A 144,179-nucleotide genomic window follows, 5' to 3' on the forward strand; every position below is an offset into this window, starting at 1 on the left:
AATATTGTTTTAAATTCTTTATTTGTATGTATAATACTTTACAGCAAACCCATGGTCGTGACATTTAATGATTTGTTTCTACTGTAGAAATAATGAAGATAGGAAACTTGGAAAATGTAGAATTGTAGAATCCACCTGCCACCATTGTCCATAATTCTTATCATTCAAAAATAACCACTATTAACATTTTAAAGTAACATTTTACATTTTCTAATTACTACCATTTAAAAATTAGTGTGTTTTTAATTAAAGCAATATCAAAACTTAGAAGCCCTTTAAAATTATACAAATGTGTCTGATACTCACAGCCCCTCCTCCCACTTCTTATGCCAAGTCTCATACCCCAGACAAAATTATTTTCTTCAAATAATCATGCCCATTGAATATTTTTAAGGGATTTTTGTTTGTTCATTTGTTTGAGGCAGCTATTCTTAAAAGAATATATTTTACTTCTATTTCTTGACTTATTGATTTTAGAAGTATTCATCAACTTGTTATGAAAGAGAGGAAATTAGGATAATTCCACCTCTGTTCTTCCCAACTTTTGTTATCCTTCTTAAATTGTTGATGTTTATATTTATATTATCTCATTGTTTTCATTCTTAAAAATAGCTCTTCTCTGCTATGTTTATAGATTGAGTTCAAAAATGTAAACCCAAGGGAAAGATAGAGAAAGAGAGGGAAAGGGGAGCAGGGAGGACCCAATGGTCTCAGCACTTCTTTATTGATTGTTCTGATTAGACCCGTTGTACTGAACTGACGTTTGGAAATGATGCCTCTGAACTTGGAATTCCTCTGGACCTCCTTCAGAAAGGAGTTTGGGGCTATAGTGTTTCACACCTCTATGTGTTCCTTTAGTCAGAACCTGTTTATGTTTTTGTTTATTTGTGGTTTTTTTTCCCCATTTAAAAAATTTGAATTCAATTAATTAACATATAATACATTATTCATGTCAGCGACATGTCAATATTATATAATACCCAGTGCTCATTACATCACGAGCCCTCCTTAATATCCATCACCCAGTTACTCCATCACCCCATCTCTCTCCCCTCCAGCAACGCTCAGTTTGTTTCCTATGATTAGGAGTCTCTTATGATTTGTCTCCCTCTCTGGTTTCATCTTGTTTTATTGTTTCCTCTTTTCCCCTACGATCCTCCGTTTTGTTTCTTAAATTCCACAAATCAGTGAGAGCATATGATAATTGTCTTTCTCTGACTGAGTTATTTGCTTAACATAATACCCTCTAGTTCCACCCAAGTTGTTGTAAATGGCAAGATTTCATTTTTTTTTATGGCTGAGTAACATATATATATGTTACATATATATATATATATATATATACATATATATATGTATATATATATATATATGAAATCTTTACCTATTCTTCTGGGCTCTTTCCATAATTTGGCTATGGACATTGCTACCATAAACGTTCGGGTGCAGGTGCCCCTTCTGATCAGTATATTTGTATTTTTGGGGTAAATACCCAGTAGTAAAGTTACTGGGCTGAAGGGTAGCTCAATTTTCAATTGTTTGAGGAACCTCCATATTGTTTTCCAGAGTGGCTGCACCACACTGGAAAACAGTGTAAGAAAGTTCCCCTTTCTCTGCACCCTCGCCAACATTTGTTGTTTCCTGACTTACTAATTTTAGGCATTCGGACAGATGTGAGGTGGTATCTCATTGTGGTTTTGATTTGTATTTCCCTGAAGAGAAGTGATATGGAGCATTTTTTCATGTGTCTGTTGGCCATTTCTATGTCTTCTTTGTAGAAATGCCTGTTCATGTCTTCTGCCCATTTCTTGATTGAATTATTTGTTCTTTGGGTGTTGAGATTGGTAAGTTCTTTATAGATTTATGGATACTACCCTTTATCTCATAAGACATTTGCAAATATCTTCTCCCATTCTGTCAGATGTCTTTTGGTTTTGTCAACTGTTTCTTTTGCTGTGCAAAAGCTTTTTATCTTGATGAAGTTCCAAGAGTTCATTTTTGCCTTTGTTTCCCTTGCCTTTGGAGACATGTCTAGCCAGAAGTTGCTGTGACCGAGGTTGAAGAGTTTGCTGCCTGTGTTCTCTTCAAGGATTTTGATGCGTACATTCTTTTTTCACATTTAGGTATTTCATTTATTTGAGTCTATTTTTTGTGTATGGTGTAAGGAAATGGTCCAGTTTCATTCTTCTGGATGTAGCTGTCCAATTTTCCCAATACCATTTTTGAAAAGAATGTCTTTTTTCCATTAGATATTCTTTCCTGCTTTGTTGAACATTAGTTGGCCATAACATTGAGGGTCCATTTCTAGGTTCTCTATTCTGTTCCACTGATCTATGTGTCTGGTTTTGTGCCATTATTATACTGTCTTGATGGTTACAGCCCTGTAATAAAGCTTGAAGTCTGGAACTGTGATGCCACCAGCTTTGGTTTTCTTTTTCAACATTCCTTTGGATACTCGGGGTCTTTTCTGATTCCATACAAATTTTAGGATTATTTGGTCAGCTCGGTGAAAAAAGTCGATGGTATTTTGATAGGGATTGGACTGAATGTATAGATTGCTTTAGGTAGCATAGACATTTTCACAATATTTGTTCTTTCAATCCATGAGCATGGAACATTTTTCCATTTCTTTGTGTCATCTTGAATTTCTTTCCTGGGTGTTCTGTGGTTTTCGGAGTACAGACCCTTTGCCTCTTTGGTTAGGTTTATTTAGGTATGTTATGGTATGGTTTTTGGTGAAACTGTAAATGGGATTGACTCCATAATTTCTCTTTCTTCTGTATCATTGTCTGTGTATAGAAATTCAACTGTTTTCTGTGTATTCATTTTATATCCTGCCGCTTTACTGAATTCCTGTATGAGTTCTAGCTATTTTAGGGTGGAATCTTTGGGTTTTCCACATTGAATATCCTGTAATCTGCAAATAGTGAGAGTTCAACTTCTTTGCTGATTCAGATGTCTTTTGTTTCTTTTTGTTGTCTGATTGCTGAGGCTAGGACTTCTAGTACTATGTTGAATAGCAGTGCTGATGGTGGACATCCCTGCCATGTTCCTGACTGTAGGAGAGAAGCTCTCAGTTTTTCCTCACTGAGAATGAGATTCACTGTGGGCTTTTTCATATATGGCTGTTATGATATTGAGGTATATTCCCTCTATTCCTACACTGGGAAGAAAGGATGCTATACTTTGTCAAATGCTTTTTCTGCATCTATTCAGAGGATCAGATGGTTCTTGCATTTTCTTTTATTAATATAGTGTATCACATTGATTGATTTGAGTATGTTAAATCATGCTTACAACCCAGGAATGAATCCCACTTGGTCGTGGTGAATAATTCTTTTCATGTACTGTTGGATCCTATTGGCTAGTGTTTTAATGAGAAATTTTGCATCCATATTCATCAGGGATATTGGTCTGTAATTCTCATTTTTGGTGGGGGTCTTTGCTTTTAGGATCAAGGTAATGTTGGCCTCATAGAAAGAGTTTGGAAGTTTTCCTTCCATTTCTATTTTTTGAAACAGCTTCAGAAGAATAGGTATTAACTCTTCTTTAAATGTCTGGTAGAATTCACTGGTGAATCCATTTAGCCCTGACCTTTTGTTTGTTGTGAGTTTTTTGATTACTGCTTCAATTTCCTGGCTGGTTATGGATCTGTTCATGTTTTCTCTTTCTTCTTATTTCAGTTTTGATAGATTGTATGTCTCTAGGAATGCATCCATTTCTTCCAGATTGCCCAATTTGTTGGCATATAATTGCTCATAATATGTTTTTATAATTGTATTTCTTCAGTGTTGGTTGTGATCTCTCCTCTTTCATTCATAGTTTTATCTCTTTGGGACCTTTCTCTTTTCTTTTTGGTAAATCTGGCCAGGGGTTTATCAATCTTATTAACTCTTTCAAAGAACCAGCTCTTAGTTTCATTGATTTGTTCTACCGTTCTTTTGGTTTCCAGTTCATTGGTTTCTGCTCTAATCTTTATTATTTCTTTTCTCCTTCTGGGTTTAGGCTTTATTTGTTGTTCTTTCTCCAGCTCTTTTAGGTATAGAGTTAGGTTGTATATTTGAGAACTTTCTTCCTTTCTTGATCCTTGAGAAAGTTTGTATTGCTATATATTTCCCTCTTAAATACCACCTTTGCTGCATCTGAAAGGTTTTGAACAGTTGTGTTTTCATTTCCATTTATTTCCATGAATTTTTAAAATTCTTCTTTAATTTCCTGGTTGACCCATTCATTCCTTAATAGAATGCTCTTTAGCCTCCATGTATTTGAGTTCTTTCCAAATTTTCTCTTGTGATTGAGTTCTAGGTTCAAAGCATTGTGGTCTAAAAATATGCAGGGAATGATCCCAATCTTTGGTACCAGTTGAGACCCCATTTGTAATCCAAAATATGATCTATTCTAGAGAGGTTTCCATGTGCACTTGAGAAGAATGTGTATTCTGTTGCTTTATGATGGAATGTTCTGAATATATCTGTGAAGTCCATCTGGTCCAATGTGTCATTCAAAGTCCTTGTTGATGTTCTGCTTAGATGATCTGCCCACTGCAGCAAGTGGGGTGTTAAAGTCCCCTACTATTATTGTATTATTATCAATTTTTTTTAATTTTAGTACTAATTGGCTTATATAACTGGCTGTTCCCATGTTAGGGTCATCAATATTTACAATTGTTAGATCTTCTTGTTGGATAGATCCTTTAATCATGAAATAGTGTCCTTCCTCATCTCTTAATACAGTCTTTGGTTTAAAATCTAATTTGCCTGATAAAAGGATTGCCACCCCAGCTTTCTTTTGATGTCCATTACCTTGATAAAGGGTTTTCCACCTCCTCGCCTTAAATCTAAAAGTGTCTTTGGGTATAAAAAGAGTGTCTTGCAGAGAGCATATTGATGTGTCCTGTTGTTTTATTCAATCTGATAACTTGCATCTTTTGATTGGGGCATTTAGCCCTTTTACATTCAGGGTATCTACTGAAAGATATGAATTTAGTGCCATTGTATTACCTGTAAAGTGACTGTTTCAGTATATATTGTCTCTGTTCCTTTCTGGTCTATGTTACTTTTGGGCTCTCTCTTTGCTTAGAGGATCCCTTTTAATATTTCTTATAGGGCTGGTTTGGTGATCACAACTTTAAGTTTCTGTTCATCCTAGAAGCTTTTTTTTTTTTTTAAAGATTTTATTTATTTATTTGTCAGAGAGAGAGAGGGAGAGAGAGAGAGTGAGCACAGGCAGAGGCAGAGGGAGAAGCAGGCTCCCTGCCAAGCAAGGAGCCCGATGTGGGACTCGATCCCAGGATGCTGGGATCATGACCTGAGCCGAAGGCAGCTGCTTAACCAACTGAGCCACCCAGGCGTCCCCATCCTAGAAACTTTTTATCACTCCTTCTATTTTGAATGACATCCTAGCTGAATAAAGTATTCTTGGATGCATATTTTTCTCATTTAGCACCCTGAGTATATCATGCCAGTCCTTTCTGGCCAGCCAGATCTCTGTGGATAGTTCTGCTGCAAATCTAGTGTTTCTACTTTTGTAGGTTACAGACCTCTTGTCCCCAGCTGCTTTCAGGATTTTCTCTTTGTCTCTGAGATTTGTAAGTTTCACTATTATATGTAGAGGTGTTGACCTATTTTATTGATTTTTGATAGGGGTTCTCTGTACCTCCTGGACTTGGATGCCTGTTTCTTTCCCCAGATTAGGGAAGTTCTCTGCTATAATTTGCTGCAATATACCTTCTCCCCCTCACTCTCTTTCCTCTTCTTCTGGGATCCCAATTATTCTAATATTGTTTCACTTTATGGTGTCACTTATCTTTTAAATTCTCCCCTCATGATCCAGTAGTTGCTTCTCTCTTTTTCTCAGCTTCTTTATTCTCCATCATTTAGTCTTCTATATCATTAATTATCTCTTCTGTCTCATTTATCCTAGCAGTTAGAGCCTCCATTTTTTACTGCATCCCATTAATAATCTTTTTGATTTTGACGTTAGTCAAATTCATTTTAGATGAATTTTTGTTCTTCATTTCTTTAGAAAGGGATTCTTTAGTGTCTTCTGTGCTTTTTTCAAGCCCGGCTAGTATCTTTATAATTGTTATTCTGCACTCTAATTCTGACATCTTATTATGTCCATAATTGTTAGGTCCCTGGAAGTCAGTCTGTCCTCTTGTTCTCTTTTTTGAGGTGAGTTTTTCTGTCTTGTCATTCTGTCCAGAAAAGAAAAGATACATAAAAGAACAAAACACTAAAATGGCAACAATGACCCCAGAGAAATGTGCACTAAGACGATCAAAAATAAATAAATAAATGAATAAATAATAAAAATTGTTAAGAAAGAAAGAAAAAAGGTAGTATTCAGACAGGTGAACTGAATAGAGCAATACACTAGATCCTGTGTGTATTTTGGTCCTTTTGTTAGAAAACTAGATCCCAAAATTGTAAAGTAAGAAAAACATATATGTACAAAAATAAAATAAAATACAATGAAGGGAGGGAATGTAATGGTAAAAGTGAAAATTAAAAGACAAGAAAAACAACAACAATAACAAAGAAAGGGATATAAACAGACAGGTGAACAGAACAGAGCAATACACTGTATCCTGTGTGTATTTTGGTTGGTTTGTTAGAAGAAAATACATCTCAAAATTGTAAAGAAAGAAAAACTTATATATACAAAAATAAAAGTAAATACATTGAAATGATAGAATGTAATTGTAGAGGTGAAAATTAAAAAAGACTTTAACAAAACAAAACCAAAAAATAAAGGAAGAAGGAAAATAAAAGCAAATATGATGAAACAGATGAATTGAACAGAACCATATACTAGATTTTGGGTATATTTCATCTGTTAGAAGAAACTGCATCCCAAAATTATAGAGAAAGAAAAAAAATGTATATATAAATTAAATACAATGAAGAGATCAAAAGTTACTGCAAAAAAAATTAAAAAAAGATTTAAAAAATAGTTACAAAATAAGAAATTGGTTGAAAGGAAAGATAAATAAATAAATTAATTAAAATTGAAAGACTAAAGAATCTTGGTCAAAGAGCCATGAATTCTGTATGTGCTGTGTTACCCACCACTGGACTTTTGCAGTTCTCATTGATCAGTAAACTTGGTCTTGGCTGGATGTCCTTGCTGATCTTCTGGGGGAGGGGCTTGTTGCTTTGATTCTCAAGTGTATTTTCCCCCTGTGGAATTGTCAGGGAGCCAGGCTATGTAATCTGCTCAGGTTTGCCCTCTGTGATCTTTTTTCCATGAAGGCTTTCCACACAGCCTTAGAGGATGAGAATAAATATGGCGGCCTCCCAATCTCCAGCCCTAGAGTCAAAACCTCAGGGCCCCACTCCTCAGTGTGCCCTCAGAGAAAAGCAGTCAAGCGCTTCTGTCTCCTTGGTCTCTGTCCACACTCCATGCTCACCTGGCCTGTGACCCAGAGTTTCTATCCCCTGTTTAGACCCTGTTTAGAGTCTCCAAACCCTGCAGACTCCTGTGGTGCACTCCTGCACTGCTCCTCCAGGGGGAGATAGGAGAGTCTTGTGGTTCTGCTGCTTGTTGGGCCCTTGCTCAGAGAGCGGTTGCCTGACTGTGCCATGGTTTGCAGTTTATGGCAACCCCAAGCTAAGGACCCTCTCCTGGGCTTGCTGATTGGAGCTGGCTTTCCCACTCTGACGTCTGGGAGCTCTGCCACACTCAGGCACCCCTGTCTTCCTGTGATCCCAAGGATCTCGAGACCACATTGTTCAAGCAAGTGTTCTGATCCCACTTAGTCACCTGAGCAATTTCCTCACCAGAGCAGACTTCTGAAAGTTCAGATTGTACTCCCTGCTGCTATATAACTTTCTGGTAGCTGGCTTACAGAGGGTCCCTCCCCCCTGTAGTTTATCTTCCCATATATCACCTAGGATTCACTTCTTAGATCTCTGGTTGAGTTCACAGTTGTCTGGAATGATTTGATAGCTATCTAGCTGAATGCCTGTGACCAGATGAGACTAAGGTCTCCTACTCCTCTACCATCTTGGACTCTTTCTCCTGTTTAGGTTTTATCTTCCAAGATTTCCTCAAATTTGTGGTCCATGGCTATGTCTATTCTGTGCCTCCTCCCTTAATAGTATGTTCTTAATCTTTAAAAAAATCTTTTCAAAATGTATTTAATGGCTCTTCCATTATTTTACTGAGACTGAGAGTCCAGGGGTTAGAGAGATATGTGCAATCCACCACTTAGCAACAGTAGAAATAACTTCTCCCATATATCCATTGCTTGATTTCAACCATCTTATTATGAGCCTGATGTCTTACGGATTGTATTAATCAATTTAAATCTTAATGAAAACAAAGACATAGGATTGCATCAATATTTATTTAGATGCCAGGGACCCAGAGCTCCCTTTTCCTCTTTGTCCCTATCTTCTGCTATATGCCTTGCACCCTTCATTCTTTGTTTTGTATCCATTCTTGCCCTAATCACCTACTTATGTGATTCCCATAAACCCACTCTGCAAAAACCAAAGGGAAATTGAGGAGTAATTATGTCCCACTCCTACTCAAAATTGCTTTCATTTTTTTCTTAAGTATTGTTTTAGTGCCTATTCTGTTCTGGGCCCCATTCTAGGTGTTAGGCATACAGCAGAGAATGAAACAGAGATGAACTCCCACCCTTGTGGTGATTATATGCTAGAAGGCAGGGATATGTTACATCCTGTAGAATTATAGTCATGGGCTCCACACAAACTGGCAAACACTAGAAGGATAAAATGTGTAATGCTGCCAACTTAAACATATCATCAAAACTCCTGGCTGTCTTCTAACAAATTACTCAGTAATTAGAATTACTTTGGTCTACAGATCAGTGGATATTTAGTAATGATAATAATAATCACAGAAAGGAACAAATAAATATTAAAATTCAATTCTTAACATTTGAAAACAACATCACTGTCTTAGAGTAATGGTTAAATAAATTATGACACATCTATAAAGTGGAAATATGAGACTATCATAAGTGATACTAATGAAGACTTTTTTAAGATAGTTGACAAAATTGTTACTATTAAGGAAAAATCATGTTATAAAATTATGTATATAGTTTGACTCTGTATGTTAATGGGGCAGCCTTAGCTCAGTGGGTTATTAATAAAAATAGTATGACTCCCCCCCCATCACTGTTTTCAAATATGTTCTACTGAAGTCCAGATTAACATCTTTGACAAATTCCATAAGATCCTGGTTACTTTCGGGTTTTGAAGTATAGTCCAATCTGAAAACTTCAGTCTCATTTCTGATTCAATCTCTTTTCTTTCCCCCATGTAGTAGAACTAGAACTCTGAAAACAACAGAAATAGGGGAGATGGTGTAACTGGCTCTGGTGGAAGGCATCCTCCTTCTTATGTGAATGGCCCACAGGTAAAGGTGAGGAGACATCACTGGCCTCACTCTGGTTCAACACATTTGTATCTGAGGCCAATGCCCCAGAGGATGAGTTGGACTCCAAGCACATGAAGTGTGCCTCCCTTGGGATAATGCTCAGTTTTATCTAGCTCCCTTTGGTTGTGAGGAAGAGAGGGCAAAGTAGACTTCCCTCAGTTTGACTAGGAGTTCATCCTCTCAGCTTCCTGTCTGGGTTGTACATCTACCCCCCAGCAACCTCCTAGGCAGCCCTGTGCTCTTCTGCCTCTCCTCTCACTTGTCACTCCTTTATATGAAATCATGAAATTCAGCATCTTTGCCATGGCCTTTAAGGTCATGAAGAACCAGACTGGGGCCAGGAGCCCTCATTTTCTCAGCTATACTGCATCTTTAAACGTTATTTGCAGTGTTTTTTTTGACTCCTATCTTTGGACATTTCTAGAGTAGGAATGGACATTAGCGTCTTAGAGATGCCACTATGAACAATGGAAAACTCTCCTAAGAACTGTTTCAAATGCTTTACTCCGATGGCAGCACAAAGTTACAAAGAAGCTGCAACAAAGGAGCAGATACAAGTCAGGAATCTAAATGCTAGTCTCTCCTTCTTCATGGCACCGTATGAATCTCTATGAATTCTTCTCTTGGAGTTCCTCCCCTCACCCCCACCCACTAGGCCATTCCGTTGGTGAGGTGAAGGTGAAGAGAAGAGTTTTCTAGGGGTGTGTTTGACGATAAGAAGGTTAGTTCTACACTTTTTAGTAAGATTTGGTAGATTTCGAGTCCTAATTATTTATGGCTTTTAAGAGAATGACCTAAGCTTCAGACAGTAGCCACAGTTTTAGGGCAACAAGAAAAACTCCAAGCAAGATTCCATTTGGCAGGAAGTGGGGTGGGAGAGACTAAAGACACTTTCAAATTTAGCAATTTTTTACTTCATTATTTATATAATTTAATTTGTATTATCTGAATATCTTAATTCACTCAACTGTTATGATTTTCCTAAATATCTTGGATTGTATCATGTTGTTAGAGTCTACTTGGCTTCTGTTCCCATTTATTAATTTTGGTGTCATAAACCAGATCAAAACACACAAAATTGCTACCCTGTTCTCCCTACCTTGCCACCGATTCCAGAAACCATGACCTTGACCTCACTTCTTTTCCATTATTAAGAGCAGGGAATTGGTCACTATGCCCTTGATGAGAAGAAACAGAGTTCAGTGATATCAAACAGACCAAGTGGGATCATGCTTCCCGTGGTCTGATTTCTTTTTTTTTTTTTTTTAAGATTTTATTCATTTATTTGACAGACAGAGCTCACAAGTAGGCAGAGAGGCAGGCAGAGAGAGAGAGGAGGAAGCAGGCTCCCTGCTGAGCAGAGAGCCCGATGCGGGGCTCCATCCCAGGATCCCGAGATCATGACCTGAGCCGAAGGCAGAGGCTTAACCCACTGAGCCACCCAGGCACCCCCGTGGTCTGATTTCTTACCTGAGTCTACATAGCCAGGTCCCTTGCTCTTGTCTCAGGATCCAATATAGTGAATCACTAGGTTATTGATGCTCAACCACAGCCTAGACTTGTCAAAGATCCCTTGTTGCATCTGAGTATTCAGAGAGGACATCCTGTGCATCAGCTTCACTAAACTCCAATGGCAGAGTGTGACCTGTGACCCATCACTAGTTTCTGCCTAGGTCGATTCACTAAGATTTCTTTCAGCAAGAATAACGACAGCTATAAATTGCAATAGTTTAAGCTTGTGGTAAAACACATATAAAAATGCAGAAAAGCTACTGTTTTAACCATTTTTAATCATACATTTCAGTGGTATTAAGTATATTCCAACTATGTATAACCAGCACTACTCTCCATTTCTAGAATTTTTTTTACCATCCCAAACAAAATTTCTGTAACCATTAGATGGTAACTTCCATTCCCTCCTCTCCCCAGTTCCTGGTTACCTCTACTTTCTGTCTCTAGGAGCCTGGATATCCTAGATATTTTATATAATATTAATGTTTTTCCCAAGGCTAATCACCTCTGGTTACACTGAACGTTGCGTGTCCAGGCTTCTGAAGCAGAAAGATGAGAGGTTATAGCTAACTTAAGAAAAGTGTATGAATGCATGTTTCCCTTTGTCCCCCAGAAAGAGAGGCAGGATCTTGGCTGTTAATACAGCACAATTGTAGACAACTGAATTTCCTTGCTATTTGTTTGTATTGATTGATCATTTTTTAATAGAAAGGAACTTTATATCACTAGAAAGTCAGTGTTATTTATAAATGGAAGACACTATAAAAATTGTTAGAGTTTAAACATAGTTCTTACATTTCAGCTAGAAACTACTGCAGGCAGTTTGCATGCAAAAAGCAGTTCTCATTTTTCATAAAAAAGTGATTAACAGGTATTAGCAAGGTGCTAAAGACTACCAACAGATTGAGATGTTTTCTGAATTCAAAAAAATTCGAAGCCAGTTACCTAATACTGTATCAATAGATCACTAAAGTGATTTCAAGTACCGCTAGTGTTAAGTGATCAACATTTTGGGCAACACCACTTAGTAAATGTTTTATAGCTTTTGTTATGTTTCCCTTGTGTTATGTAAGCCCTCCACACTTTACTCAGCCTAATAAAAATTCCTTATAAGTGTGTAGGGAGAAGGAACTTCAAATAATATCTTTTATAATTTCTTTTCCTTTGGAATCATATTTCTAAAATTGTTTTCCTATTGGCTTAATTATCAAGAAAAAATTTTCAGGTGCTGAGATCAAAAAAGATTATTTAAACTTACCAAGGCATAAAAGGTTAAAAAAAAAAAAGCAAAGAAAGAGAAGGTGTGTTAATTCCTCTTTAATAATTCAAGATTTCAGTGATCTGAAAGTATTGGGGGGAAAAAATCACCTGAGTAATAAAGCATGCATCATTTGAATGGATTAAAGTTCAAATCACTGCAAAGCAGCTTATTTTTCATCCATCACCATGGATACGAAAGGACAGCTGAAGTGCAGGCATCTGACATCACAAGCATGCCCAAACAGGCCCAGGAGGAGAGCTGCTGCTTGCAATGCCAGCTCCACAAAGGACAGAAGAAAAGCAGTGAAGGGCGGGGAGAGAGGCAGAGGGAGAGGGTCATTGTTAAGGCGATGAATCAGAAGTTCAGTTGGGAGGATTAAATGCGGGGAGGCTCAAGGCCATCTGAGAAGCTTGGAGACCGGCAGTTGTTTACACCGACCTTTTAATACCTTCTTAGCCAGAAATAGAACCAGAGGGGACTGAGAGAGAAGGTATATCAGATAATTCGCTACTCAAACGGCAGTTTCGATAATTTCTTTTAGGTTTTTCTTCTGTTTAGGAATTAATTTAACTAATGTTCTTTGAGCTGCCTGGCTCACTTAATACTAAAAACCAATTCCCAAAGTGACGGAAGACTCCAAATAACAGCTTGAAAGACAATGGAACCCGTGCCCACAGGACAATAGAAAGTGGTAAATATGTAGAAAAATGGCTATTTTTGGTATTAAGTCCTTTTTTCATAAACAGACACTTTTTTAAACTTTATTTTAAATTTTTTACTAATTTAAAATTGTGATTCCTATCAAAAGGCAGTGCATCTATTCCCAGGTTGTGGTGTAGGGTATAAAGACCTGGGCCCAGGAACCCTGGATACCAGTGTACTGGGAAAAGGCTTTAACAGCAAGTTCTCTGGGGAAAACCCTGATTTGTAGCATTTGCTGATGTCTGTGGTGTCAATATTCTCCCCATGGCTGATTTCCAGCTGACCAATATGATGTCAGCTCGCTTGCAAAATTTCTGAAGATCTAATAATGGGCCCTTGTGAGCTAGTGCCAGCTAGCTCTAGCATATCAATGACTTGGGTTCCGGGTCAGCTCTGCCACAAGGTTGGGGTGAGATTTTGAACACCTCCCTGGGCCTCTGCTTCCCCATCAGATGAAAGGGTTGGAGCTAGGGTTAAACTCTAGCTGTTAAAAGTCTCCATGAGTTTGCCCTGGCAGTTGGAAGGAGGATTCTTGGGGCTTCTTATGGGAAACGGTATTTGAGAGATGCTCCACCATTAGGGTTGTACCTCCTCACATCCTCTTCAACTTTGCGGACCCATGCTGACTCTATTGGAGAGGATTTTAGATTTCTATGTCAGGTACTGTTTGAAAAGAAGCTTCAGAAAGCCATTTGAATAATTGATCTCAAAGTGTAGCTTCCATTTAGGAAAATCAATACTATGAAACTTAAATTGTGAGTCAAACACCAACATAAGGATGTCTGTGGATAGTACCAGACTTTCTTTCTCGGTTAAGTGTTAAACTAAACGCTGGTTGAAAGAGTCAACCATGCCTGAGTGGAATTATATGCATGGAATCATAGACTTTTTACAATAAGCATCTTAGAGAAGACTTCTTCCAAGCGTTTTCAAATGTGCCCAAAGTGTTCATCAGAACCCCCTCAGAAAAATGCCTCTGTGTGTACGCATGTGTGTGTGTACAAACAGGGGTGTGCACTAACATGGTAATCCACTTCCCTCCCCACTACCATGTCCCTTTAGATGGAGAAGCAGCCCTTCCTATACTTCCTATGAAATCATGCTTTTTGTTTTTAAAATACTGGGTTTCCATACAAAGTTTCTTTAGAAGAAAGGGTTCTGCTGGAGGGTGAAAGGGGAAGTAAAGGCATCGGATTAATGCTGTTTGCTTTGTTTAACAAACCAGAAACCAAGCTTTAAAGAAAACAAATATCTTGTCACTATTCCACAACCAGTAACAGGCAGAGTCATGTCTGGAATTCAGGTCTGTGAATTCAGGTTTCCAGACCGGTCATTCCCTTTTCAGAAGCTGGCTACCGAGGAACACTGCTTCCCATTATATGTCTCTGGGTAAATAATCTAATTGTGTGTTGTCCCAGTAGGGTAGTCACAACCCAAATGTGACTGCTGAGGTACATGAAATGTGGCTCGTTTGAATTGAGATGTGTTGTCTGCAAAATACATACCAAGTGTCAAATGCTTGGCACAAAACAACAGTGTGAAATAGCTCATTGATAATTTTAAAATATTGATTACATGTTGAAATAATACTTTGGATATATTGTGTTACATAAAATATCTGGTCAATTTCATTTCATTTTTTAAAACTTATATTAATGTGACTGGCTACTAGACAATTTAAAATGGAATTTGTGGCTCACATATTGTGTTTCTATTAGGCAAATCTGATCTAACCAAAAGGTCAGTTTGCACACCATGTACAGTGGGAAATATCTGCCCTTCCTATTTTTCAGGGTTTTAAAAAAATTTTTATTAAAAAATTTTATTTTAGATCTCTATACCCAGCGTAGAGCTCAAACTCACTACCCTGAGATCAAGAGTCGCACACACTTCTGACTGAGCCAGCTAGGCATCCCTCTCCGGGTTGTTTTAAAATCAAATGAAGTAATCTTTGTGAGTGCTATGCAAAATGCTACTCAAATATCATATTCTGAAGCATTTTAAGCATTTAAGTTTGCTTGGTTACCTACTGTGTTAATGGCTCCCTGGAAGGCAAGAAAAGTTTTGTGGAGTTTTTTCTTTGTTGTTGTTTATATGTTTTGGGGGGAAGGAGGTAGATCATAGTGTAGGCTGCAAACATTATAAAGAACACATTCATTCAGACTTATTTATATGCTGTGTATATGCTGAGCCCATCTACTCATTAGCCTCAGTGCAGAGCCATATAGACTGTAGATCTACTTACATGCAGTGAGAACCTCAGTTTGAGTGATAGACCTTAGAATCCTCCCAAAAAAGAACTTTTCTAAGGGGAAGAAGAGTCAAGCATGGTTATCTTGATCAAGAGCTATCAAAGAAGGTAGTGTCTAACTATATAGCACAGTGACTTATTCAAAGATATACCAGATCATCTCCCTACTGGTTTGTGTCATAATGCATGAGAAATGAAAGCACTGTTTCACTAACTTACATGAAATGTCTGGGCATAACAAATGTCTTAGTTCAGGCTGCTCTAACAAAGTATGATAATGAAGCCTCGGTGGATTAAACAACGAAATTTATTCCTCACAGTTCTAGAGGCTGGGAAGTCCAAGATCATGATGCTAGCAGATCTTTTGTGTGGTGAGAACCCAGTTCCTGGGTTGCAGATGGCTGTCATGTTGTACCCTTACATGACAGAGAGCAGAGAGCAGAGAGCTAGCTTTCTGGTGTCTTCTTTAAGGGTACTAATCCCATTCATGAGGGCTTCATCCTCATGGTGTCATTACCTCTCAAAGGCCCCATCTCTTAATACTATCTCACTGGGGATCTGATTTCAACATACAAATTTTTTTGAGGGGGAAAGCACAAACATTTAGTCTGTAATAGCAAGTGACACTTTACTGGGATCCATTTAATAGAGAATAATACGTAGGAAAGGGGCATTTCACATTCACCTCCAAAACTTGGTTCTAGAACACTAGATCAGTTAAGATACTGTCAGGAAAAGAGAAACCACACTAGATTTGAACAGAGGGTATTTAATACAGGGAATTAGAACACAGGTGGTGAAAGGCTAAAAGATCACAAAGTGAACACTGAGATAACCTGGATATTTGTACTGTAGAAAGCAGTTAACTTGTTAAGGGAACAAAATAACTGGGGTTGGGGGGGTCACTGGAGCCTAGGTACTCAGAGGAGAGGCCCTACAGGGCTGATGTCTACACTCCTAGGGGACAGTTCCAGGTATGTAGACCTAGGAACAGCAAAAGACATGTTAGAATAGAGCCAGCTGCTGGTGTTGTAGTCACACTGATAGAAGCAGGGACATGAAAAAGGAACTTTGCTCTCACCAACTCCCACCTTGCCACCTTTTCCTAATGTGCTCTATCAGCAGAACCTAACAATGAACCAACTAGCAAAGAGTCTGGGAAATGTAGTTTGTTGAGTCCTCAGCACTACATAACAGAATAGAGAAAGGCAGGTTTGGATCTGAGAAACAATAGGTATACTTCTGGCATAATTCCAATTCAACTGTGGCCCTGACATGGTGGTGGCACTCAGAGAGCTAGTGACAGCCACCAGTGGAAACTGCTGGCTTCTGGAAAGAAATGGGATAGACTGTTGCATGATACAGCAGTGGTCCTGGTGTCTTTCCTAGGAAGGACTACAAATGAAGGTTGGTGTGTTTGTAAGTAGAGACACTCTCTGGGAGGTCCCAGAAATTACTGTGGGAAAGTCTTTTGACAATATAAGTATTATAAATCAGAAGGGGTCAAAAGACAACCATATATGGTTGCTATTATCTATATTTACAGCCTACATAATTACATACGTTTTTCTTTTTTTTTAAAGATTTTATTTATTTATTTGGCAGAGAGAGAGATCACAAGTAGGTGGAGAGGCAGGCAGAGAGGGAGAGGAGGAAGCAGGCTCCCTACTGAGCAGAGAGCCCGATGCGGGGCTTGATCCCAGGACCCTGGGATCATGACCTGAGCCGAAGGCAGAGGCTTAACCCACTGAGCCACCCAGGCGCCCCTACATACGTTTTTCTTAAACGAACTTTAAATTAAGTATGCCAGACTGGTTTACAAACCTATTTAAATAAAATTGTCATTGTCACTTTTGGGGACTTTTTAAAGTTTTGTCTGGTATTCTTTTTTCTAGTAACAACATTCCAGTTTTCCTTTGGGGAAACATTTCTCTCAGCTCTTCTGGAAGAACATGAAAATTCAGGAGACTTGATCATACCCTTTCCACTTCCCCTACCCCAAGCAACCCCTTGGCCGCAGTAATTAGTTCACATCCTGGTATGAGAAGTCAGAATGAATACCAGGATTTCTGTTGGACCAATCAGAAAAGAGGTGTTCTTTTCTCCATGGGGTTGTTAGGTGAATAGAGTGTAAATCTGGAGCTTAGGTGTTAATACCTAGCATTTCCTACAGCCTACCTGGTATAAAACCAACACATAGGGAAGTACGTGCAAGATAAAGAGATCATTTTTTTTTTTTTTTTTTTTTTTTTTTTAAAGATTTTATTGATTTATTTGACAGAGAGAGATCACAGTAGACAGAGAGGCAGGCAGAGAGAGAGGGAGAGAGGGAAGCAGGCTCCCTGCTGAGCAGAGAGCCCGATGCGGGACTCGATCCCAGGACCCTGAGATCATGACCTGAGCCGAAGGCAGCGGCTTAACCCACTGAGCCACCCAGGCGCCCCAAAGAGATCATTTTTTAAAGAGAAAGCAATTTTAATGACATTGAATGTATGGATCTAACCATATTTGGAAATAGGTCACCTTCTAGATTTTTCTATTATATACGTCAATGCAATTTTTTAAAATGAAGTCATTGAAAAAGTTGAAATAACACATACTGTGAAAAACACCTATCGTAAGTTTACATTTTGATGAGTTTTGATAGAGGAAACACTCTTTTAACTTCACCTCAGTCAAGATACAACCTGTTTACAACACTCTAAAAAATGTCTCTCATTTTTTTCCAGTCGATTGCTACCCTGTTCCCATAGTCAAATGTTTGATTTTCACCAGTATAAATGAACTCTGCCTGCTTTTGAGCTGATTATTGGTGGTAATATACAGAATATATTCTTTTGTGATTGACTTCTGCTTAACATACCTTGGAAATTTATCATGTTGGTCAGTTAATTTTCTTGATACCCAGCATTACATTGTAAGGATATACATTTTTGTTTTTTGTTTTTTAAAGTTTTTATTTAAATTCCAGTTAGTTAACATACAGTGTAATATTGGTTTCAGGAGTACAATTTAGTGATTCAACAGTTTCATATAACACCTAAGTGCTCATCACCTATTTCACCCATCCCCCACTCATCTCCCCTCTGGTAATCATTTTGTTCTCTATAGCTGAGTCTGTTTCTTTGTTTGCCTGTCTCTCTTTTCCCCTATGATCATTTGCTTTGTTTCTTAAATTCCACATGAGTGAAAAAAATAAACACATTTCTTAACATGACCTAAAGATATAATCACTTATTGTTTATTAAAAAAAAAAGAAAAGCCCAAAAGTTAAAATCATGTGTAGTAATCATTGTTCAATATTCAGCCTTACAAATGTTTTAGGTATCAAAAGATTACTCATTAATTAACTTGATATACTATCAATCCAAGTTCTTAAGTTTCCTAAGGATTTTGGAAATTATGTTTAAACTGAACTACTATAAAACATAATTACTGTTATAAAACATTAGTTGAAATTATGATTCAATTTAGTTGAACACAAAGGGATATACATTTTAAAAATTTATGCTCATGTTGATGGATAATTAGGTTGTTTCCTATTTCATAACATTAATAAATCAACACTGTTGATTAAGTATTTTTGGATATCTGCTTTTGTTTCTCCTGTTTTACCTTGGAGTAAAATTACTAGGATATGCTAGAGATGTGTGCTTGTCGACATAAGAAACACCATCTGCATTCTTACCTGGATGTCCCGTAGATATCTCAAACAAATTACTCCTTACTGTCCTTTACCTCTCACTTGCATTCTGTACTCACTGTCTTGGTGAAGGGTGCCACGTGTCTTATTCAGGAATCTGGGCTCAACCTAGCTTCCTTCTTCCCTCTACACCCTCCTACATGCAATCAGTCTGGTAACACAGGTAGTACATATCCATTTTCTTTCTCTCTTCATTATGATTGCAATATGGTGATTTTTTAAACCTTTTTTTTACCTTTGAGATATAGTAAAAAAATACATATCACATGTATATAAAAGTAACTGAAATAAAAACTTCACGGTACTTATCCTTTCTGTACAGAAAATACTCTATTTTTCTGTCCCACTCTATATCCATTTAAAAAATGTGATCATAAACCATAACTTGATTTGATGATTCATTAATGAGTTACAAACACAGTTTGGAAAAAAGATGGATGAAAGCTCAGGTCCCAGAGTTAGACAAGGGCTTAAATCCCTACTCCTCTATTTAACTGTAACCTTGGGCCAAGTTCTTAACTGCCACCCCTCCCCCCAACCATGGCTTCACTTGCAACAACAACAACAAAATAATAAAAATAATATGGTATCATGGAATTGTAACAAGGGTTAAAATGGGTTGTAGCAAGGATAAAGGGAGTTTATAAAACTTTAAGCTCAGGTCCAAGAATAGAAGGTGCTCAATTGATACTAGCTGATGCAGGCCTCCTTATTTCTTGCCTATATTACTCACCCCTTTCTGAAGTTTTAAAGCCCTTAGCTGACTTTCTGCTTCTAGTCTCACCCTGCATGATGCCACTGAGACAATCTTTCTCAAATGCAGATCAAACCGTATCAATCCTCTGTTCAAAAGCTCATTAGTCACTACTTGGCTTTTGGTAATAAAAATATGCTTCTTAAAAAGGCATGTAAACATTTAGCCTTTGCTCCCTCGCAGGTCATATCTCGGGCCGTTCCCTTTCCAAGTGTTCCCCATCATGTCTTCCTCAGTGATTTGTCCTGCCCCTCTAATGCTGTATACTGATTTGTTTCTATCTTATCAATCTTCCACCTCCAGTTAGCTTTTATGTAACATAAGCTACAATTCGAGAGTTAGTTTTTCTGGGAAGCTTATCTGGGCCACCAGGCTGACCTAAGAGTCACTCTTTCAAGTTCCCTTAACACCCTAAACATACCTTTGTAATAGCCCTTATTACATAGTAACTGCAATTCGAGAAACTTATTTTTCTTGTTCATTAGACAGTAAGCAGCTAGAAGACAAGGACTTTATTTTTCATATCTGTATTCTCTAACAGTGCGTAGTAAGTACTCAATATGTATTTAGTGAATGAATGAAAGTGTTTAACTTAGTTTTCCATTGTGATTCTGCCATACCATTTTCCTGTCTTTACTGGAGAAATAACTGGCTGTTTTATGCTAGAATCCCGAAGTAGTAAAAACACTTTTTTCTTTTTTAAAAAAATATTTTATTTATCTATTTGACAGAGAGAGAGATCACAAGTAGGCAGAGAGGCAGGCAGAGAGAGGGGGAAAGCAGGCTCCCCACTGAGCAGGGAGCCCGATGCGGGGCTCCATCCCAGGACCCTGGGACCATGACCCGAGCTAAAGGCAGAGGCTTAACCCACTGAGCCACCCAGGTGCCCCAAAACACTTTTTTCAATAAATAATATTGATTTATCTAACATATCTGTCAATTAAAATTAAAAATCACCTAGCACATTAACTATTACTTAGCAATAATTTAATATTAATTAAAATTATCTAGCATATTTATTGTAAATTAAAAATATAGTCACTGATATTAATAGAATTTCCTATGGATTATTTTCAGTTAAGAACAGGCAATTGTCTACTAAGAAAATTGTACTGACATTCTCCCTTTCAAATCTAACCATGTGAATACAAATAGAATTATGTTTTCCTTCAGTGCTATTTCTACTGCTTTGGAGATAGCACTTAGTCTGTAGGTCAATTTACTTAAAGATATAGTTGTGGAGTAATGAAACCCAAAAACATGTATTAAAAACTAACTTAAACCAATTTTTGGCTTAACTCTTTTTATGCAAAACAAAAGTAAAAGATCCTCATGTTCAAATAAATTCCATGAAATTGAGAAACTATCAATGATTTGCTCACCAGTTATGAAAGAAGAAAAATACTAGTAAACATCTCAATGGCTTTATTTCTTTCTCCACTAATAAAATAATAAACTTGCAAATTTCATATAGCAATCAAAAAAGATTTATCCTTTAAACAAAGCAATAATCAAAGGGTATCAGCCTTCTGTACTGCAAAGGCAAATAATAATAATCAATTAGACTAAATTTGTTTCTGGAAGATCAAATCACCATATGTCTCCAATTTTACTATTATTTACACCTGGCTCAAGTTTTCCTAAGCCTTTCAATTTCTTTTGAACACCTAGCATATTAGATGCTGTTTAATAGTATTATATGCTGACAATCTATTTACCTGTAATTTCTTTTTTTAAGAAGATTTTACTTATTTATTAGAGAAAGCACATGCACATGCACCCATGAGCATAACTGGGGTGGGGGGAGGGAGGGCAGAGGGAGAGGGAGAAGCAGACTCCCTGCTAAGCAGGGAGTCCACTAGGGGCTGGATCCCAGGACCCTGAAATGGTGACCTGAGCTGAAGATAGACGCTTAAACCAACTGAACCACCCAGGAGCCCCAACCTGTAATTTCTTAATAAGTTTAAAATTTTCTAGCAATAAGGACACCAGAAGTTTGACTTAAAAGTTTTAAATTTTTTATTTTTATTTTTTAAGAGCATCTTTTATTTTATTATTTTTTTAAAATTTTATTTATTTATTTATTTGAGATCGAGAGATAGTGAGAGAGTGCAAGATAGAGCACAAGTGGGAGGGAGGAGCCCCATGTGGGGCTCAATGCCAGGACCCTGGGATCCTGACCTGAGCCAAAGGCAGACACTTAATCGACAGAGCCCCCCAGGCACCCTAATTTCTTTATTATCACCTATCTAGGTAAGATATGTAAAATTGTGACAATGCTTTTTTTTTTCCAAAGAATGGTGCTAAATGGACAACTAAACTTAATTTTTCAATTTAATTTTTTAAAAAGATTTTATTTATTTATTTAAGAGAAAGAGAGAGAGTATAAGAGGGGGGAGGGTCAGAGGAAGAAGCAGATTCCCCACTGAGTGGGGAATTCTATGTAGGACTTGATCCTGGGACTCCAGAATCATGACATAAGCTAAAGGCAGTCGCTCATCCAACTGAGCCACCCAGCCACCCACAACCAAACTTTAGCTAAGGATGATTATACTGGTGTGCTTTCTAAGATATGATTTTTTATAGTATGCTCCTTTTAAAATGCAATCATTGTAATTTCTGGAATTTCCTTCTACAGAAGGAAGTCTACCTATTAATTTTATGAAACTTCTGATTTATTGCTCAAACTTCTTAGTTTCATCACATGGAAAATGGGAATAATTTCATTGGTAAGCACTTCTAGGAAGAATTTAATTAATAATATCTGTATCATCACATGGTATTAATCAAAGCAATCAAAATCTTGCAGAAAGGGAACATTCAGTTAGCAAAATGATTAATCTGGAGATATTGCAATACTGTGTAAGGCCAAAATACTAAAAATAAAACTACAATGCTATGTGAAAATATATTAAAAATATTTAAAAATATATTTAATATATATTAAAAATAAAACTCCAATTATACTGATTATTAGTATAATTCCTTTCATAAATATAATCTTTAAAAATAATAAGAAGGCTTATTCCTATTAAATATAGTTTCAAGTGTCATAATATAAAAATATACTTTTGTTGGCTTTCTCTTTTTCTGAAAAGCAGAATAGAAATTATCTCATGTTTTGGGATAAATTTTAAAGAATTAGTTCAATAAGCTGGTTTTTAGTCCTAGAGATTTATAAATCCTTTGGGTCTTTATTCAAGGTCAAATAAATTGATAGTCACTGTTACTCCAAATATGATAGAACGAATAAAAGTGCACATTGTAAACATCTTGAAAATGTGTTATATACAATTAGATAATTTTTTGGAGACGACTAACCTTTTAAGTACTTTCTTGCTTTCTAGCAACTCTATTAACCTGTAGGTGAAACACATTAAAGGCATTCAATTTGAAGCCTGGAATTTAGCTGATCTAGGCTTGATTCTTGCCCCTACCACCTACTACTTTAGTATTTCCTAGTGCATTCTTTCATTTCTCTGAATCTGTTTCCTCAGGTATAACAATGAATAACACCCGTCTAGAATCAGCAATGAAGATGGAATGAGATTACATTGCCTAGCACACTGCTAGTGCAGAATAAATGTTCGTTTCATTCTCAGCTGTTCTTGAGTGCTAGCAACCTTCATTTGACTCCTTGGAGAGAGACGTTTGTTCTTTCACCTAAACACAGCATGCTTCTTCACCTTTATAGCTATTTCCTTTAAAAGTACTCCACCAATGCGCTTATTAAACTATGTAATATTGACTCTAATGGAGTCAGTAATAACGAGTGAGCTATTTTAACGAAGAGTATTAGCAGATTTAAACTGGTGAAATGTTATTTAAGTGCACTTTAGGTATTATTCATCTTTATTTTTCACCAACAGACAATTCCTATCTTCTACTTTCTATACAGAAAATTGCATTTAATTACAGTATTGTTTAGGTGGGTTAGTCTGTAACTGGAAGAGAAAGATATTGACAGGATAAAATGAAAGCTTTGAAATAGGGCAAAAATTGGGAAAACGAGGCCAGGCAAGAAGCAGAATTACCATAATTCATGGTGAGAGGATTGATTACAATGCATTTGCCTTCAAGATTTAGATACTCTGCAGAATGGAGGTAAAGCCCAGTTTTCAAGAAATTACCAGTGGCGAAAAAAGCCGGGTGCGGTGTTAAGCCATCTTGGTAATCAGAAGCTTTAGAATGGCTTAAAATAACCTTCACCGAAGAGAGCATTTTCTTGCTTTCCCTGCCTCCCGCAATTAATGCCATTTAATGCACTGTCAGTTTTTTAAAAGGGAAAATGCCATACTGCAATTCTCAATAGGTTACTGACATGCACCACGACATTTACTTTTTTTTTTAATGTGCAAATCTCTCAAATGTCATTCCGCCTCGAACCCTTTCCAAAACCTTAAAAAACCCACTTTCAAGCCAAACTTGCTGCGCGTTCGTGAATTACAAAGGTCAGGACCTCAAGGAAGGACCCTTAGTACACTAACTCCACCAACTCCTGAAAACAAGCAATCTCGGTGCTAAGACCGAGAAGTAACTAGCTATTTGTTTATAATTAATTTCTTCCTAATTTAACATCAATTGATTTCCAAGAAGGATTCAAAACAATTTTCAACGTTTTCCATCACGCATTTGCCAATTTCTACAATTCATTACACCAACCCCTTCGCCCCTCCGCCCACATCCTCCCCGAACCATCCAAGGCCCTTGAAGCTGTGCGGTCGCGTATCGCCCTGCACTGCCCAAGGAGGCCCGGTGCGCCCCGCGGAGCTTGGGCGGGAACCACTTCCCCACTCTAGGCTGCCGCTACAACTGAAGCGGTCAACCAATGGCTGCCTTCTCCCGTACTCATTGTCCCGCCTTCCAGTTTCACTGACCCCCAATAGGAATGGTCGTCTGGTGCCGGAGGCCAATGGGAGATTGGGGGCGGGAATCATTGGCTGCAGTCTTGCCGCAGTGCAGTATGGTCCTCCGTCTCCGTTACCCTGGTGCCGAAGTCGCCGCGTCGCCGCCGCCAGGGAACTACGGTCCCCGCCCCTAACCTGGCCCTGTGTTCAAACTTCCCGCACCCCGGCAACCTTGGCTCCCGCCCCTCAATCTTCGCAGCAACCCGGCACCCACTCTTGGGCGGCTAGACGGAGAGTTTGTTCCGCGGAGAGAAGGCAAGGAGGCGGGACGCCGCGTCGAATCTGAGGAGGGGCCGGGGCGGGTTGGGGGTGGGCTTTTGGCGTGGGCGTGGAGACTGGGGAGTTCGGGGTGCGGAGTGAGATTGGGACTGAAGAGTGGTGGGCTGGCTATTCGTGGATGGAGGTATGAGAGTGGAATTGTTAAGGCAGGGAGGATGAGAGGATTAGGGATAGGGAGGGTTTGGGGACGCGGGGAGAACAGAGTCCTAAGCAAATAAGTGAGGAGCAGGGCAGCCGGGAAAGGACAAGGAGGAGAGGAGGTTGGCTACAGGTGAGGGATTGGGAAGTTAGGAGACGAAGTTGTAGAAGGTTTGGTTATTTGTTGGAATCAAGAAAAGGAGGAAGGGAGCTCATTGCAGGAAGATCTAGAGATAGGGTTAGGAATTATTAGGAAACCCTAGAGGCCTGTGGAGACTGAAGATGGGAAAGAAGGGACAGAGCCAAGAAGGGGAAGGAGACTGTGAAACTTTCGGTATCTCTGGGATAATAATTGGAGATTAAAGACAGTTTGGTTAAAGCGGAAAGGCCCATTTATCCTGGCTGTGAAATTTTTACATGTCCATCAAGGCTGGGATGAGAGGAAAGATGTTTGGCAAAAAACGCGCCAGGTGAGTCGGAGTGCTCTGGTTGGTGTTCTATGTGGGCAGGACCAAAAGGATACAGTGTTTCGCGGTGGTGAAGACCGTGGACCAAGTTCACCTGAGTTTAAACCCCCTCTCATTCACTTTGTGACCTTGGACAAATTACTAATATCAATTAGTAACAAATTGTTGGCTACTAACAAGGGCACATATATATTTTTTCCATTTGGGAATGGGAATAGTAGATACTGTTGTGAGGATTAATTTCTTGTGATGTTCGTACCTATAATGAGATAACTGAAAAAAAAATGGATGGTTCTGTTAAAGTGGATTTGTTCTTGAAATTTTGTTTGTGTGAGCAGTTCGATGGGCTGCAATTACTGGAGATTTTCTTACTCTTTTGCTTGTTGGATCCTCCTCTGAAATCTGAAAGTCTGAAGAACATTTTGGCTCCTCTCCATAGGAAAGTACACTTGGGCACAAACATTTTTATGCTGGTCCTTTACCATCAACTTGGATTAAAAATATCTTTGAGATGAAAAGTCACCATTTAAATGATTTTTATGTATTTATCTTTTTTGGCAGGAGGGGTCTACATGCGGTTTTGAAAAAAGGGTACAGTTCTGGAGATTATTTATTATGTTATTTTAATTCATATTTTTTCAAGTTATAGTTCCACATTTGAATTTTATATTACAAATATATACAAATAGAGCATCATTTTAAATATCAAAAAGTAGTTGGTGATTTTTGGAAAAGATTTTTCTTTTTTTTGTCAGCATCACATCTTTTCTGTTAAGCAGTCATGGAAGAGCAGACACACAAGTCCATTAGAAGATGCTACTTTTGGGATGCCTGGGTGGCTCAGTTGGTTAAGCTTCTGATTTCAGCTCAGGTCATGATCTCCAGGTGGGGAGATCAAGCCCTTCATCACGCTCTGGCCTGGGCATGGAGCCTGCTTGATTCTGTCTCTCCCTCTGCCCACAACCCCCCACCCCCGCCCCCAAAGAAAATTCTGCTCTTTCACCTGGTTGTTCTTCTGCCTGTTATTATTGATCTTCTTTGCTTCTTTGTGGGATGCTCCTCCTCCTCTGCTCACCAGTATTGCGTTTCCTCATAATTTAGTCTTCTGCCTTCTCTTCACTCTGTTCTTTTTTTTGGCTGAGTTCATCTTCAGGCTTCTGGTCATCTTGGCTTCCACCATCTATATTTTAGTAGTGCACAATCAGTTTTTGTCTCTGTCCTGGAACTCTTGAATTAGTTCTAAATTTATATAGCTAATTTTTGATGTTTCCACATAGATTTCTTACAGGCATCCTAAAATCGATGTATCTAATATGAAACCATCACCTTTCTCCACCAGACCTGTCCTATTGAATGGTACCATATTTACCCAGTTTTGTAAGCCCAAAACTTTGAAATTCATTTTCTGAATTTGGGAGAATTTGGAATTCTCTGTTCTCATAGTCCACGTATAATCTGTCATCAAGTCCAGTTTGTTTCATTTGATAAACATTTCTTAGTTCTGTACTCTACATCTCTAGTTACCCTCTGTTAGTTCAAAGCACTATCACTTGTCACCTGATTTCAAGACCAGCTGTTTATCTGCCTTCAGCCTTATTGGGCCTCCAGTTCTTGGGCTGGAGATGGATCTTTGTAAATGTGGATCTGATCATTTTTATCCTACTGAAGATCCTTTTTTTCTAACCAGCTTCTTTGTATGATATAAAGATCCTTCTTGTAACAGTCTCTTTCACTTGATCCAGCCTCCTTTATTACTTTATCACTGCCCTCCAGCCAGTGCAGTCATTCTAAACCAGCATTGTCTAAAAGAAATATAATGTGAACCATATACATAATTTAAAACATTTTTTCAGTAGTCACAGGAAAATACAAACAGGTGAAATTAATTTTAATAGTATATCTTATTTAAACCAGTATATCCAAAATAATATTTTAACGTGATGAATATTTATTTTTATTATTATTTTTTAAAGATTTTATTTATTCACTTGACAGAGATCACAAGTAGGCAGAGAGGCAGGCAGAGAGAGAAAGGGAAGCAGGCTCCCCACCGAGCAGAGAGCCCAGTGCTGGGGTCGATCCCACGACCCCGAGATCATGACCTGAGCCGAAGGCAGAGGCCCAGCCCACTGAGCCACCCAGGCACCCCTAACGTGATGAATATTTAAAAATTATATTCAAGTAGATAGTTTATGTTCTTTTTTATGTACTAAGTTTTCAAAATCCCATGTGTATTTTACACTTACAGCATATCTCATTTCTGACTAGGTACATTTCACGTTTTCAGTAGCCACTGTTTGAATAGCACAATTGTATACTTTTTACGGTTTGATGATATGCCTCACCTATCTCATGCCTTTTACTTTTGCACATGCTGCTTTCTTTTCCTGAAATAGACTCTTCTGTCATGAACTGTGTTCTTTTAGTAACCTCATCTACCATTATCCACCCCCTGCACCAAAAAAAAAAAAATCAACCCCAAAACACCCATACTTGTGTTTAGCCTCAGGCAATACCTAAAGACTTAATTTAGGCATTATTTCCTCTGGAAGTCTTTCCAAATTCCCTCTGTCCTCTCAATCTTAGTTTTAAGTTTACTTAGCCTACTTTACTTTTTTTGTCATTAGTACTCATACTCTTGCATTATCTTTTTCTTCCTGTGTTGGAGTTTCTAAATTGTAAGGTGTCAGCTGTATCTTATTTTTTGTATCTCCATTCATAGTTTAGTGCCTGACATAGTAGGTGTTCAGTAAATGCCTTATACATACATGTATGAATGAATATTCTGTGATGTTTTCATTTGACTGACTACACTTTGGGAATGCATATTGTAGTTAAGATGCTTTAATTTGAACCACTGTTTCAAAATGCTGTTTAAATGAAGCTGATTATGCCTTAAATTTTAAGTCTAGCATATGCTGTGCTCTGCCCTAGAGTCCAGAAAACCATATTTAAAATCTAAACATAGTTTGATTTTAAAGCAGGAGTAGGTGTTGGAATTAGGTGTTAGGTGTTAGGAATATAGTGGAACATATTGGTAGAAGGGTAGAAAAATGACTTGGCTTTATCTGTTTCTAATAATTTTTTCTCTTTTGTAAGAGAGTAGTAGTTGCAGTTTTAAATGCAACGAGATTGTTTTTTAACTTTGTCTCATCTTCAGTTATTTATATTTCTTTTTGAGGAGAGAAATCCTTCTTATTTATACCTTTCTCTCTTAGTTTATTTTTATTTTACTTATCTAGTTGCTTGTTTTGAGTTCTTTGCTGGCAGCAGAGGTAGCCAGGCAGCAATGTTTTATACAAAGAAGCTGAACACAAGATATGAACAGTTCTTTGATTTTATATAGTTTCTTCCTTAAAACTAAGAACCTTTATTCAAGTCTTATAAATCAGATAATTATTATGCTATTCCATATATAGTAAGCTTTTTAGTTTACACCTAGTTTTGATTCATTTGGAACGATATAAAGGGGGCATTTGGTACTGAAGTGGCTTATGGTCATCTTTTTTCTGACCTGTTACATGCGAACTGTACTATTTGGGACTTTTTAGAAGTTTATTTTTGGATGAAAAATGACATGTTAGATTTGCTAGTTTTCTGGCATTGCCATGGTAGCACTCCTGGCTATTTTTCGAAAATAAACAATTCTTAGGAATTGAAATTGGGCAAGACTTGTAGTTTTTCTTTTTTGCTTTTATGTAGTTACCCTCTTACATATAGGGGTGACAGATGAACCAACTGTTAGTTGGTTTATTCTCCATCACAAAGAATTAGCTTAAATTAGCTGGAGAACTGTACCTGGAATATAAATCTCCAGTGTTCTGTTAATTGGGTAACTTTTTTCTTTTAAGAGAAAATAATATTTATTCATTCAGTAATATTGTGACCATATTAGTCAAACAGAAAATATTATTGTAAGTACAGGTGAAATTTATTTTGTCTGAAGCCATATTAGTTTATTTCAGTTATTTAAAATTAACTGGGTTAGAATATTCCAACCTTACTGTGGTAATGGCTCTGAGCAGACCTTTTTGATTTGCTAACTTTTCTCCCTTCTAAGGAATTTTAGAGATTTAAGTAAGTCTTACTTAGTTATTTAAAAGAGGGAAAATTTAACATTTCCTTTGAAACAGAAAGAGAGAATTTATAGAATGAAATTATTAATGTTCTATTTGGAATAGCTTTATAGAATAATCATTCAGTCCATAAAAAATTAGTGAGTGGTGTTGTTACCATGGCGAACTACACAGACAAGATTTCTGGTCTTACGGGTTTTCTATTTAGTGGGAAGAGAAAGATGAATGTAAGATTATTTCTAATAGTAACAAGGGCTATGAAGAAAATAAAACAGTAATTAAGATAGAGTGACTGGGCTTACTTTAATAGAAATGTTAGGAGAGCCATCTTTGAGAAGTTGACATTTGTGCTGAGAGCAGGAGGAAGAGAAGGAGCAAAGTTCTAAGAAGGACCTCTTAGGGTTAAAGGGTGAAGCAAGTCCAAAGTCTGTGAGTTGGCGAAAGGTTGGCATGTTGGAGGCAACAAAGAAGGCCACTTTAGCTGAAAAAGTATATGAGTGGCATGAGATAAGGATGGAGAAGTAGGCTGAGGGGTTAGATCTTATATGAGTTTGCAGGTCTGGTTGTGGAATCTGATGGCTATAAAAAGCCACTGAAGAGTATTAAGCAGGAGAGCAATGCTATCTGCTTCTATGTCATAGCTTTCTCTGTGGAAGCAAGGATAAAAGCAGGTATCACTAGGAGACAATTGCAGAAGTTCAAGTGAAAAAAGATGGTGGCTTGGTCGTCTAGGGCAGAAGCAGTGGGAATGATAAAAAATAATGTGGAATGTATTTTGGGAGATAAAACCATCTGGTTTCACAGATGGCTTGGATGTGGGATGTGAGGTTAAGAAGGAATCCAGGATGATCCTTAGATTTGTGACGGGAGTAATTTAGTAGATGGAAGTGCCATTTAATGAAATTAGAAAAATAGGAAAGAGTGGGGATAGAAAGAGGACAAATTATGATTTTGGCTTTGGACATAGAAGTTTGAAATGATTTTTGGATACCCAGATAGAGTTGTCACATATGAAGGTGGATATGTGAATCTGGAAGTCAGAGTAAATGAAGCCTAGATGAGACCACCTAAGGAGAGGGCGTAGATGAAGAAAAGAGAGCCAATATGTGGTGCCTTGGGTTTTCCAACATTTAGATAAGGAAGAGGAGGCAGATTCAACAAAGTAGAGATAAGATTCTAGATTCCAGATTACTCCTCAAAAGAGATTTATTGGAAAATTAGAATAGAGCAACTGGGACATAGATATATTAGGACATGGAGTCAAGCAACAGCTTTGTTAGAGCCTCTTTGTTGGTAGGAATGATCCTGTGCAGGGGCACAGTCCTGAGATGGAGAGAAGATATGGGAAAGGAGACAGGTGAGAAAGGTTTAGCTCTGAAAAGGAACAGAAATGCTTCTTCAGTTTTAGTGGCAGGAAGGCAACAGTATTGATAGATGCAAATGGAGATGATTTCAGAGATGAGGTAGTTTTCATCTGATTGTTGATATTGAAATACCTAATGGGATACTCAACCAAGAGAAAACTTGTACAGGGATACCTTGTTTAATTGGACTTTGATTTATTGTGCTTCAGAGAAACTGCTTTTTTTTTTTTTTTTTTAACAATTTGATTGGTGGCAGTCATGCATTGAGCAAGTCTCTTGGCGCCATTTTCGTCCAAAAGCATTTGTTCACTTTCTGTCTGTGTCACATTTTCTAAATTCTCATAATATTTCAGACTTTTATGATATGGTATTTCTTATGGTAATCTCTGATTAGTTGGTTATCTTTGATGTTACTGTTGTAATTGTTTTGGGGTGCCATGAACTGCATCCATATAAGACAGTGGACTTAATTGATAAATGTGTGCATTCTGACTCCTCCACCAACCAGCCGTTCCCCCTCTCTCTCCCTGTCCTTGGGCCTTTCTATTCCCCGAGATACAAGATGGAAATCAGGCCAATTAATAACCCTGTGATGGCCTGTAAGTGTTCAAGTGAAAGTCAGACATTTCTCACTTTAAATCAAAAGCTAGAAATGATGTAAGCTTAATAAGGAAAGCATGTTGAAAGCCAAGAAAAGCCAAAAGTAGACCTGTGCATCAAACAGCCAAGTTGCAAGTGCAAAGGCAAAGTTCTTTAAGGAAATTAAAAGTGCTACTGAAGTGAACACATACAGTAAGATAAGAAAATGAAAACAGCCTTATCGCTGATGTGGATAAAGTTTTGGTGGTCTGGGTAGAAGATCAAACCAGCCCCAACAGTCTCGTAAGCCAAAGCCTATTCCAGAGTACAGCCCAAGCTCCCTTCAGTTGTATGAAGGCTGAGAGAAGTGAGGAAGCTGCAAAAGAAAACTTTTGCAGCCTTGGAAGCTGCAAGAACTTGGTTCATGAGGTTTAAAGACAAACCATCCCAGTAACGTCAAAGTACAAAGTGAAGCAGTAAGTGCTGTTGTAGAAGCTACATCAAGTTATCCAGAAGATCTATCTCAGATAATAAAGATGGTTCCTTCTCCAAACAACAGATTTTCAATGTAGACACAGCAGCTTTCTAGTGGAAGAAGATGTCATCTAGGACTTTCATAGCTACAAAGGAGAAGCCAGTGCCTGTCATCAAAGCTTCAAAGGACAGACTGACTCTGGTGCGGGCTAAATGTAGCTGGTGACTTTAAGTTGAACCGATGTTCATTTACCATTTCAAAAATTCTAGAGCCATTTGAAGCATTATGCTGAATCTATTCTGCCTGTGTTCTATAAATACAACAACAAAGCCTGGATGACAGCACATGTGTTTACAACATGGTTTACTGAATTTAAATTTTAAGCTCACTGTTGAGGCCTACTGCTCAGGAAAGAGAAAAAAAAAATCTTTTCAAAATATTACTGCTCATTGGCAACACACCAGACCACCCAAAAGCTGATGGAGATAGACAGTGAGATTCATGTTGTTGTCATGCCTGCTAACACAGCATCTATTCTGCAGCTTGTAGATCAAGGAGTAATTTTGACTTTCAAGTTCTCTTATTTAAGAAATATGTAGCTGCCATAGGTAATGATTCCTCTGATGGATCTGGGCAAAGTAAATTGAAAACCTTCTGGAAAAGATTCACCATTCTAGATGCCATTAAGAACATTTGTGATTTGTGGGAAGAGGCGAATATATTCATATTAATGGCAGTTTAGAAGAAGTTGATTCCAACACTCATGGGATGACTTTGAGGGTTTCAGGACTTCAGTGGGGGAGGTAACCATAAATGTGGTGGCAATAGCAAGAGAACTAGAAGTAGAGCCTGAAGATATGACTGCATTACTGTAATCTCATGATCAAACTTGAACAGAAGAGTTGTTGTTTCTTATGGATGCACAAAGAAAGTGGTTTCTTGAGCTGGATTCTCCTGGTAAAGATGCTGTGAAGATTGTTGAAGTGACAAGAAAGGATTTAGAATATTATAGAAACTTAGTTGACAAAGCAGTGGCAGGATTTTAGAGGATTGACCCCAATTCTGAAAGTTCTACTGTAAGTGCTTTCAAACAGCTTTGCATGCTACAGAAAAATTGTTCGTGGAAGGAAGAGTCAATCAATGAGACAAACTTTATTGTTTTATTTTAAGAAATAACCACAGCCACCCAGCTTTCAGCAACCATCACCCTGATCAGTCAGCAGCCATCAACACTGTGGCAAGGCTCCACCAGCAAAAAGATTACAACTCATTGAGAGCTCAGATGATGATTAACATTTCTTAATTCTCAGCAATGAAGCATTTTAAATTAAGCTATGTACATTTTTTAAAAACAATGCTCTTGCACAGTTAGTAGACTATCATATGGTATGGTTCAAACATTCATATGCATTGGGAAACTAAAAAATTCATTTGACTATTTTTATTGTAGTCTGCTTTATTGCAATATTAACTTTATTTTGGTGGTCTGGAACTAAACCTGCAATATCTCTGAGGTGTGCCTGGATCCATTTCAAAGCTTATTAACTTAATTCTGTCACCTTAGGTAAATTGTACTCTTGGGTAAGTCAGTTTGTTTTTTGGGTATTAGTTTCCTTATTCTATTCAGAGAAAAAGTGATTCCTCAGAGTTCCTTCCAGTGCAAAGTTGGTATGTTAAGCTACAGTACTTATTTTTATTTGCAATACACACACACACACACACACACACATATTTTTTAATTGAGGTCCAAATGACACACGTTACATTAGTTTTAAGCATACAGCATAGGGATTTAACTCTATAGGTTATGCTATGCTTATTATAAGTGAGGCTACTGTCTGTTACTACCAATGCACCAATTTACATTCCTGCCACCAGTGTGTGGTGGTGTGTGCCTCACCAGTGTGAGGCATTCCTCCACATCCTCTCCAGCATTTGTAATTTATTCTTTTTTTGATACTAACTGTTCTGAATGGTGTGAGTTGATACCTTATTGTGGTTTTGATTTGCATTTCCCTGATGACTAGTGATATTGAGCATCTTTTCTTTTGTCAGTTGGCTATCTGTATGTCTTCTTTGGGAAAACGTCTATTAAGGTTTTCTGCTTACTTTTTAATTGGATTGGTTTTTTTTTTTTTTTGGTGTTGAGTTGGATAAGTTCTTTATATATTTTGGATAGTAACCCTTTAACAGATGTACTAGGTTGCTTTTTTGTTTATGGTTTCTTTTGCTGGGCAAAAGTTTTAATTTTGGCGGAATCCCAATAGTTTAGTTTTGCTTTTTTGTTTTCCTAGCCGAGGAGAAATATCTAAAAAACGTTCCTAAGGTCTATATCAAAGAGATTACTGCTTATATTCTTTTAGGAGTTTTATGGTTTCAGGTCTCACATTTAGGTCTTATAATTATTGTGAGTTTTTTATTTTGTGTAGTTTAAGAAAGTGGTATAGTTTCATTCTTTTGCATGTTGCTATTCAGTTTTTCCAGCACCATTTATTGAGAAGGATAGTTTCCCATTATATATTCTTATCTTCTTTGTCATAGATTAATTGACCACGCAAGGGTGGGTTTATTTCTGGGCTCTCTGTACTGTACCATTGATTTATGTGTCTATTTTTGTACCAGTACTCTCTGGGATTGTGATACACCCATCTTTTTTCTTCTTTCTCAAAATTGCTTTGGCTGTTCAGGGTCTTTTGTACTTCTATACAAATTTTAGGATTACTTGTACTAGTTATGTAAAAAATATTACTGGTATTTTGATAGGGTTTGTATTGAATCTGTAGATTGCTCTGAGTAGTATGGACATTTAAACAATATTGGGGCGCCTTGGTGGCTCAGTGGATTAAGTCTCTGCCTTCGGCTCAGGTCATGATCCCAGAGTCCTGGGATTGAGCCCCACATCGGGCTCTCTGCTCAGCAGGGAGCCTGCTTCCCCCTCTCTGTCTGCCTGCCTCTCTGCCTACTTGTGATCTCTCTCTCTCTCTCTCTGTCAAATAAATAAATAAAATCTTAAAAAAAACCAATAATTAATTCTTCTAACCCATGAGCATGGTATATCTTTCTATTTGTGTCATCTTCAATTTTTTTCCTCAGAGTTTAATAGTTTTTTTTTTTTTTAAGATTTTATTTATTTATTTGACAGAGAGAGAGAGAGATCACAAGTGGGCAGGCAGAGAGAAAGGGGGAAGCAGGCTCCCTGCGGAGCAGAGAACCCAATGCGGGGCTCGATCTCAGGACCCTGAGATCATGACCTGAGCCAAAGGCAGAGGCTTAACCCACTGAGCCACCCAGGAGCCCCCAGAGTTTAATAGTTTTGAGAGTACAGTTTTTTCACGTTCTCGGTTAAGTTTATTCCTAAGCATTTTGTTATTTGTGGAACAATTGTAAATGGAATTTAAAAAAATTTCTCTTTCTGCTGCTTTGTTATTAATGTATAGAAATGCAACAGATTTCTGTGTATTAATTTTGTATCCTGCACCTTTATTGAATTAATGTATTCTAATAGTGTTTTGGTGGAGTCTCTAGGGTTTTCTATATATAGTATCATTATCTACAGTTATTGACTGTTTTACTTTTTCCTTTACCAGTTTGGATGCCTTTTCTTTAATTTTTTGTCTGATTGAGGTGGCTAGGACGTCTAGTGTCATTTTGAGTAAGAATGGTGAGAGTGGACATCCTTGTCATGTTCCTGATCTTGGAGGAAAAGTTTTCAGTTTTTCATCATTGAATATACTGTTAGCTGTGGGTTTGACAGATATTGCCTTAATTATGTTGTAGTATGTTTTCTGTCAGCCCACTTTGTTGACAGTTTCGCTCAGTAGATGGATTGAATGGATTTTGAATTCTGTCAGATGTTTTTTCTGCATCTAATGAGATGATCATATGATTTTTATCCCTCCTTTGTTATGTGGTGTGTCATGTTGATGGTTTGTAGTTGTTGAACTGTTCTGGTGTTCCTGCAGTAAATCCCACTTAATGGTACTGAATTATTCTTTTAATGTATTATTGAATGTAGTTTGCTAATATTTTGTTGACATTTTGCATCTATGTTCATTAGGTATATCGGCTTATAGTTTTCTTTTTTTGGTATTATCTTTGCTTTTAGTATCAACATAATGCTGACCTTATAGAATGTATCTGGAAGCTTTCCCTCCTCTTCTATTTTTGGAATAGTTTGAAGAAAACAACTATCCTTTACTTTTGTTTTGTTTTTATTTAAATTCCAGTTAGTTAACATACAGTGTAATATTAGTTTAGTTGTACAGTATAGTGATTCAGCACTTCCGTACAACACCTAGTGCTTAATCACAGCAGGTACACTTCTTAGTCCCCATCACCTGTTTAACCCATTCCCCCGCCCACCTCACCTCTGGTAACCATTAGTTTGTTCTCTATAGTTAAGAATCTATTTCCTGGTTTGCCTCTCTTTTTTCCCCCTAAGCTCGTTTGTTTTGTTTCTGAAATTCCACATTTGAGTGAAATCATATGGTATTTGTCTTTATCTGACTGATTTTGTTTAGTATAATACTCTCTTGTTCCATTCACACCATGGCAAATGGCAAGACTTCTCTTTTATAGCTGAGTAATATTCCATTATACACACACCCCCCACATCTTTTCCCACTCATCAGTCAATGAATATTTGGGCTGTTTCCATAGTTTGGCTATAGTAGATAGATAATGCAGCTATAAATATCAGGGTGCATGTATTCCTTTGAGTGAGGGTTTTTTTTTTTTTTTTTGTATTCTTTGGTAAATACCTAGTAGTACAATGGATGGATCATGAGGTAGATTTTTTTGTTTTTCTTTTTTTGTTTTGAGAGAGAGTGGGGATAGGGAGGAGCAAAGGGAGAGGAAGAGAGAGAATTTAAGCAGGATCCAGTGTCTTTTTTTTTTTTTTAAGATTTTATTTATTTATTTGACAGCCAGAGATCACAAGTAGGCAGAGAGGCAGGCAGAGAGAGAGGGGGAAGCAGGCTCCCTGCTGAGCAGAGAGCCCGATGCGGGGCTTGATCCCAGAACCCTGGGATCATGACCTGAGCCAAAGGCAGAGGCTTTAACCACTGAGCCATTCAGGCGCCCCCAGGCTCTAGTGTCGTAACACAGAGCCCAATATAGGGCTCAGCCTCATGACCCTGAGATCATGACCTGTGCCAAAATCAAGAGTCAGATATTTAACTGACTGAGTCATCTAGGTGCCCCAGGTAGTTCTATTTTTAACTTTTTGAGGAACGTCCATAGTGTTTTCTACAGTGGCTGTACCAGTGTGCATTCCCACTAGTAGAGCAAGAGTGTTCCCTTTTTTCTACAACCTCACCAACACCTGTTGTTTCTTGTGCTTTTGATTTTAGCCATTCTGACAGGTGTAAGGTGACATCTCATTGTAGTTTTGATTTATATTTCTCTAATGATCAGTGATATTGAGCATCTTTTCATGTGTCTGTTGGCCATCTAAATGTCTTTGGAAAAATGTTGAGAATAGGTATTCTTTAAATGTTTGGTAGAATTCACCTGTGAATTTATCTGATCCCAGATTTTTGTTCTTGGGAGTTTTTTGAGTACCAATTCAATTTCTTACTAGTAATCAGGTGTTTAGGGTACTGTCTGTAGATAAGACATCACAGCACATTTCTGAAAGAGGAAAAGAGTAATGATAGATGAAACATTTGAAACAGAGAAAGCTGTGTCTGAAAACATTCGGGAGGGAACTACCGCAAAGAAAGATTCAGGTATATCCAAAAGAATCTCAGAGATCTTAGAATTTGAAAAGTCAGGGAGAAAGGATAATTGAAAATGGGAAGGAAGAATAGTTGAAAAACTGTGTAATAGTTATGTCTCCTTTCCTACCCAGTCCCATACACAGTGACTTAGTGTAATAGTCCCTGCCCTTCACCATTCCCTTTCTTTCCCATCAAAAAATACAGAAGCAATTTCTTCATAAAATCAAAATAAAGACAACCCTAAAAGAGAAGTAGAGTTGCCATGGTGGATATTTGTATCTGAAGATTATTCCTTGTAATTCTAGCTTTTTAGGAGCCCCCTGGAAAATGGCTGATTCTCTGCTATTCATCCTAAAGCAAAGTGTGCATGTCAGGAAGCCTTATTTATAAATACCTGTTTTCCATTTATTCTTTTTCTTTCTTTTTCATTTTTAAAATATCAATGGACAACCAAAAATTACCTTCAAAGAAATAAAACTATATATAAATGAGAAAAACTGTCACCATGTGAGACGGAGGTCCTGGATCAGGAAAGACTTTAAAGCAAACAAAATATCTATTTAGTGTTCTCAGAGGAATGAAAATATATTGCATTAGTAAATCAGGAACAGGATAGTTATTTAAAAAACCAGAACGAGAAAGAATTCTTGGGAATTAAGGTGTTTGCACAAAGTAAATAAAAACACAACAATCCTGGATAGTTAAAAGATAAGTTGAGTGAAAATAGAAATACAGAGAGAACAGTTTGTTATTTAGCCAGTAGAAATCTCAAAAAGAATAAATAGGAAAGCCAGTTATCAGAAAAGTAACATAAAAACATTTCTAGTGCTTAAAGGTACTTGTTACAATATTAAAAGGAAGAGGGAGGTAAAGGGGCAACACAATCAGTGAAAAAAGACTGGCACCTATGCATGTTGTGGGATTGCAGTATAAGAGGAGGGAAAATCCTAAAAACTCCTAGGAAGGAAAAGAAAAAGATAACCTATAAGGGAATGAGAATCAGATGAGCATAACTAGAGTGTAAACTCCGTAATGGCAGGGATTTTTGAAGTGGTTGTTTTCATTACGGTTGCATGGTGAGAGCTCAGAAGTACATGTTGGATAAAAGAGAGAGTATAACATCTTCCAAGAACCTCTGAGGGTTTAGAACACAGTGGAGTAGTGTCTTTAAAGTTCTGAGAGAAAAGAACTTAGATGGCAGAACTTACAGAAACTACCAGATTGGAGGGCAAAATAAAGACCTTCTCAGGCATACAAAGACTCAGAACATTTTTCTCAACCTATTTACCCTTTTTTTTGTAATTTAATTTTATTTTTTCAGTGTTCCAAGATTCATTGTTTATTCCCCACACCCAGTGCTCCATGCAATACATGCCCTCCTTAATACCCACCACCAGACTCACCATCCCGCCACCCCCTCCTCTCCAAAACCCTCAGTTTGTTTCTCAGAGTCTACAGTCTCTCATGTCAACCTACTTACCCTTTCTGTAGAAGTTACTTGAGAATATAGACCAGAAAAGTGATGATCAAAACTAATAAAGATGATGACATGAGCTGTTAGAAATGGTGGATTATCTCAGAAGTACTACAAAAATGATTCCAGAATGACAGTGGTACCACAGGGCTACAGAATAATAGGTTTAAATTGGAATTGGAAATAATTGATCTCCAAGAAAAATGTTTTTAAGAGGAGGAAAAAAGTGGAATTCAGGCTACAGATAGAATGACTAGCAAGCTAGGTAAATATTAGTGATATAGGAAGGTTGTTTTTTCTTTTCAATAAGAAAAAAGGACAATTAGGAATCTGAAGGAATAAAACTTCCAAACAAGTCATTACATGTTGCAACCATTTAAAAATGAGTCATAAGTTAAATCCTCATCTTACATAGTCTTAAGTTGCTAATTCAAGAAATAGCATAATCATAAAAGTATAAGCCACTAAAATAGCTATCCCAGGGAGAGGGACTTGAATAATGGGGCAGTGGATGGTTCCTTTTTTTTTAATAAACTATATGCATATATTTGAGGCATCGATGGGGAAGGGTGAATGCTGGTGCATAGGAGATGAATGGCAGGTAATGTTTTGTGGGGTATATCTTTTGCAGTGAAAGGTTAGGTGGCATCTCTGATTAAGATGGGACAGGTCATAGGGAGCTACTTCTGCTATAGGCATATAAACAAATAATCCTTATTTATTCCATATGATCAGCTTTTAATTATATTGTAATTAAAACTGAGTCTTTGACAAGGAATATCAATCAATTTACTGAGCATCTTGTATGTTTGAATTGTAAATGTAATTGATTTTTACTGAGTGCTTATGGTGTCATAGTTCTTGAATTAGCCTAGTTAACTGTCCCAGCAGTTCTCCAAGGAAGTTACTATTACTATTCCCTTTAAAAATGAGATCACTGAGATTCAGAGAGCCAAACACCATTATGTATAGCTTTTAAAACTTAAGTTAATTAAAATTCAACAAAATTAAAAATTAGTCACATTTGCCACATTTCAGGTGCTCAGGTGCTCATATGTGGCCAGTTACCATACAAGATAGCACAGATTATAAAACATTTCCATTCTTTTTTCTTTTTCTTTTTTTTTTTTTTGCCATGATGCAGTTGAAGTTTATGTAAATAAGAACACTATGTGAAGGAAAATACAGAAACCTTGAAATCAGTGCTTATTCTTCTACTTGGGGACAGAGTTTCAGAACGCTGGGCTGTAGACCTCGTCATTATCAATTCAGGAGCATAAGCTGCTTTCGTAAAAGTTCTCCTTTGAGTGCAGCAGGCGCTGACGCCCCATGAAAAAACATTTCCATTCTTGCTGAAAGTTTTATTGGGCAGCCTTGCCACACAGAACCCCTCCCCCCTTTATTTTTCATTAAGTGTTTATCCTTTTGCTTTTTAAAAACATGAAACATTATGTATATAAGTTTGTAATTTTTTTTAAATAAATGGTGATATACTATACATGCTTTGTCCATATTTTTTCCTTAATATTTTGTGGAGATCACTCCAGACTACAGAAAGTAAACAGAGGTAGTGCTCATTCCTTTAGTAGCTTCATACTACAGTACTTCATTATGTGGTTATATTATGTCGCCAGTACCTTATTGATGGTCCTTCTAATTGTTTTAGTCCTCTACCACTATAATACTGCAGTGAATATTAGTACCACTGCCTTGTCTGCATATCTTTTTCCATATAGTACTAGAACCACTATACTTGAAATACTAATTTTGTCAATGGGACTTTTTTTCTGAATATTAAAAACAATTATTCCAATTAAAAAGATAATCCAGTTTTATACTATAAAATAAAAATATATAAAGAGAGGGAAAAAATCATCTAAAATTCTCGTGGGCCAGACACTATTTTGGTGTATATGTATCTCGTACTTCACAAATTTTTTTCAGTTTCTGAGGGAAGAATACTCAGTATTTTCAGTATTTTCTTTTCAATGAATATGTATAGTTGAGACCATATTGTATTCACTAGTTTGAATTTTGTTTTTACCATAGTACTATAAACATTTCCTCTAGTAACAAACTTTTTGTGTTTCTAATAATAGCATGATATTATGCTGTATTGATTTTTACAATATTCTTAATTATTCTGCAGTTGTTAGACATTTACATTGCTTCCCTTTTTAAAAAACAATGTACTGTAGGGGCACCTGGGTGGCACAGTTGGTTGCATGCTCTCTCTTTCTCAAATAAATAAATAAATCTTTAAAAAAGTTGTACTCTATAACCATTTGTACATAACTTCTCCTCTACTTTTAGGATTCCTTTCTTGTTATTTTAGGCATAGAATTACCGGATCAAAGGTTAAAAGTGCAATTAAAGTTTTAATATATCTTGCCAACTTTTTTTCCAAAAAAAAGTTTGGAAATCTAGAATGCCTAGATTCTAGCAGCATTGAGTGTTATTTTGAAAAAACTTAGGTAATTGGTAAGTTTAAAAATGGTATCTGAAGTTGAATATTTTTATGTGCCTATCATTTGTATTGCCCACTGTGGGTCTTAATATGTAATTGCCCATTTAACTTTTGGCCTCTTATTTTTCATATGGGATGGTATGAGTTATTTATATATGTTAAGGATGGTAACCATTTTTCTGTCATGTTGCAAATGTTTTTCATTAGGTGTTTTAATTTGATTAATTTTTTTCCATACTTTAGTTTTACACTTTTATGTAGGTTGGTTTTTGTTGTTGCTGTTCCTGTTAGGCTTGCCTTAACCACCACTGCCCCCCCAGGGGAAAAAAATGGTGATTTGGTCATTATACGTCTATCAAAAATAAGCGTTTGTCTTTATTATAAATCTTAAGATTCAGGGGAGTCAAATTCAGTTAACTTTTATTCAAAAAGAATTATATGTTAGGCATTTTACATGTCTTCTGTCTAAGCTCCAACAGTCTGTCTTTTCCCCAAATACTATAAATAACAATGTGAAAAATATAGGTGAATTGAATTATAACTTTTTTTAGAAATTATAAATAGTATACTATTTGCTTTTAGTATGTTTCATTGTAATTAACTATAAAACCTATTTCACGAAATATAATGAGTTTTCTTTCCTCTTCCTTAATTGTAGGGGCAAAAGTGTATCTTCTGTTCGCTAATGTTCTAATCTCTACTACAGATACCTAGAGAAAACAAAGTGCAGCCATGAATATTATCACGAGGATCTGAAGACTCTAAACACTGCTATTCAGGCTTGTCATGGAGTTTTTTGGAGAAAGGAATCTGTGAAATTATGTGAATAGAGACTATTTTACAAAACCATGGGGGAAAGAGAAAGAAGTCCAGATAATGATCAAGAAAGTAAGGCAGGAAAACACCGTTACTCTTCATCTGATTTTGAAACTACCCCACAGTCTTCTGGCCGGTCTTCACTGGTCAATTCTTCTTCACCCACAAGTATTAAGGGAAAAAATCCTAAGAGACAAATTTCAGATAGCCAAGTGCATCATCAAGGTAAGCATTCTTTAAGAGTCCAGTGGACCTTGAAGACTCATTTTAAGTGTTTAGGAAAGTTGTATGAATGAAACTTCCATTGCTCTATGTATATTGATATACGCATGGAAATGGGCTGATCGTCGTTTTGAATAAGATGTATTTTTGTATGTATAGTTGTTATATATATAGTTGTTGTATATATAGTGTTATATATAGTTGTTGCCTGTGGTGCTGTGTATTATCCTTTGTTATAATTAAAATCGTACAGAAGAAGGAACTATTAATAAACCTTCTTATTTTGTTCTCCCTAAATGAATATCTTGCTGTTTCTGAGGTACTGTAAAGGCAAAAAAAAAAAAAAAGTCAGAAAATGTTTATTCCTTTTTAAATATTCACCTCTAAAAAGCAGCAAAAGTCATTGCTACAAGGTAGTTAAGGGACATTTTTATAAAACGACTTCCTCTAGGATACACAGTTCTTACTGCAAAAGCTCAAATTAAATCTAGAAATGGAATTTGGGACTTGGAACTACCACTTGGTTTTCTGTAAAATTATGTTATAATGGAAATAAGGTTAATTATTAGAAATGACTTGTTTTATTAAAATTTTCCTAGTTTGGATCTACATATTAATACATATTTGACAAGGCAGTGTTCTAGAAATCTCTTCTTCATCTTAATGAATTTTCAGTCAAAAAGCCCCAGATGTACTTAGTAACAAAATATCTAAGGACAACCGTAGAAAAATACACCATAGAAAATTAAGCTAAGGTAAATGAGGTAATTACATTATACATTAATGAATGCAGCACTAGGTTAGAGTGCTTATATAGAGGTTTTTTAAAAAAGATTTTATTTATTTATTTATTTGACAGAGAGAGAGAGAGAGAGAACACAAGCAGGGGGTGTGAGAGAGGGAGAAGCAGGCTTCCTGCTGAGCAGGGAGCCTGATGTGGGGCTGGATCCCAGGACACTGGGATCAGGGCCTGAGCCAAAGGCAGACTCTTAATGACTGAGCCACCCAGGCATCCCACTTATATAGAGTTTAGATTGCAAGGCAGGGAGGGGTAAAATTGGAAGCCGAAAAGGAAAATAGGGGACCTTGAAACCTATAATAATATATTGACTCTCTTTTTCAGGAAATAGTTGGCTATTGAACAGATTTAAGCAGGGGTATAATTAAATTTGCCTTTATAAATTTTACTTTGGAAAGTAATACTTTATAAATTTGCCTTTATAAATTTTTACTTTCGAAAGTAATATTTGCTTTAAAAAAATCTGCAAAGAATGTGTTAACTTTTGAAAGCAACCGTCTCGTGGACCCCTGATCTAACTTACCAGAGATGTCCGTTCTTATAACAATTGGGTGCTTTTTCTTTTTCTTTCTTTTGCCTATACAGTGCTCAGGGTTTTTGGTCTTTTGCTCCAAATCTGTCTCAGTGAGAGCCTCTTGTTTTGATTTTGTGGTTGAATGCATGATCTGATACTAAACTTTTGCTGTCTAATTAAGAAAAAACAGACTGTAGGGTTGAACCTTAGAAAATGCTTGTTTGTTCCTAAGAAATAACATACATATTTGAGGAATTATTGGTATTATTGGTATATATTTTTCACTACTTCCCCAGAAGCAGTTTAGGAAGCCACCTAATTAAGGAGTCAGAAATTCTTAAACCTTACATTATTAAGGAAAATAATTGAGAAAAAGCTTTGAAAAACATTTCCAACATCACCCAGAAAATTTCAGTTATTAATCTTCAATCTGACTTGTTTGTTTTGTCTTCTGAATTAAAATCTGTGGTAATTTGTCTGCCTTAGATCAATCAACAGGACCACCCCAGCTATAGTTAAACACTTTAGTGTTTCCTTAAACACTGAATTAGTTTCTTGTTAGGCTGGCAACCACCAGTGTACAGTAAACTAAGGACAGAACAAATGTGATTAAAATAGCATCTTAAACACTTGAATTCGTGTATTTGCATGTTTGATACCATATTCTTCCTTTTTAATTTTCAGCATATTAAATATTTTTAAAAATAAAATTGCTTTATCAAAAGTTAATGCACACTAAAATTTAATAGTTTCATTTATACATGTTTATATATTACATGTTATGTATTTATTATATTTCATGTTTTGTCAGTAGTATAAACATCTTAAATCTTTTATAGATGAATAATTCATCTTTACTACATGTTTTTTAAAGGAGTCATATTTTATTTTTATCACCCGAAGGTAGAAACAAAGCAATATTTTCTCACCCTCTTTTTCATAGTGACTTAACAAGAAGTAGATGAAGAGTAATACACATGATAGTCAGTCATCTTTTCTCACTCTTACTAGCACTGTATTTCATCTTGATAGTTTTAAAAATGAAAATAAAAAAGTAAATGGCAGCTAGGAAATCTTTTTGAGTTCAGGTTAAGTGTACTTTTTACGATCAGTTTGTAGTCATGCTAATAGAATATGCTAAAAATAAATGTTCAGATTTTTAGGATGTGAAAAAGTTGGGTTTGGAAGCCCTTCCTGTCTGACTGAACAATTGAAGTAAGGTATTAGTGGAAAATTCTATCCTGATTCTTATATAGGCTTTAACTTTTCAAATAAAATAAGTTTCTATTTGTATTTTGTAATTTTGTAATTTGTAATTTTGTTTGCTGAGAAATATAATTTTATACATAAAAATCAGAGATTTGGAATAATTAACATTTGTCTTTATGTCTAATCATTTTTATGTGTAAAGTTTCTGTCATTCCAAGAATTGAATACATATTCTATAAAAGTATATGGATACCAAAACTGTTAACTCAGTATGTTGGGAAGGAAAGAAAATTGAAATGATGGATGCCCCAATTTAAAATTGGAGCAGTGCCGTCCAGGGGAAATATAATGCAAGTCACAAACACAAGCCACATTGTAATTTTATATTGTCTGATAATCACATTAAAAAAAGAAAAATAGGTATAATTAATTTTAATATTATATTTTATTTGATCCAAAATATTCAAAATATTATCTTTTTAAAATGTAGTTAATATAAAACACTGTGTTTAAAACATTATGCATTTTTTTGAACAAGTGTTTGAAATTCAGTATGTATTTCAGTTATGGCATATCTCAGTTTGGACTGTCCACATTTCAAATCTCTCAAGCCACATGTGGCTAGTGACTATTACTGTATTGGAAAGTGTAGTTCAAAGTTGGAGGCTTTTCCCCATTTCTTAGTATTACCGCTTCCTTTTGTGTATTCAAACAATTATAGAACTAAAATCCCAAATCAGTACACAGTCAAAACACATTCTTTAGAGTTGTCCATTTTTTAAATGAACCTTTGTAATGTAAACTGTAAATATTAACTGTTACTCTTTACTTGTTTACATAATGGAATCAAGGTATCCACAGCTGGAGGGAGGGTAAGGAAGGGTTGAATTTTCTAGTTTTTCTTCCCCCACCCCACCCCCTCTGGAATGCATTTCCTTCTTGGAAAAAAAAAGCAGTCACCTTGGAGATTAAAGTTCATTATTCTCAACTGTGGCAGACTTCCAGAAGTCTCTTTTTAAAGGGCAGGTGCTTTGTGTATTGGGGCCTAAGTTTAATGAACTTTTAGTAAAAATAATGACATTCCACAGTCTTGTGAAATGTTGTTATTTAATATGTACAATTTAAAGATTTCATATGCCTATATTTTTTAGGGTGTAGGTTTTTGTTTTTATCTTGTTCTCATATTACTTCAAATGTTTTTGATTTGAACCTCACACAAAAAGCCCCTGAGCAAGCAATTTGAAATAATGCAGTAACAACTGTACTGCTAAAAGTGTTTTTCATTTTCAGTCACTGATAAATGGGATTAAGTTCTTATTACTGACAGAGAATATGTGTGGAGAACTTCTTGTTTTACATGCATTCTTTGTTTAATCCTCACAACAACCTAGTTATATAGGTGGTGTTATGCTCATTATATGGGTGGGGAAAATAGACCTGGAAAGGTTTAGCTGAATTGCCCAAGGAGTTATTAAGTGGTAAATCAAAGTCCCAAACCCAGATCTTCTCGCTGTACAATGTGGTATTGTCTTGTTTCCCCAAATAAAGAAAAAGAGTTCTAATTAATTTAGAGAAAACATATGTTTCACATTCCAAATTATAATCCCAAATATCTTGGCATAAATTACTTGAATATCGCAGTATTTTGTCCAGTGTTTATTACACCCCGTGCTAACGCTCATGATGCTAATGCTTGAATTCTGGCTTGCCATCTTATCTATAAGGTTAAAAATGGTAAAGCCTGATGCTGTTATTTTTTAAAGCAATGTAAAAATAATTTCCTGTAAACCATTGGGGTATCATTTTGATGATACAGAATGTTCCTGACCTTTCTTAAAAAAAGATTCTGGACCTGTCTTAATAAAAACATACTGAGACCTTTGGGCACCTGGGTGGCTCAGTGGGTTAAAGCCTCTGCCTTTGGCTCAGGTCATGATCCCAGGGTCCTGAGATGGAGCCCCACATCGGGCTCTCTGCTCAGCAGGGAGCCTGCTTCCCCCCTCTTTCTCTGCCTGCCTCTCTGCCTACTTGTGATCTCTGTCTGTCAAATAAATGTTAAAAAAAAAAAGCCAAAAACATACTGAGACCTCTAAATAAAACCTGATACTTAAATATTTTAAGATCATTTTTTAAGGAAGAAACTAAAGAATGTTATAGATTCATTTATATTAGAATGAATAAGTAATATTACATTAGTACAGCTTTCACTTTACATCATTACTGTTTCTTTTTTAGCCCCTAGGAAGCCAAGCCCTAAGGGTCCACCAAACAGAAAGGGAGTCCGAGTGGGATTTCGCTCCCAGAGCCTCAATAGGGAGCCACTCCGGAAAGATACTGATCTTGTTACAAAACGGGTTCTTTCTGCAAGACTGCTAAAAATCAATGAATTGCAGAATGAAGTAACTGAACTCCAGGTCAAGTTAGCTGAGCTGCTAAAAGAAAATAAGGCTTTGAAAAGGCTTCAGTACAGACAGGAGAAAGCCCTGAATAAGTTTGAAGATACAGAAAATGAAATCTCACAACTTATTGCTCGTCATAACAATGAGATTACAGCACTCAAAGAACGCTTAAGAAAATCTCAAGAGAAAGAACGGGCAACTGAAAAAAGGGTGAAAGATACAGAAGGTGAACTATTTAGGACAAAGTTTTCCTTACAGAAACTGAAAAAGATCTCTGAAGCTAGACACCTACCTGAGCGAGATGATTTGGCAAAGAAACTAGTTTCAGCAGAGTTAAAATTAGATGACACCGAGAGAAGAATTAAGGTAAAACTAATACAGCCTCTAATTGTGCTGTTTTGTGTTGGTTTTTCATTGAGTATTTAATGTGCTCTGTTAAGATTGCTTATTGCAGTTCAGTGTATGCTTGGAAATGAAAACTGTTTCTTTTAATATTTGTAAAATTATCTTTGAGTAAGAGATTAGGAAAAAATTAAAATTGTATACTTAAGAGCAAGATACAAAAAATTTACACATTAATGGGCCACCTGTTAATGAATGAATGTTTAATTCCATGAATCTTAGTCATTTTGGGAAAATACATTATTTGATTATCTGATTGTTTCTCTAAAATTGAAAATGATATACTAATAGCTATCGTTTATAAAACTGACATTTGGGGGCGTTGTGTAAGAAATGTCACATAAAAAATTCTTTGTTTTTATTTCTTTGAACATTTGTAAAAGACTTTTTGGGGGCAGGGCTTACCCTTATTCCCCCAGATAGAAACTAATATGAGAGGTAGGTGTAAGAATGTTGAGTCACTAGTCTGAGAATATAGCAGAGTTTTTAAAAAAATATTTTTCTTGGAACAAGTTGAAAAAAAGAGTACTACCCCATGATATTGCACAAAGAATTTGTATTAGATGCTACCTTATACTTGTGTGTGTGTGTATATGTATGCATGTATATATATCAACATACACGTGGTAAAATTGCATAAAACTAAATACATATACAGTGTATATATATAAATATATGTGTGTGTACATATGTATATCAAACAGAAGCCCTGAGTCAGGGCTTATGAAAATCAATGAGTAGTTTGGAAAGCAGAGCTGGGGAAAAGTATAGGAATAATGCCTGCTGTGAGAGCTCTCTGAACAAGTGCAAGTCAGAACTACAAATAAATTAACTTTCTGCAATGTATTAATTAGGTGTTTTTAATATATGGTATGTTATAGTGCTTCTTTGTATAGGATACCATGTTTAGTACACCAATGCTAAGCCCAGGAGCAGTGGCTTACTAATACTGTGTACATCAATGGTTAGAAAAAGTAGCTAACTTACTCTATACAATTAACAATCATTATTCTGTTTCAGTGCACAGAAGGTACCCTATTGTGTAGGCTTTACCAGTAATCAACCCAAACTGCAGAGCAAGCATATGGAAACTTTTTTTTTTAAAGGGCTACTTACCTTGAGGTGGGGTGGGGGTAGGATCTGAAAGCAATTATTGTCACATAAAAAACAAAACATTTTAACTAATTTTTATTTTTTATTTTTATTTTATTTCTATTTTTTTGTTGTTTTTTAAGGATTTTATTTATCTATGACAGAGATAGCGAGAGAGGGAACACAAGCAGGGGAACAGCAGGAAAAGGGAGAAGCAGGCTTCCTACTGAGCAGGGAGCCTGAAGGATGCTGGGATCATGACCTGAGCCGAAGGCAGATGCTTAATGACTGAGCCACCCAAGCACCCCATTTCAATTATTTTTAAAGGGGAAATAGAGAATGTTCCATATCATGGATTTTTAAAATTGGGAACCACGAGCACAGAATACTAATAATGATTTTAAAGAAAAAAATACCTCTGTGTATGTATAAAACTAGAGAGAATATGGTGTTGCAATCTAGACACACACACATATACTGTGGTTCTTTCTTACAGCCAGTTATGAAGGAGGTTTATGAGTGTTGAGGGGAAGAGGAGAAAAAAGAAAGAGAGGAAAAACAGAAGTCTTTGGATTCTGAATAATAGATGGAGGTTGATTATGTAGCTGCTCACTTAGCAAGAAAATCATCTGTACTAAAGTCTTTGAAATAGTTGTTAACTGAATAGTGTCCTCAATTCTTTTTTTTTTTTTTTCCTTACTGGGTGTAAAAAAAGTGTTTTTAACTTTTTATGTTGAGTTAATTATAGATTCATATGCTGTTGTATGAAAATTATATGTAGAGATCCCATATATGCTTCATCCAGTTTCTGCAGAGGTAACATACTGCATAACTGCAATATAATACTGCAACCAGGACATTGTTTTTTATATAATGATTCAATCCATGAATCTTACTCAGGTTTCACTGGTTTTACATGCATTCATTTGTGTTTGCATGTGTGTACGTGTTTAGTTCTATGCAGTTTTATCACATGTGTAGAAAAATTTATGTGACCATCACCAGAATCAAGATGCAGAACAGTTCCATCACAAGGATCCCGAGTTACCAGCTTTTATAGGTACAACTGCCTTATTGCCTTCTCTCTCACCTGTGGCATCCACTAATCTGTTCACTATTTCTGTAATTCTGTCATTTTAAGAATGTTATATAAGTAGAATCATGTAGTATTTAACCTTTTGAGATGAATAGATTTCATTTTTTTTCCTTGAGCTCCATCCAAGTTGTATATATCAATAGTGTGTTCCTTTTTTATTCCTGAGTAGTATGCTATGGTATGGATATATCACGGAGTGTTATGGTACGTCCCATTGAAGGACATCAGGGTTGTTATCCAGTTTTTAGCTATTAACTAATAATGCTGCTATGATCATTCATACACAGTTTTTTGTGTGAACATATATTTTCATTTTTCTGGGATATATGTCTAAAAGTGCTTGATGGGTTGTATGATAATGCATTTTTGGTTTTTTAAGAAACACCGTTCTCTTTCTTTCTTTCTTTTTTTTTAAAGATTTTATTTATTTATTTGACAGAGAGAGAGAGAGATCACAAGTAGGCAGAGAGGCAGGCAGAGAGAAGGGGAAGCAGGCTCCCTGCTGAGCAGAGAGCCTGATGCGGGGCTTGATCCCAGGACCCTGAGACTGACCTGAGCCCGAGGCAGAGGCTTAACCCACTGAATCACCCAGGCGCCCCCACCGTTCTCTTTCTAGAGTGGCAGTGCTATTTTACATTTCTACCAGCAATGTATAATTGATCCAGTATCTCTACATCCTTGCCAGCTTTTGATGTTATTACTCTTTTATATTGTAGCCATTCTGATAGGTGTTTAGTGCTATCTCATAGTTTTAATTGTATCATTCCTAATGGCTAATGATGTATATCTTTTTGTGTGCTTATTTGCCATCTGTAGATTCTAGTCATGTTGTTCATTTTAAAAACATTTTTTTGGCCCATTTCCTAGTTGGCTTGTTGGTGTATTTACTAATTTTTTAAGTTCTTTATATATTCTAATTACAAGTCCTTTGTCAGATATGTGGTTTGCAAATATTTTCTCCCAGTCTGTAGTTGTCTTTTTATCTTTGTCACAGGGGCTTTCAGAGGGAATGTTTTAAATTTTGATGTAATCTAGTTTATCAGATTTTTCTTTTATGGATTGTGCTTTGGATAAAGTATCAATTCTTTGTCTATTTCTATCACCCTTTGCCTGTAGCCCCCGAGATTTTCTACTGTACTTTTATCCAAAGGTCTTATGGTTTTGTGTTTTACTTTCATGTCCATTTTGAGTTAATTTTGTATCAGATGTGAGATTCAGGTTGAGGTTTTTTTGTTTGTTTGGTTCTCTTTTTGTTTGTTTGTTCTTGTTTTGTTTTGTTTTCGCCTGTGGTGCCCAGTTACTCCAGTAACCATTTGTTGAAAAGGTATCCTTCTGTTGAATTGGGCACCTTTTTCAAAAATCAGTTGGGCATATTTTTATTGGTCTATTTCTGGATTCTTTAGTCTGTTCTGTTGATCTGTGTGTCTGTCCCTCTGACAATACCACACATTCTTCATTATAGGCAAAAAAATAAGGTTTAACATTAGGTAGATTGATTTGTCTCGTTATGCTTTATTTTTAAAAGTTTGGCTATTTTAACTAATTTGGGTCCTCTGCTTTTCCATATAAACTTTAGGATAAGCCTGTCTTTGTCTACAAACACTTTCCTGGGATTTTTATGGGAAATGCATTAAACATGGATCATTTGTGGAGAATTGATGTGTTGAAGCTTCCTACTCTCGAACACAGTATATTCTTCCATTTATTTAGGTCATCTTTCATTTCTTCCATCATCAATTTGTCATTCTTAGGATATAGATCCATACAGGTTTTGTTAGATTATACATAAATATTTTATTTTCTTTAGAACAGTTGTAAATAATCTCAGTTCCTTTTGGATGAGAAAATTATGTTTGAACTTGTATTTTCAAATTTCAAAGCTTATTTTTTTTTGGTAATATTTTCACAAGGGGTTATGAATGTTTTATGTACATGAAGGAGTAACTTTTTTTTAGAAGTTTACTCTCAGATTTTAGGAGTGTTGAATTAATTAGCTATAAGCCTCAGAGTTTGGTTGGGAGATCTCCTGAACTACTTCATTTCTGTTGTGTTTGAAGTTTTATTAGAATTGACATTTAATATGTTATTATGAACTTCCTTTTCTCAAATCAATCTCATTTCAGCTGTTACACCATGTACTAGCTCTCTTCTGAATGGAGGAGCCTCGGCAACCCACCTGAGGGTAATTCTTTACTTCCTAGCTTACCTTTTCATACTTCCTAAAGCCTTTGGCCCATTATGTCTAATTTTATCTTTCATAATCTCAGTAATCAACCCAAAATTTGAAATATTTACCATTGAGTTTCTTAATTCAGTGTGAAATTCAGCTTTTGTTTTTGTGCCTCATTCATTTACTCAATTTATTACTTTATCCAACACTAAGTTGATCTTTTTTCTTCAAACTCAGTAGGTTATAGGCACTACCATTTATTAGGCAAAGGAGAAATCAAAAAGAAATCTAGAAGCGTAATTGCAGTGTTTCATTTTGCACATTAACTAAAACCCAGGACAGTTCTGAGTATCCCTTAAAATTGCGGTGAAATATAGTAGTGCTATCTTTTAGTTCTGTGCCACTCTTTCCTAGAATGGTGTTTTTTCTTTGTTTCATTTGGTGTAGCTTTTTCTTTTAAGAGTCTGTCCTTAAGCTGAAACTTGGAGCAGCTTTGTTAGTTTACAGATTGTCTCATTCCAGGAAGGATTTCAGGCTACTATCTTACTCCCTTTTTGAGTTGCCTTTTCTTCTTAGGGGTGGGACAGAAAGCAGTTTTCAAGGTTACCTATAAATAATTTAGCTGTGAAAAAACTTCCCTCTGAATATTATCCTCTAAGTTGGGTGCAGGCTTAGTTTGTAGGTTGATGGAACTGAGTGAATGCAGTGTCTCTGTGATTTAAGAGCAGGTAGTTCAGAAATGGATACATGATTACTGAAACAAGCAGCCCAAGGTATGAATGGAGAAAAGCACCCATGACTGCTGTTTTTCCCTTGTGTGATGTGGTCTGCCCATCCTGGACTAGGCACCAGGGATGAAGAACTGCTTGATGAGGTTAAATTTGTTGAATTCTATACTAGGGGTAGGCAGCTAACTCAGACTACATATTTCTTTACTTATAGTTGTTTTTGTACTGTTATTTTGACTTTTACGTCAATAAATTTATTGAATAGAGTTTTGTCATAGTAGCAGCCTCGTTTTAATATATTTATTTACTTAATATTAATAGTTACATGTATTTTAATATTTAAATAAAATTACAACAAAGTATAAAGCTGCAAAAAAATGTAGAGGTGTGCTAACTTTTACAGCAAAAAACATTTTTAGTTCTATATAATTCAGTGATTCCCAAAGTTTCTGGTCTTAAGACCTGTTTAAATGTTTAAAAATTATTGCAGAACCCCCACCCTGCCTAGGAGCTTTTGTTTATGTGGGTAGGTCTGTTGATATTTACCATTTCAGAAATAAAAACAGAACATTTAAAAATATTTCTTAATTTACCTAAAAATAATAACTCCTATATGTTATCATAAAATTTTTTCAAGAAAAATATTTTCTAAACCAGAAATAAATTGGGAGAAAAGTGGCATCGTTCTATATATTTGCAAATTTCTTCAATATCAGGCTTAATAGAGGACAGCTGGGTACTTAGAGCTGTTTCTGCATTCAATCTGTTGCAATATGTTATTATGGTTGATAAATATTTTAAAAATGCAGTCTTACACAGATGTCTATAGGAGTTAGAAAATGGAAGAATATTTTAATAGACTTTCCAGATAACTAGATATGCCTCTTTAATACTACATCAAAACTTAGTAAGTGGTATTTATTTCTTAATAGGTTTTTTGCATTGTGATATCTGAAGCCGTAATCAATGAACTTTTTGTACTGTGTCACATCACTTTTGTACTTGTTCATTGTGTTAGGCAGATTTTCTGGATGTTGACACTTTTCTTTATATAATATCATAGCCTTTGAAAAATTCCACTTTATATTCATGACAATGACTGAAAATAGCAAATAATACTGTATTATAAAAGTGTTCTGAACTTTCAGACTCCTGAAGGTGTCTAAGGGACCTTTAGGTGACCCTTGTACCACCCTTTGAGAATCACTGATTTAACATAAGCAGTTCTGGAGTGCCAGGGTGGCTCAGTCAATTAAGCATCCAACTCTTGTTTTTGGCTTAGGTCATGATCTCAGGGTTGTGAGATGGAGCCCTATACACTCTGCACTTAGCAGGGAGTCTGCTTGAGGTTCTCTCTCTCCCTCTACCTCTATGCCCCCTGCCTGCTCACACTTTCTCTCTCTCAAATAAATAAATCTTTTTTTTTTTTTAAAGCAGTTCTTTATTAGTGGCTTCATTAGTGACTCCCCCAAAATGCAGTTTCTTTCTTTCTTTCTTTTTTTAAAAGATTTTATTTATTTATTTGAAAGAGAGTGAGCATAAGTGGGGGGAGCAGCAGAGAGAGAGGGAGAAGTAGGTTCCCCACTGAGCAAGAAGCCCGGATATGGGGCTCCATCCCAGGACCTCAGGATCATGACCTGAGCCGAAGGCAGAAGTTTAACCAACTGAGCCATCCAGGTGCCCCTAAAAATGCAGTTTCTTTTAATGACTGCCAAACTGCACCATTGCTACTAGGCCTGTGACTGGCCTCCAGTAGGGGCTGAAGGTAAAGGCACCAAATCTGTCCAACCCCTCATAAGAAAGACTTAGAGTTGGGGGTTGCATTCCTGATCTAAGGATGCAGTAGCATATTAGTCATAGATAAGACCAATAAAACAAATACCATGAATTGTAACTATCATAAGAATCCTTAATCATTAAATAAAAAATTATCTGCTAAGTTTTGGAAAAGATCATACATGTAAAACCATATACATATTATTAAAAGGACCAAGGGTACACATTTGATATATTAAAAAAATCCAACTCTATTTTAACATTGAATTGCGGCAGACTGAATTACCATGTTAGAAAAACATAAACTATTAACAAGGCTTTCTCTCCCTTTTTAGAAATTTGTAAAGATTTTGGGGAATTATTTGAGTAGCCTGAGTACCATACAGTTGTGAAATAAAGTTTCAAGCCTTTTCTTTTGATAGATTTTCCTGTAAGAGAGTGGCATTCAAATTTCCTTGACCCTAGAGCTGCCCTCAAGTAGCTGTTTCTTGGTGATAAAAACAGTATTGTCCTCCACTGTAAGCCATTTTCAGAAGTAAGAATTGATTCATCATTATCTTCTTTTACCCTTCCTAATTTAATCAGAACCAGAATTGAACTATCTAATATTAGGCCCTTTTCCTGCATCTTTCCCTGCCATTTTGTACTCTAAGGCCAGGTATCTGCTCTAAGCATTTTCCTGCCCTTGTACTCTTCAGAAACTCAAATCCGAAGGCCTGCCTTTGTCTCACTTTACCTGTTCTGTATTATTTCTAAAAAATGAAGCTAATTAGGAGAGATGGAAGTCAAACCAAGAGTTCAGTTTTGTTCTTGTCCTATTCTGACTTTGAGCAGCTCTCTTAACCAACAGGTTTCAGTTGCTTCATTGAAGAATGAAATGGGATGATTCTGAGGCTCCTTTGGTTTCTGAAACCTGATGAGTATAAATCATATTTTATATCTTTTATGTGCCAGAAGTGTTTTTAGCATGGTAAACCATATTCATTTCCCCCCCAAATTAAGTCCTTACCATACACCTATTATTGAATATTGGGAGAATGGAAGATTTCTAATGTTGAAAAAAAGGAACTACTTATAAAATAAAATAGCACTTGTTGAGGTCCTAATAATTTTTCATCATATAATAATTCAAGGAACTGGCTAGATTTTATTGTTTATAAATTTTTTTTTTTTTTACCAGTTTTGGTAGGGGAAGATTTACAATGAAATTATGAGATCTGTGACTGAAGGGTAAAATTTAAAAACATTCCAGAGAATACATTTTACAAAATCCTTTGAAACTACCCATTGAGAACAACTGTTACAAAAATTTAATATTAATATTTAAAATAATTTATCTGTTGGAAAGTAATACAAGCATTACAAAAGGCCTAAGAATTCAAATAATACAAAGAAATATACAGTGAAACATCAGTATCCCTTTTATGCTATCCTTGTAGACTGCTTCCCATGAAATAAGCACTGTTAAAAATCATCTCAACATGTACAAATTCATATATGTATATGATTTTTTTAAATTCTCTAACTACAAATGGGAGTGTACCATGCACACTGATTAGTATTTTTTTTTGTTTTTTTACTGAAACATATTTTGGTACTCTTTATGTATTATTATATATGTATATGTACTATGTTTATGTATAAACTCACATGTATATAAAATCTGCCTCATTCTTTTTTTAATTTTCCAGATACATTGAGATATAGCTGACGGTAAAAGGTGTACAACCTAACGGTTTGCATTTATCGTGAAATAATTACCACAATAAGTTTTGTAAGCATCCATCATCTTATATAGACTCAGTAAAAAGAGAAAGAAACTTTATTACCTGTGATTCTCTTAGGATTCACTCTTTTAACAACCTTCATGTTGTACAGCATGTTAACTGTAGTCACCATGTTATAAATTACATATCTAGTACTTATTTACCTTATAACTGCAAGTTTATACCTTTTGACTGTCTTTCTCCAATTCCCTGTTCTCCCCTCCCCATTTCCCTCCTGCTAACCCCAAGTGTGATCCCTTTTTCTGGGATTTTAAAAAAATTATATATTCCACGTGTAAGTGAGAACATACAGTAATTGTCTCTTTGTGACTTATTTTACCTAGCATAATGCCTTCAAGGTCCATTCATACTGTCCCAAATGGAAGGATTTCCTCATTTTTTATAGCTGAATAATATTCCATTGTGTATGTATGTATACATCACAATAGCTTTATCCAGTCATCCATTGATGGACACTGGGATGTTTTCATGTCTTGGCTATTATAAATAATGCTGCTATGAACATAGGGGTGCAGATATTCTTTAAAGCTAGTGTATTTGTTTCCTTTATATATTCTCAAAAGTGGAATTGCTAGATCTTGGAGTCAGTGTAATTTTAGTTTTTTGAGGATCCTCCATACTGTTTTCCATAGTGGCTATACCAGCATACAGTCTCAGCAATCGTGTATAAGGGTTCCCTTTTATATTCACATCCTTACCAATATTTGTAATCTCTTGTCTTTAATGATGGCCATTCTAATAGGCATGAAGATAATATCTCATTGGGGTTTTGATTTGCATTTCTTTAATGACTGGTGATGTTGAGCATCATCTTGTTGGCCTTTCATATACCTTCTTTGGAAAATGTCTGTTCAGGTCTTTTGACCATTTTTAGTTGGATTTTTAATTTTTATTTATTTATATTTGATGTTGAGTTGTAGGATTTCCTTATATATTTTGGATATGACACCTTATCTGATACATGGCCTGCAAATATTTTTTCCCATTCAGTAGGGTGTCTTCTTAATTTGCTGATGGTTTCTTTTGCTGTGCAGAAGCTTTTTAATTTGATGTTGTCCCACTTGTTTATTTTTATATTTTATATTGTTGCTTATGCTTTTGTGTCCTATCAAAAAAAAAAAAATCATCACCAAGACCCATGTCAAGGAGCTTTTTTCCTCTGTTCTGGGAGTTTCATCATTTTGCTTCTTACGCTTAAGTCTTTAATCCATTTCGTTAATTTTTGAAAGTGGTGTAAGATAGGGGTACAGTTTCACTCTTTTACATGTGAATCTACAGTTTCTATTGAAAAGACTGCTTTTCTCCATTAAGTATTTTTGGCTCCCTTGACAAATATTATCTGACCGTATATACTTGGATTTATTTCTGGGCTTTCATTTCTGCTCCATTGATCTCTTTGTTTTTATGCCAGTACCATACTATTTTGATTACTATAGCTTTTTATAGTACACCTTGAAATAAGGAAGTGTGATGCTTCCTGCTTTGTTCTCTTTCTCAGGAATGCTTTGGCTATTGGCTTTTGGCTATTGGCTATTTGGCTTTTGGCTATTGTTTTTGTGGTTCCATGTAAATTTTAGGATTTTTTTCTACTCCTTTAAGAAGTGCCATTGGAGGGTCGCCTGGGTGGCTCAGTGAGTTAAAGCCGCTGCCTTCGGCTCAGGTCATGATCCCAGCGTCCTGGGATCGAGCCCCGCATCGGGCTCTCTGCTCAGCAGGGAGCCTGCTTCCTCCCTTCTCTCTCTGCCTGCCTCTCTGCCTACTTGCGATCTGTCTGTCAAATAAATAAATAAAATCTTTAAAAAAAAAAAATAGAAATGCCATTGGAATTTGATAGTGATTGTATTGAATCTATAGATAGTTTTGGGTGGTATGGACATTTGAACAAATATTATTAATTCTTCCCCTGTATGAATACAGGTTACCTCTTCCCATTTATTTGTGCCCTCTTTGATTTCTTTTGACAATGTCTTATATTGAGATCTTTCACCTCCTTGGTTAAGATTATTCCTAAGTATTACAGAGAACAAACTGACAGTTGCCAGAGACTAGGTGGATCAGGGAATGGGTGAAACAGCAAAGGGAATCAAGAGTATTCTTTTTTTTTTTTTTTTAAGATTATTTATTTATTTATTTGACACAGAGAGAGAAAGATCACAAGTAGGCAGAGACACAGGCAGAGAGAGGAAGGGAAGCAGGCTCCCTGCTCAGCAGAGAGCCCAGATGCGGGGCTCGATCCCAGGACCCTGGGGTCATGACCTGAGCCGAAGGCAGAGGCTTTAACCCACTGAGCCACCCAGACGCCCCAGAATCAAGAGTGTTCTTACCTTGATGAGCACTTACCTTGATGAGTAATGTATAGAATTGCTGAATCGTTAGATATACCTAAAACTAATATAATCCTGTATGTTAATCATCCTTGAATAAAAATTATTTTTTAAATTAAAAAAATTATTCCAAAGTATTTTATTGTGTTGGCGTTATTGTAAATGGGATTATTTTCTTTCTTTCTTAGATAATTCATTGTCAGTGTAGATAATTTTTTTTTGTATCCTACAACTTTCTTAAATTTGTTTATTCATTCTAAGAGCTTTTTGGTTGAGTCTTTAGGATTATTTATATAAAATCATGTCATCTCAAATAGAGACAGTTTTTCTTTTTCCTCTCCAATTCTGATGCCTTTTATTTCCTTTTTTTTATAACCTGATTGCTCTAGGTAGGACTTCTATTAAATAGGAGTGGTGAGAGTGGTCACCCTTGTCTTGTTCCAGATCTTAGAGGAAAAGCTAAAGCTTTCATCCTTTCACTATTGAGTATGGTATTAGCTATGAGATTATATGTGGCCTTTATTATGTTGAGGTACATTTCTTCTGTATCTATTTTGTCAAGAGTTTTTATTATGAACATATGTTAAATTTTGACAGATGCTTTTTCTGTATCTATTGAGATGATTATATGATTTTTTTTCTTTCATTTTATTAATGTGATGTATCACATTGTTGATCTCGGAGTGTTGAACTATCCTTGCTTGCATCCCAGGTATAAATCCCACTTGGTCATGGTAAATGATTCTTTAATGTGCCGCTAAATTTGGTGTGTGAATATTTTATTGAGAATTTTTGCATCCGTTTTCACTGAGATATTGTCTGTATTTTTTTTTTTTCCTGGTAGTATCCTTTTCTGGCTTTGATTTATTGGTTATTCTAGAGCATTAATGTCCTTATATCTGTGAATTATCCAGTTTTCCTCTTGTTAATGATTTCGAGTTTCATACCATTGTGCTTAGAGAAAATACCTGGTATGATTTTAATCTCAAATTTGCTAAGGTTTGTTTTGTGGCCTCAAATACGGTTTATCTTAAAAAAATGTTCTGTTTTCACTTGAGAAGAAAGTGTATTCTGCTGTTGTTGGATATGTGTGTGTTAGGCCTGTTTGGTCTATAGTGTTGTTCAAATCTGCTCTTTCTGTATTTTCTGTCTAGATGATCTGTTCATTGTTGAGAGTGGGGTGTTGAAGTCCCCAGCTGGGATGCCTGGGTGGCTCAGTCAGTTAAGTGGCTGCCTTTGGCTCAGGTCATGATCTCAGGGTCCTGGGATTGAGTCCTTTATGGGGCTCCTTGCTCAGTGGGGAGCCTGCTTCTCTCTCAATCTCTGCCTGCCTCTGCCTGTTTGTGCTTTCTCTCTCTCTCTGACAAATAAATAAAATCTTAAAAAAAAAAAAAAAACTCCCCAACTATTATTATTATTGTATTACTCGTTATTTCTCCTTTTAGTTCTGTTAGTTTTTACTTTATGTATTTAGGTAATCTGATCCTGGATGCATAAAGACTTATAATTGTTATATCTTTTGATGAATTGACCCTGCTATCATTATATAATAATTGTCTCTCTCTCTCTCTCTTTTTTTTTAAAGATTTTATTTATTTGACAGAGAGAGATCACAAGTAGGCAGAGAGGCAGGCAGAGAGAGAGAGGGAAGCAGGCTCCCCACTGAGCAGAGAGCCCGATGCGGGGCTCGATCCCAGGACCCTGGGATCACGACCTGAGCCGAAGGCAGAGGCTTTAACCCACTGAGCCACCCAGGCGCCCCAGTTGTCTCTTTTTATAATTTTTAGTTTAAGGTCTACTTTGTCTATAGTTACCACTGCTTTTTTTTTGGTTGTCATTTTCTTGAAATGGCTTTTTCCATCCCTTCTCTCAATCTGTGTGTGTCTTTAAGGCTGTAGTTGGGTCTCTTGTAAGCTGCATATCAGTGGATCTTTTTTTTTTTTTTTTAAATGTATTCCATCATCATTTCCATATCTTTTGATTGGTGAACTTGATCCATTTACATTTAAAGTAAATATTGATAAATAACAACTTGTGCCATTTTGTTAATTGTTTTCTGGATCTCTTTTTCCTTGTTTCCTATCCTGTTGTCTTTTTGTGTGTTTTGATGTCTTGTGATATCAGTGTGCTTTGACTTTTTATCATATCCTTTTGTGTAATTAGTACAGATTTTTCCCTTATGGTTATTTATCATGATATTTTATTTATACATAAAAATATCTTTAAACTGAGGCGCCTGGGGTGGCTCAGTCACTTAAGCAGCTGCCTTTAGCTCAGGTCATGATCCCAGAGTCCTGGGATTAAGCCCGGCATCAGGCTCCCTGCTCAGCTGAGAGCCTGCTTCTCCCTCTCCCTCTGCCTGCTGTTCTACCTACTCGTGCTTTCTCTTTATTTCTCTGTCAAATAAATAAATAGAATCTTTAAAAAACTTTAATCTATAACGTTGTATTTTAAACTAATAACAAGTTAAAGTTAACTTCAGTAGAATTCTTTTTTTTTTTTAAGATTTTATTTATTTATTTGACAGAGAGAGATCACAAGTAGGCAGAGAGGCAGGCAGAGAGAGAGAGAGGGAAGCAGGCTCCCCACTGAGCAGAGAGCCTGATGTGGGACTTGATCCCAGGACCCTGAGATCATGACCTGAGCCGAAGGCAGAGGCTTAACCCACTGAGCCACCTAGGCGCCCTAACTTCAGTAGAATTCTTAAGCTTTACACTTTCACTTCTCCTTACCCTCACATTTTAGGTTGATGTTACAACTTAATATTTTTAAATATTGTGTAACTAATAAGATTATTATAGTTAAGGTTATTTTTACTGTTTTTTTTTTAAGATTTTATTTATTTATTTGACAGAGAGCTAGAGAGCACAAGTAGGCAGAGCACCAGGCAGAGGGAGAAGGGGAAGCAGGCTCTCTGCTGAGCAGGGAGCCCAACGCAGGGCTCGATTCCAGGACCCTGGGATCATGACCTGAGCCAAAGACAGCCGTGTAACCGACTGAGCCAACCAGGCACCCTTTACTGTGTTTTTATAAACTTCTAATCTAGAGCTGCAATTGAATTATGCATCAAAATTGCCATATTATAGGATTGAACTTTGACTTACTGTATATGTTTTTAGGATATTAATTAGTGTTCTTTTATTTGCAGTCAAAGATCCTGCTTCAGTATTTCTTATAAGGCAGGTTTAGTGATGATGAATTCCCTCAGTTTTTGTTTGTTGGGCAGAGTCCTTATCCCTCCATTTCTGAAGGACAGCTTTGCCAGGTAGCATTCTTGGTTGACAGTTTTTTCTTTCAGTATTTTGAATATGTCCAGACATCTGGGTGGCATAGTTGGTTAAGCGTCCGACTCTTGATTCTCAGGGTCATGAGATCAAGCCCCTTGTGGGGTTCCACACTTAGCATGGAGTCTGCTTGGGATTTTCTCTCCCTCTCCTTCTGCCCCTCTGGTCATGCACTTGCACTGTTGCTCCTCTCTCAAATTAATAAATAAATCTTTAAAAAATATTTTGAACATGTCATCCTATTCTTTTCTGTCCTGAAAAGTTTCTGTTGAGAAACCTGCTGATCGTCTTATGGGAGTTCCCTGGTGTGTAACTTCTCTTTTCTCTTTATGTTTTTAAAATTCTATCTTTGATTTTTTACAATTTCATTATAACATCTCTTGATGTAGCCTTATTTGGGTTCAATCTATTTGCAGTCCTTTGGGCTTCCTTTGGGTCTATGTCTGTCCCTAGGGTTGGGAAGTTTTCAGCCAGTATCTCCTTAAATATACTTTGTCTTTTTCTCTCTCTCTTCTTGGAATTCCCATTATGTGTGTATTATTTCTTTTTATTGTGTCCCATAACTCCCATAGGCTTTTTCTTCACCCTTTTCCATTCCTTTTTCTTACGCTTCTCTGGCTGGATATTTTTGAAATATCCTACATTCCAGCCTGTTTAGTTCACTAAACTTAAAGTAAATTATTCTTTTTTCAGATTTTTTCTATTTAAATTCAGGGGCACCTGGGTGGCTCAGTTGGTTAAGCAGGGTGCCTTTGGCTCAGGTCATGATCTCAGGGACCTGGGGTTGAGCCCCACATCAGACTCCCTGCTCAGCGGGGAGCCTGTTTTTCCCTCTCCCTGTGCCCTTCCTCCCCGCTTGTTCTTTCTCTCTCTTTCAGATAAAATAAATTAAATCTTTAAAAAATTTTTTTAAATTTAAATTCAATTTAGTTAACATATAGTGTATTATTAATTTTAGGGGTAGAATTTAGTGATTCATCAGTTGCATATAACACCCAGTGCTCATTACATCAAGTGCCCTCCTTAATGCCCATCACGCAGTTATTCCATCCCCCAACACAGTTCCTCTCCAGCAACCCTTAGTTTATTTCTCATAGTTAAGAGTCTTTTATGGTTTGCTTCCCTCTCTTTTTATCTTATTTTTCCTTCCTTTCCCCTATGTTCATCTCTCTTGTTTTTAAATTATACATATGAGTAAAAACATATGGTATTTGTCTTCCTTTGTCTGATTTATTTCACTTAACATAATATCCTCCAGTTCTATCCACATTGTTGCAAATGGCAAGATTTCATTCCTTTTGATGGCTGAGAAAAATACTCCATTGTGTGTGTGTGTGTGTGTGTGTGTGTGTACGCCACATCCTCTTTATCCATTCATCTGTCAGTGGACATCTGGGCTTTTCCCATATTTTGGCTTTTGTGGATATTGCCGCTATAAACATTGCGGTGCAGGTGCCCCTTTGAATCACTATTTTTGTATCCTTTGGATAAATACCTAGTACTGTAGTTGCTGTGATGTAGAGTAGTTCTATTTTTAACTTTTTGAGGAACCTCCACACTGTTTTCTAGAGTGGCTGTACCAGTTTCCATTCTTACAAACAGTGTAAGAGGGTTCCCTTTTGTCAAGAGGATTATTCTGAGTCACAGTTTATAGATCTCCATTTCTTTATGATAAATTATTAGAGCTTTATTCGTTTCCTTCTGTGGTGTCATATTTGATTTCTTATAATCTTTGATTCTTACATTGGTATTCCACATTTGAGTAAGTAGTCTCTTCTAGACTTTGCAGGTTCATGTTGGCAGAGACAGTTCTTCACCAGTTAGCTTTGCTTGAGTTTCTACTGGGAATGTCCTTAGGAAGATGGGGCCTGCTAAGAGCGTCTAATTTGGGGTAAGGCAACTGTTTGCTCTCTGTCAGGGCTGGTGGGACATGCCACTGGCTGAGAACAGCTGCTAGGACTGCTGGCTTGATTCCCCGCCCAAGTGAGGTTGTAGGATGGGCTCTGCTATTGCCTAGACTCTCTGATCAGGCTTCTTAGATAGTGGGGCTTGAGTATTATACTCAGTATCAGGTGGGGCATCAGGACAGGACCCAGGGCCTGCACAGCTCATTGTTTGGGGCCCAAATAAAGCAAGAATGTGTATCAGATATCCTGTTCTGGTGAAGGCACTGGTTTTGCTCTGCAGGCAAGGAAGGTCCCAGGCTGTTTAGGTACTACTGTAAGCATGGCTGTGGAATGTGTTACACAGATTCCCATGTGGTCTGGGAAGTTTCCCTGGTCAGGAGGGCTGAAGGCTATATTCAGCAATAGGGGCAGCTATGAATTAGTTCCCTGTCCAGGCACAGCAGGAGAAGCAGCTCCAGGGCCACTAATGCTCTTTGTTTATGGTCATGACTCAACTTGAGCTTTGCTGAAGTCTCCTGGCTGAACAGGGCCATTAGCTTTGTCTACAGTCATCAGCTCTGCTTACCCACCTCTCAGCTTGAGAATTACTTAGTTACTATGTGCATCCTCCAGCTGTTCTTGCCAACTCTTACTGGCGGATGGGACTATGGACTATGTTCTGCAGGAAGAGGGGTATGACTAAGGCTTCTACTTGGGCAGGATTTAGGAGGGCCTTTTCTAGACAACTGCTAAATTTTCCGGAGCAGGCTTTCTGGTCTCAAGAGGCTGGGAGCCACAATCTGTAATAGGGTAGGACTGTGACTCAGCTCTGCTGGTCTTGGGAAGACCAAACCCCAGGGCTGGCAAAATTCCTCATTTGGGAATCCAAAGTGGGCAGACCTGCACCCCACTGAGTTTCCTAGTCAGACTCCACCCTAGACTTGATCTACAGATGAGCAGAGCTGCTGCTTGGGGTTACTACTTGGGCTGTGCAGATAGGAATTTGGTCTGCCAAGATCTGAGTGCTGGTTGTTAGAAGTCTTTCTCCACTTCTCTCACAGTTAGAGTCCCAGTGCTTGAGTCCTGCAGTTTCCTGTGGTCCTTGTGAAGTAAAACCAGAGTAAGGGCTCCCACAAAGCAGTCCACAATTCTGTAGGAGTTGGACCTCCCTCTGGGCTCTCTTTTCCCACTGGAGGAACTAGAGGCATAGGGGAAGGGCAGTGGTATCAGAGTGTAGCTGTTCCTCTCACCCTTCTAATGCAATCTGTCTTGTTCTCTGGTGCAGGGTTTGCTTCAGCCTCACTCCTGTGTTCTAGAATTGTCTTAATGGTGTCTTGTCCTTGAGTAGTTGTTAGTTGTTCTTATAAGAGGGAGTGATGTCAGGAATGATGTATGTCATTATTTTGGTAACATCACTTTCTCCTGCCTTATTCTTTTTACCCCCCATTTTATTTTATTTCTTTTCAGTGTTCCAAAATTCATTGTTTATGCACCATACCCAGTGCTTCATGCAATACGTGCCCTCCATAATACCCACCACCAGGCTCACCCATTCCCCCACTCCCATCCCCTCCAGAACTCTCAGTTTGTTTCTTAGAGTCCTCAGTCTCTCATGGTTTGTCTCCCCCTCCAATTTCCCCCATCTCACTTCTCCTCTCCACCTCCCAGTGTCCTCCGTATTATTCCTTATGCTCCACAAGTAAGTGAAACCGTGTTATACTTCACTCTCTCTGCTTGACTTATTTCACTCAGCATAATCTCTTCCATCCCATCCATGCTGATATAAAAGTTGGGTATTCATCCTTTCTGATGGAGGCATAATACTCCATTGTATATATGGACCATATCTTTTTTATCCATTCATCTGTTGAAGGGCATCTTGGTTCTTTCCACAGTTTGGCAACTGTGGCCATTGCTGCTTTGAACATTGGGGTACAGATGGCCCTTCTTTTCACTACATCTGTATCTTTGGGGTAAATACCTAGTAGTGCAGTTGCAAGGCCATAGGGTAGCTCTATTTTTAATTTTTTGAGGAATCTCCACACTGTTTTCCAAAGTTTGCCTTATTCTTTTTGAAGGTGATCTATTCCATTGTGTAGATATATGATAATATGTTGAATCTCTTCCCTTACTAACACATATATGTGTTTTTTTTTTGCATGCATATGTAAATATACTAATGGAAAATTCCTGGAAGTGGAAATCAGTAAAGCATTTTCAGATCATTTTTGGTTATTTGGTGATGTAAGGAATCTAAAGAATGCTACTGAATAATAGTTTTTCTTATAGTAATAAAGTTAAATTCTTTTATTTTAAATATAATAAAGTTAAATATTATAATATAAAATATTTATAAAATATTTTTAAATTCTTTTATTTTAAAGATATTCCTTAAACTAAAGGAATTTAACTTTATTACTACAAGAAAAACTGATTAAATTTACTTTCCTTGTGATTAATAACACTCAAGAAGATTTTAAAATACATGCATTTTTGGAATGCCTGGGTGGCTTAGTTGGTTAAGCCGCTGCCTTCGGCTCAGGTCATGATCCCAGGGTTCTGGGACCGAGTCCTGCATCAGGCTTCTTGCTTAGCGGGGAGCCTGCTTCTCTCTCTGCCACTGCCTGCCACTCTGCCTGCATTTGCTCTCGCTCTCTCTGACAAGTAAATAAATAAATAAATAAATAAAACCATTAAAAAAATAAAAAATAAAATATATGCATTTTCATGAACACATCTTTAATATGGAAGCAGTGATGACTTTTGCTAACTTGTCAAAAATTATTGGCTCACAATTTAAGACCAAATAAAAACTTTATTTAGTTTCTATTTAATTATGCTGTCAACTAATACTACTTCCCAAGGTGTTGAGTTCCTAACGAAACGGAATCGTATATATGCATAAAGATACTCAACCTAGATTCAAATTCTGGGCTAGCTTTGTGATTTTCAGTACCACTTAGATTATCTGAACTCGAGTTTTCAGTCTGTAAAAGCTTGCAGGTGGTGATAAACAGTGTTAGAGAAAAGTTCAGGATGGTTCTAGCTCAGTGCCTGGTACTTTTTAGGCACCTGTTGTATAACTGAAAAATAAAGTGCACTCAAAGTACATTATTTAAAAGTAAATACATCACAGAATAGTAGTATTCAAGACTTTGAAAGGACCATAGAAATTGCTTTTGCATTGGTTTTCACAAGAGCTCAATGTACTTCAAGGATTTTATTGTTTTCCAAAAATATTTTAAAACTACCAATTTCATCCATTGGTTTTTTTCAAATTTTAGCATTTGTTCACAGGCGGCCAGAGAAAGGCTGAACTATACTGTGTGGTGACTGGTGAGTTAGGCTGCAGAAACTCAGTTGCCCAGCAATCTGATGCAGCCCTGAAACACGTTCTTGGGAAACTTTCCAGTTCAACTCAAGCATTTAACAGTTGAGGAAGCTAGGACAGAAAGATGTTATCTTTCTTCTCTCAGGTCACATAGAATCACACAGGACACTAGAACCACATGTCTGGAACTAGAACTGCAGTCTGCTGTCTCTCATTCTGTTGCTCTTTTTTTTCTATTACCATTTAGTAAAATCCTTGTAATTTTATCACATTTCTAAAATCTGAGTAATATGATATTCTTTCTTATAATAATACATTTGAGGTTTTTCATAATTTTATGGTAGCATGAATTAAAATATTAAAATTAACTTTGGCTATTTTATCAGTATCTTCTGATAAGATGGATAAGATGATGCACACAATGGAGAAGAAAGAAATTGTTTTTTTCAAAATCTGTCATATCATGCTGATTCTTTATATGCAGTTTATTGAGCAGGAACCGCTTCTGAAATGTGTTTTATTTTTGGTACTAGCTGTGCTAAATACTGTGGAGTAAAATCTAGTTATATGTTTGAAGACAAAAACTTGAGAGTGAGCAAAGGCTTGTTGTAAACACTTTAAAACAAAACAGCAGAGTTTTCATTTGAGTAATAAGACCAAAGCCCACTGTTTATAATGCACAGAGAAAGTATAACTATTAGATTCCAAGCTTGTTTCTATTTTGTCCCACTCAAAGCAGATGAAGAAATAATAAGAGATAGATAACTTATTTAAATGAGCTCAGTCTCCACATTCGAATGAATTATCCCCCAGAGGACTGAAGAACCTTATGAATGTGATTTCACAGCCTTTGTCAGTGTACACTGGGGAGTTAGGAAAACTAGGGTCAGATAAGAAAAGTGAGAAAAAGGAAGTACCAATGTTTTCAAAAGTAGGCAGAGGTAAATATTAGATACTATTAATCAGTAAACTTAATGCCAATCTCTACCAAATTTTTGAATGTTTTGGAACATATTTCTCAGAACTATGCTTACTCTTTTCCTCATAAGATTACAAGTACAACAAAGTATACTATACCTATTAATTTTTCTCTATACAAAGAATAGTTAAAGTATATGCTAGTAGATATATTTTCATGTATAGTAGATATAGTGTATATAGTAGATATGGGAAATCTTTCTTGTTTGTGTGTTTGGTTTTTTTTTTAGATTTTATTTATTTATTTGACAGGCAGAGATCACAAGTAGGCAGAGAGGCAGGCAGAGAGAGAGAGGAGGAAGCAGGCTCCCCGCGGAGCAGAGAGCCCGACGTGGGGCTCGATCCCAGGACCCTGGGATCATGACCTGAGCCAAAGGCAGAGGCTTTAAGCCACTGAGCCACCCAGGTGCCCCCTTGTTTGTGTTGTAATGGAGAAATGACTGGTTGAAAATATTAGAAAGCTTTACAATTAGATCAGCAACTGAACCCAGAGGGTTCAAATAAATAGCTATCAGTTTTGGGAGAACATTTCTAGGTAGGTGCTTTGGGGTGCCATCTTAGGCCCTGGCCCTTTGTCAGCATATTTATCAGTGAATTTGACTGGGCTCCTTTTAGAACAAGTATTGTTTCATTTTGTATTTGTAACATTTGACTATCTGGCTAGAATTAATGTTTTTTTAAAGGAAGGAGTGGATAGATGGATTAGTTAAAGAAAGTGGCATTCATGACAGGTTTAGAAATAGGAGGGGCAGCTAATTTTATCGTAACAATATTAAGATCTCCCCGGGCTCAAAATCTGGCGCAAAACAAGCAAGATAAAATTTAATCTGGTTAACTGTTGAGTCCTCAGTTTTTACCCCCGTATATTTTATGGATACCACACGGGGATACCTGATTTGAAAGTAATTCAAGTTTTTAAAAAAAAGCATAATGTTTTAGTTGTTGAACCTATGGTTATATAGCTGCTTAAAAAGTTAACAGAAGGAAGAAAACAGTTAACCAGTTATGCTGCTGCCCAGGCCCTAGGAATTAATAACAACTAATTTTACCAGCAGATCACATCTGAAAACAGGCACCGTATTTTAGGTAACAAACTGACATGTAGAGATCAAGCACAAAACCAGGGGGTGAAAAAATAGGAATATAAGAAACAGTGGAAGAACCATGGAACCATGAATAAGATTCAAATTAAGGGAAAATGTAATATATTTCAGTATTTAAAGAGCTGTTTTGGGGCACCTGGGTGGCTCAGTGGGTTAAAGCCTCTGCCTTCAGCTCAGGTCATGATCCCAGGGTCCTGGGATTGAGCCCTACATCGGACCCTCTGCTCGGCAGGGAGCCTGCTTCCCCCTCTCTCTCTGCCTGCCTCTCTGTCTACTTGTGATCTCTGGCTGTCAAATAAATAAATAAATAAATAAATAAATAAATAAATAAATAAAATCTTTGAAAAAAGAAGCTGTTTTGTTGGAAAAGGAGAAATAGATATGCTCTTGGATGTTCCTGAAGGCAGTACAAAGATAACAGATATTTCTGGGAGCAGGTTTCTGCTTATTCATAAGGAGGACCTTTGAAATAATAGGAATTGTCTAATGACAGTGAAATCAAACCCTTTGAATTACTGAACTTTCTGCCACCAGAACTATTTGTACAGAGGCTAAATGATCACCTGCTAGCACTGTTGTAAAAAAAACAAAACAAAACTATTACTATAAGTTGGGCTATGGTTCTTGTTTACCCAAGTGTCTAAATCTCAAGGATTGAGTTACAATAACTCAGCAGAGATGAAAACAGCTGATATTTATAGACTTTTCTAAACAAATGCAATATTGTTATATAAGTGTATATTGCTTTATTAATTAATAAGCAGTAAGTAGAGGTAAGATTAGTTATCATTTGGGTTTGCTTGCAAAAGTTGCTAAATTATATAAACCTTTATTTCTATTAGAGTTACAGTTCTGTGATACTTCCTTTTGGTGAAATATCAGTTAAGTATTTAAATTTTTGTTTAAAGACATTTTGAAATTGACAGTAAAGTAGGGAAAGAAATACCTGTAGTCCTTCCGGCAAAAGATAACCACTATTTATATTTTTTCAGTTCCGTATCTTTAATTTCTAAAAGCACTTTTAATTTTTTTCTTATGAAATATTTTGAACATACAGAAAAGGGAATATTTAAAAGTCATTAATCTACTTACTATTTTGCTACTTTTCCTATAGATCATGTACTTCAGATGTTACTTTAAGGCTTCCTTGTACACTTTTTTCCAAAATATCTCCTTTTCTGCTTTTCTCGCCTCAGAAGTAGTTATTTTTCTGAAGTTGATAGATATATCTCCTTCCTATTTTATTTTCATTGAGTCGTATTTTTAGGAATTGTCTTATTTTTAAATAAGTAGCACATGTGCATTATAAAAAATGAGAAAAATAACTAAAAAACATTCTTACACTGAGATATCACCAATTTTAGCATTTTGGTATATACCCTGTATGTTTTCTGTGTGTACATATTATGTATATTATATGTGAAGAAATTTGCTTTCTATTATTAGCTTTTAGGAATTTCATTTTAATTGAATAATAATTGAATTTTATTAAATATTCAGATGCTTTTCTATTAAAATGATTTTTTTCTCATTTAACACAGAAAATTACATTTTTACATTATTATTAAATTACTCTTATACTTTGCTTTCTTGGTATAAATGGTACTTAGTTGTGATATATTTTTTATACAGTGCTCTATTTCTTTGGCTAATATTTGGGATTTTTACAATATTCACATATAAGAATGGCTTGGCGCGCCTGGGTGGTTCAGTGGGTTAAAGCCTCTGCCTTCGGCTCAGGTCATGATCTCAGGGTCCTGGGATTGAGCCCCGCATCGGGCTCTCTGCTCAGCAGGGAGCCTGCTATCTCTTCTCTCTCTCTGCCTGTCTCTCTGCCAACATGTGATCTCTGTCTGTTAAATAAATAAATGAAATATTAAAAAAAAAAAAAAGAATGGCTTATGATTTATTTTTCAGGCTGTCCTTACCCAGTTTTGGTATCAAGATTATAAAAATTCTCAAAGAATGACTTAATTCAAATTAGTGTTTTCATTTTCTTTGGATAAGTAGTGGAATTACTGAATCAAATGGTATTTCTGTTTTTAAGTTTTTGAGGAACCTGCATATTTTTCTACAGTGATTGTACCAATTTACATTTCCATCGACAGTGTAGTGTATGAGTATACATCCATGCCAACACTTGTTATTTCTTGATTTTTTTGTTTTAGCCATTCTGACAGGTGTAAGATGATACGTTATTGTGGTTTTGGTTTGCATTTCCCTTATGATAAAGGATGTTGAGGATCTTTTCATGGGTCTATTGACCATCTGTTTATTTTCTGGAAAAATGTTGGGTTCTCTGTACATTTTAATCAGATTGTTTTTGTGGTGTTGGATTTTATATCTTTATATGCTTTGGATATTAACCCCTCATCAGATATACTTGCAAATATCATCTCCCATTTATTAGGTAACCCTTTCATTTTGTTGCTTTCCTTCTCTGTGTAAGAGTTTTTTATTTTGGTATAGTCACAATAGTTCATTTTTGCTTTTGTTTCCTTTGTCTGAGAGACATCTAGAAAAATGAATAGAACAACCAATGTGAAAGAGATTACTACCTATGTTATCTTATGGGAGTTTTATGGTTTCAAGTCTCATATTTAGATCTTTAATCCATTATGACTTTATTTTTGTGTATGATATAATAAAATGGTCCAGTTTCCCCAGCACTATTTTTTGACAGACTGTCTTTTCCCCATTCTACACTCTGGACTCCTTTATTGTAGGTTAATTGGCCAAGTAAGTGTGGGTTTATTTCTAGGCTCTATCCTGTTCCGTTGATTTATGTGTCTACTTTTGTACTGGTACCATACTGTTTTCATTACTACATTTTTCTTACCAATCCAGATGCCTTTATTTCATTGTTTGATTCCTATGGCTAGGACTTCTAGTGCTATGTTGAATAAAGGTGGTGAGAGTGGACTTCCTTGTGTTGTTCCTATTCTTAGAGGAAAAGCTCTCAGTTTTTTCACCATTCAGTATGATGTTAGCTTTGGGTTTATATGGTCTTTATTATGTTGAGGTATGTTCCCTCTAAACTCATTTTGTAGAGGTTGGTTTTTTTTTTTTTTGTCATAAGTGGATTTTGAATTTTGTCAAATGTTTTTTCTGTGTATTGAGATGATCATTTGATTTTTATCCTTGGTTTTGCTGATGTGGTGTATCACATTGGTTGATTTGCAAATATTGAACCACCTTTGCATTACTGGAATAAACTTCACTTGTTTGTGGCGAATCGTCCTTTTAATATGTTGTTAGGTTTGCTAATATTTTATTGGGGATTATTGAGGATTCATTGATGTATTTGGAAGCTTTCTCTCCCAAGAAAGAAAGGACCTAAGTAAATTCAGAAATGACAGAGAAGTAACAAATGATACCACAGAGATACAAAATATTATGAGAGGCTACTATGAAAAATTATATGCCAACAAATTGGACAACCTAGAAGAAAAGGATAAATTCCTAGAAACATACAATCTTCTAAAAGTGAATCAGGAAGAAATAGAAAATTTGAACAGACTGACTACTAGTAACAAAATTGAATCAGTAATATAAAAAACTCTGAACAAAGAAAGTCCAGGGCCAGATGAATTCACAGGTGAATTCTACCAGACATTTAAAGAGTTAATACCTATATTCCTCAAACTTCCAAAAAACAGAAGAGGAAAGAAAGCTTCAGATACATTCTACAAGGTCACATTACCTTGATACCAAAACCAGACAAAGGCACTACAAACAAAAAAAAACCCATAGGCCGGTAAAATCCCTTATGAGCATAGACACAAAAAAATTCTCAAAAAAATATTAGCAAACTTCATTCAATATATTTTTAAAAATTACTCACCATGATCAAGATGAGTAATTTATTCCAGGATATCAGGGTGGTCCAGTATTTAAAAATCAGCTTGGGGTGCCTGGGTGGCTCAGTGGGTTAAACAGCCTCTGCCTTCGGCTCAGGTCATGAATATAGTCAATGGTATTGTAATAGCGTTGTATGGTGAGATGTTAGTTATAGTTGTGGTGAGCACAGCGTAAGGTATGGAATTGTGGAATTGCGATGTTGTACACTGCAAACTAATATAACATTATGTGTTAACTATAGTAAAAAATTAAAACTTTAAAAAAAGCCACCTTATAGAAAATATTTTTTCATATATACTCTCCTTCACCTCTGTGTTATTTCAAAGTAGATCTTGAATATCCTATTGTATTATTCATAAATATTTCACTTTTATCTCTCTAAAATAGAAAGACTTTAAAAACAAAATGCCATTAACTGATACCAAGAATAACATCTAAGAAATAACAGCTTTTTAGTATTTTCAAATATCTAGTTAGTGCTCAAGTTTCCAATTGTTGTTTGAACTATTTAAAGACCTTAAGGCATCCCTAGGGTCAGAAGGGTCTACATATGTAACAGTCCTGAGACAATCAGGGGGCTTCAAACGAAATGCATATGAGAAAAAAAATTATACAATTAAAAAAAAGCTGATGGACTGGAAAGAAAAAGTGTGGTGACAGAGTGGAGGGAGGTGTGTGCTTACCACTTAATGCTTTGGCTGTGCCCATTTCCCACTAGGGAATCCTTGAGTTGGGGGATATTTCCTAGGGATGCATCGATGATCTCTTGTCAGACTCCTGGGCATACAGTGGGTAATGGTATTCCTTCAGTTCTCTTTACCTCCTTCTCTTTCCTTTTCTTCCCCTTAGTCACTGTGGTCTCTCCTCAGAGAGAGTGAGGTCCTCCAACTGCCGCACATGTGGCCAGGCAGGTCCCCGCTTAACACCTTTACCCTCCACCTCTTCTGCCAGAAAGGTCGGATGGGCCTGCCACTACCTCTGCCACCTATACCACCCCTGGCTCCACAGCCTCTGCTGATGTCCAGTCCACCCACTTTCAGGTGCAGAGATGGGTGGTTCTCTCAGGTGTCCTGGTGTGCTGTGCAGAAGGGCTTTTGTTTAGTTATGGATGTTTTATGGCTCTGATTAGTTGTAAATTGAAAGGTGGGGAAAAAAGAATGACTCATGCTACCATGATGTTGATGCACCTAAAAGAAAACATTTTAACCTAAATTTTTTCACAAACTTTATGAAAAACATTTGAATACTGTGGACATGACTGTTATTTTCATCTAGAAATGTTTTACAAAGTAACCTCTGCGCCTTGGATAGTGCTGTGTAGTTTTATGCAGCTGTCTTGGTATATATTTGCCTGAATTATGACTCCCAAAAGCCAGTGTTTCTCATCACATCCTTTGGCTGAATTTGCAACCAACTTAAGTGACTGTTCATATATGCTTCAGGCAAATGCTTATGAATTTACAAATCATTGTGAAACGCAAAATAAGGAATAATAGGCTAAGTACCTTACTAAATTGTTGGTAAATCTGTTTTCCAGTTTATGTTCATGAACACAAAGCTCAGCCTGATTTGTAGGTCTTGTATGGTACTACTAAAAACATTATTTCAAATGCTAAGTGCAGTGTTTTACTCTTAAGTTATTTTCAAGTATTATTTTTATGTTTCTATACACATCATAGGAACTATCCAAAAACCTTGAGCTGAGTACTAACAGTTTTCAACGACAGTTGCTTGCTGAAAGGAAAAGGGCATATGAGGCTCATGATGAAAATAAAGTCCTTCAAAAGGAGCTACAACAACTGTATCACAAATTAAAAGTATGTATGTATTTATTTAATGGATAATAGATATGTGAACTATATTGAACACTCAGCATTTTAAAACACTTATTCATATTTGTAATTTGGAGCAATGTAATTTACAAAATTCTATTCTCTTTGGTACTTTTAAAGAAAAGTTTTGTTAATATAATCACTATGACAAATGCCAAAAGTGAAATATTGAATCCTAATAGAATTGATATAACTGAAATAAGTTATGGAATTTTGGAAGGAATTATGGGAACTAGTGTTTTTCTCTGTTGTGTGTTTGAATAATCCAGTGTTCTTCCTCAGATAACCCTAGGATTATTTTAAAAGTTGTTTCAAATAATGCCCTTCATTGTCAGTGTTGAGAGGAAGCATTCACATTATTTAATTTTGTTGAAAGTGTTCTTAATTCTATTCAGAGGTCATTGATGGATGAAAATTTTGTGCAAAATTAAATGCTCATGCATTATCTTACATAGAATTTTCATTTTGTTAATCAAATTCTCAGAAAGAATCATTGCCTCAAAATGATAAAGAACACTATGTTTTTAAAAAGTCTAATTTTTAACGTGTAACTCAAAAGCCATGTTTGAAAGATACTAATGAAATTATTTTGGCCTCTGTTGCCAAGTTGGAAGACAGTTGAAGACAGCTAGCTCTATTAGGTAGGAATGGGTAGAAAATGGACTTTGCCTTATTTACTCTAATTTTTTTGACTGTCAGTACATATTACACTTTTTAGCGAGAATCATTGCCCTAACCTAGATGTCCTAGAGATATTCCTTTCTGTAGTTCAGTAGTTAAGAAGGGAAACTGAACCTGTATATATATTCTAATTTGGTAAGGAAAATACCAGTTGACAAGGTGAGAATTTTTGTTTTATTGTAAAATGCTCCTCTACATCCTTAATTGTATTGTTTTTTGTTTGTTTGTTTTTCAGGAAAAGGAGAGAGAACTGGATATAAAAAACATATATTCTAATCGTCTGCCAAAGTCTTCTCCAAAAAAAGAAAAAGAACTTAGGTCACGAAAAAATGGTATAAAAGTTATTATTTTTGATAACATTGTAGCTGTCACTAATAATAAAATCAAATAATTCTAAAGTAGAAGGAAGGGTAAAGAACTTCATTGAAGTAAATTTAAATTTCCTTATAGTTAATTTTCAGAAATCCTCTTTCTCAGTTTTTCCTAAGGTTTAAACTTTTTCTTATAATTTATTTTTGAAACTTTGAAGATAAGTAAGAAGACTCCAGACTGGTGCTTGATTATATTTTAATGAACCTTTATTTATGCATCACTTAGCTTTAACAGTTACATATTTTACTAATCTTATTGCATCTATTTTTTTCTACTTCTAGAATATTTTTTTTTAAAGAGTATTTTAAAGTTAATCCCAGCTGTCATTTCATTTCACCCATAAATACTTTGGCATTATTATGCATGTCTTTACTTTTTTTTTAAACAAAAGTATAAATTTTCATCTTATAAATTGCAGAAAGTTAAAAACAAACTTTGTAAAAGCTTAATAGGGTTTACCTGTCTAAGTTGTCCTCAAATTACATAATTGCCAGTAAATCCTAGAAATAAAAATGGCAATAGTGAGTAGTCATAGAGCTGAGCAAAACGTGCATTATCTCATGTAGATGGTGAATATATACCAGTTAAATTCCATATATCTTAGCACTGTTCAGTGTGATTAGAAAAATTCTTCCATACTTTTCATGGTAGCTGCATGCCAGAGTGATTTTACAGACCAGTGTACAAAAGGAGTACAAACCAGTGAAGACTTCGAGCTGGAAGAATTTCCTGTGACACCACAAACAGTTATGTGTTATGAAAACAAATGGGAAGAACCTGAACATCTTACTTTGGTGAGTTCAGCAACATGATTAGGTACTAAACTCTAGGTTTGAAGTTATTCCTAAAAACACAATATCAAACATTTTAAAAGTTAGCAATGATGCTAGTACTGTATCTGTGTAAATATGCAAGTAGCCTTCTAAAGAGAGTATTTTATTAAATTCCTTTGGATTGATTCTTAGTTTTCATTGCATCTTCCAGATACATCAAGAAGGTTAGTTATACCTTTCTGGGTTGGAGATAGAAGTTTTTCTTTTTCTTTCCTTTTTTTAGAGAGAGGAGGAGAGAGTGGTGGGAGAGGGAGAGAGAGAGAGTCTTATGCAGGCCCCATGCTCAGTGCAGAGCTGGAAGCAGGGCTTGATCTCACAATCTTGAGATCATGACCTGTGCTAAAATCAAGAATCAGGTGCTTGACTGACTGAAGCCACCCAGGTGCCCCACAGATAGAGGTTTCTTACCTTTTATGTACCCAGATAGTCTCTAAAAACCCTCTTTGCTTTTATACATAATAGCAAATTTTACTAGTTTTCAAATAATTTTTTTAAGATTTGTCTTACATATTTTTGGGCCTCCTATTATGTGCGAATTTTACAGATTAGCTGAATGTTGATCAAAGTATTGCAGTGGACTCTATTTAGATCATTCAAATTAGAGTGAAATTCAGGGGAGTCTGTGTTTGGGCCTTCATTTAAAAGGACTTATAAACACAACACCAGATGTTCTTTTCTCTAAGAGGGTTCTATATTTTAAATTCCAAAGAGAACAATATACTGGGGATCCAGCATATTTTGTATATTCCTGGGGTTTTGTGCCTTAGAGTTTTCCCAGTGACCCTGAGATTTTTTCTTGTGGTATAAAACAGAAAGGATGGGCTGATTTGGTTCCTGGGTAGCTGTACCTGCTGAGTGTCTTTCTTCTTATATTTTCACTATCATTGAAACTAAATCATGTTGTCTCTTTGAAAAGGGTAAAGTGTGGAATAGCAAAGTCATTCTTAACTTTAAAAGGATTAAAAAAATGGTCTTTGTAAGATTCAGCATGAGGAGCAGCAACCTTATACAGTGAAAAGAGTAAAAGAGCCTTGGAGTTAGAACCAGAATTTAATTAAAAAGGCAGTGCTAACATTTTAGTTGTGTGACTTTCTGGAGCCTCAGTTTCCTAATCTATAAAACAGGGATGGTTTACCCATCAGCTTGTGGTAGTCACTAATCACAAAGTTTGTAAAGCTCTTCAGACTGATCCTGCCACTCTGAAGGGTCTTCGCAAAAGGGAGCATTGTTCAAGTGCAAGCTAATTTGCTATTGGAAAGAGATCCAGAATTCAGTGGCTCAAGAAATATATGTTTTCTTTCTTTTCGAATAGAGGAAGGTCAGTGGGTAGTCCATTATAGGTAGATAGCTTTGTTCCTTGGTAGTCATCCTCTTACTGTTCTTATATCTGAAAGAGTGTAGTCTTCCTCTGTATGGTTGGAATTGGCTCACCACCTTTGTGAGAGGGAGAAACACGGAAGTGGAGGGCAAGCAGCTTTTATTTTTATAAATGTGATCGGAAGTTGCATACATACTTTCACTCAAATCCCTTTGGTCCTGTTTAACTGCAAGCGAGACTAGCAGATGTAGTCTCCAGTTGAGCCGCTTTATACCCTGCTAAAACTCAAGGGATTCCTAACTAAAAGGAAGAAGAGGAAAATTGATACTAGGGGACAACATTCTGCTGTACTAATAATAGGTATTTTACTTTTACTCAGAAAAATTATACCCACGCATGAAAGGGACCATAAAAAACAAGTAATTTTAAGTTTATATATATATATTTTTAAAGATTTTATTTATTTATATGACAGAGAGAGATCACAAGTAGACAGGCAGGCAGAGAGAGGGGGGTGGGGAGCAGGGTCCCTGCTGAGCAGAGAGCCCGATGTGGGGCTCGATCCCAGGACCCCGGGACCATGATCTGAGCTGAAGGCAGAGGCTTTAACCCACTGAGCCACCCAGGCGCCCCTTAAGTTTATATTTTATTTGATTTAAATACTATAAAATTTACTGGAGGCTTTGGACACAGTCTTAAGTATAAACTCGAAAGATTCAATGCAGTTGTTACTGCCTGTATTATATTCAGCAGACCTTCCAACGTGGCCTCCATAATTGACTAATAACCTTTCCTGGTTAACTGAATTAATCAGATTTTGTTGTGAAACATACAAAGCAAGGATACTTCCGAAACATGTCTCTTCAGAATTTTTTGTGGGTTATTGGCTTTAATTCCATGATACTCGTTCTGATACATGTTATACTTTCAAAAAAATTTTTAAAAATAATCTTGTGTGCTTCTAAAGCATCTTTCAAAGGATGGTAACTTGTGACTTACTCCTTTATTAAATTAAAATTGGCTTTAATTTCCAACTTATTTGGTGTCATATTTAATGCGAGATGACTCTGATATTAAATAGCTTTTTCCCCTTTTGACATGTGAACTTGCATTTTTTAAAAAAAATATGTAATAGGACCTGGAACTGCAAGAGAGAGGTGAACATGAAGAAGCAAGGATTCTAACCCCAACTGTGAAAACAGAAGAAAAATTTGTTAAAGATCAAGGACTCCGTGTTGTAAATCAGGAAGTTGAAAAGCTGGAGAATGGTAAGAAAATTTGTTTAATCAAGTAATGAGTCAGCATCCTTTGGGAAAGAAAGGGTTAGCATCCCCTGATACTTTCCAGCTGAACAGTAAATTGGTTATACAGAATAAAAAAAGGTTGATACAGTGGTAGGACATGGTCTATTAGGAATCACAAACATTTGAATAAAGTTACTAAGAAAAGAAAAATGCAGCTGTTAAGTTGCTGTTTGGAGTTAGGGAATAAGGACAAGTTACGTTCAGAAAATTCAGATGAAGTAGAATTCAGATAAAAGAGGAAATTTTTGTGTTTGTTAACTAAAGCTTGATGAAGAGATAACTAAAAGACAATGCACTCCATTGGCTTGACCTTGAGACTCTAATCTGTAGCCCAAACATTAAAATCAGTGAATTGTGAGGTCCTGAATATATTCCTGTATGTATTCTTTCATTTTGGTATGAAAGTTTAGTGAACCAACTCACATAGTTTCAGATACTGAAAATGAAGTTCAGGAATAAATTCATTTCCATCTGGATAAAAAGTCTTAATGGTATGGGCAAGAGGGATCCCTGACTCTAATCCTCTGCATATATTTCATTATAGAAGCTTCTTGCAGAGAAATCCTTTTTTTCCCTTTAAATTATGACTTAATTGTTGCTTAAATTAGTGAGTGTATATTTGTGTGTGTGTACTTAAAACAGTTGAAATAGAAGATTTATTTATATTACTATTGGCTAAGGCACAAAAGGAGATGCTTTCACAGTATTAAAACATAGAATAGAAAGGTATTATGGTCAGTTGGGTTTAAGAAGACTGGCCCCTTTTTTTCATCTCTATTTTTTCCCCCTGGAGTTTGTATGAATTAATGACCTCAAACATCAGTGAGAATGTATGCCATTTACCAAAGTTACTCAGAGTAAGTGGTATTTCTTATGCCCATACCTTAAAATACTTGCATGTGTATTTTTCCAAAATAAGGACATTTTCTTAAATCATTCCAGCATAGTTTTCAACTTCAGAAAATTTAACTTTGATACATTTCTCTAATCTGCTGTCCATAGTACAGTTTTATTAGTTGACATAGTATTGTCCTTTATAGCATTTTCTTCTCACCAGAATATGATGATGAATTGCATTTAGTTCTCCTGTCTCTTTAGTTTTCTCTAGATATTTTGTGAGGTCGACATTTTTGATGAATAAAGACCTATTTTTTAAAAATAGAATGTTCATTTGAGGTTTATCTGAAGTGTTCTCTTAATTAGATTCAATTTAATTTATCTTCAGTCAGAATACCAAATAAGGGATATTGTATCTTTTTCAGGGTATGACGTGCAGAGGTTCAATTTAAGTTTAAAATAAACTCCCATCCATCCATCACCTTTCATTCAGTGTATAGCACTATATTAAGTATAAAAAATAGAGAACCTTCTTCCTTACCTCTACACTGAAGAACAAAATTTCTTCCATAAATGTGAATTTTAAATGCAATACACGTTAAGTACATTCTTTCTGAATTCCAGAATATCAAGTGTAGCAATGAAATTTATGGTGTTCATTCTCACTATACTGATAACTAAATTAGACTTTTGTAGAAAATGACAATTGAGTTTTCCTACTTAAAAATATTAACTGCTGTAAAATCCCATTTTTTAAAATTTGATTTTACAGAGTGGGAAAGAGAAGAACTTGTTAAAAAGCAAAAAGACAAAATATCTTTGTTAGAGAGAGAAGAAAAGCCCGCATTGGAAACTGGAAGATACCAAATGGAAATGTATCAAATTCAAAATACAGATAAATTAGAGGAAGAGGAAGAAGAAAGGCTGAAGAGAGAAATGCTACTTGCTAAACTGAATGAAATCAACAGAGAACTCCAAGATTCTCAGAATATAAAATGTCCTCCTCTGCCATTGCTGCCTGATTCGGAATCAAAACTGCATTCCCCAGAGAGAAGCCCCAAAACATACATGTTCTCAGAATCCTCAGAGAGAGTATTTAATGGGCATCATCTGCAAGACATCAGCGTTTTTACTACAAAAGGATATGGTCAGAATCCAGGAAATACTAGAAGCCCGGTCTCCCCAAATGAGCTTGCATTTGGCAGCTATGTGCCTTCGTTTGCAAAAACATCAGGGAAGTCAAATCCATTTAGCCAAAAGAGTGGCCTTTTGGATGTCCAAAGAAACAGTATAGAGAAACTTGGTAAAGACAGTGTAGATTTAATTACAAGAAGAGAGAAAAAAGCTAATCTGATGGAACAGCTCTTTGGTGCCAGTGGCAGCAGCACCATCTCCTCTAAAAGCAGTGACCCAAATTCTCTGGCTGCCAGCAAAGGAGACTTTGATCCTCTAAATTTTCTCTCAGGGGATAAGAGCAGCAGGGATAGAGAACATGATGAAGATGATGACTTTTTCCTCAGTGAAGGAAGAAGTTTTAATCCAAATAGACACCGATTAAAACATGCAAACAGTAAACCAGCAGTAAAAGCAGTGGAATCTGTAGAAGATGAAATTGAAGAGGTAGCCCTGAGATGACTGACTGCAGTATACAGTTTTCCAATTGTAAATATTAAAATATTTTAATACAATATTTATTATAAACCTTTAGAATTTTTAATATTAAAAAGTCCTTATTAAGGAATGATTTTTAATAGACAAATACAGTATAAATGAAAAGAAGTAGATCATATCACAGCACCTAGTTAGTCTGCAAAGAATGAAGGAGACTCTTGAATGAAACCAAAAAGAGAGATATATCTTTCTTGGTTTTGGGTTTTTTATTTACAAATAGGTTTTACCTCTTAATCAGCTCTATAGGAAGTTTTACTCCATTGGAGTTCATATTTATTTCCTATTTTTAATCCCTATTTATTTATTTACTTATTTTTGGTCATGTCCTCACTGAGCTAAATATAGTCGTGTCGAGTGGAAATTAAAAGTGGGAGGCTCTGGGTTGGGAAGCGTAGCTTCCACCCAGATGGTGGAGCCCTGGTGCTACTTAGGAGCCCTGTGCTCTGTGGACAGGAAAGGGGTCCCTTACATAGCATAGCTGAGCTACACATAAGTGGAAGCAGTGACAACAACATAGGGATTTCCCACTTAAGAGAACTGTGCTAACACAGGTTGAATTCAAAAGACATTTGTCTATTTGCGTGGATAATTCCCCTTTCATGGCTCCTAGAAGCTTGGGTACAGTATAATCAGTACTTCTTTTCCTCCCCCTTTTACACTCTATATCTCAGTGACTGGGTATGAGATTTCATACCCAAATATAGGAAATTAAATTTCATCCTAATATAGAAAGATTTTTTCAACTCAATTATGTTTCCAGAGTAATCCAACTTGGAAATTTTAATATATATTTTTAAGGTTTGAACTTACTATCAAAACCAATGATAATGATATTGTAATACTATTGGACTTATAGGACTGATTTTAAAGCAACCTTTGGTTACAAATGTTTTAGAGATGGGGCTTCTGTCTTGCTGAGTAGGGCGGATATTTTTATGTTGAAATGCATGCGTTGGTCTTCTGCTGTTTGTAGCTTACTTCAGCTACAAAGGAGTTGATGACCTTGGATTAAGTTGGGTATGATTGATCTTTAAGAAGTGGTAATATACCACCAACTGAGGAGAAACACTCTTAAAATGAAGAGTGGTGGAAACTGTGTCAGGGAAAGCATAAAAAATGTAGGTTGACGCTTACTCTAAAGTTAGTTCCTGCCCCCTGCCCCAGAATTTAGTATGATTTCTGATGCCAAGCGTATATACTGATGAGGGGACCAAGTTACTGTTTTGAGTTCTTATGAATGCTTATTATTGAATATAATTTCATAACTATTTGGCAAGACTTATCTGGATAGGTCTCTAATGAAAAGATATGCTATCTGTCATCTTCTAAATTGTGTTACTGTCATTTATTGGGAACTGAATCTCCCAAAAGTGCTAAAGTACATTAAAAAAATTGTTTTAGCAAAGAGATTTTTATGTCTGATATAAATAAGCTTTTAGTATGTTGCAAATCATTCTAATATATGTAAACCACAATATTGTAATGCAGTTCTTGATAAAATATTATGTAATGTTAATTTTGTTCATAGCTGCTAATTTTTCTGCCAAAAGTATTCTAATTTTTAGATTGTTTTAAGCGGCTTTTAAAAAGCCTTTTAGTAAAAGTTTTATATTTAGATCATTTAATTAGCCTCTTGGTTTTTTCCTACATAATGTTTTCGAGTCTTTCACCAGATAAAATAAGACAGAATTATTAAAATTCAACCTAAAATTGATATTAAAATGTACAGAACAGGTTTTTCTTTATGAAGAAACCTCAGAGAGTAAATCTTTTTTTTTTTTCTTTTGTAAATGTCAAGTTAAATTTGTTATTTGTACCCAGAACTCTTAACTAATAAAAACTAAAAACACGCTATGGCTCTTTGAGTGATACCTTAGGTCATTTAGGAAATTCATGGTAGAATGGTAGAAAGAGGACCTGCGTAGTTAATTTTTATTATTTTTTTTTTCCTGTCCAGTATTTTTTTTTTCCTATCCAGTATTTTTAATTGAAGTAGATGAATTTGCCCTAAATCAGGTTAGACAGTATGCTAGTCTTAACAGATAATTATAGTTTTAATTAATCCTTTCACCCTTAATAGCTATCCTAATGACATATATTCTCATAATATAAAAAGGTGGGGGTAAGGAGGATTAAATTGAATCATAAAATAAACTTACTTCATGGTTGACTCACTATTTTTCTGATCCTCCTCTCCATCTCCTATCAGACATACTCACCTTCTGGTAACCCTGGTTGGGTGTTGGATATAGCATGCAGATCTGCCTGGTGGAAAGGGAAATGTGTGTTACAGTGACAGTGTGGGGTTTTTAGGATTAAAAAAGGAACTATAAATTAAGCTTTCTCCTTTCTACAGGACAGGTGCCCCTTTCAGATTAAAGTCGCCTTTTTTATCATTTGAAAGTGCTCTCTTTTTAGTAAGGAGCATATAGTCATTCATTAACTGGGTGCCCTGCATGTGGTAGGTGCCAGGAGAGTAAGATAGGCCCTGCGCTTGCCCTCAGAGTGAATGCAGAGCGCAGGAGGCCAGACCACACATAGCTCCATCCCTGCCCTCTCACCTGCTCTCTCACTGTCCTTGGGTTTGCTCAGCTGCTACTGCTCTTGTTTAATACTTTTAAGGTAGTTATGAAGGATGAATGAAATACTTAAGTTAATGCTTGGCAGGGTGCCTGGCACATTATAAGTGTTCAGTAAACATTAGCTGTTCTCATAGCTGATTGACGTTATTTTAGAGTATAATTGAAACATAGAGCATAGGTATGTACATATATTGACACTACACTTTGCACAAGATAACAAGCAAAAAACCTCTCCAAGTTATAAAACATCCATGCTAAATATATTGTGCCCCTTAGGTCTGCACTTGGAACTTTCCTTGCTTTATTCAGCATTAACTATGCAGTAAGCTTCACAGCAAAAATGAAATACAGAAAACACAGGCCTTTATGATTGCATAATGTGAACATTTGTTCCTCAGCTCTCCCACAATGTGTGTATCCTTGGGTAAGCTACAAAACCTCTCTGTATCTGCTTTTCCCCCTCTATAAGATGGGGCTAATAATAGGACCTACCTCATGGTGACTGCATATGTTAAATGAGTTTATACGTGAAGAACAGAAATGTAAAGGCTCAGATTATTGCTGTTGATGTTTCGGAAAGGTGATAGAGAAACAGGGAAGAGAAGTGATACTTGTTGAATGCCAGGCATGGCAGTTGGCGTTTTTATGCATATGCTCCCCATAAAATTTTTTCTCAAGTAGATACTGTTACTCCCATTTTACAGTTGGGGCTAGTAGACTGTAATAATGAAAGTGATGGATACAGGTGATAGACTACATTCAGTAGTGTCAATTTAAGAAGTCCAAAGAAATAAGATATTTCAGAAAATAATCTTGCACTAGTGGTAAGGGACAGAAACCCAAATCAAACCAGCTTAAACAAAACAAGGAAATTATTTTTGGCTTGAATATGGAAAGCTCAGGAAAGTGTGGTTTGATCTGGAGGTTCAAATAATAGTGTTTACTCTGCCCACCTTTTAGCTTGGCTCCCTTTAGCTGGGCACCCGCTTCAAAAAGAAAATCTTCTCTATAGCTCTGGCAAAAGTCTGGTTGGCTAGTTTATGTTATATGCCCACCTACAGGGCTGGTAGTATTGTGTAGAAGGAAGAAACTACTATCCCTCTTCATGGAATGATCACAACTTCTATGGATAGGGGAGGCATTTTTCCCTGACGAAGAAATTTTAGACATAAAAAATCCATTTAGTTATTGTGGGTTTGGTTCTAGACCACCACAATGAAGCAAGTCAAATTATTTTTTTAGTTTTCCAGTGCATATAAAACCTAGGTTTACACTATAGTCTATTAAATGTCCAATGGCATTATGCCTAAAAGCAACATACATACTTTAATAAAAGTATTGCTAAGGGGCGCCTGGGTGGTTCAGTCAGGTATCTGCCTTCAGCTCAGGTCATGATCCCAGGGTCCTGGGACTGAGTTCCACATCAGGCTTGCTGCCCAGCAGAGAGCCTGCTCCTCCCTCTCCCTGTCAAATAAACAAATAAAATATTTTTTAAAATAATAAAAATATTGCTAAAAAAGTGCTTACCATCATCTGAGCTTTCAGCAGGTTGTAATTTTTTTGCTGGTAGAGGTCTTGCCTCAATGTTAATTGCACTGACTGATCAGGGTGATGGTTATTGAATGAGGGTGGATGACTGTGGCAATTTCTTAAAATAAGACAACAATGAAGTTTGCCAAATTAACTCTTCCTTTCATGGTTTCTCTGCAGCATGCAATGCTGTTTGACAGCATTTTACACACAGTAGAGCTTCTCTCAGAATTAGAGGCAATCCTTTCAAAACCTGCCACTGTTTTATCAAGTAAGTTTATGTGATCTTCTAAATCCTTTGTTGTCATCTCAACAGTCTTCACACAATCTTTAGTAGTAAATTTCCATCCCAGGAAAACACTCTTTGCTTGTCCATAAGCAGCAGCTCCTCATCCATTCAGGTTTGATCACAAGATTGCAGTAATGCAGTCGCATCTTCAGGCTCCACTCCTAGTTCTCTTGCTATTTCTACCACATCTTCACTTACTTCCTCTACTGAAGTCTTGAACACCTCCAAGTCATCCGTGGAGGCTGGAATCAGCATCTTCCAAACTCCTGTTCATGCTGACACTCTGAATTCCTCCCATGAATCACAAGTGCTCTTAATGGCATTTAGAATGGTCAATCTTTTCCAGAAGGTTTTCAACTTGCTTTGCCCAGATCCATCAGAGAAATCATGACCTATGGCAGCTACAACCTTACAAAATGTATTTCTTAAGTAAGATTTGAGTGTGAAAATGACTCCTTGATCCATGGCTACAGAAGGGATGCTGTGTTAGGCATGAAAACAGCATGAATCTCACTGCACATCAGCAGAGTTCCTGGGCGACCTGATACGTTGTCGAGCAATAATAATTTGAAAGGAATCTTTTTTCTGAGTACTAGGTCTCAACAGTGGGCTTAAAATATTTAGCAAATGATGTTGTAAGCAGATGTGCCGTCATCCAGGCTTTATTGTTCTACTTATAGAGCATAGGCAGAATAGATTTAGCACATTCTTAAGGACTCTAGGATTTTCAGAATGGTAAATGAGCATTGGCTTCAACCCCAAGTCACTAGTTTCATTGGCTCCTAACAGGGAGTGTTGGCCTGTCTTTTGAAGCTTTGAGACCAGACACTTTTTCATAGCTATGAATGTTCTAGATGGCGTTTTCCAGGATAACGGTTTCATTTGCATTGAAAATCTGTTTGCTGTAGCTTCCATTAATGATCTTAGCTAGATCTCTTGGATAGCTTACTGTAGCTTCTACATCAGCACTTGCTGCTTCACCTTGCATTTTTATGTGAGAGAGATGGCTTCTGTCCTTAAACTTCACAAACCATTATTTGCTAGCTTCAGACTTTTCTTCTGGAGCTTTAACACCTCTCTCAGCCTTCACAGAACTGAAGAGAGTTAGGGTCTTGCTTTGAATTAGGCATTGGCTGAAGGGAATGTTATGGCTGGTCTGATCTTTCCAGACCACTAAAACTTCCCAATATCAGCAGTAAGGCTGTTTCACTTTTTTACCATTCATGTGTTCAATGCAGTCGAATTTTTAATTTCCTTCAAGAACTTTTCCTTCACATTCACAGCTTGGCTCTTTGGCACAAGAAGCCTAGCTTTTGCTCTATGTCAGTATCCAACATGCCTTTCTCACTAAGCATGATCATTTCTAGCTTTTGATTCGAAGTGAGAGACATGTTTCCTTTCACTTGAACACTTAGAGACTATTGTAGGATTATTAATTGGCCTCATTTCAATATTGTTGTGTCTTAAGGAATAAGAATGCCCAAGGGGAGGGACAAAGGGAATGACCAATCTTTGACTGCTCCACAGTCAGAACACACAACAGTTACTGATTAAGTTTGTTATCTTATATGGGAGTAGTTTGCGTCCCAAAACAATTACAATAGTAACATCAAAGATCACAGATTAGATATTTTTGTATGGTTCCAGATGGTAGCTACACTTGCTGGGAGCACAGAATATATCGACTTGTACACCTGAAATTGGTGTAACATTGTGTGCCAGCTATACTTTGATTTAAAAAAAATCACTGATTAAAGATCATCAAATAAAATGAAAAAGGTTAAAATCTGTTATTAACAAGAATCATTAAAATGTGACACAGAAATGAAGTGAGCAAATACTGTTGGAGAAATGACACGAACTTGTTCAATGCAGGGTTGCAACAAAACTTCAAATTATAAAGCAATTTTTTAAAAAAATGTAGTATTTGTGAAGTGTGCAACAAAGTGAAGCATAATAAAGGAGGTATGCCTGTATTTTCCAATTAAAAATATTTAAATTAATGGCTCTTAGGGAAAAACATTGAAAGGTTCTTTATGGAACAAGTGTTAGCTAATCAAAACACCTTATTCCTAGGAACAGGCTACTTTTGTGATATGATTGTAATCATGGGGTTCCATTATGAAGTTCGCTGTTATTGAGGGGTGAGCTGTTTCATCATTATGTAAGATAAGTATGCAAGACAATTAAACTACACTTTGGAATTCAGAGAAAAGTTCCAGATAAGTATTCTTTCATAATAGATGCTACATTTGTGAAATATATTAATATAAATGAACATTCTAGCTCAATCTAGAATAAAACAAAAATTAGAAATGGGTAGCCAGGATAGGGTTCAAAGAATACTGGCTCTTCAGTCAGGAGTTGAGTTGGAGTTTACCAGTTACTAATTACAACCTTGGTCAAATAATCTAATTTTTCTTAAGGTTCCTTAGATGTGAAATGGGGCTGATCATATTTTACAAATGAGGATTAAATGAGATGATGTTTTCTTGAGAGAAGAGAATAGATAATATAAGCTCGTCACTAGAGGGAAAGCATTACCTACCTATTAGCATTTTCTTTTGTTTCTGTATCAGCACCCCAAGCTTTTTTTTTTAAACAACAGAATCTTGTCCTATACTCTGGCATCTTTGAAATCGTCCTGTCTTCATGGACCCATGCAGAAATTGCAGTCCCCCACAGGAGGCATATTGCTGCTGCCATGAACAGGCAGCCTGTGGGAGAAGCAGTTTTACACACATAGTTTTGCTTCTCCAGCTGTTTCCATGGGGAGTAACAGAAACCAGCAGCCCATACTCTCGTCTGAAGGCAGAGTATTAGAATTCAGGAAGAAACCTCCCTGCTAGTATAGCGGGGGGATGCCGTGAATAGCATGGCCAAAGGCGCCTGCCTTTTTTCTCTGTTTAACTGACTTGAATATCAAATTTCAGAATTTTTGTCCCAGTTAATGTGGATTCTGGTAAGGCCTACCTTTCACACTATCTGTAATAGCATCACAGAGTTCAGTTTTTTCATCCTGGTAAAAAGAATCTGAGAATTACCATACACAGACAATCATGGATACTGAAAACTGGGTACACCTAGAAACAAGGGTTTATTGCAGCTTTTTTTCTTCTACACGACCTTCCCTCCAAATCTTAAATTTAGCTTCAATGTTTGTTTCTAATATCAGTGACATCCATAAAGTTTACTCTCCTAAGTATTTACAGAAGAGCTCATTCAAATAATCACAAATCTCTATGTTCCATATCCAAAATATTTTTCAGTAGAGAAATAGTAGAATCAAAGAACATATGCTAGGAAAATCTGTTAATGTTAACATCTCAAACATTATCACTGGGGGCCAGAGTCAGTGGGACACATAACTCTGAAGTCTAGTTTTAAATAAACAAATTTGCTTTATATTTTAGGCAGTTGTTCTCAAAAGTTGTATCTTAACCCGAGCCCCTAAGCCTCACCAGTGTCCCCTGGGAGCTTGTTAGAAGTGCCAATTCTCAGGACCCATCCCAGACCTCCTAAATCAGAAACTCTGGAGGTAAGGCAGTCTCTATCTGTACAAGTTTTCTAGTGATTCTGTTGCAACTCAAGTTTGAAAACCAGTGCTCTAAGCTAACACTAGTAGGTGGTAGTTGGGGACATTCCTATTTAGATTGGCTATCTGCAGGGTTTTGCAAATTGAAATTTAGCACAGCTTGGGATCACAGTGTGCATGTACAGTATATGAACTCACCTTTGCCCCCTCACACTGTACTTTCTGGACTAGAAACAAACCACTGTCTTTTTTATGGCTACAACAGTTATGGCCTGTAACTGTCAGTTCTCTGTGGTATCAGAAGAGTTCAACTAGTCAGGAAAGAGGAATGCTTTTGGAACAACCAGGACCGAAAAGATTGGGTGGTTCATATGTCATTACTCTATTATAGTCTATAATCCCCAAGCTTCCTAAAAAACCTTCAAAATGTTGTCCTACAGCATTCCCTGAATTTCACATTCTTTGTAGAACATACATTTTGGTTTATATAACAAGAAGCTTATTAGATTTAAAAGTTTAGCTTTTCCAAAGTTTGAGAAAAGTGTGTGTGTGTGTGTGTGTGTGTGTGTACTTAATGGTTCATGCAAGTACTTTCTGTGCTGAGGTTTGATAAATATTAAAATTACCTAAATAAAATTAACCTAAAAACAGGGAATATGTTAAATAAAAGAAAAGTTAGAACTAAGTATTCAAATTTCTCATGTGTCCACTTTTTGCATCTGTGAAGACAGATGTATATAAATAAGAATTTCTATATACATCCCAGTGGTAGTGTTTACTTATAGATGAAGTAGGTCATGTTTTCATGAGTTTAGATTTTATATGCTATATAAAGTCTCCATCTGTCTTTCTCTGGCTTTCTTGATTTAGACGGCTATTACCAAAAAACCCCCGCCTCATCAAGGACAGACCTGTTGCTATGTAATCTGCTATAAACATATAGATATAAACAGATAAAGTTGGTGCCAAGTATTGGACCACGTAAAATAGTGGTGTGGTAGTGGTGATAAGGTAGGAGGAGGAGTGGTGGTTGGAGGAAAAGGTGGCAATGAAATTAGCTATATTCCCAAATACGTACTCAGGAGAAACATTTTTCCAGGGTTTAGTTCCCATAAAATGCATTGCCACTAGAAAATGTAGTGGGGTTGCAAGTTTTCAATATATTCTTAAAGCTGTGATTATCCCAATGTTATTTTGGTCCTGGACTAGCAATCTCATAGAGTAATCAATATGTTGGTTCTGACACCCCCATAGCAATCGTAACTTTACCAATTTGTGAAATCATAATTTTACCAATTTCATTTCTACTCTATTGATAAACATGTTCCAAGCAAAGAGTTCTCCTTTAGTTATGAAATTCATCCCTTATGCTCCTTTACCAGTTCTCATTTTCAGCTGTGACTTAATTTCTGTTTCTGTTTTTAAGTATTTTTTTGATTAACTGCAAAGTTTGATAGAGCCAGCAGCATAATTAAATCGGTGCATATTGTCAGTTGGGTCTTTCCTGAGCTGCTGAAAGGTTGCTAGGATACACTCTTAAAGATACAATTCTCTTGATTAATTGCAAAACCTGGATTACCCAAGTAACATTTTTATTAATTCATAAAAATACAGGTCAGGATTGCATTTAAATTTATAGCAAGATGAGTGCTATATATTTCTGGATGCTTTTAGCTTTACAGAAATGTGTTTAGGTACACTTACAAAGAACGTGTTTTGAATAACAATTTAGTGGATGAGAATTAGTCACTTTTATTTAAGAGAGAGTATTCCTTTGTGTTGCACAATATATATGCATTTGGAGCTGAAAGAATTGTGAATTTTAAAGTGCCACTAGGAAATACATCTCCATGGTATCTGTAATACTGCAGAAATGCTATTGTAGTTATTAGGGTTATTATTATTGACATATTCAATTCCAAAATTTCATATAAAGTATGATTGTTGTTTCTGGCTGATTTAATAAAATCAAGAAACTTACAAAGAAAAACAACTTCATTTACAATAGTTCAATGTGATATGGCAGTTGTTTCAAAGGTTAAGAATCAGCAAATGTCTTTAAATGGTTGGCATTCTTCCAACAATTGTTTTATAGCTAATAAGTCTGAATATAACTGACTGAACCTACTCAACTGTCAATCATCAAGTTTATTTATTCATTCATTTCAAAACAGTTTATGGAGCTTCTATTGTAGACAATGCACTTTACTAGAAGTCAAAGTAGATTTTTAGATGACATGAGGTTTTCATTTTGGAAGAGCAACTTCTATACTAATATGGGAGATAGATTGCATCATTTGAGAATTGCAGATAAGAAATAAGAGAGAATGTAAATAACCAGAAAAAAAATGAACAAAATGCCAATAAGTACATGTCTATTAATAATTACTAAGTGTAAGGTCTAAATGCTCCACTCTAAAGATAGAATGGAGGAATGGATAAAAAACAAGACCCAACTATGCTGCTTATAAGAGACTCACTTTAGACCTAAAGACACATACAGACTAAAAGTGAAAGAGATGGAAAAAGATATTCCACACAAATGGAAGCAAAAACAAAAACCAGGATAGCAATACTTAGACAAAATAGAACTTAAAACAAAGACTATAATAAAAGACAAAGAAGGACATTACATAGTGATAAATAAATCAATCCAATAGGATATAACAATTGTAGATATTTATGTACCCTAAATTGGAGTATCTAAATACATAAAGCAAGTATTAACAGACATTAAGAGAGAAAGTGACAGCAATAGAATAGTAGGAGGGGACTTTAACTCCCCACTTACATCACTGGATAGATTGTCCAGGCAGAAAATAAAGTGTCTTTGAAAGACACATTAGACCAGATGGACATAAAAGAGATAGAACGTTCCATCAAAAACAGCAGAATACACATTCTTTTCAAGTGCACGTGGAACATTCTCCAGGACAGATCACATGTTAGGCCACAAAACAAGACTCCATAATCTTAAGAAGATTGAAATCGTATCATACTTCTTTTCCAGCTACAACAGTATGAAACTAGAAATCAGTTACAAGAAAACAAAACAAAAAAAATCCCCGCAAACAAGTGGAGGCTACACAACATGCTAGTTAATAGCCAATGAAGAAATCAATGAGGAAATTTAAAAATACATGAAAACAAAACCACAATATTCCAAAATCTGTGGGATGCAGTAAAAGCAGTTCTAAGATGGAAATATTTAGCAATAAAGGCCTACCTCAAGCAAGAAAAATCTCAGAGAAACAATCTAACCTTACACCTAAAGGAACTAGAAAAAGAAGAACAAAGCCTAGAGCTAATAGAGGAAAGGATATTAAAGATCAGAGCAGAAATAAATAAAATGAGACTAAAAAAATAGGGAAAAAGTCAAGGAAAACAAGAATTTGGTTTTTTAAAAGATAAAATTGATAAACCTTTAGCTAGACTCATCAAGAAAAATAAGAGAGGACCCAAATAAATAAAATCAGAAATGAAAGAGGAGAAGTAACAAATGATACCACAGAAATACAAAGGATTACAAGAGACTATGACAACAAAATTATATGCCAGCAAACTGGACGACTTAAAAGAAGTGGATAAATCCCTGGAAACACAATCTTCCAAAACTGAACCAGGAAGAAATAGAAAATCTGAACAGACCAATTACAAATAACAAAATTGAATCAATAATTTTAAAACTCCCAAGGAACAAAACCCAGGACCAGATTGATTCATTTGAATTATACCAAACATTCTCCTCAAACCAATCCAAAAAATAAAAGAGGAAAGAAAGCTCCCAAATACATCAATGAATCCTCAATAATCCTCAATAAAATATTAGCAAAGCTAATTTAATAATACATTAAAAGGATCATTCATCACAAACAAGTGGAATTTATTCCAGGAATATAAAGATGGTTCAATATTCACAAATCAAACAATGTGATACATTGCATCAATAAAACAAAGGATAAAAATAAAATAATCGGGGTGCCTGGGTGGCTCAGTGGGTTAAAGCCTCTGCTTTTGGCTCAGGTCATGATCCCAGGGTTCTGGGATGGAGCCCCACATCGGGCTCTCTGCTCGGCGGGGAGCCTGCTTCCTCCTCTCTCTGCCTGCCTCTCTGCCTACTTGTGATCTCTGTCTGTCAAATAAATAAATAAAATCTTTAAAAAAAATAAAATAAAATAAAATAATAAAATGATCATCTCAATAGATGTGGGAAAAGCATTTGATAAAATTCAGTATCTATTCATGATAAAAACTTTCAACAAAATGGGTTTAGAGGGAACATATCTCAACATTTTAAGACCACATATGACAAACCAAAGCTAACATCATATCAGTGGGGAAAAACTAAGAGCCTTTTCTCTAAGATCAGGAATAAGACTAGGATGTCCACACACCACCATTATTCAACATAACACTGGAAATCCTTGCCACAGCAATCAGATGACCAAAAGAAATAAAAGGCATCCTTGTTGCTAAGGAAGAAGTCACTATTTGCAGATGACACGATACCATACATAGAAAACTCTAAAGACTCTACCAAAAAACTATTGGAAGTTATAAATGAAATTAGTAAAGTTGTAGAATATAAAATTAATACCCAGAAATCAGTAGTGAAAGATTTACACCCTGAAAACTATAAAACATTGATGAAAGAAATTGAAGATGACCCAAACAAATGGAAAGATATTCCATCCTCATGTATTGAAACAATTAATATTGTTAAAATGTCCGTACTACCTAAAGCAATCTAAAGATTCAATGCAATCCCTATCAAAATACCAACAGTATATTGCACAGAACAAGAAGAATCCTAAAAATTCTAGGGAACCACAAAAGACTCCAAGCAGCCAAAGCAATCTTGGGAAAGAAGAACAAAACAATTCTAGATTTCAAGATTTATTTTAAAGCTGTAGTAATCAAAATAGTATGGTACTGGCACAAAAATCAATACATAGACCAATAGAAGGCCCAGAAATAAACCCACATGTATATGATTGATTAATCTATGACAAAGGGGGACGACTATACAATGAGGAAAAGATAGTCTCTTTAATAAATGGTGCTAAGAAAATTGGACAGTTACATGCAAGAGAATGAAACTGGACCACTTTTTACACCACACACAAAAGGACTGGAGACCTGAAACCATTAAACTCCTAAAAGAGAACATAGGCAATAATTTCTTTGACACTGGCCATAGCAGTACATTTTCTTAGATGTATCTCCTTAGGCAAGGAAAACAAAAGCAAAAATAAATTATTGGGACAGCACCAAAATGAAAAGTTCTGCACTTTCGTGAAGTGAAGAAAACTATCAACAAAACTAAAAGGCAACCTACTGAATGGAAGAAGATATTTATAAGCGATATATTTGCTAAGGAGTTAATACCCAAATATATAAATAAGGTACATAACTGAACACCAAAAAAAGCAAATAATCTGGTTAAAATTTTTTCCATTAATCGTTGGAGAAATGCCAATCAAAACCATCATGAGATATCATCTTATACCTCTTAGAATAGTAAAATCAAAAAGACAAGAAATATAAGTGTTGGCAAAAATCTTGAGAAAAAGAACCCCTCATGCACTATGGTGGGAATGTAAATTGGCACAGCCACTGTGAAAAACAGTATGGAAGTTTCTCAAAATTTTTAGAATAGAAATACCATATGATCCAGTAATTGGGTAAACAAAAAAAATTAGATAAAATATATGCAACCCTATGTTCATTGCAGCATCATTTATAGTAGGTAAGATGTGGAAACAACCCAAGTGTCCATCAACAGATAAATGGATAAAGAAGATGTGATATATATATATAAATAAACAAATAATGGACTATTAACTATAAAAAAGAATGAAATCCTGTCATTTGTGACAACACAAATGGACCTAGACTATTTTATGCTAAGTGAAATGTCAGAGAAAGACAAATACCATAGGATTTCATTTATATGTGGAACCTAAAAAGCCAGTAAAAAAACCAAAAGCAGAAACAGATACATAAAAACAGATAACTAGGGGCACCTGGGTGGTTCAGTTGGTTAAAGCCTCTGCCTTCGGCTCAGGTCATAATCCCAGGGTCCTGGGATCGAGCCCCGCATCAGGCTCTTGGCTCTGCAAACAGCCTGTTTCCTCCTCTCTCTCTGCCTGCCTCTCTGCCTACTTGGGATCTCTGTCTGTCAAATAAATAAATAAAATCTTTAAAAAACAAGACAAAAAACAGATAACTAGTAGTTGCCAGAGGGAAGGGGGTGGGGGAATCTGTAAAATGGGTGAAGGGGAGTGGGAGTACAGGCTTCTAGTTACGGAATGAGTAAGTCACAGGGATGGAAGGTACAGCATAGGGAATAGAGTCAACGGTATTTTAACAGTCTTGTGTGGTAACAGGTGGTGAGCACAGCATAGCCTATAAACTTGTTGAATCATGATGTACACCTGAAACTAACCTAACGGGGTCAAATATACTTCAATTAAAAAAAAAGAGAGAGAGAGAGGATGAAAAAGTGATGTTACCAAATGGTAAGTTAGCTTCCTCCTGACTTTGCTCCTTCTCATAAGAACGAGTAACAGCTACTCATGGACAGAACATCATGGAGACAATCCTAGAACACAAGAGTGAGCCTGAAGCACCGCCCCCTCCCCACTGCTCCCTAGAAACCAAGACAGACTGCATTAGAAAAGTAAGAGGAATGGCCGCTCTTCTTCCAGGCAACCACAGCACCGTGCTTAGAGTTCCTCCAGTGGGAAGAGAGCCCGGTAAGTACATCCAGGACCCCTGGCATCATGGATCATTTTGTGGAAACCCCTACGCTGGTTTTGCCCCATGGAGACTGCAGGATCATGTGCTAGGCTCAACGGCTGAGAATTTAATTGTGGTGTTGAGGGGCTTCCTTTTTTTTTTTTTTTTTGAGGGGTTTTTAATAACCACCACTCAAGATCTTGACAGAGTTCCTACCAGCACAGCCCATCTAGTAATCCCGACTGGCATTTCTGCTTGTCTGCAGACTAAGTCAGGGGAGCGGGGGAGCAGTCCGGCCAGGGAACACGGTGGGGTGCAAGTCTGCTTAACCTGGGTCCACAAACAAGGATTTTTGCCAGACCTGTAGGCTGGTCTTCCCACATGTAGCAGAGGTACTGACTCACAGCCGTACCTGCCATGGATTTGGCTCCGAGTTCTCCCTATCAGAAAATTCAGGACTTGCTGGAATGGGCCTCCTAGTCCTCCCAGGTAAGGAGGTATTATAAAACCCCACTTGTTGTGCCTGGACAGGGAACTAATTCATAGCCGCCCCTATTTCCGAATACAGCCTTCAGCCCGCCTGACCAGGGAAACTTCCCAGACCACATGGGAAGCTATGTAATACATCCAACAGCTGTGCTTACAGTAGCACTTGAACAGCCTGGGACCTTCCTTGCCTGCAGAGCAAAACCAGTGCCTTCACCAGAACAGGATATCTGATACACATTCTTGTTTATTTGGGTCCCCAAACAATGAGCTGTGCAGACCCTGAGTCCTGTCCCAATGCCCCACCTGATACTGAGTATAATACTCAAGTCCCACTACCTAAAAAGCCTGATCAGAGAGTCTAGGCAATAGTAGAGCCCATCCTACAACCTTACTTGGGCAGGGAATCAAGCCAGCAGTCCTAGCAGCTGTTCTCAGCCAGTGGCATGTCCCACCAGCCCTGACTCAGAGAGCAAACAGTTGCCTTGCCCCAAATTAGACGCTCTTAGCAGGCCCCATCTGCCTAAGGACATTCCCAGCAAAAACTCAAGCCAAGCTAACTGGTGAAGAACTGTCTCTGCCAACGTGAGCCTATAAAGTCTGGAAGAGGAGGCCACTTACCCAAATGCACAGCTACCAGCATAGGAATCAAGGATCATGAAATATCAGGCAAATATATCACCACAAAAGGACCCCCCCCCCAAAAAAGGAAACCCATAAAATTCTAATAACTGATCCTAATGAAGTAGAGATCCATTAACTACAACAAAGAATTCAGAATAATCCTCTTAAAGAAGTTTAGTGTACTCCAAGAGCACACAGAAAACAACATAAATTAGGAAAACAATGCATAAATAATAAGAGGTTCAACAAAGAAATAAAGAACATTAAAAAAAACCCCAGAATTCCTAGAGTTATAAAATACAATAGCTGAACTGAAGAATTCAATACAGAGCTTCAAAGGCAGACTCAACCACGTTGCAGAAAGAATCAGGGACCTGGAAGATAGGGCTTTTGAAATTACCCCATCAGAGGAGTAAAAAGATAAAAAGAGTGAAAAAATTTAAAAAATGAAGAATGCCTATGGGAATTGTAGGACACAATAAAAGGAAACAAAGTCCACATTATAGAAGGAGAAGAGAAAGGGACAGAAAATATATTTGAGACAATAATGGCTGTAAACTCAAAGAATTAAAAATAGTATTATCGTATGATTCAGTAATTCTACTTCTGGGGATATATTAAGAGGAAACAACACTAACTTGAAGTGATATCTGTGCCCCTATGTTTATAGCAGCATTATTTACAATGACCAAGATATGGAAACAACCTAAGTGTTCACTGACAAATAAAGAAATTTTGGTATATATACACAATGGAATATTATTCTGCCACAAGAATGAGGAAATCTTGCCATTTGTGAAAATGGACCTTAAAGTCATTATGTTAAATGAAATAAGTTAGACAAATCCTGTATGATCTCACTTATGTCTGGAATCTAAAAAAATAAAAAAAAAACATACAGAAACTTACAGGAAAAGTGGTGGGGTGGTTGGAGGAATTGAGAAAGTTGGTGAAAATGTACAAACTTCAGTTATAAGATAAATAAGAACTTGGGTGTAATATACATGATGACTATAGTTAACACTGCTGTATGATATGTAGGAAAATTAAGAGAGTAAATCCTAAGAGTTCTTATTATGAGAAAAAAACACGTTTTTTTCTTCTTCTTCCTAACATATCTTTATGAGAAAATGGATGTTCACTAAACTTACTGCAGTAATTAATTTACAATATGTGTAAGTTAAATAGTTATGCTATATATCTTAATTTATACAGTGATATATGTCGATTAAAAACTGCAAAAAATGAAAGAGTCAGTGAAAATACACTATAGATGAATTGTAGAGATATTCAGGAGAAGGAATTAGTAAGTGGTCAGGTACCAAATATATGTGGGAGAGTAGGGAGCAAGAAGAGGCTGAGAAGGTGCCGGTGATACAGACCTTTATGAACAGAGCAGATTTGAGAGGTAAGAGACGAGATGAGTAGCTCCTTGGTAAGCCTATTGAGTTTGTTGTGGGACATCCCTTAAGACATGTTGAGCCAACAAAAGGAAGATCTGCACCAGAGATACTGACTTAGGACTCGGTCACATATGTATGGAATTTGTAGCCATGGGTCTAAACAGGATTACTCAGTGTGTTAAAAAAAAAAAAAAGTGTCAACGGAAATAAATCAATAATAGCAGAGGATGACCATGTCAGTTTCCCTAAAGATCATGTCTCACTTATAATTCTGAGTTTCATAAATACCTGAAATATCCCTGAGATTCCGGAAATACACATACCTGAAATTCTTTCTCCTTTCTTTCTCCCTTCCAAATCCTTCAAGATAAGAAATGTATCTTTAAAAAAAAAAAAATGAGAGGCTTCAGTTTTTAAACATTTTAAAGAAGAGAAATAAGCTCACCGAGGAAATAGATAATACAGATAAGCAAAAGAATACAAAATTAACCTCTAGTTCTACCGCTCATTTGAAAAAACAATTTTAGTGTGTGTGTCTATTCTGAGACTTTGTCTTGTTCTAATAATCAGCCTTTTCCCACACCAGAACCTACTGTTACATCTTTAAAAAAAAAATTAAACATTTTGCCTATATAGTACATTTCATGGTTCAAATACCAAATAACAGTAAAAGGTATTCAATAAATTCTTGTTGCTTTCCTTGTCCGCAACCAGATACACATGCACACATGAGAATCCTTCCAGAATTCATGCCAATTTATGCCAATGCAAGCAATATCAATTCTTACTCATCCTCTTTGGTAAATGAAAGGTATACACTATTTTGTACCTTGACTTATTTTACATTCAATACATACCTTGGCAATTATGATGGTTAGTTTTACATGTGAACTTGGCTACCTATAACACCCAGTTACTTAACTGAACACCATTAAAGAGGAGAACACCACACGAAGATGGAGATACATACTGGAGTGAAGGCTGCAAGTTAAGGAATGGGAAGGATTGCTGGAAACCGCGAGAAGCTAGGAGAAAAGCATGAAGCAGATCATTTCTAGGGCCTTCAGAGGAAATGTGGCGCTGCCAACACCTTGATTTGGGACTTCCCTCTCCAGAATGGTGGAAGAATAAATTTCTGTTGTTTTGAAGCCACCCAGTTTGTGGTGATTTGTTATGGTGCCCTGAAAAACCAATACGACGATCTTTTCATATCACATAAAAAGTATCCTCACTTAAAAAATAGCCTCATGTTATCCAAAATTAATTGGCCAGTTCTCTATTGATGGGCATTTGGACTGTTTCCAATCTTTGCTATTACAAACAATGCTTTGTTGAATGACTTTGTACATCAATTTCACATATATCTAAGTATATCTGTAGGACAAATTCCCAGCAGAGGAATTGATGGGCCAGAGGTATAGCATTTGTTATTTTGACAGATACTACAATATCATCCTCCACGGTTTTAACGAATGTATACACGCATAAGCAATACAAGTGCCTGTTTTGCCCTTCTGAGAGATATCTCAATATAGTTTTCATTTATGATTTCCTTACTAAGTGTGGGGTTGTGTTTAAAAGCCATTTACATTTCTGAGCTGCCTGTTCATATTCTTTTCCCATTTTTCTGTTAGGTTATTAATCTTTATTTCTAGGATTTATTTCTCCATTGGAGAGATTAGCCCTTTATCTATTATATGACTCGGAAACAATTCCCTCCAATTTGTCACTGTCTTTTGATTTTGCTTATTTTGTGTGTGTGTGTGTGTGTGTGTGTGTGTGTGTTTGCTTATTGTTTTTCTTTTCACCATGAATAATTTATTTTTATGAAAAATTTATTAGTTGTTTATTTTTAATCACTACAGGGTTATGAAAGAATTCTCCTTTATTTTAATGTAACAATTCTTTTAGTTTCATTTTCTGTAGAATTTATACTTGTATATACTGTGAGATAATTTCAACTTAATTTTTTCCAAACAGTTATCCAATTGTCTTGACACTATTTTTTAAGAGTCCATCTTTAAACTTTGATTTGAAATTCCACCTTTATCACATATAAAATTATGTGTTACACATATGCAAATTATATACATTTGGTTCCATTACCAACATTTCTATTATGTTCCTTCGGTTGTCTATTTATGTCTATTACACTGTTTTAATTTTTGAAATTATAAAATAAACATACCTAGGGGCACTAGACCTTTTACTTCTTCACTCATCTCACATTTCCCAGAGTTTTTCTTGTTTTGCCTTATAAACTTCAGAATCATTTTGTCTAGTTTTGGGTTTTTTTTTAAGTTTTGGTGGTTTTTTTTTTTTTAAGATTTTATTTATTTGAGAGAGAGAGAGCGTGTGAGTGAGCACAAGCAGGAGGAGCAAGAGAGAGAGAAGCAGGTTCCACACTGAGCAGGGAGCCCGAGGCAGGGCTTGATCCCAGGACTCAGATCATGACCTGACGGGAAAGCTGACACTTAACCCATTGAGCCCCCCAGGTGCCCCAAAGTTTTGGTGTTTTGAAATAATATTTGGCTGAAATCTAAGAATGTGTTCCCCTTGGTTCTGTATCCTTCAGTAATGTTCTAAAGCGTTATTGTTTCTGTATAGTCTTACACATTTCTTGTTAAATTCATGCCTAGGTTTTTAAGCTTTTTGTTATTATAAATATCAACTTTATGTTTATATTTTTTTTCTGATTACCTTTGTATATGTGAAGCTATTTTTTTCAGTTTCCATTGGATAGTTTTAGCTGTTCATTTCCATTTTTCCTGTCTCTACTTTTTTCTCTTGGTTGATAGCATTGGCTCTTTCCTCTAGTACAGTATAACATATAATAGTAGTGACAGCAGTCATAATTGTTTTACATGTAATTTTTGGTGAAATGCTTCGATTGTTTTCTCTTTTAAGCATAATGCTGACTTTGGGCTGAGACAAATTTATCATATGAAGTAATCATCTCTTCCAATTTTACTTATTTATAATCAAGAGTGGCTATCTAGTTGTTTTCCAAATGTTTTCGTGATAATAGGATTATATAATTGTCTTTTTAGGTGTAATAATGTGATAGAATATGTTTCTGTTTCTCCTTACAGGTTCAGTAATTTTTGCTTTATAGAATTTGCAGAAGCATTATTTAGGACGTTAAAGATTCATAATTATTTACTCGCTGTGAATTGTGGCCATCAGGTTTAAGAAAGTTCTCATTTTTATGCATAGTGTATTGCTCTTTGGTCTGACTTCCACCTTTTTTTATATTTAGATCATGAACCTATTTTTAATTTGGCAGGTGTTTGCCTCATATTTATTTTTAAAACTTTCTGGGTTTTTTGTTTGTTTGTTTTGTTTTAGATATGTCTCTTGTATAAAGCATAAAATTGGGTTTTATTTTGTGATCCAGTCTGTAAATCTTTTTTTCAATATATACATTTATTTTATTGATATTCAGATTAGCTTGATCTTTGTTCCATTGTTTTATTTTATGTACTCTGTTCTAGCAGTTTTTAGGTTAGCTTTCTTTGCACATGCATATGCGCATGTGTATTTTTTTTTATTAAAAAAGGTTTTTGATTTTTTTTTTTCTAGTACCTAATACCCTTAGTCCTCTACTACTTTGGACAGTATCTACTAATTCCCTAATCCACCATGTTAAAACTTAGCACATTTCTTTCCTCTAACCCTTCTTATCCACTATGATTTTTTTTTTTAAAGATTTTATTTATTTATTTATTTGACAGACAGAGATCACAAGTAGGCAGAGAGGCAGGCAGAGAGAGAGGAGGAAACAGGGTCCCTGCTGAGCAGAGAGCCCAACGTGGGGCTCGATCCCAGCACCCTGGGATCATGACCTGAGCCTAAGGCAGAGGCTTTAAGCCACTGAGCCACCCAGGAGCCCCTCCAATAAGATTTTTGTTGATAATATTACTTCTTACTCTTTCTATTGTTAAATATCATTACATTTCTCCTTCTTGGATTGTCAGCTTTAAATGATATCTTTTAACTCTAAAGTATTACAGATGAAGCAATTAATATACTTACCATAGGTCCTATTTCTTTTTCCTTTTTCTTCCCAAGTTTTATTGGTTTTATAATTCTCATAATTATCAGGACATAAAACATTTTTACTCTGTTCTGAGACCCTATTATGCATTTGCTTTATTCTTAATTCTGTAGTTAAATGTATTCAGCACTCATAAGCATCCTTTTGGGTGACGTTTCTAATCATCTCTCAGTTACCTGAAGTTTATTTCACCACAGTGGGATTCTCGTCATCTGATTGGTGAATTGGGTTCCAGATACCATCCCAAGGTGGGCTTTCCAGGACCATGCTTGACTCACCTTGTGTTCCTGTAAGATAAGAGCTTGCATACAAGGAATTTATTTGAGAAGTGATAACAGGAAGAGGGAGTGAGAGACCAGGGAGACTGAAACAGGGAAAGGAGGGAAATCCAATTCATAGATACATTATTGGGTTGATGAGTCTTCATGGGAGAGTGGTCTTTGATACCATAAAGATATTCTGAGGACTATACTAAATGTGTTATAGCATTTTCTCCTTAAGGGACAAAGGAAGAAGTATTTCTCCATTGATTGCCATCTCCATTGGTTGACAGTCTTAACTTCCCCTATTTCCTGATATAGAATCCATAAATGCTAAGTATGCCTCACCCTTGAGATATACTACTATATGCACAAAATATGTTGAAACCTATGTGGAAATGTACTTTAATTTCCTGAAACTGATTTTATCTCTTTGACTAGAAGGTTAGCATTATTTAATATTTTTAATCTATTTTAAATTTTATTTTATTGTTGCTTTGTATTGTTAATTTCCAGTTTTATTTTTTTATTTATTTTTTTTAAGATTTTATTTATTTATTTGACAGACAGATCACAGGTAGGCAGAGAGGCAGGCAGAGAGAGAGAGAGGGAAGCAGGCTCCCTGCTGAGCAGAGAGCCCGATGCGGGGCTTGATCCCAGGACCCTGAGATCATGACCTGAGCCGAAGGCAGCGGCTTAACCCACTGAGCCACCCAGGTGCCCCTCCAGTTTTATTTTTATAGCCAGAGAATATGGCAGGTAGAACTCTCACTTTTTTATTATAATTTTTAAAATTATGTTATGTTAGTCACCATACAGTACATCATTAGTTTTTGATGTAGTGTTCCATGATTCATTGTTTGTATATAACACCCAGTGCTCCATGCAATACATGCCCTTCTTGATACCCAGCACGGGGCTTACCCCCACCCTCCCAAAACCCTCAGTTTGATTCCCAGAGTCCATAGTTTCTCATGGTTCATCTCCTCTGATTCCCCCCCTTCATTTTCCCCTTCCTTCTCCTAATGTCTTCCATGCTATTCCTTATGTTCCACAAATAAGTGAAGCCATATGATAATTGTCTTTCTCTGTTTGACTTATTTCACTCAGCATAATCTCCTCCAGTTCTATCCATGTTGATGCAAAAGTTGGGTATTCATCCTTTCTGATGGCTGAGTAATATTCTATTGTATATATGAACCATATCTTCTTTATCCATTTGTCTGTTGAAGGGCATCTCGGCTCTTTCCACAGTTTGGCTGTTGTGGACATTGCTGCTATGAACACTGGAATACACATGGCCCTTCATTTCACCACATCTGTATCTTTGGGGTAAAAACCCAGTAGTGCAATTGCCAGGTCATAGGGTAGCTTTATTTTTAACTTTTTGAGGAATTTCCTCACTGTTTTCCAAAGCGGCTGTACCAACTTGCATCCCCTCCAACAGTGTAAGAGGGTTCCTCTTTCTTCACAGTCTCTCAAATGTTTCTTGTTTCTTGTCTTGTCAATTTTTGCCATTCTAACTGGTGTAAGGTAGTATCTCATTGTGGTTTTGATTTGAATCTCCCTGATGGCTAATGACGTTGAACATTTTTTCATCTGTTAGCCATTAGTATGTCTTCTTTGGGGAAGTGTCTGTTCCTGTCTTTTGCCCATTTTTAAACTTGATTATTTGTTTTTTGGGTGTTGAGTTTGAGAAGTTCTTTATGGATCTTGGATACTAGCCCTTAATCTGTTGTGTCATTCGGAAATACTTTTTTCCATTCTGTGGGTTGTTGCTGTGTTTGTTTGGTTTTTGTTTTAAGATTTTATTTATTTATTTGACACAGAGAGACATAGTGAGAGAGGGAACACAAGCAGAGGGAGTGGGAGAGGGAGAAGCAGGCTTCCTACCAAGCAGGGAGTCCGATGTGGGGCTCAATCCCAGGACCCTGGGATCATGACCTGAGCTGAAGGCAGTCGTTTAACTGACTAAGCCACCCAGGCGCCCCTGTCTCTGTGTTTTGTTGACGTTTTCCTTTGCTGTGCAGAAGTTTTTTATCTTGATGAAGTCCCAGGACTTCATTTTTTCTTTTGTTTCCCTTGCCTTTGGAATCATGTTTTGAATGAAGTTGCCATGGCTGATGTGGAAGAGGTTATGTTCTCCTCTAGGATTTTGATGGATTCCTGTCTCACATTGAGGTCTTTCATCCATTTGGAGTTTATCTTTGTGTATGGTGTAAGAGAATGGTCAAGTTTCATTCTTCTGTATATGGCTGTCCAATTTCCCTAGCACCATTTATTGAAGAGACTGTCATTTTTCCATTGAATATTTTTCCTGCTTTCTCGAAGGTTAGTTGACCATAGAGTTGAAGGTCCATATCTGGGCTCTCTACTCTGTTCCATTGGTCTATGTGTCTGTTTTTGTGCCAGTACCATGCTGTCTTGGTGATCATGGCTTTGTAGTAAAGCGTGATGCCCCCAGCTTTGTTTTTCTTTTCAACATTTTCTTGGTGATTCAGGGTCTTTTCTGGTTCCATATAAATTTTAGGATTGTTTGTTCCAGCACTTTGAAAAATATCATTTGTATTTTGATCAGAATGGTGTTGAAAGTATAGATTGCTATGGGCAGCATAGACATTTTAACAATGTTTATTCTTCTGATTCATGATCACGGAATGTCTTTCCATCTTTTTGTGTCTTCTTCAATTTCCTTCATAAGTGTTCTGTATTTCTAGAGTATAGATAGATAGCTTATCTCTTTGGTTAGGTTTATTCCAAGGTATCTTAAGGTTTTTGGTGCTATTGTAAATGGAATTGATTCCTTGATTTCTCTTTCCACAGTTACATTGTTAGTGTATAGGAAAGCAACTGATTTCTGTGCATTGATTTTGTATGCTGCCAAATTACTAAATTGCTGTATGAGTTCTAATAACTTGGGGTGGAGTCTTTTAGGTTTTCCACATAAAGCATCATGTCATCTGCGAAGAGAGTTTGACTTCTCCTTTGCCAATTTGAATACTTTTTATTTCTTTTTGTCGTCTGACTGCTGTTGCTAGGTCTTCTAGTGCAATGTTGAACAACAGTGGTGAGAGTGGGCATCCTTCTCGTGTTCCTGATCTTAAGGGAAAGGCTCTCAGCTTTTTCCCATTGAGGATATTTGTTGTGGGCCTTTCATAGATGAATTTTATGAAATTGAGGAATGTTCCTTCTCTCCTTACACTCTAAAGAGTTTTAATTAGGAAAGGATGCTGTATTGTGTCAAATGTTTTCTCTGCATCAGTTGAGAGGACCATGTGATTCTTATCTTTTCTCTTATTTATGTGTTCTCTTACAGTGATTGATTTGTGAGTGGTGAACCATCCATGCATCCCAGGGATAAATTTCTGGTCATGATGGATAAACCTTTTAATGTCTGTAGGATCCTATTAGCTAGGATCTTGGCAAGAATTTTGGCATCCATACTCATCAAATATATTGGTAATTCTCCTTTTTGATGGGATCTTTGCCTGGTTTGGGGATCAAGGTAATGCCAGCTTCATAGAAAGAGTTTGGAAGTTTTCCTTCTGTTTCTATTTTTTGAAACAGCTTCAGGAGAATAGGTATTATTTCTTCTTTGAATATTTGGTAGAATTGCCCAGGGAATCCATCAGGCCCTGGACTTTTGTTTTTTTTTTGGGAGGTCTTTGATCACTGCTTCAATCTTTTTACAGGTTATTGGTCTATCCAGGTTGTCAGTTTCTTCCTGTTTCAGTCTTGGTAGTTTATAGGTTTCCGTGAATGCATCCATTTCTTCCAGGTTACTTACTTTATTGGCATAGAGTTGTTGATAATAATTTCTAATAGTTGTTTCTTTTTCCTTGGTGTTAGTCATGATCTCTCCCCTTTCATTCATAATTTTATTTTATTTTTTTTTAAAGATTTTATTTATTTATTTGACAGACAGATCACAAGTAGGCATAGAGGCAGGCAGAGAGAGAAGGGAGGAAGCAGGCTCCCTGCCGAGCAGAGAGCGCGATGTGGGGCTCGATCCCAGGACCCCGGGATCATGACCCGAGCCGAAGGCAGCAGCTTTAACCCACTGAGCCACCCAGGCGCCCCTCATTCATAATTTTATTAATTTGTGTCCTTTCTCTTTTCTTTTGGATAAGTCTGGCCAGTGGTTTATTGATCTTATTAATTCTTTCAAAGAACCAGCTTCTGTTTTGTTGATCTGCTCTACTGTATTTCTGGTTTCTAATTCATTTGTCTCTGTTCCATTCTTAATTATTTCTCTTCTTATGCATGGCTTAGACCTTATTTGTTGTTCTTTCTCCAGTTCTTTAAGGTGTAAAGTTAATTTGAGTATTCACGATTTTTCTATTTTTTTTGAGTGAGGCTTGGATGGTTATGTATTTCCCCCTTAAGACCACTTTTGCAGTATCCCATAGGTTTTTGGATTGATGTGTTTTCATTCTCATTGGTTTCCATGATATGTTTGAGTTCTTCTTTGATTTCCTGGTTGACCTAAACATTCTTAAGCAGGATGGTCTTTAACTTCTAAGTGTTTGAATTTCTTCCAAATTTTTTCTTGTGATTGAGTTCCAGTTTTAAAGCATTATGATCTGAGAATATGTAGGGAATAGTCTCAATCTTTTGGTATCAGTTGAGACCTGATTTGTGACCCAGTATCTGGTCTATTCTGTAGAAAGTTCCATGTGCATTCAAGAATGAGTATTCTGTTGTTTGAGGGTGGAATGTTCTGTATATATCTGTGAGGTCCATCTGGTCCAGTGTGTCATTCAAAGCTCTTGTTTCTTTGTTGATTTTCTGCTTAGATGATCTGTCTATTGCCGAGAGTGGCATGTTGAGGTCTCCTACTATTAGTGTACTATTATCAATATGACTCTTTGGTTGGGTTAACAGTTGGCTTATGTAGTTGTCTGCTCCTATGTTGGGAGCATAGATATTTGCAATCGTTAGATCCTCTTGTTGGATAGACCCTTTAAGCATGATATACTGTCCTTCTGTATCTCTAACTACAGTCTTTAGCTTAAAGCCTAATTAGTTTGTTATGAGAATTGTTTTCCCAGCTTTCTTTTGAGGTCCATTGGCATGAAAAATGGTTCTCCATCCCTTCACTTTCAGTCTGAATATATCTTTAGGTTCAAAATGAATCTCTTATAGATAGCATATGGATGGGTCTTGTCTTTTAATCCAATCTGCAACCCTGTGCCATTTTATGGGAGCATTTAGGCCATTCATGTTAAGAGTGATTATTGAAAGATATGATTTTATGGTCATCATGTTGCTTGTGAAGTCCTTGTTTCTATAGATTGTATCTGTAAATTTCTGTTCTATATCACTCTTGGGGTCTTCTTTTATAGAACCCCCCCTTAATATTTCTTGCAGGTCCAGCTTGGTGGTCACATATTCTTTCAATTTTGCCAGTCTTGGAAGCTCTTTATCTCTCCAACCATTCTGAATGACAGCCTTGATGGATAAAGTACTCTAGGCTGCATGTTTTTCTCATTTAGTACCCTGAATACATCTTTCCAGCCCTTTCTGGCTTGCCAGGTCTCTGTGGACAGGTCTGACATTATTGTGATGTTCCTCCCTCTGTACATAAGAAATCTCTTCCCTCTTGCCAATTTTGAGATTGTTTCCTTGGATCTAAGATTTGCAAATTGTACTATTATGTGTCCTGATGTTTCTCTGTTCTCACTGATCTTGGGAGGGGTCCTCTCTGCCTTTTGGACACAAATGCTTGTTTCCTTCTCCAGATTAGGAAAGTTCTTAGCTACAATTTGCTCAAATATATCTTCCAGATCTCTCTCTCTCTCCACCCCCTCAGAGATCCCAATAATTCTGATATTGGAACATTTCATCCTGTCACTAGTCTTTCTCAGTTTGAGTCCTTGGATTTTAATTTGTTTTTTCCCATGCCACCTCTATTTCCATCTTTTCTATCATCTTATCCTCTATCTCACTAATTCATCTTTCTGCCTCATTTACCCTGGCGGTCAGCATATCCAGCTTAGACTGCATTTTTCTTTTCTTTTCTTTTTTTTTTTTTAAAGATTTTATTGATTTATTTGACAGAGATCACAAGTAGGCAGAGAGGCAGGCAGAGAGAGGGGGGAAGCAGGCTCCCCGCTGAGCAGAGAACCTGATTCGGGGCTTGATCCCAGGACCCTGAGATCATGACCTGAGCTGAAGGCAGGTCATGAGCCACCCAGGCACCCCTAGATGGCATTTCGTTCATAGCATTTTTAAGTTCAGCATGATTAGATCTCATTTCTGCCCTTAGAGATTCTATATTGTTGTTAATATTTTTCTCAAGCCTAGATATCACCTTGATAATTGCTATTATGAAGTCAATTTCTGACATCTTGGCTATATCTATCTCCAGTAGTTCTGTGGCAGAAGCCACATTCTCTGGTTCTTCTTTTGTTGGGGGTTCCTCCTCTTAGTCATTCTGTTGAGGGGTGGTTGAGGGAATGTACAGAGTCCAAATTATTGACCACAACCCAAGCGAGATGCACCTGTTTTATAGGGAACGTAGGGTTGTCAGCTTCTTGTTCTTCCAGCCTGTCTTCTGGGCGGGGGAGGCTTGACATGCTGTTACTTAGGCAACCCTGTCTGGGCAGAGTTGCTCTGCCCCCTGTTAGGGGGGGATGGGCTCAGTGAAAATTTTCTGGGGGAGGCTTTTGTTCTCTGGAGGCTTTCCCTGGAGCCTTTCTGCATCTCTTCTGAGAGTCAGAGTAGAAGTGACTGTATCCATACCTCTGTCTCAGAACAGAGAGACTGCAGTCTGATTGTCACTGAGCTCTACAGGCCATGCTGCCTCTGTTTCTGTCTGTGCTGCTAGAAACCGCAGTGTCCTGGGTTGTGTGCCCCACACCACTCCCATCCCTTGCTTCCAGTTCCAGGCCCGTCTCTACCCTTTGTGCTTCTAAAACTGCCAGCTGTTCCCAGTTCACATGCTTCACATATGTGCCCCCGTAGCTCCAGATTTTGGTCTGGGGGCTGCCCTAAAGTCCTTCCCTGCTGCTACAGGTCTGCGAGCCTGTGCCTGGCCTCCAGTACAGGAGGCTTTTGCACTCCTATGTTATTTCACCTTCCTGGTGCCAGCACTTATGGTAACTCCCTCTCCCTTCTGTTTATCTTCTAATAGCTGCCCACAGAATCAGGGCTCCCAACTTCATACCTTGAGAACAACTGCTGGAGATATTCTGTTTGTAGAGATCTGGATAGATCTTACATCTCAGGCTGATTTCATGGGTGTTCAGAATGGTCTGGTAGATATCTAGCTCAATTCAGGGACTGGTTGAAATAGGGTCCCCTACTCCTCCACCATCTTTGTCCTCCTCCTTCCAAACTGTCACTTTTGCAAGCAAGGGCAAGCAGGGGAGGGGTAGAGGGAGGGGGATAGAATTCTAAGCAGGCTCCACACCCACTGTGTGGCCTGATATGGGGTTCAATCTCATGACACTGAAATCATGACCTGAGCTGAAATCTAGAGTCGGATACTTAACCAACTGAGTCACCCAGGCACCCCAGAATTGTCACTTTATTTTGTCAAGATTCTATTTGAGACAATATAGGATCAAACTTTGGGGATTTTTTCATGAATATGTGAAAAGAAGGCCTAGTCTCTCTGTAGAACACAAATTTCAGTATATCTTTTCATTAAAGCTCTTATTATTTGTTCAAATTCTCTATCTCCTATTCTAGTCTTTGTCCTTTGTTCAGTTAAGAATTGAAAGAGAACGTTTAAGTGTCCCTTTGGAATGTGGTTTTGTCAACTTCTTCTTATATATTCCTTTAATGTATTTTCATTAAGGTTAATGGCCTCCAGCTTGGAGGTTTGGAAGGTGTCATTACCCACAGCTCTCTCCTTTCCAGTTTATAAACTATTGAGAAAGATACACAGAAATCAGATTGGGATGAAATATGAGCTTCATTGCATGTTAAATTGTACTGGAAGATTAAGCTTGGATTTCTAGCCAAAATTGACTTTCTATAACTTAATGTAGTTATAAACGGGGTAGCTAGGATGGGAAAAGGCAGTAGCCCCAAACTTTCTAAATGGTGGGGGGGTAGGGACAACAATGAGGTTGGAAGGGCATCCTAGGGATGTCTGAATAGCAAGCACGCTGTTTTACTGTCTATTCTAGTGGCTCGAGTAGGGAGGACTGAATTTCTCTGAAGTCACACATTAATGGTACCATTCTATGTTCCATGGAGCTTTCCACCTGGAACTCACTTTAAGTAGGTGGCTCTAAGAGAGCTTGCAAAACAGAGGAGCCCATGAATGCACAATGATCCTTTTCTGATTTCACTGATCGCATAAGTCATCCCCTTGGAAGGAACATAGGAAAGCTACAGGGGATGCACTTCTAGAGGCCTGGGACTTGATTCTGAGAGGTGGGAGAGTTTCTATTTCAAGGGAGACAGGCACTCAGAGAAGGGAAAAATGGTTTCTCTCCCCTTTGACATTAGTGTGCAATTTTTGGCATTATTAAAATCTTCTTTATCTCTAGCTAACTTCTTTTAATTTAAATTTTATTTGGTTATTGATATCAAGACTCCCTACTTTGCTTTGGTTTGAATTTCTCATTACATCTTTGTCTATCCCTTGGTTTATTTTATGTATTCCACATAATGTTTTTCATAGATTGTTTATAAAGAGCATATAGTTTAGGGGCACCTGGGTAGCTCACTGAGTTGAGCCTCTGCCTTTGGCTCAGGTCATGATCTCAGGATCCTGGGATGGAGCCCCGCATCGGGCTCTCTGCTCAGCAGGAAGCCTGCTTCCCTCACTCTCTCTGCCTGCTGCTCTGCCTACTTGTGATCTTTCTCTCTCTCTGTGTGTGTCAAATAAATAAAATCTTAAAAAAAAAAAAGCATACAGTTTGGAATTTTTAAAAAGCCAATATAGTGTTTTAGCTTTTAACACTTGTAGTTGTCACTACTGGGTTTTGTTTATATTTGTCATCTAATAATAGGATTTCTTGATTTTTTTTTTCTTTATCAGGTTTTTGTCTTTCTCTGTTAATGTAAAAGCTACTAATCTTAATACTTTCATGTTACCTTAAAATTAAATATGTATGTTTGTATTCATTTGTTCATTTATTTTCTAAATTTTTCTATCAGTGGTCAAGAATAAATCTAAATCTGTTGACTCCCCTTAATGTAGAATAGAAAAATTAGCATACTTTTTTCATTCTTCCTTTTCCACTTCTTAGTTTTTTGTTAAAACATTATAGGCTTTTAAATTAATTGCTACTATTTTACTTTATCTTCCAAGACTTTTGCCTAATGTGAATATTAAGTTTAGTAACCAAAAATAACAATTACTTAGATGTTAATAATTTTATTGGTTTTACTGTTGGCTGACTTTTCTTTTATATCCCGCCTTTGCTTTTCAAATTTTGATATCTCAAATATTGCTTTAGTAAGTTACTATAAAGTACTATGCTACTTTAAGAATAGTTACTAGGACTGTATTTCCGCCCCTCAAATTGAAGTAAACTAGCATTCCCCAAATAATGACTATCTTTCTGAGTCTGGGAAATATGAGCGTGAACAAAATTAAGCATGCTTTCTTATTGCAAGCTTCTCAGAATCTGTAGTACACATTTACATATTATGAATCTTTAAGAGAAGTAGGCTTCAATTTCCTAAACTTGATACCACTCTAATTCTCTTGGTATTCAATGTTATAGAGAAGAATTATTATTCTAATTCAAAGGTCCTCCCCTTGGTAATGTCTTTGTTTGTCCAGATTTTACTTTACTGCTGAAATGAAACATCAACAGGACATGTTTACTGGACTTACTATGGGTCTTTTATTTTCTTTAATCTTTTGTGGTACTCTATATCAGACAAGAGTTCAGTGCCTAAAACAGAAACTATTCTAGGTATTTGGAACAGAAAGGATTTATTATCAGGAACAAAGTGCTTAAGAAATCAGAACTGGAGGAGCAGTCTCTAGATGGGGCTTCTGCAACTGACTTCCAGAACACTCCTGACTGGCCCACCCACGGCACCCCTTCCTCTGCAGTAATCAGGAGGTCACCTGACTTCAAGGATGCCTAAATGCAGCTCCAATTCAGAGAATTAAAAGCCAGAATCAGAAAGCTACCACCACCTTAATTGCTGGGACTGGAGCCCAGAGTCTGGTTCCTGCTATCCCTGCAGCCACTAGAGACTGTATACTCCAAAGTCTTGGTTGCTAGCAGAAAAAAATGCCCCAAGTTGAAGGAAGAAAGCCTTTACCCCATTGCGTCTAGAACCCTGAATATGAACTGGTATGGGGAATGTCGTTTTTAGCTTTCTAGTTTTGGGGCCCAGAAAAATAATGGTTTCCTGATTGGTGGAATCTTGGACTGCTGGTTGGACTAGTCTGATGGAGATCAAATGTCTCCAGTGACTGACACTGTAATGGGACTTCAGAAATAGCCCTTAGGATTTATTTTCTTTCTCTTTATCAGAAGACCAGTAAGCAATTCAACTGGCGATGAACATTCTGGACCAACGCTCACTTAGGTAAACAATCCCACTGACTCCTGCCAATTCTTCTTTCCTTGTCCTATCTCACAGCACTTTAAACCTGCTCCCAAAACGGCTCCTGTTGTTCTGGTCACCTGAACAATGCTCATATCCAGGGAAAACAGAAAAAAAAATTTGCAAGAATAATTGTCCCTGTGTATAAAAGAAACATCCCAAATGACTCTACAATCAAATGACTATTATGTTCTGGCAGAGAGTTTTCATACATACCGGTCAAGTTCCTTTACCTAACAGATATAGTCTCCAAGCTCTGTCTCCCAGTACCCCTGAACTGACACAAAGCAGTATCTTAGTATCTTGACCTTTTTTTTTTTTTTTTTTGAATAACCAAAAGATTCATGGATGTGCTCCCAAGCATCCTATATGAGACCCATCAAAAGATACACATTAACTCATAGCTTTCATCACCCCTAAAGCCATAAGAAAATTCTGTCCTTTGTAGCCAAAAATTCTTACCAAGTCAGGGAACATTTTAAGATATTATCTCCAGAAAGATCTTAGATGAGAGAGACCAAGAGGAAATACTTCTGATCTCCTACTGGTATTAGTTATTTTATCAGATTGCCTTCTTGACATATGGCGCAGGACCAAAGGAAGAATGGATAAATGATACAAAGCAAAGAGCATTGGGTTACAGGGAGGGAGCCAAGGGTAGTTAGCTAGCAGAGTACAGTCAAGCCCAATCACTTAATTTCTCCCTAGCAGCAAGATGGGGTTAATAATACTCATCCTGCCCACTTTGTGGGGTTGCTGTACATGCTAAGTGTTTCTATGTCCAAGTACTAACAACCATACAGAGCAACATAATAATTAACAGAACAAATGCAGCTGGTTTGTGAAAGTGAGAAGACTCAGTGGTTATGGGTCATTAGGAACTCAACAGCACCCTCCGCAGGGCCACAGGCAGAGTTTAGCTCATAATACAGAAAACACCATTTCTGTTCAGCGACCAAGGCACTGAGGGTAGATGCTTATGACCTTCAGTTGTACCCAGGCTCTATGTGTCCTGCCCAGGCTCAAACTTTCTTACTCCACTATCCAGAAGCTCCTATGAGCAGCAAACTCTTCAAGGGCCATTATCCCCAAAGAGGGGCCTTGGTTCCAGAGGAGAATTCTGAAACACAGAACATTTCCCATCACAGGCTGAGACAGGGCAGTCACACACAAGAGTGCTATGATTCATGCCCAGCCAGTTTCTGGGCCATGCTATGATGCTGATTAACCGCTGAGAAGTACCTCTTGGGCGCCTACTTTAAAATAGCTTCTTAGCTAACCCGAATAAACCAGAGGAGGAGACTTTTTTTGTGTGTTAACTTCCTGCCCTGGAGATTTAAAAGAATCTATACTTTCCTGGATCTTTTTCCAAGAACCATTCAGAAGGGAAATCTAAATGAACATTTAAACCCTTTTAACTCTAGCCTGTGAAGCTCAAAATGCATCCTAGGAGGCCCAAGAGTCGATGTGTTAGTGTAAATGAGCCAAGTGTTTCCACCAGCTTCTGCTCACCTGCTGCTCTGCTGATGTACCTTCAGCTTTGGTGGTGATTTGAGGAACCTGCTAAGGATGACTCTAAGTGCCACAAGTCTCCGATTTCTTCAGACTGATGTGTCCCATCTAGTTAAGCTATTGTCACCTTGCTGTGCTAACCGCAGTTGTCTCTGCTGAAATGTGTCAGTTGACCTGGATTGTCCCAAAAGGTGGGGACCAGCTTTGCTATGGCTGATGTACCATCTTAGCTGATTTTTATTTCCATTAATATTTAACCTAATATCTCTTCAAGTGTTTTAATATTCCAGTCAATCAGTAGAAAAAAAGGATATTTGAAAATTAATTTTCCTCCATAACCCTACCCGTGTTCTGTGAAGTTTTTTTTCTTGCTCTATTATAATAATTGCCCTGCAACCTCACAAGGTTGATGTGAGGCTCAGGAGAAGTATGAGGCTTGAACATGCAGGGTAAGCTGGCAGGCAAGCCACGGGTGTAAGTGTTAAGTGCTGATCTTTATCGCCTGACAAAGCTGGACCTAACTCTGAAGGAAGAGTCTTAAAAGCATACATGGTGCTCTATATGTATAGCTTTGGTAACAGAACAACATATTTTAAACTTCATCCTCAACTATCTCATGACCGTAACTCTGCTGCATTACCTTATATCTGGGATTAACGTTCATCTGTACTTACTGACTTTTTGTGCCTCTAAGACAGATATTAGTCTTTACAACTCAACTCACACCTAATAATAGTAATAATAATGCAATACTAATAATGCCCAGTATTTCTTGTAACATCATCAAGCAATTTGTGAATAGTTCTCTGCATATCATGCAAAACGGATAGAGACAAGAAATGTGAGAATAAACCACAAAATCGGACTCCAAGTAAAAATCCACAAGTGTTCCATAGCACCTTTTTCTTTTAATTTTCATGTGTTTCAGCCAAGCTACACTGCCTTCCTCTTCTAAATCAGCTGATGCAGCTGTTTTGCTAACATAAAGGTTTTCCTAGCTGGCCCTGGGCAAAGAGCTGATCCGGACTCCTCAGCACTCAATTCTACACAAGTTTCCCCCAGTGTAGCACATTTTCCCGAGACAGCTATCTGGATCCCTTTCTCAATTTCCCATCTCTCAGAATCCAGGATGTCCAGCCCTCAATTCAGAAACCATTGCCTTTCAAGCTTTCCACAGGGATGGTGACCATAGTTCACAGTGAGCAGATCAACTAGGGCTCAAGGATGATCTGTTTGCTCTACCAGTCTAAAATTTATGTGGGAAGCTACCTATGATACTTATGAGGAGGGCCAGCCCACACTTTTTATAATCTTGAATCCATTTTGTGAATTACAATTAAGTAACACTTGGGCAAAATGCATGCTGAATTAAACCTTGATATTGAATGTACCTCCCATGGACTTCCTTTAGAGGGCACTATTGATTCTCTGAAACCATGGAAACCTTTCTTCATGTTTCCTTGGTAAAGATGGCCAATTTTGAAATCATATTGGGTTTCAAATCTACTCATGTAGGATATTAGGACCATACTCATTATCAATTTTTTTTTTTTAATATATTGTCAAAGTATAGAGTAATTCAGAAGCTAAACCACAATGCTGGTTGTTAGTACAGGTCATCCGCACAACACATGTAGTTCTATATTTGGAAACTTCAACTGGTTTATTTGCTTTTGAAAATTCTTTAAGTGGGAATTCCCATTTGTAAATTAAACAATTCAGTCTTTTGTTTAGAAAGACAAATTAGCACCTTTTTGGAAATTAATGCTCCATTCTAGAATTAGATAATTATTTACATATTTTTGGGAGAAACCATGTACTTTGATTCAGACCTATCCATTAAGGTCTGGAGATAATTCTGCTAAAATTTCTTCTTTATGTTTCTTATGTTTCATAGACTCTGCCAATTCAAAGAATTTTGATCAAGTCCCTAGGAGAGAACTTTCTCTTTTCATTCTCTAAAGTTAACAGAAATAGCATTTTGTAAGCTGGCTCACTGCAGTTTTTAATCTAATTTCAAAATAATGGCAAACCTGAAATATTTCAAAACTCAGGAACATAATTTTTCAGATATAAGTACTTTCATGCCTCCATCTATCAGGGTTTGCTTAGCTTTCATATCATAAGATACTATTTCAACACATGTGCCTTGTATAATAACTTCTTAATTACCAAACCAATATTCCAGGAGAGTAGCGGATAGTAGTCCCACAAAAATACAGTATCTTATAAACCAACGAATGAAGAAGCCATATATGTAGAAAGATAAGAGAAAAAAGCTGATGGTTTTCATCATTTAATGTAATTAAGTATAAATGATCATACCAGCCTTTAAGACTCTCACAGAATGGTCCCAGTTTATCTTCCTAACCTCAACTTCCTCTACCAGTAACCTAAGTTCTCAGCAAATGGCACCATGCTCTATTATCTGGACATCTGTGCTTCCCCATCTTCTTCCCTTTACTCATCCAGAGTCTTCCACTTGGAATGCATTTTCCTCCCCAACTGTCCTCTCCAAACCTTATGTATGTCCCACCCACCCTTTAAGTGGCATTTTGAATACTGCTAACTCAACTGAGTCCTCTGCAGAAGGGATCTACCATTCTGTGAATTTCCATGGCTAGTTAGGCATAATATCCTTGTGGAATTTATCAATTTCGTTTTGTATTTAAGTGGCTTAGGTGTTTATTTCATCACTCCTTCTGAACTACAAATTTTTTAGTTTGTTTTGGGATCTGTATCAAGTCTAGTGCCCAGCATGTGGTAACAGCTCTCTACATATTCTTTCACTTGGGTTAAACTGAGACATTATTGCCATTTGCTTGGTGAGGGGGCATGGAAGACAGAATTTGGACAGTGTGGGATTGGAGGGGTAAGGATAAATGCCAGAGACATTAAAGGTGAGGCAAAGGTCCTTACCAACTGATTGAATGTAGAACACACCCTGTCACTCTAATGTTCTGTATCCTATTTTACTTTAAATTATTATACTTTTCTGATATAATACAATATGTATTCCCTCACGAAATAAAGCTCTATTTGGGCAAAACTTTGTTTAGGTCATCCACCGTATCTGCATGGAGGAGTCCAAGATATATTGTAGGTGCTCAATATTTGATGGGTGAATAGACTAATAAGGGTACAAAGGTGACAGCAAACTGTCCTACTAGAAGGATAGCAGCAGCCATCAACAGATTAGGAAAAAGAGAAATAATAAGTTTAGAGAGAATACGATGATTTCAATTTAGTTAGAGTTTATACATGGACATCCCAGGACAGATGCTGAGGAAGCAACTGAAAATTGGTGTTGGGATTTGAGAAGAAAGTCAGACTCAGATATGTAGATTTGGGGTTTATGACATAGTCTATGAGATTACATGGTGGTGTGAAGGGGAAAATGTAGGGAGGTCTGCTCTGGTTCTATTACTGGGAAGCACCTCAAATAAGAAATCCAGGGATATACAGAATGCCCTTTTCTTGACTAACCTCTCTGCTATATTTGACATCACCGAATTTTTCTTCCCAGTTAGTTTTGCCATTCTTTACTGTTCCATCCTTCCTACCCCATGCTAAATGCTATAGATTTTTATCTTTTGAATTTATTCTACCTTCTTTTCTTTTCACCAACCATTATAATTGTAGTTCAGCAACATCAACATCTTTATCCAAATCCTTGAGCACCCTTCTTACCAGTCCACCAGCTTCTGGGCACCTGCCTACCTATTCCATCCTCCATCGTTACACAGAAATGATTTAGCAATGGCTCACTTTTTTGTGGCTACCTATGATCCATGTCACTTTGTCAAAACTCTTGAAACGGCTTCTGCCTTCTTGAACAACTTCCCCTCTTGCCCTTCCCCTGTATTCTCTACCATCCCCCAACCATACCAAGCCCCCTGTAGTTCTCTGATTGCACCATGACATTCCCTGTGTCTTACACATTTTCCAATGGATAAACTCCTTAATTTTTCCTAAAAACAGTCCAAGAATTATCTCTTTCTGAAACTCCACTAACTTCTTGATTTAGATGCTTACTCCTCTACTCCTCTCACATGCCTCCACTATGGCTTTCGGCTGTTGTTTCACGGACTGTCTTCCCACTAGTCTTTATTAGTCTCCTTGAGGGGAAGGACTAAATCTTTAATGTTTATATTCTCAGTATTTATCCCAGTGTGTGGCATGTGGCAGGTACATGATAAATTTTGATCAAATAAATTGACGAAAAGGAGGAGAAAATTTCAAGGAGGAAGGATGTGGTGATCACAGAAGTTGGAGTCCATCAATGACATTTGGATTCATTTACAGAGAAATGATTCAGAGAGTAGATTTGGGAGTATGGTTAAGGCAGAAGCAAGATGACCAAGTTGAGACAATGAAGATAGATTGTGTTTTCAATAACTGTGGTAGGGAAACAGCTTGGCAGAGTAGCAGGTTTGGGGAAGCTGATTTTTAAATTTTAATTTAACTTTTTGTTTATTATTTTGGATAAAAAAATGAGCATAATTGACCCAATAAAAAGGGAGCTGTTGATAATTCAAAAAAAGAAAAATTTCTGTAGGAAGGAGGAAGAGATGAACTCAAAGGCACATGGTGAAGTAGACTTTGTGATGATATAACCAATATCTAGTAACCTTCCTTGCAGTCACTATCCTTAAATTCAACCACCTCTTTCTAAGTCCAAGCCCACCAGATGACTAACTCCATGAAGCTCTATTCCTACTGTATTTTATGTGAAAGCCACAGAACAGAAAGCTACAGAACACAGTTCCAGAAGAGAAATCCATATGAATCATGCAATGAGACCATGCTGCCAGGGTACTCCGACTTCTATGTGCATTGGAGAGAAATTCAACTCCACCCTATTTCTAGAAACAGAGTTATGGGGGTCAAGCTTAAAATAACATGAACTTATCACCTGACCTAAGTTATGGGTTTAGGGGAGGTATTTCATCCAATTTAGACCAGTGAAATACGAGAGGGATTTTTTTTTTTTTCTCCAGACTTTTGAAAATGAAGCTTCTCTGCTCTTCCAAGTAAAGTTTTAGAACCAATTTTTGTTCTCTGCTTGAATGTGCCAAATGAAGTATGTGGCTCTGGAACTGCTGCAGCCATCTTGTGATGCTAAGGAGCCCTAACCTTAAGGTGAAGCAGATATCAGCAAGGGCAGAGAAGAGAGCACAGAATGCAGTTCCTGGTGGCACGCTGAGAGGCTGAAGTCCATCCTCCTCTAGACTTTGCTACAAGAATGTGTAATTCCTCTTGTTTTAAGCCAGTAGAAATACAAAAGGAGCTATGATAGCCTAAGAAAAAGAATACAGACTCCTCTTCCTCTGAGACCAGAGGGTTAAGATACAGAGAAATGATAAAGTAGAGAAATGTGAAGTGTTTTTTGGTGAACATCTATTTGTGTTTTCTATGAACTAGACAATGCATTTAAGACTCTATACTCTTGATTCCACATGCCCTCCCAACAGTTTTATAAGAACCATCATCCTTTTATTTTTATTTAATTTTTTTATTTTGTTGCCATCAATAAGAAATTTACTTATTTTTTAAAAAAATCCAAATGCATTGTCCAGAAAAATTTAATAAGTTTATTTATAATTGTTATAAAAATATTAAATGCTGGGTGCCTCGGTGCCTCAGTGGGTTAAACCTCTGCCTTTGGCTCAGGTCATGATCTCAGGGTCCTGGGATCAAGCCCCCCATCAGGCTCTTTGCTCAGCAGAGAGCCTGCTTCCTACCCCCTGCCCCCCCCCCCCCCCCGCTGCCTGCCTCTCTGCCTACTTGTGATCTCTCTCTCTGTCTAATAAATAAATAAAATCCTAAAAAAATATGGAATGCTTCATGAATTTGAGTGTCATCCTTGCACAGGGGCCATGCTAATCTTCTCTGTATTGTTCCAGTTTTAGTATATGTGCATCATCATTTTATATGAATAAACCGAGGCTATAAGAAATTAGGTGATTGAATGTGTCACTTGGCAATAAGTAGCAGAATTTACAGTTGAGTAGCATGTGAGTCTAGGTAGAGAGGCTTCCAGATCCCCTAGCCCTAAGGTTGGGTTGCAGCAATTTTCCCAGGAAAGCAGGGAGCATGCAGAGGCAGAAAGCATGTTGAGTGGGGGTATAGCAGTGCCTGAGGAGTGTAGGAAAAAAGCAGGGAGTCAGTTTGGGATAAATGAAAAAACTACCGAGGAAGAGAGACGCTCTGGAAATATCAAATCTATGTTTCACGGATTATCTTGAACAGCATCGCAAGGAAAAACTGTAAACTGCCCCTTGATGGTACATTAATCTATCTTCATATCAAAAACGTTGAATGGAGGAGGACTTCAGTGTCATCAAGTAGTTAAATTTCCTCACCTTGTAGGTATGGAGTCTGAAGTCCAGGGAGGACACTGTGTTATAATAATAGTGACTAGAGTCTCTGAAATTCACAGCTGACCAATTCTCCCAGGAGTTTGACTCCCCTATCCGTGATTTTTCTGGAAGCCACATTCAAAATAAATGAGCCAGACAGGGGTGGCCTTTACAGGGATAAACAGAAGAGATTCATCCCATTACTCTATTTATAGACCCTGAACTTGTCAATGATAGGTAAACACTAACTGATACTAGCTACTTCATTCTTTTACTACATTTTCTTCCTTTCAGGAAAACCCCCTCTTTAGTTTTTGCCTCCACTTTTTACCTTTGTATTCTTTTTACTGAGCCTGATGGTGAGAAATGCACTAAAACTCTGGGGTAGAAAATGCAGGGTTGAATCCTCCTCAGCCACTGACTATGCTTGTAGGTAGGATGCCTGTCTTACTTATCTGAGTTGGGGTAAATGAGTGGGGAGGAGTGACCAATGAAATGCCATACCATACAGTCCTCTGTGAAAAAGCAGATATGGGACTCTAGAGATGGTAAAACAATTTCTAGTCCTGGCTCTCAAGGATGCTTTTCAGAGATGAGTAAAGATAGAGAAGTCTTGCTTATCAATAAGGGAAGGAAAAAAAAAAAAAAACCCAACTGAATATACGTAATATATTGCTGGACAGATTCAAGATTCAAAATGAGTTTGACAGACTTGGATATAGAGTAAAATAAATGAGATAAGGCTTAATAAGGATTAATAGAAAGGCTGGAAGCTGAATCAGGGATTGTTATAGCTGTAGAGACCCTGCTTTGGATTCAAAGCATTAATAGAATGAATTCAAATTGGGGAAGATGGACTTTATAATTGCTCATGTAGAAATTCTCTGAAAAAGTTTTAGTTGACTTGATGTTCATACAAACTATGGCCTTTGCTGGATAGACATTGAAGGAGCAAACAAGTTCATTGGATGCTGCTGGCCTGATCACACTTGGAACATGGGTGTACTCCGGATGACCCATCTTAAGAGGGATGCCAACAACTCAAGACAGGGAGGAGTCAGGAAATTACAAAGAAAGGTTAAAAAAAACTTGGAATGTTATACTGAAGAAAAGAGAATCGAGGAAGAAGTGAGGACAGTCTTTAAATAGCCAAGGAATGAATTATCTAGTGAATTAATGCGTGACTGAATTAAATGATCTCAAAGGCACTTCAGCTCTACAGTTTAAAGATTTATGATCTTTCAAACCATGTGTAGTTTGTGCAGAGAGAACCACTACTAATCTGGTCTAAATAGCCTTTCAGTGTTTTCTATGCATATTTACATATATTATTTATTCATATTCTATGTATTTTTCTTAATCAAATAAGGGCTATTCTGTGTATACTGATTATAATTGATTTTTTTCACTTAACATATAGGAAACATTTTTCTATGTTGTTTTATGACCTGACTTTTAGAGATTATGCAGTGTTTCTGTTCCACAATCATGCAACCAACCCCCTATTTTTAGACATTTGCTTTATCTTCAATTATTTAATAATTATAAATGACCATGGAATAAACCTTCAAACCTTCTCTTCAGCAAAACCAGACTCATTTTTAAGGAGAAATGGTTTCATGACTACATCAAACAAACCAAAAATCAAGCCAAATAAAAGACAATAACTTACTCTTGACATTCTAAGAACATCTAATTTTCCTTATAATTTTACTTTGCCTGGAAACATTTTGAAGCAGGAATTCTGGCTTTTAAATGTTCTAGGCAGCAGGGAACACACTATTCATTTGATTTCTTTCCCCCATTTATAAAATTGTCCCCTTCATGTTAAAATTGCCTCAGATACAAGTACAAAATATAAAACATTTAATTAAAATATATAAAGCAGAACACTAGTATGGTAGCATACTCAATGTTAATGACAATATGAAAATATAATAGTCACTTCTGAAGATGTAGGAGAAAACTCTAGGTTAGTTTTTAAAATATACGATATGAAGTATTTCAAATTACAGTTCAACATAATAAGAGCACCACACATGACCAAATTAGATACAAATTGCATTATTTTAAAATAATGCTGTTTACTTTCCCTATTTATTTCATTTCACAATTCTGAGATAAGTGCACTGGAAGGAAAACACTTAATTCAAGAGAGTTTTTGGCCTCAAGATCAAAAAGCAGAGTGGGTAGGTATGGGCACGTTTGAAAAGGTTTCCCTTTGCAAATAATGATTGTTTTTGTGAATTCAAGCCCTTTTATTTTTGTGCTATATGATTTAGTTAGAGAAGTACTTGTGGAAAATATTTTATTTTCAAATAAAGCCCTTTACCACAGAACTCACTTTGTAGGCATAAGCTCAAAATTGGGCCCAATCTTCTTTTTCCAAAAAATTTTTTAAAAATTTAAGATAGGAAACCCTTATAAAAATCTCTAAAGACAATTAATGTGAGCTAGGACTCAAGATGGCAAAAATCTCCAGGAATAAAACCTCCTCACTATCTGAGGAGCCTTCTTTGGCTAAGTTTTCACTGAAGGAAACAGGTTGGCAAGGAAAGGAATCTCAAGTAAAACAAAAAGCCACCTGAGAGAGCTTTAAGGGCTTTGAGGCAGCTTTACCTAAATCACATAGTCACTTCCTTTGGGGTAATTTAATCTTTGTTAAAAACGGCATTGTTTGAAACTATGTGGCTCAGAATAAGTCTTCAACATGCTCTGTCCCTAGTGGAGAGGAGCAGTCCTTATGTCACCATGGAAATCAGACTTTTAGTCCTTGGCCTCTGAGAGGACTTGTATTTGTTGCAATTTCCCGAGTGAGAAGCTATCCTTGCAAATAATGTTCTCCAGGGAATTGGCACCGTGAAATTTGCCCAGAGACTTCTGTGGAGTTTGTTAAGCTGAGGATAAAGACATGACACTGACCTTGTTCTCATTTTTTTAGAGCCTAGTCACTATGTTAGCCTGAATTGACAGTGGCTAAGAAGAGGGTGTTGGGGACACAGATTGTTTTGTAGCTTATAAGATTTTGACAAAGAAAGAAGAGACAGAAATGAGAGGAAAAATTTTTAAAATGGCAAAACTGTGTCACCTTTGTGCCTAGTAAAGAATTAACCTTATCAAAGGAGAGATCGAGCTTTTACCCTTAGTCCCTGGGAGGTGATCTCTAAACCCTTGAAATTTTGTCTCTGATAAGAGTGTCTGAGAACTTTGGGCCACACCAATAGCCAATTATTGTGGTGTAGGGTAGAGACTTTGGGTCATGTGTCATCAAGGAGACATCCAGAGGGGCTGGATGTGGAGGTCAGCAATGTGGATGACCAATCAGGTCTATGTAACTGAACCCCAATGAAAACTCTGCCTTAGAACAGTTCCCTTTAAAGCTCTCTTTTTAGATGAAGTTGCAAAATACAAAATCAATGTACAGAAATCTGTCGCATTCCTATTAGTAATAATGAAGCAGCAGAAAGAGAATTTTTAAATAAATTTCATTTATATTTATGCCAGAAATAATAAAATAAACTTAACCAAAGAGGTGAAAGACCTGTACTCTGAAACTATAAAAAAAAAAACAAACTATAAAACACTGATGAAAGAAAATTAAGATGACCCAAAGAATTGGAATTCCTCCTCATGGATTGGAAGAAAAAATATTGTTAAAATGTCTATGCCAACCAAAGCAATCTACAGATTTAGTGCAACCATATCAAAATACCAACAGAATTTTTGACAGAGCTAGAACAAACAATCCTAAAATTTGTATGGAACCACAAAAGACCCCAATAGCCAAAGCAATCTTGAAAAAGAAAAACAAAATTAGAAGTCTCAAATTCCAGACTTCAAGTTATATGTTATATTACAAAGTGGCAGAAATCAAAATAGAATGGTACTGACATAAAAATAGATACATAGATCAATGGAACAGAATAGAAAACCTGAAAGTAAATCCACAATTCTATGATCAATTAATTTTTGAAAAGGAGGCAAGCCTATGCAATGGGAAAAAGACAATTTCTTCAACAAATGGTGTTGGGAACACTGGACAGCTACATGTGAAAAAATGAAACAGGACCACATTCTTATACCACACAAAAACAAACTCAAAATGGATTAAGGACTTAAATGTGAGACTTGAAACCATAAAAATCCTAGAAAAGAGCACATGCAGTATTTCTCTGACATCAGCTGTCACAGCATTTTTCTAGATATGTCTCCTGAGTCAAGGAAAACAAAAGCAAAAATAAACTCTTGGGACATCAAAATAAAAAACTTCTTCACAGCGAAGGAAACAATCAACAAAACTAAAACACAACCTACAGAATGGGAGCAGATATTTGCAAATGACATACCTGATATAGGGCTCATATAAATATATATATAAATATACATAAAATATATAAAGAACTTATACAACTCAACACCAAAAAACCCAAATAATTCAATTAAATAATGGGCAGAAGACATGAACGGATATTTCTCCAAAGAAAACATCGAGACAGTCAAAAGACACATGAAAACGTGGTCAGCATCATTCATCGTCAGGGGAAGGCAAATCAAAATCACCATGAGATATCACCTCACACTTTTCAGAATGGCTAAAGTAAAAAACACTAGAAACAAGTGTTGGCAAGGTTCTGGAGAAAAAGAAAACTTTATGTACTGTTTGTTAGTGGGAATGCAAACTGGTGCAGCCACTGAGTGAAACAGTATGGATGTTTCTCAAAAAGTTAAAAAGAAGTGTGCTATGATCCAGTAATTGTATTACTGGGTATTTACCCAAAGGATACAAAAAACACTAACGCAAAGGGATACATGCACCCCAATGTTTATTGCAGCATTGTTTATAAAATCGCCACATTATGGAAGTAGCCGTAGTGTTCACTGATAGATGAATGGATAAAGAAGAGGTGGGGTGTGTGTTTTATTTAGTATTCATGTTTTATTATCATATTATTAAATATAATAATAATTTATTATTCTGCCATAAAAACATTTTTCATAAAAATATTCAGCCATAAAAAATGACATCTTGCCAGTTGCAAGGACATGGGTAGAGCTAGAGTATAATGCTAAGCCAAATCAGTCAGTCAGGGAAAGAAATACCATATGATGTAACTCATATGCGGAATTTAAGAAACAAAACAAATGAGCAAAGGCTAAAAGAAAAAGAGAGAAAGAGACAAACGACAAAGCAGATTCTTAACTATATAGAACAAACTGATGGTTATGGGAGGGGAGATGGGGGAAATAGGTGATGGGGATTAAAGAGTGCACTTATCATGAGGGGCACTGAGTACTGTATAGAATTGTTGAATCACTATACTGTACAACAAAAACTAGTGTAACACTGTATGTTAAATGTTCTGGAATTAAAATTAAAAACTTAATAAAATACTTTTAAAAAGAGAGGAAAAAACTTCAATCTTAGAAATTTTATTTGAAATAAATTCAAGGCCAATTGTAAACTGGTAGGATCCAGGGAGAGATAATAGTCTATAGTGGAAGGTAATGGAATAGAAAAACCACTAGGTACCACCAGGATCCAAGCCACAAAAGTGTTTGGCTATTTTTCAGAATGGGCAAAATTTGCTGATATTTTATACCACTAGGGATTCTCATTATCCAAATGACAAATGTTATGATTAGTCTTATTCTCACAAACATTGTTTTCCTCATACCTAGATAGCTGGATAGCAGTAACAGAACGTTTGTGACTTCATCTCGTCTAGGTTAATGATATTTCTGGACTTGAGGTCTCTTTGATTACAAAAGGGCAAATTGATTGGAACATAATTTGTCTCACTCTCAATATCCTGAATGTATTCTTTGTTTTTTTTCTTCTTTCTTTTTTTGGCAAGGTTTTAAAGAATAAAATAAAAATACAGTTATGGCTCAATAATGGCCAAACATAAAAATATACCAACTACCTAGAACCATCATAGCTTTTGAGCTGCTGATGGAACTATGGTATTTTTTGGCTACCTGCCGTAATATGCACAGCCCTATTCCTAGGGCACAGGTGGAGCTGGTGACCTCAGATTGGTCACTCATAGTCCAGGGGATACACCATCACTCTGAGCTACACACTACTGCAAGCCATCCTATAATGGTTTTATAATCTATATATAAATAATAATATAATTTATTTAATAATTCAATGAGAGAGTTACAAAATGGATAGTGTCTTAAAGGCTCCTTTGAAGCAATTTCATGTCAGGTTTGCTTCCAGTGTCCGAATTCCTTAATACGTCATCTTGTACCATATTCGTACTTATTTATTCATAAACAAAGGATGTTTATCATATTTTTAAAGGTCCTATTCTCACCTCTGTAGTGCAAGTTCTTAAAATGTCATTTCCTGACCTTAGTCAAATGTTTACAGATTTTCCTTGCTGCCCATGCTTCTCAGTATAGACAAGAGATACCTTAAAAAAATGTATTTTACCTCAGATTGGTAGCCCACCCCTGTATTTAGGAAAACCCCAGTTCTTTATCACTGGGGAAGATGCTTTAACACAGCATATAGCTTTTCTATCTCTTTTCACTTCAGAGCTGCTCCAAAGTTCACATGTCCTTAGGCAACTGTCAGGTTTATCAGATAATGTACGAACAGCTGTCAGGTTTTTGCTAAGCTTACCACTGCCTCAAATACAGTTCAACTCCTACTCTCTCTCAAGGGGCTCTTTCTATCATATTTCTTTTTTCCTCCATCAGCATCAGCTTCCCTCTTCATTTCTCTGCACCTGCTCAGCCTCTTCCATACTTTGACATGTTTTTCCCGCCCAGAATGATGCCTTTTTCTTGCCCCATCTCCAAAATCTAGCAGTTCTTCAGAGCAAGCCCCAGTAACTTCCTCCATTAGGAAGGCCCCTCTGAGAAAACTCCTGATTTTTATTTCTCACCTCTCTGGCCTCCAAATGAACTTATATTTATATACCCATAAAATGTTTAGTCAGAAGGGACTTTGGAGGCCTTTCAAATCAACTCTCTTCAAATGCAGTAATTTGTCTCAGCCCATGACTGAATTGAGAAGGGAACCAGGCTGCTCTCCCAAACTGCAGGTCTGACTTTGGACAGATGTCTGGTTAGGAGTTCTCTTTTATAGTGCGCTGCACTGTGCTACTCTGTAACCTTGATTTGTCCTTTCTAGCAAATACGGTGAAGTCACAATTTATTCAGGGTTTCTTTCTTTCTTTCTTTCTTTTTTTTTTTTTTTTAAATAAGTAGGCAAGATGAGTTCAGTATTACCCTTGGAAATCCCAGTCATCATCCAGAAATTATAGTAAATATGGTTTTATGTATACAGTCTCTTCTTTTAGAACATCCATCATGACCAATTTTTTTTCTCCATTTTTGGAAAGATTTCTATTTCTTTTGCTGATCTGCAGATGTAGTTGCTGACTTGCAGTTAAAGGCCATTTATATATAAAACACTTTTTTTTTTAACTCTACGATCATATTAACATAGAGAGATGTTTGCAAGATAAGCATCAGGGAACAGAGACCAGTTGAGATAATGTAGGTATATATTCTCTCTAGGACACATCCACTCCCTCTCATAAATGATAGGGTACACAGACTTAATAGTAATTCACAGCTCTCCCCAATTACTTGTGTTACTTTTGTCATTTTGATGGATGATTTCCATTGCCTCCTACTGTTTCTCAGTGGTTTTGTTCCTTTACCAGTCAACTCTGATGTTGATGTTGCACACTTTCTGAGTTTTCTAAGGAAAAGCATGGTCTCAGACCGAGGTATGCTGAGTTGAGCTGAGAGTGGGACAACCAAGCAGAGACAGCCCAGGAGTCAGACAGACAACTAAAGTATTAGTACTGAAGTTTGGGCAAGAAATGAGAACTGAAAATTTTGGAGTCACTTTCAGGAAGGTGACACTCTTGGCCTCACAATTAGATTATATTCATTCTAGGGGCAGGAGCTGCTCTATATATTTCCCTGGAGCCTCATATCATGAAAGCAGCTCAACAAGAACTAAACAAGTATTTGTTGAATTACAATTGATTCCAGGTTCTAGTGAGCACAGAATAAAAAAGCAATTAATGGGAAAATAAGGCAGAGAGGGGTTGGAGTATGTTAAATTTTTATGAACAACAGAATCACCTTCCACTTCATCCTACCTCTAAATAGGCATGCATGACTACACGTGCACACGCTGCTCACACAACCCTTGAAGATGAGGCTATGCAGAATTCCTTAGGTGAAGGGAGAGAACTGGTAAGTGAGGGACAAATAAAGAGGGCTTCCGGCTCCCCACTTAATCTCGAGCAGAGCATCTCCGTTTTAAATATATTAATTATATTGAGTCTCCTAAAGACTTTCTCTGACAAAAGGATTTGGAAGAAGATGGAGAATAAGAACAACAAAGAGGAGGAAGGGGAAGAGTCACAACCACTGCTTTAGCCCACAAGAGGAGAGCCGTATGAAAATGATATCTGGGCACAAGAGGTCACAAGGCTGGGACCACCCAGACCATCATTCTCAGGGTTAATAGTTAAGGACACCCAATCTACTTCTTGCTCCCGCTACCATCACGGACAACGCTTTTTTCCCCCCTCTATTTTATTTTTTTACTATTTATTGTTGAACTGATAACATGCACTGGGGGCACCACTGCAAAAGAGAAAGCAGCAGGATAGCTCTGTCAAGCCTAGTTTTTGTACTTGGGAATAATGAAATGTGATTTTTCTATTTCCCAGGGTCCTTTGGAGAGAAGTCCTGATGGTCTTCAGAATGCACCTAACCAATGGCTCCTGTTCAGTGAAAATTCCAAAAGCTCCTTTGCAGGGGAAGAATATATACATGGGAACTGGGGTAGGTGGTATGAAACAAAACTAGAAGTTCGAGCTCAGAGGAGTGGAGGCAGGACCTGGGTCATGGCTGAAGGATGGCCAGAGGACCCATCCAGCAGGAGCAGAGAGTATCAGGTAAAGCTGAAAGGTAGGTGGGCAGTAGATGGGGAACTTCTGAATGCCCAATGAAACAATTTGGACTTTATTCTCTGGGCAAGGAGAAGTATTGTGTTTTTCTTTCTAAAAGAGTAATCAGAACACAGCATTTAGAAGATTAATCTTCATGGAGGTGGAGGGATGAATAGACTTAACTCATGAGGTGTTTCTGGTTTTCCTATCTCTACAATAGGGATAATACCAATGTAGGTAAGTAGCAAGAGCTAATGTAAAGCTATTGTTGCCTTTACTGCTCTAGAAACTGAATGGCTGAAAGGGATATGTATAGTCTCTGGCCTTAGATGGTCTGAGTTCAAATTCAGCTCTACTTGTAAACTCTGTGACCTCAGGCAAGTTAATGTACAATTAGGGATGATAAGACAAGTATCTATCTCATAGGGCTGTTTCAAGTATTAAGGTTAATAAACACAAAGTGCTTCGTAAGTAGGATGCTATTGTCCAAAGAAGAGGCATAATTTGGATATCGCCAGAGGGAATGGAAAGAAACAATTAAATGTGAGCGAGGTTATTTACGATGACAATTGTTTGTATGTGACAGATAAGGGAGAATAAGGGTAGCAGGGACAATAACGACCTAGAAAAAGTAGTGCCATTAACAGCATTAGAGACAGCAGGAGGATCAGCAGACCTAGAGGACAATTCAGGGGTTTGTTCTGGGGTGTACTGAGTGTGCTGACAAGACATCCATATGAAGCTACCTAGCAGCTAGTCGGTGTTCCAAGACTAGAAATGAATTTCAGGGCAAGGGCTGGATACACACGATGGAGTTATTTATGTGAAGTTACGACACTGACTAAGATCACTAAGAGAGTGAAGAAAAAAAGATGACAGAAGATAGAAATTTGGGAAGCCTAGAAAAGTTCCTTTTATGGCTAGTTTTTAATGTATAAAATGTTGTCTTCCCAATATATTATAAGAATGCGGAGGAAGCTATGTCTTATGGTATTTAGGAACTTTTCAAGTTACAAAATACTGGCTCATTTTAAATAATTCATAAATACAGGAAAGTGCAAGAGTTGGGATAGTAATCACCCCAAGCCCATTATTAACATTTAGGTATATTTCCTTCCAAATAACTGTATATTCTATCTCAATAGGAATTATGTCTTTTAAAAAATTTTATATCCTATTTTTTTGTTATAGAAATTATATGATCCTTCCATGAGAATTTTCTAATGCCATTAAATTTCCTTAAAAGTATTATAATGAATGCCTGCAGAGTACTTATATACACATTCCTTAAAACTGAATAACCAAACCTGCGGTCAAAGGGCCATAAACATTTCTATTCGAATTTCAGAGGGAAGAGTAATAGCTAGAACTTCCTATTACTCCTCCCATCTCTCAAGGCTAGGCTACAGCTCCCTCATTTCTAAGAAAATTTAACCAATGTAGGAAACATTAAAACTGGAATTAACAAGAACAAGCTGTCAACAAAACCGAGTGTGTTTATCACTCACTCTGAGTAATTACCAGTTAGAATTTTCTTTCTAGAAACAAGTATAATCCCAGTACTGTTTGAAAGCCACATTAAAAGCTCTGAGAAATGTGCAGTCTTGCTCTTTGTCCAGAAGGACTCGACCATATTCCACATTTGTAGGAAATCCTTAATCTCAATAGGTGTTGTCAGCCTGGTCAGGTACATAAGATAATTTCACACACAATTTTTAGCAGTACTGCATGGAAAAAAGTTAGTGTTGATTTTATTTATGTGAATTTTGCAAGCTAAATGGACTATTTGAGAAGAAATTGGTAAACTGTTTCCTGAGCTCATGAATTGAGTTATCTGCAAAGGTATAATATATCAAGTTTTCCCATTAAGTCTCTTTATCAAAACGATCTTCCTTTGTTTATTCACCAGAAAGCAGAAGGTGAAATTAAAACTTTTTTGGCTTCTGATAATAAAACATAAAGGCCAAACTATAGACAGATATGTAAATTCCCTTTGAATCTTGTCTCGCCTGCTCAGCACACGGTAAATCTCTTAGCTAACACATAGAATGTATATTTCAAATTATTTGTCTTCAGTAGGTGCTATGATGAAATTACTCAGATAGTACACAAGGCAGGCTTATCTAAAGAAGGAAAGAGAAAATTCTATTCAAAACATATTCAAATGCAAGGAAAACCTGTCTTCTTTTTTAATCCATGCTGTCCAGGATGCATGTAGCTTGTTTGGTGCAGTAGAAAAGTGGACTGCTTCTAAGAATGAGTATAACAGTGGTTGTGGTGGAAGCATGAATTTGGTTCACAATCAAGGAATTTTTTTTTCATGTTTTTCCTTTTTGCCATGGGAAGAACATGTTTAGGTTAGCTTTCCACTCAAGGAGGATGAGAAACTTTGGAGCACATATGGGCCCAACCCTAAATCAACCCATAGAGTGTGCAGTGAGAAATTAATGCTTACTGTTTTATGCAATTGAGATTTTATGCTTGTTTGTTATGCAGTTATTGTGATAATAGCTGACTGATAAACACATATTTACACACTATTATTTTAAGCTCTTTACATTCATACAGTTACTTAATACTCAAAACAACCTTATGAGTTAAGTACTAGTATCGTCACCATTTTATAGTTCAGGAAGCTGAGAAAGACACTTGGTCCCAGAGTCTGAGCTCTTATACACTACCTCTTGTTGCAAACTGCTTATGCTTCCATTCACCTACTTTGAAAATTTTCACTCACCTAAATTTAACTTTCCTCCTAACTTAGCAGGTGCTCAACTTACCTATTTTTAAGATCCTTTACATCAGTGGTTTTCAAACTCACTATACATGTACCTTCTAAAAGAATTTGTAAACTATTAAATTGATTCATACGAAACTGTTATTTTTTAGGTGAAAATGGTAAAACATTGGCAATCTCATCAGGTTTAACCTACACCTTCACCCATTTTTAAACATCTAATTTTGTTCATTCTAGTTTAAATTGTTACAAAGATACTAATTTTAACAAGACTGAAAATGTTGAATTTTATTTTATTTTTTATTTTTAAAAGATTTATTTATTTATTTGAGGGAGAGAGGCAGTGTGTATGTGAATGGGTGGAGAGGCAGTTGGAGAGGGAGACAAACAGACCTCGTCTGGGTGGGGAGCCTGTGCAAGGCTCAATCCTAGGATCCTGAAATCATGACCTGAGCTGAAATCAACAGTCAATCAACAATTGTTCAACTAACTGAGCCACCCAGGCACCCCTGAATATTGAATTTTAAAATAAAAATGTACCACAGTGTTAATGCAACAAATGGAATTTGAATAGCATAGTAATTTTTTTAATTGACATCAAATTCACATAACACTTAAACCATTTAAAACTGTACAGTTCTGGGGTGCCTAGGTGGCTCAGTCAGGAATCTGCCTTCAGCTCAGGTCATGATCCCAGGGTCCTGGGATTGAGCCCCACATTGGGCTTCCTGCTCAGTGGGAAGCCTGCTTCTCCTTCTCCCACTCCCTCTGCTTGTGCTCTCAGTCTCTCTCTCTGTCAAGTAAATAAATAAAATCTTAAAAAAATAGACTGTACAGCTCTATGAACAGTTATACACCAACAAACTGGATGACCTATAGGAAATGAAAAAATTCTTGGAAACATACAACCTACCAATATTGAATGAAGAAGAAATAGAACATCTGAATAGATTGATTACTAGTAAGAAGATTGAAACAGTAATAAAAAATTTGTCAACAAAGTGAAGTCCAGGGACACAGGTCTTCACCTGTGAGTTTTATTAATATTTAAAGAATTAACATGAATCCTTCTCAAACTCTTCCAAAAAACTGAAGAGGGGGAAACACCCCCAAACTCATTTTATGAGTCCAGCATTACCCTGATACTAAAGCTAGATAAAGACATTACCAAAAAAGAAAACTATAGGCCCATATTCTTGATTAATATGGATGCAAAAATATTCAACAAAACACTAGCAAACTGAATTCAGCAGCATATGAAAAGGATCATTCACCATGATCAAATTGGATTTATCCTTGGGCTGCAGGAATGGCTCAACATAAAGCAATCAATGTGATTTTAATAAAATGAAAGAAAAATAATCATATGATCATCTCAACGAGACAGAAAAAGCATTTGACAAATCAACAGTTATTTATGATAAAAAACTTAAATTAAGCATAGGGAAAACATATCTCAACATCATAAAGGTCACATATGGAAATACCACAGCTAATATCAAACTCAATGGTAAAGGGTTGAAAGCTTTTCTTCTAAGAGCAGGAAAAACATAAGGGTGTCCACTCTTACCACTCTTATTCAACATAGTATTGGAAGTCCTAGCTGGATCAGTCAGATAAGAAAAAGAAATACAAGCCATCAAAATTGGAAAGGAAAATGTAAAATTATCTTTATTTGCAGATGACGTGATTTTATATGTACAAAATCCTAAAGACTCCACCAAAGAACAGTTAGAATGAATAAGCAAATTCACTAAAGTCACAAGATATAAAGTTAACATATAAAAATAAACAGCATACACTACATTTTCTGAAAAATAAATTGATCCCATTTATAATAGCATCAAAAATAATAAAATAATTAGGAATAAATGTAACCAAGGAGACGAAAAATTTCTACTTTGAAAACTACAAAACATTGATGAAAGAAATGAAAGAAGACACAAGTAAATGGAAAGCTATCCCATGTTTATGGGTTGGAAGAATTAATATTGTTAAAAAGCTCATACTACCCAAAGCCATCTATTGATTTGATATCAATCTTAATATCTTATCAAGATTCCAACAGCATTTTTTACAAAAGTAGAAAGAACAATCTTAAAATTTATATGGAATTGCAAAAGACCTTGAATAGCAAAAGCATTCCTTGGGAAAAAAGAACAAATCATGAGACATCATATTTCCTGATTTCTAGCTACAGTAACCAAAACAGTATGGAACAGATAAATAGATCAATGGAGCAAAACTGAGAGTCCAGAAATAAACGCACACATAAACAGTCAACTAATATTTGATAAGGGAGCCAAGAATATTCACTGGAGAAAAGGTAGTCCCATCAATAAATAGTGCTGGGAAAATTGGATATTGTTATGTGAAATAATGAAACTTGATCCCTATCTTGTATCGCTCTTGAAAATGAACTCAAAATCGTTTTAAGACTTAAATGCAAGACCTGAAACCATAAAACTCATAAAACAAAACACAGGAAAAAGGTACAGGTACCTGACAAGACCTGAAACCATAAAACTCATAAAACAAAACACAGGAAAAAGGTACAAAGGTACAAAACACAGGATCTTGGTAATGATTTTTTGGAAATCACACCTAAAACATGAGTAACAGAATAAAAAAACAAGTAGGACTACATCAAACTAAAAGAAACCATTAATGAACTGAAAAGACAGTCCACAGAATGGGAAAAAATATTTGCAAACGATATATCTGATAAAGGATTAATATATAAAATATATAAAAAACTCACAAACCAATAGCCAAAAAGCAAATAATCCAATTAAAAACGGACAAAGGACCAGAATAGACATTTTTCTAAGAAGTTATATGAACAGCAAACAGGTAGATGAAAAGATGCTCGAATTCATCAAGATAAAAAGTTTTGCACAGCAAAGGAAACAGTAAAAAACAAAAAACAAAAGACAACTGACAGAAATGGAGAAAATATTTGCAAATGACATATCAGATAAAGGGCTAATATCCAAAATCTGTAAAGAACTTAACAAATTCAACACCCATAGAACAAATAACCCAGTGAAGAAATGGGCAGAAGACATGCATGGACATTTCTGCAAAGAAGACATCCAAATAGCCAACAAACACATGAAAAAGTGCTCAACATCACCCAGCATCAGAGAAATACAAATCAAAACCACAATGAGATACCACCTCACACCAGTCAGAATGGGTAAAATTAACAAGTCAGGAAATGATAGATGTTGGTGAGGATGAGGAGAAAGGGGAATCCCCTACACTGTTGGTAAGAATGGAAACTGGGGCAGCCACTCTGGAAAACAGTATGGAGGTTCCCCAAGAAGTTAAAAATAGAGCTACCCTATGACAGCAATTGCACTACTGGGTATTTACCCCAAAGACACAAATGTAGTGATCCAAAAGGGCACGTGCATCCCAGTTTTTATAGCAGCAATGTCCATAATAGCCAAACTATGGAAAGAACCTTAATGTCCATCAACAGATGAATGGATAAAGAAGACTATACACACACACACACACACACACACACACACACACACACACACAATATATATATATAATATACATACAATATATAACATATGTTACATACATACATACATACGTATAAAATGGAATATTATGCAGCCATCAAAAATGAAACCGTGTCATTTGCCATGACATGGATAGAACTAGAGGGTATTATGCTAAGTGAAATAAGTCAGTCAGAGAAAGACAATTATCATATGATCTCACTGATATGAGGAATTTGAGAAATAAGACAGAGGATCATAGGGGAAGGGAGGGAAAAATAAAACAAGATGAAACCAGAAAGGGAGACAAATTATAAGGGACTCTTAATCTCAGGAAACAAACTGAGGGTTCCTGGAGTGGAGGGGGTGGGAGGGATGGGGTGTCTGTGTGATGGACATAGGGGAGGGTATGTGCTATGGTAAGTGCTGTGAATTGTGTAAGACTGATGAATCACAGACCTGTACCCCTGAAACAAATAATATGTTATGTTAATTTAAAAAAAAAAAGGAAAGATGCTCAACAGCTCAACATCACTAGTCATAGGGAAATGCAAAAAAAAAAAAAATACAGTGAGAAACTACCTTATGCCTGTTAGAATTACCATTATCAAAAAGACAGGGGATAATAAATGTTGGTATGGAAGTGGAGAAGAGAGAACACTTGTGCACTGTTGGTGGGATTGTAAATTAGTACAGCCACTATGGAAAACAGTATGTAAATTCCTCAAAAAATTTAAACTACAATATGGCCCAGCAATTCTGCCTCTGGTAACATATCAAAGGAAAGAAAAACAACACTAACTCAAAACAAATCTGCACTCCCATATCCATAGCAGCATTATCTACAATAGCCAAGACATGAAACAACCTAAGGATGGATAAAGAAGTTGAGACAGACAGACACACACTGGAATATTATTCAGCCATAAAAAAAAATTAGGAAATGCTACCATTTGTGACAATATGGATGGATCTCGCAAACATTATGCTAGGTTAAATAAGTCAGAGAAACACTGTATGATTTCACTTATATGTGGAATCTTAAAACAACAACAACAATAACCTTATACAGAAAGAGACAAGACTTGTGGTTACCAGAAGCAGGGGTATAGGTAGGGAGAATTGGAGAAAGAGGGTCAAAAGGTACAAACTTTCAGTTATACAATAAGATCTAGGGATGGAATATATAACATGATGACTATAGCTAACATTATGTATAATGTAAAGGACAGGTGTTAAGAGAATAAATCCCAACAGCTCTCATCACAAGGAGAAGTTTTTTTTCTTTTCTTTTTATTGTGTCTCTATGAGATAATGGATGTTAACTAAAGCTATTGTGGTAATAATTTCACAAGATATGTAAACCAAACCATCATGCTATATACCTTAAAGTTATATAGTGTGGATGTAAATTATTTCTAAAAAAAAAAAAAAAACTGGGAAAAAAGTATATAGTTCATCAGCTTTAATTCCTTCATGATGTTATCATCCATCACCTCCATCTAATTCCAGAACATGTTCTTTTTTTTTTTTTAAGATTTTATTTATTTATTCATTTGTCAGAGAGAAGGAGAGAGAAAGTGTGCACACAAGCAGGCAGAGAGGCAGGCAGAGGCAGAGAGAGAAGCAGGCTCCCTGCCGAGCAAGGAGCCCGATGCAGGACTCAATCCCAGGACCCTGGGATCATGACCTGAGCTGAAGGCAGGGGCTTAATCCACTGAGCCACCCAGGCGGCCCTCCAGAACATTTTCATAGCACCCAAAAGAAACCTGCTAGCAGTCTTGCTATGAGTTGCTATTCTCTTGCTGCTTTCAAAATTCTCTTTGCTATTGAGTTTTGCCAATTTGATTGCAATGTTTCTTGGTGAACTCTACTTTATGTTCACGCTAGTTGTAGTTTTTTTGGCTTCATGGATCTTGATACTCATTTTCCTGTCCAGATTTAGGAAGATGTTGGTATTTCTGCTTAAAAGTCTTGTATTGATTAATAGGAATAACCTCTCTCTGAATATATATAATCGAACTTTGAACAACACAGGTTTAAACTCTGTGGGTCCACTTATATGTGGAGTTCTTTTTAATACAGTACAGTTCTATAAATGTATTTTCTCTTCCTTATGATTTTAACATATTTTTCTCTAACTTACTTTATTATAAGAATACAATATATAATACATATAACATACAAAATATTTGTTAATCAACTATTTATGTAATTAGTAAGATTTCTAGTCAATAGCAGGCTACTTTGTTTTAGAGGTGCTGTTAAAAGGCTATAAATTTTTGACTGCACAAGTGGTATGTGCCCTTAACCTCCACACTGTTCAAGGGTCAACTGTACATTAAGTCAAATAATTGACTACATGTTCTTGCTATTGAAAAATTTCTTTTGGATTAAATTATAACTCGTCATTGATTTTTCTAAATAGAGAGGGGGTTCAAGATGGCAGCATAGGAAGATCCTGAACTCATCTCCTACCAGGAACATAAAAAATTTTCAACTATATCTGGAATAATTTCCTCTAAAAAACACCTGGAAATTGGATGAACATAGCCTCCATAACAACTGATAAAAGAGTAACATCAAAACAGACAGCAAAGACACAAACAAAACTGCTCCAGGTGCAGCAGATCCACAAGTGGGAGGGATCTAAAAATTACAGCAATTTTCCCTGAGAAATAAGGGGTCTGTGCTCCATATTAGCCACCTTAACCCCTAAATCCTACATAGGAGAGATGAGACCCCAAATTCCTTGCTTTGAAAACCAATGAGATTATATCCAGGAAAATCACAGAACTGTAAGGAATGGAGAATCTGTGTTTAAAGAGTTTGCACATAGATTCCTTTGCCCTGGAACCCAGCACAAAAACACCAGTTTGAAAATCACCTGGACCATAGTGGAAGGATACCCTCTTAGTAATCTTTTTTTTTTTTTTTTTTAAGATTTTATCTATTTATTTGGCAGACAGATCACAAGTAGGCAGAGAGGCAGGCAGAGGGGAGGGGGGAAGCAGGCTCCCTGCTGAGCAGAGAGCCCGATGCGGGGCTCGATCCCAGGACCCTGAGATCATGATCTGAGCTGAAGGCAGAGGCTTAACCCACTGAGGCACCCAGGTGCCCCAATCTTTTTTTTTTTTTTAATTTTTAAATTTTATTTTATTTTTCTTTTCAGTGTTCCAAAATTCATTGTTTATGCACCACACCCAGTGCTCCATGCAATATGTGCCCTCCACAATACCCACCACCAGGTTCATCAATTCCCCCACCCCACCCCCTCAAAAACCCTCAGTTTGTTTCTCAGAGTCCACAGTCTCTCATGGTTTGTCACCCCCTCTGATTTCCCCCCAACTCACTTCTCTGCTCCATCTCCCAATGTCCTCCATGTTATTCCTTATGCTCCACAAGTAAGTGAAACCATATGATAACTGACTCTCTCTACTTGACTTATTTTACTCAGCATAATCTCTTCCAGTCCCATCCATGCTTATAGAAAAGTTGGGTATTCATCCTTTCTGATGGAGGCATAATACTCCATTGTATATATGGACCATATCTTTTTTATCCATTCATCCATTGAAGGGCATCTTGGTTCTTTCCACAGTTTGATGATTGTGGCTCTTGCTGCTATGAACACTGGGGTACAGGTAGCCCTTCTTTTCACTACATCTCTCTCCTACATTGTTGGTGGGAATGCAAGTTGGTGCAGCCACTTTGGAAAACAGCATGGAGATTCCTTAAGAAATTAAAAATAGAGCTACCCTATGACCCTGCAATTGCACTACTAGGTATTTACCCTCTTAGTAATCTTAAAGCATCTGCTGCTGAAGAGGCAGGAACTTGTTGGGACTCTTCCTGGGAACAGAGACTGGTGATTACCAGTTTTCTGATTTCATTTTAACTTGCTAATGCTATTGCTGGTGGGCACCATTTCAGAATTCTCTAGCTTTTTAACACCAGAGGGTACACCTCACTGGGGACCCTGTCTATCCCAGTGCTCCTGCAGGTGGGTGTATGCAGTTCCCACAGAGGATGCCCCTTGAGTGCCTGCTCTGAGGGCCAGGGGGGGAAAGAATTTATGAGCTCCTTGAGACATCTTCTATAGAAGTCTACTTCTTCAACACTGGGACAAATAGCTGATTTGTCACATAGCTGTTTAACACAGAGAAACAAACACAGAGTCAGGCAAAATGAGAAGACAGAGGAATATGCTTCAAATAAAAGAACAAGATAAAGACCTTAATGAAATAGAGATAATCAATCTACCTAATAAAGAGTTCACAGTGAAGTCATAATGAACACAGCAAGAATTTTAATAAAGAGGTGGAAAATATGAGAAAGTACCAACCAGAAGTTACAAAGTTGAAGAATACAGTTACTGAACTGGGGAAAAAACACAAAACACTATAGGGGTTCAACAGTAGACTGAATGAATCAGAAGAATGGATTAGGGAGCTAGATGACAAAACAGCAGAATTCATCCAGAGCAGCAAAAGAAAAAAAAAAAAGTTAGAAAGTGAAGATACTTAAAGGACCTTTCAAGCAACATCAAATGGAATAACATTCACATTGTAGAGGTCTCAAAATGAGAAGAAAGGGAAAAAAGGGCCTCAAAACTTATTTGAAGTAATAATGACCAAAAAATTTCCCAATGCAGTGAAGGAAATGGGAGTCAGGTCCATACCAAGATCCATACCAAGAGACATTACAATTAACATGGTAAAAATTCAAGAGAATCTTAAAAGCAGCAAGAAAAAAACAACTTATTATGTACAAGGGAAAGCTGATTCTTCATCAGAAACTTTGCAGGCCAGAAGAAAGTGGCACGACACATTCAAAAACCTGAGAGAAAATGCCAACCAAGAATTTTCTACATGGCAAGGTTATTATTGAGAATTGAAAAGACTAACTGCCTTCTGGATAAGCAAAAACTAAAGGACTTCATCACCACTAAATTAGCCTTGCAATAAATATTAAAAGAACTTCTTTAAGCTGAAAAGAAATGGAATTAATTAATAACAAGTCTTCATATGAGGAAAGGGGTAAGGTGATGTAACAGGAAGATCCTAAACTCACCTCATCCTACACACTGAGGCAACACAACATCTATTAAAATAACCCTAAAAACAGCCTGAAGACTGGCAGAACAGATATTCCACAGCTAGTCATACAGAGAAGGCCACATCAAAAAGACCACAAATGGGAAGGACATCCCAAGCACAGAGGAGTGAGGGGATCACACTCCACACTGGGGACTCACGTTGGGAAGATGACTCCCCATAACATCTGGCTTTGAACATCAATCAGTTCTGGGGGAGACTACAGAATAATAGGAACTCAGTCCTGACCCATAAAGAGCCAGCATGCTAAATAATTTAGCCTGAAACAGCACAGAAGTAGCAGTTTGGAAAGAGCTTGGGGTATATGTGAAGGACATTTAATCAGTAAATGTCCTTCACATATACCCCAAGCTCTTTTCAAACTGCGTTGAATATTGTTGGAGGGGCAGGTATCTGCACATTTCTCCAGGAATAAAAGTGCTGGCAAGTAATATTTTAGTCAGACGCTTGCAGAAACCAATTCTAACACACTCCATTTACTTTGCTACCACTGTGTGCTCCACACTGGCATAGCCTTGAAGAACCACACCACCCAACCTGCCTGCCTTCACAGGCATCACTTCTAGGCAATTTCTGCCCCACCACAATAGCCAGGCAGTACAGATAGGACTGGTACCACTCCAAAGTGACTCCTGTCTTGCAGAGTGGAGGAGATATCTCCACAAAATAGACATGTCCAGCAGCCAGGCCTCTTATCTGGCTATGTAGGGAGCAAGCCCTGCCCATTAGTGCACCTGCATCTATGGCACAAGCTAATTGTAGACAGGCAGGCTGAGTTCTACACCTACTCAATAGTGAGCCCAGCAGATGCAGCTGGGTCTCTTCATACCATGGGAAGCACACCCTGTCCAGTGCACCCAAAGCAGGCAACGTAGGTCATTGCAACCAGCTGTGCTGAAAAGCTAACTTCATCCACCAGTGTGCCCATAGCAAATATGACTCAGCCATAACAGAAAGGTACACACAGTCCACACTGGGGACACTCCTGAAGCACCTGGTTCTGGTGATGGGGGTGGGGGGGAATTATGCCATAGGGCACCATAGGACCTCTTCTACACAATGCCACTACTTTCAAGACCAGGAGATGTAGCTGATATACCCAAGACATAGAAACAAGCACAAAGACAGAGAATTGGATAAAATGAGGAGACAAAGGAGTATGTCCCAAATGAAAGAATAAGACAAAATCACAGAAAAAGAGCTAAATGAAATGCAGATAAACAATATGCCTGATAAATAGTTCAAAGTAATGATCATAAAGATACTCACTGGACCTGAGAAAAGAGTGGATAAATTCAGTAATAACTTCAACAAAGAGTTAGAAAATATAAAAAAGAACCAGTTAAAGCTGAAGACTACAGTAATTAAAATGAGAACCACAATGGAGGGAATCAATAGCAGATTAGAGATTGCAGAATGAATCAGTGATCTATAAGACAGAGTGATAGGAAGCAACCAGGATGAAGAACAAAAAGAAAAAAAGAATAAATGAGAATAGGTTAAGGGAACTCTGTGACATTATCAAGGGCAAGAACATTTGCATTATAGGGATCACAGAAGGAAAAGAGAGAGAAAAGGAGGCAGAAAACGCCTTTGAAAAACTAACAGCTAAAAACTTTCCTAATCTGGGAAAGGAAACAGATATCCAGGCTTAGGACACACAGAGATTTCCAAACAAAATGAACCCGAAGAGATCCACACCAAGACACAAAATAATTAAAATGACAAAATTAATGACAGAATCCTAAGAACATCAAGAGAAGAAGAAAATAGTTACATACAAGGAAAACCCCAT

General features: G+C 36.7%; 1 protein-coding gene across 1 annotated transcript; it reads left to right on the forward strand.

Annotated features, from left to right (window-relative positions):
* Positions 1-24,550: 24,550 nt before the first annotated feature.
* On the forward strand, positions 24,551-82,132 carry LCA5 (lebercilin LCA5; the record flags this gene model as incomplete). The annotated part of the gene is made up of 8 exons (XM_080807130.1): positions 24,551-24,759; positions 42,250-42,584; positions 47,339-47,868; positions 75,000-75,137; positions 76,069-76,165; positions 76,857-76,999; positions 79,492-79,624; positions 81,270-82,132. Exons 2-8 carry the CDS (start codon positions 42,392-42,394, stop codon positions 82,130-82,132), a joined length of 2,097 nt encoding a protein of 698 aa, XP_080663256.1. The 5' UTR covers positions 24,551-24,759; positions 42,250-42,391.
* Positions 82,133-144,179: the final 62,047 nt, after the last annotated feature.

This window comes from Martes martes (assembly GCF_963455335.1).
Source record: "Martes martes genome assembly, chromosome: 6".
NCBI classification, from domain to species: Eukaryota; Metazoa; Chordata; class Mammalia; order Carnivora; family Mustelidae; genus Martes; species Martes martes.